Source organism: Arvicanthis niloticus, chromosome 5 (genome assembly GCF_011762505.2).
Source record: "Arvicanthis niloticus isolate mArvNil1 chromosome 5, mArvNil1.pat.X, whole genome shotgun sequence".
Lineage (NCBI taxonomy): Eukaryota > Metazoa > Chordata > Mammalia > Rodentia > Muridae > Arvicanthis > Arvicanthis niloticus.
In genome coordinates this window covers 11,665,945-11,801,262 of record NC_047662.1, presented here as the reverse complement: position 1 = coordinate 11,801,262, position 135,318 = coordinate 11,665,945, and the positions used below count along the sequence as shown (strand labels likewise).

The 135,318-nt window shown below is 44.2% G+C and overlaps 1 protein-coding gene and 1 non-coding gene across 8 annotated transcripts; one reads left to right on the top strand and one right to left on the bottom strand.

The window, feature by feature from the left end:
* Positions 1–13,717: 13,717 nt before the first annotated feature.
* Positions 13,718–115,873, bottom strand: Prdm2 (PR/SET domain 2). 7 transcript variants are annotated; one of them, XM_034502068.2, is made up of 10 exons: positions 115,752–115,873; positions 99,592–99,665; positions 84,980–85,094; positions 83,383–83,486; positions 74,638–74,790; positions 68,139–68,265; positions 48,695–48,805; positions 39,069–43,452; positions 18,098–18,241; positions 13,718–15,780 (listed from the first exon to the last, which is right to left on the bottom strand). In XM_034502068.2, the coding sequence occupies exons 2-9, from the start codon at positions 99,598–99,600 to the stop codon at positions 18,121–18,123; spliced, it is 5,124 nt and encodes a 1,707-aa protein (XP_034357959.1). In that variant the 5' UTR covers positions 99,601–99,665; positions 115,752–115,873; the 3' UTR covers positions 13,718–15,780; positions 18,098–18,120. The 7 variants fall into 7 exon arrangements, with proteins under 7 accessions (XP_034357959.1, XP_076789905.1, XP_076789906.1 ...); XM_076933790.1 differs by lacking the exon at positions 115,752–115,873 and adding an exon at positions 101,933–102,042; XM_076933791.1 differs by lacking the exon at positions 99,592–99,665 and having other exon boundaries at positions 115,752–115,825.
* LOC117709742 (small nucleolar RNA SNORA17) lies at positions 109,342–109,470 on the top strand. Its single transcript, XR_004606970.1, has one exon. It is a non-coding gene; the product is annotated as a small nucleolar RNA SNORA17 (small nucleolar RNA).
* Positions 115,874–135,318: the final 19,445 nt, after the last annotated feature.

Below are 135,318 nucleotides of genomic sequence, written 5' to 3'. Positions count from 1 at the left end.
GTAAGAGGTTCCAGAGTTCAGATGCAACTTTAACAAACTTTAACAAGAATTTGAAAAAGAGTCATGTGGCCCAGTGGCTTCTATGCTGTCATGTCTGCCCACCCTGAGCATGGCACATTACTACCTGTGGTTTGCCTGCCTTGTTTCTACCTATCCTTTGGACTCCGAGTTAACTACTTCTGTTTCTCAGCTCTGATTTGGGCCCCACAGCCTCACTTGAAGACAATTCTGGCATCCCTGAGTGAGCCAGCCATCTCTATTCCTCAGACCTGTGAAACCAGATTTTGATCTAAGAGTTGAGAGCCATGGTCTCTTAGGACAGTGATTCTTAACCCTTTGGGTCATGGCCCCTTTGGGGTTGGCATATCAGATATTTACACTACAATCCATAACAGTAGCAAAACTACAGTTGGAGGAGCAACAACAGAATTTGATGGAACTATCTTAAAGGACCACAGCTTTGATAACCACTGTTACGGGGTGAGACAAACCAGGCACCTGCCAGGGGCACAAAATTAAAGGAGAAGCCAAGCAACTCAACATTAAGACAAATAACATAGTAACTTTTTTATAAAATCTGTAACTGAGTACACCGTCAACATTTGATTTCATTTTTATTATTGTCTGCAGGGGTGTGTGTAAGAGTGGGGACACTCATGCCACTTGGTGTGGATTAAGGTCACAGCACAAGTCTCAGGAATGAACCTCTCCTTCTACAGCGTGGATTTTAGAGGGGTGAAACTCAAGTTGTCAGGCTCGGCAGCAAGTGCCTTTACTGGCTAACAACTTGGTGACCCCAAAATCTTAATTAAAGGCTGGGTACTGAGACAAGGCTTGACAGAGTACAGAGGGCGGAGCCCCGTGCTATGTGCAACATCTCCTCCCCACCCCCCCCACACACACACACAAGTCAGGGGCTGGAGAAATGGATCAGTAGTTAAGAGCACTGGTTGCTCTTCTGGGGGACCTAGGCTCAATTCCCAGCATCCACATAGTGGCTCACAACAGTCTGTAATTCCAGTACCAAGGAATCCATACCATCTTCTGGCCTCCTCGGGTACTACATCCATGTGTTGTATAGACATACACACAGGCAAAACATCTATACATATAAATTCAAAGTAAATCTGAATGATAAAAATACCAAGTGTGGCGGTACATGCTTATAATCATGAACTGGGAAGCAGAGATAGATGAATCCCAAGGACTCATTGGAAAACCAATTCCAGGTCAGTGAGACACCCTGACTGACAGTGGGGGCTGATGAGATGGCTCTGCAGATAAAGTTACCTTCTACCAAGCGGAGTTCCATCCCCAGGACCCTTGTGGTGGAAGGAAACAACAAACTCCTGTACATTCCCCTTTGATCTTCACATATCCTGGAATATACATATACATCATATACATATATACATATACATCATATATATACACATATACATCATATACATATATACATATACATCATATATATACACATATACATCATATACATATACATCATATACATATACATCGTATACATATATATGATTTTAATAAAATAAATTTCAAATTAAGGTAGTAAATGAAGTGGGGAAGGCCATTTAATGGGAAAGACCACAAATTCTCAACACACAGTGGGGGCACAGCTACAGTGACAACCTGAGGTCTTAAAAGCTGATAGCTCACTGTGACATGACCTCTTCAAGTGTGCTTGGCAGGTCCCACACAAGGCTCAAGAGCCCTCCCTTTTATCTGTACACTGATTGTTGCATCTCCTCAGAAATTCCCTTGGAAAACCTAATCCCAACCCACCTGCCTTTGTGTGATGCAATTTGGGAGCGGGGTCTATTAGAAGACCACTAAGGCTCATGAGGTCCTAAGAGTGGGCCAGAGGCAATCATGTTGACATCTGTATGAGGAGAAGAGGAAGAAAGACAGAGTTGTCCCTGCATAAGAAAATTAGCCATTGGCACGCCAGAAAGAGCACTCCTCAGCAACCAACCCTATAACTGTTACCTTGGACTTCAGCCTGGAGAACTATGGGAAAATTCAGGCCTCTTGTTCAAGTTGCCCAGTTACGTGTACCTGTCATGGCCCCCCAAGAAAACTAACATACTCAAGCATGAAAGCCCCTGATCTTAGCCGGACAACCATATCACAGAGGACCAGTAACTCCTCCCAGTTAAAGGAGAGTTCAGTTAAATGTGAATCTCCTCCGAGCTGGTCAGTGCTATGTGACACTGAAGTTACAGTCCCAGAGAGTATCATGCCATTGACTCTAGACTGCTGTAACACAGCTACTCCCTGCCCTGTGTTGGAATCACAATAGGACAATAGTTCCCTCTTGGGTCTGCTTCTTCTAACGTTGGATTATAGAGGAGAAAGGAGCCCCCGGTGTCTCCCTGAAAAGAGGCCTTCCCTGGGCATACATATGCTTCAGTGTGGAGGGAAGGACTTCGTGGTGAGGGGGAAATGGAGGGAAGCAGAGCGCTGCATTCACAGAGAAGCGCATCCATCAGCGCTCACCCTTGAAGCGGAGATATTGGCTCTCCTCCCATTAGCCCAACCGGAAGCCGGAAGCGAAGACACAGCTTCAAGCAAGGAAGAATCCTTCCCTCCAAAGAACTCCCTGGGTGGTGCAGATTTCCCTATGAATGAAGAGCCACCAATTGATTAGAGGCAGCATACAAGAGCTGCCTGCTGTCCCTCGAGGCACCCACAAGATCTATATGAGATAGAGCCTTTTTTGCCTTTCCCAATTCGAGCCCCCTCTTCAATCAGGATGAGAAGTGACAAGGGTGCATTTTTCATGAGGCTCGGTCATCTCTGTTTCACTTCTTTTCCTAAAGAATCAATCTTCTGGGATCCTAGCAGCAATAACCGTCGTCATGATTTGTGACTAACGCCACTGCCAGTTGGTTCCCGGCGGCTCATGGCTGAGGCCGCTCCCACCTCAATGTAGCAGAGAGAAATAAAATTCTCAAGGCCGTGATGACATTTCTTTTTTTCCCTGTCACCACTCCATGGAGACTTGTGATTCCACTTAATCCCACATCCTCACAGGAGAGAGCAGGTCAGTCGGGACAGAGGATTTCCTTGATGGTCACTTGACCCTCAGAAGTTCAAGGTCTTCAAAGGGAGAGTGAAAACATGGACTCCAGTCTTTAGAAGTATAAATCCCTGAGAAAAATAATCTGTCGCTTTTAGAGACCACCCATGAAGAGCTGGCAGTGTAGACAGAGGGGACTTAGCACATCTTGAAGCCACTGTCCCCCCAGATCCCTTGTTTATTCCCATTCATTGTCTTTTGGCAGAGATGGCCTTATTTCTCATTAAGCCATTTTGGCTTTTCTGTTATTTGTGCAGTGCTGCGATTTGAACCCAGGGTTTCACACACACCAGGTAAAGCATTCTCCCAGCTTGAGCTACAATCTCAGCTGTTGGTTTGTTTTGGTTCCAAGATGTCTTCTCTGACCCTTGACTGGGGTGTGAACTTTTCTCTGTGAACTCCAAGTTAATGGGGACCTTGGGACCTTACCCAACAGCATGTGTGTCTATTGGAGTCAGAGAAACTATTGGGCAGCTTCAACAAAGTGGGAACGTAGATTAACTTCTACACAGACCCCAGGCCCCCAATGGAGACTCAGGTCTCTCCTCCCTATCAGTTCAACTGGACAAGATGCCCCAGAATGTCCGTCCTATAGACAGAGTTCCCCCCCTCCCAACGCCAGCCTGCATGTTTCTAAGTTGAAGTCTTATTTGTCAGAACCCTGTGTCTTAGTTAGGATTGATGTGATGAAGCACCATGGTCAAGGCCTCTTGGAGAAAAGAGGGTTTATTTTGCTCGCAGTTTCACATACCAGGTCAGTAATAAAGCAATGGGAAGGAGAACTCACAGAGGGCAGGAACCTGGAGGCCATGGAGGATGCTGCTTACTGGCTTGCTCCTTATGGCTTGCTCAGCCTGCTTTCCTCTAGGACCCAGGACCACCAGCCCAGGGATGGCACCACCCACAATGGGCTGACCGCTCTCACATTAATCATTAATTTAAAAAATGCCCTATAGGCATTTTTTACCTATAGCCTGATCTTATGGAGGCTTTCTTTTAATTGGGGTTCCCTCCTCTCAGATGGCTTTAGCTTGTTGGCTCATTGACTTAGAACTATCCAGCACATCCTGCAAACTATGCCCATATTTGGAGACCAGGTCTTTAAGGAGGTCAGCAGGGCTGAATGAGGCTTTATGGATGGATGTACCCTGACACACAAGGACTAAGAAGAGATCAACACAACACGCTCACATGCAGGAGTGACCATGTGGGGACACAGGGACTAGGCAGCCATCTGTAAGCAAGGAGAGAGCAATCACAGGAGACACCTAGCTATCATCACCTTGATCAAGGAATTCCAGCCAGCAGAGCTATGCAATTTGTTATGATATCCCACAGACTACAGGGTCCAGGGTAAAAGCTGCCCACTAAAGCAAGAGAAGTGGATGCCGAGGTAGAAGGAACTGGCTGGACCATCTGGCAAAACAGCTGCTAAACACTCAGGAGCTGATGTACATTCTGTTGTAACAGGACAAGATGAGGAGAAACAGGAGGCTTAGAGCAAGTTCCAAGGAAAAGCATCCTTTTTACAGGGACAAGAGCAGGGATTTTAGTGGTAGCAGCAATTCTTTTATACATGTTTTCTTTAAATATATATATATATTGTAGCTGTCTTCAGGTACACCAGAAGAGGGCATTGGATTCCATTACAGATGATTGCGAGCCACCATGTAGGAATTGAACTCAGGACCTCTGGAAGAACAGTCAGTGCTCTTAACCACTGAGCCATCTCTCCAGCTGCAGTGGTAGGAATTCTAACAGCAGGATCACACACAAAGGCTCCACCATGCTGCTTTTCAAACAGTGAATGCCACTTCTTTCTTCCCTTCCCCCCCCCCCAACAGCTCTCTTCACCAGCTCAGCTGTGCCTTCTTGTAGCAGACCATCAGGAAAGTTCACATTCCATCACAGAAGAAGGGGACAGGGAGGTCATTAGACATTTGCTTGAGATTCAGCCACTCCTCCCCAGCCATTTGATCTGCCCTCACAGCATGACCTATATACCCTGGAATCTCAGGTATATAGGTCAGGAGAGGTTAACTGAGAGACACTCCATCTACAGAAGCCATTATCCGTGTTGGGGAAGACTTTCCAGTGTAGTTGCTTCAGGGGGTCATGTATGTTCCAGCCAATAAGCCCTCACCCATGATTTTAAGGACTCCCAGTAAACTCACTGGCTCACCAGGGTGCATTCTGGTGAAATCACCTTGGTTTGACCTTGGGAGCTTGTGAGAAGGAGGTAGATATCCTTTATGTATCCTCTCAACAGGTCTCAAGCCACCTGAGCGTGGTGTTGATGGGAACCCAAAACTTAACAGCAAAATGCAGTCATCAAGACTCTATCAAACTGGGGCTGGAGAGATGGCTTAGGAGTTAAGAGCACTGACTGCAATTCCAGAGGATCGGGGTTCGATTCTTGACACCCACATGACAGCTCACAATTTTCTGTAAATAAATTTTTAAAAAAAATGTTCATGCTTTAAAAAAAAAGCAGTCAAGCCTCCTCAATCAGACCAATTTGTTCCATTGTATCGTTGATGTCACATGTGTCCCTCAAGTCATACATCAAGTCCTGTGTTGAAGAAAGCACTGTAAGGATTAGGGGACAATTCCACCTTGGTACCATCCTGCACATCCCTTCCGTTCCTGTACACACAGTCTCACACTCCCTAGGTTAAGATTGTGCTTTTAGCAAGGAGCCCAGCCCCCACTGACTTGTGGCTGCTCTTCTGCAGCCTTTAAGTGGGGGACTGTGTCCTGCAGTACATAAGAGAGCACAGTCAAGAATTGGTGTTGGAACTCTATCTGAGAGTTAAGGTTCCTATTGCTGAGATAAAACACCATGGCCAAAAGCCACCAAGGAAAGAAAGTCTTTTGGCTTACAACTCTCAGGTCAAGGTCCATGCCTGAGGGAAGTCAGTCAAGGCAGGAACTCAAGGCAGGAACCTGGAGGCAGGAACTGAAGCAGAGGCCCCGGAGGAGCACTGCCTACTGGCTTGCTCGTCATGGCTTGCACAGTTTACTCTTTTATATATAGCCCAGGACCACCTGCCTAGGGATGGCACTGACTACAGTGAACTGGGCCCTCTCACATCAATCATTAAGAAAAATACCCCACAAGTTTGCTCACAGTACAAACTAATGGGAGCATTCTCTGCACTGCAGTTCCCTCTTCCCAGATGACTGTAGTTTGTGTTACGTTGACCAAAAAAAAAAAAAAACCAACAGAATAAACTTCTGGGTGCCGGCACAGCCTAAGATCCCAACTTGTGGACAGGCAAGGTCAATGGCAGGTTCTCTCCCAACCACTGTCTCAGCAGATGCAATTGGGAAAGTAGATGTGTCCTGACAGCTCATTCCTGAGGGCTCGCCAGAGGTAGTGCGCATGTGCATGTGTGAACAAGTGTATTTGCTGAGCCTGGTGAGGCCTTGGTAGGGACAGAGTGGCATGGTTTCTGCCCCTGGGACAGGGCCCAGGTATGAGCCTCCAGGAGTGTTGATGATATGGCATTAGGCTTGTTTGTATAATAATGTACATATTTCACATTCCTCCGAGGAGTGTCCTCCCTGTTAACGACTCCATGAGAATTAGAAACAGCACTGAAGTCCAGAAGGTGAGGGTGTGACTATGTCTCTGTAAAATGGTAAACAATGGGACCTTCAGGACAGAGCTCTAAATACCTGAGTTCTAAAATATATAATTACTCAACTATGCAAAATATAAGGCTGTAGTATGAGTTATATGAGGGGGCTTCACAAGCCTAAAGGAACAAAGGCTGTTTTAATGGGCCAGCTTGCCAGAAAGATACAAATGCAAGCAGATTTCTGAGTTCAGGATCAGCCAGGACACAGCAAGATTAGGCACAAGGGTGGTAGAGATGGTAACTTCAGGATAGGGTTTCACCAGGCTAGTCCAGCATTTGTGTGTAACAGAGGCAGGCAGGTCTCTGAACTCTTTTGCAATGTTAAAAGAAAATGTATGCTGTTTCCTAAGAATCAAAGGGTTATTGAGGTGCTGATTCATAGAATAATCAAAGGGAACCTGATATTGATACGTAAATAAAAGGCGTAAATAAAAGGCTTTTGGTCTTCATGAGACCAGCTAGCTGATAGCCATTCTACTTTAGAATTTTCTCTAGTGAGAACCGAGCTGTCTAAAAACCTCTGGAGAGCAAAAACAGCTCTTCAATTTTTTTTTTTCCTTAACAGGATTTCTGACTTGGTCAGAACATCCAATAATTTTTTTATAGCAGCTTTTCTGACTTTGGTCAGAAAACCCATGAACTATCCAGATAGCTTTTAGAATTTTTACTAGTAGAAAGAGCTGTCTCTAACCAGAGAGTTTTTAGAACAGCAAGAAAAGGCTGTCTAGAGCAGAGCAGGACACACATGAAAGAGGCGGGGGGCGGGGGGGGGGGAACGCAGGCTGGTCCTTTGCATCTATTCATATGTGTGTGTGTACACATGTCTGCATATATTTTGGCATGTTTTAATGTGTGCATACATGTGAACTTGCATGCTTGTGAACTTGAATGTATATGTGTGTACTTGTATGATTGTGAAGGTATACATGCATGCTTATGTGTATGTGTATGTGAAAGTGTACATGCATGTTTATGCATACATGTGTACATGTGCACATAATCTGTTAAGGAAGTTTGGAAATCTGAAACAAATGAAATAATTATAACTTACGTCATTCAAGGTATGTTGAGGGCTTTCTCTGTCCCCTTTTTCTTCATAGGCCCTGCAAAGCTCCTGCTCCTCCCAACCCTCTATAGGGGGGCTAAACCCCGTGTTATCAGACCTTCAGAAGCAACAGCAGCTCCTTGGAGCAAATGTACACACAGCCAAAAATGTTTACCTGGGACTCCGAGTTCGGAGGACTCCTTCCAGACACCGGGAAGATGGCGCATAATTCAGTAACACAGCATAAACCCTGCGCCCGTTCTCTTTGATTGTCTTTCCTTCCTGTCCCGCGCTTGAGGGGAGCACAAGGCACCGATTGTTGTGGAAATTAGGGTTCTTGGCTTGTGTTGTGTTCAGCTATTTCCCATTAATGATTCAAAAACAAAGGAAAACAGTAAATGAAGGGAAGAAACGGTTGTTTGTACCCATACTCTGTAGAGAAGCTTCCCGCAGCTGCGTCAAGAGGCAGACGGCACATGGATACTGTGGCGCAGTGGACCCAGGACCTAGCTAGACCTAGCTAGAAACAGACCTATGGATGTCCTTTCTCACCCGAATGCCACCTACGCCGGGAGGGCCTCGTTCTAAGGCACCCTCAAAGTCCCTTCTACTCTCGGCCAGCAGATGCTCTGTAGCATCTTGATTTAGAGAGCTTGTACATAGAAACTTTGAGAGGTGTCAGGCAAGCTGCAGAGCTTTAGGAAACCAGGAAGAACTTTGTGCTTTAGGAAATGTGCAGCAGCTGGAGAACACTTCCTGCAGATGGTGCCATAGTCCTATCTCCCTTGGTCTGTAGGAGTCCCGGTGGTTTGCCTCCCCTGTGAAATCTCAGTGGAGGCATCCATCCTCCTTGGGGCTGTTTCCGTCTCTGTAAGTTTGGGAGCACTAATGGAACTCCCCTTCCCCACTTCTACAAGGCTGGCACTGGCCTGCTGCATACCTGCTATGGCTTGTCTGTAACTCCCCTCAACCCGATCATCCCACCCCGATATAGAACATCAGGCTACAAGCTCACAGCACAGGGTGTCCTACCTGAATCCATGGGAAAACTCAGAAGGAATCTGAACACTGCCCCCATTGGAAACCTCATCACCATCACTGACGAATTATAAAGATAATGGCTTTCTGAGAGTTTGAGGGTCTTCTATAGCTCAAGCCAGCCTTGATGGCACTTTGTAGCCAAGGATGGTCTAAAATTCCCAAATCTCCTGTTCCACCTCCCTGACGCTGGGATCACAGTTGTATACTACCCTATCTGGTCTATGACAATTCGGGAATGAAACCCAGGGCTTTGTGCATGCTAGGCAAGTACTCTATTAACTGAGTCTCACCCCCTGCTCTGACAGTCCTAGAGCTTAAAAATCAATATGGACACATCGCCACTAACGGGCTGTAGGCCACCATTGAAGTGCTTCTACTTCAAAATCAGAATTAATTTTCCCAATAACACGCCAACTTTACAGACAAGCAAACTGAGGTACAGGAGGCACAATGGCGTCCCAGGGCCACAGAGCAGGTTGAGGGCACAGTTGTTTCTAGTATTTATTTTTACAAAAACATGGAGATTAGAGATCTTGTTAGCTTTTCTCTTACTTGTTTTTTTTTTTTTCCCAGTTACTAACAACATAAACTTTCTAATGTAAACAAAAATAGTGTTTTGGTAATCACACCAGTGGCTTGGTTGCTGAGAAGCTCAAACGAGTTGTATGTGTGGTTGTTAGCGGGTAGGCAGGCATACCTAAAGCCTCAGAAGCCACTGAGGGAGAGATGACCAGGCTGTATTCTTCTGGTCTCAGGTAGGGCTTCTGTGTATCAACCATGTCTTCCCTCTCTTGGTCACCAGTCCTCAGAGTATTTAACTGCACGTGGGTGCCACAGAGTAGATGCATACCAAGGCAGTTCTCAGAAGCCCTCAGCAACAGCCTACTAGGAAACTTTCCACCCTTTGCTTGTCCCTGCACAGAGACGGGAGCTCACTGCTGGTGAAGCCCTTTCTTGCCCACAAATGATTTTATTTCACAACATCCTGCCAGCCATTGCCCAAACAGATCCTCTTACTCATTCTTCTGCCTCTGGGTCTCTGTATCAGATGGTAAGAGAGGAAGGTTGTGCATTTAAAACCAAAATGAAATAAAAATCGCGGCGTGCATAGAGCAGACGGCAGAGCCACAACCCCAAGATGTAAGTGGCAGGTGTCAAGAGTCACTTGAACACTCTTTAAGAGTTCTCAGGGCCCCTCTTGACATTCGGTGACCTTTGCGTTCAAGGCAGGAGCTATTCTTAAGAGCAGAAGAGTGCTGCTCCAGCAGCTGGGCTAAGGGCCAGTTGACTGTTGGGCACTCACTGTCAACTGCAGAAGTCCCTCAAGCTGATCCAAACAAGAGGGACAGCATAAAAAGGTGATTAGACCTCTGCACAGGGATGCCAGACAGGGCGACGTGGGATGTGCAGGCACATCTGAATTTCACACAGTTATTTTATTGTGTGTCCTGTGTGATATTATGGACGGACTTACATTGCAAAGTCTTTTTGTGATTTCCTCACATATGAGGGACATTCTGCATCTTATCTGGCAGCTGCTGTGGGAATTTGTTTGTTCCCTGGGAAGATGTAAACAAATGTCTATTCTTCCTTGTAGGGCACCAACAAAAAACAAACAAACAAACAAAAAAAAAACCAAAATAATGATTCCACCAGAGCCCAACTTGGGGAACCAGTGAGTTAACTGGGGATAGGGGAGAGGTTCCAAAGAAACTTTTATTGCTGGCGAGTCTCACCCCAGGACAAATGATGACTTCCCCATAGCTGCATATATACAGTTCCCCCCCCCAACCCCACCCCTGTCAGTTCACCTTCCAGTCTTTAAGGACAAGCACTGCCCAAGGCCATGAGATCAAGTGCAATTAGGGCAGAATTACATACAGATGACCAAAAGGTACAAGAGGGGAGTGGCTAGAATCTTATGAGGGTCCAATAACCATCCCTACCCCTCCCTCCATGTGGGGATGTCCTAGTCAACAAGCCCAATCATGGGAGTCTCTTGTGATTGTCACTGCATCGTCAATGAAGATGACAGCGATGACACTTGGAGGATAGCACTATACAATAGCAAGATAACTGATGTCTTGTTACGGCTTCTATTCCTGCACAAACATCATGGCCAAAAAGCAAACTGGGGAGGAAATGGGTTTATTCTATCTTACAGCTTGTAGTCCATCATCCAGGAAGGTTGGGGCAAGAAGCTGGAAGCTGGAGACTATGGAGGGATGCTGCTTACTGGCTTGCTCCTCATGCCTTGCAGCCTGCTTTTTTATATGATTCAGGACTACCTGCCCAAGGGTGACACCTGCTGGTGGCACAGCCCACGATGGGCTGGGCCCTCCCACACCAATCACTGATCAAGAAAATGTCCCCCAGGGCTTGTACACATAGTAATTTGTGGGAGCCTTTTCTCAGTTGAGGTTCCAGCTTGTGTGAAGCTGACAAGAAACCAGCCAGCACACCATCTGTGAAGCAGTAACAAACATCTGGGGCAACATCTGAGGGAGGAAACTGAGGAGCCCACGTGTTGGAGGAGGCAGAGGTACCCATAGAATTCTCAGACCTGTCCAGCTGCCTGTAAATTGCGCAGAGCTGCAGGGTTGCAGCTTATGTGTGTCATGACACGAGATGTCACCTGTGCTATGGTGGACTTTTCAGAGATGCAGCTGCCTGTGTCAGCCCTGTTCCCATAATCCCTCACCTATGTTCCTGCTAGTAGCCCCCATTAAAAACTCATTAGTTCATCCAGGCCAGCAATGGCTCCACAGCTGAGAGTACTCCTGTTCTTGCAGTCCCAGGTTCAAGTCCCAGGACTGACATGGCTGCACACAACCATCTCCAGTTCCAAGGGATCTGGTGCTTTCTTCTGAACTCCCCAGGTTCTGCATTCATGTGCTTCACAGGCATACATGCAGACAAAACACCCATACACATAAAATTTTTAAATATAAAAACCGTCAGTTCACCAAGTTAGACTTTGGTGTAATCGTTATTTTTGGTCTATCATGGAGTCCCTTTCTGGGATGAGTACATGTGTGTGTCGCATCGCTCTCCAGGAAAAGTCTGTCACACAACATTGCTATACAGAGAAATCACTTCTGGTGCCCAATATGGAGATCATTTGAGGCAGATCACCATCAGCCAGAGTTCCTGTGTCTCCTTCTCTTCCAGGAAATCCTGATGGCCAACTCCAAGCTCTCTCAACACTCACGAGACAGACTGACCTCCTTACCAGGCCTCTTTAGCATCTCAGATGCTCTACTTTCCCTTGTGTGAACTCACCTGGCAACCTTCTTGCTATCACCACTGTGGGGCCCCAGAGTGAGAGCTGTGTGAACCCAGCCCTGAAGTCCAGGACCAGAGATTGAAGGTCTGAGCCTCACCACGTGGGAAGTTCCACCTTCACCTTCTACGTTGCTCCAGAGTGGGAGGTTGTATGTGGTGGTCAGTCTCGCATGTGGGTGGAAGTGGACACGGGATCAGGTTGAACCTGATTTCAAGTTATCTATGAGGTTTTCATGAGAACATCACAATCCCAGAGGATGGACCTGAGTGTGTGTGGCCTTGTACAACCTCTGCAGGGGGCTAAAGAGAACAAAACTAGACGGAGCTCTACCCCCCCCTCTCTCTCTGCCTGTCTTAGCATGAATGACCAACTTGACACAGCATAAGTATTCATCTATTAATGAGTCTCAGTGGAGTCAGTGTCCTTACCAGACTGGCCTGCGGACCGGTGCACAAGCTATTGTCTCAATTTTGATGTAGGACAGCCAAACCTATGGTGGGCTCTATAAGAAAGCTAAGCATGAGCCTGCAAGTAAGCCAGTATCATTCCTTCATGGTTCCTGCCCTGATTTTCCTCAGTGATGGGTTGTAACCAGTAGAAGCCAAATAAACACACTCCTCCCTCCCCAACTTGCTTTCGGCTCAAGTGGTTTTTGGTTTTGTTGTTGTTTTGTTTTTAATCACAGCAACAGAAGGACACCGGAACAGTACCCCCACTGAAGGGCTAACAGCTCACCTCTCCAGCCCTGGGCCTGGGACATTCCGCAGACACCCCTGGTTCTCAAGTCCTTGAACCCAGACTGGGTGGCATCCTCTGCAAAGCTTCTCGGCCACACTAAACTTGCCGATGAGCAGGTCACATTTCCCATATAAAGAAATCTCCTCCTATTGGCTCTGTCTCTCTGGAGAGCCCTGAGACGTCACATCTGCTTTTCAAAGCGTGTTCAGGTGAAAATGGAGAACTTTGGCCTCTCCCCACTTGTGTAGCATCGGGGCATCAGCGAAGATATGCCCACAACACAATACAAACCACTGCTTTGTGTTCTTCCCTAAGTCAGTGCATCCAAAGCAAATTAGCTCTCAATAAACAAAAATTCTAAGAGGATGCTGGAGGGGCTGGAGAGGTGGCTCAGGAGGTAAGAGCATGACCGGATCTTGCAAAGGGCCCAGTTTGATTCCTCATACCTCCATGTTGGCTCTCAGCCATATTGAACTTCAGTTTTAAGATATCTAGCATCACTGTCTGGGTGCAGGACACCTGCACAAATCTCTCTTTCTCCCCTTCCGTCCTTAACACACACACACACACACACACACACACACACACACACAAACACGCACGCAGGAGGAAAAGAGCGGACTGCAATCCCAAGAGGTCGACCAGCCTTAACTGAATAAGGTAACATACTATCTGACGCAAGAGAAAGTGACTTGAAGCTAGAGGAACCTTGCTCAACCCAAGGATGTTCCCACCACTGGCCTTCTCTAAGCCTCTGGCTTCTCTCGTTTCTCAATCAGAGCCTCCCCCACCTTTGCTCCACCAGCCCAGAATCCACCAACTTGGAGGACGAAGCCTGAAAATGGAAAATGAGCACGCTCACACTCGGGTTTCACAATTGCTCCGCACTTTTATTGTTCACTGTCTTCACATGGCAGATACTGAATCATCTTCAGTGGGACCAAAATCCGCTCGGGAAGACCTCCACTGACCAGGAAACACCACGTCTGACAAAACTTTCTTTGTTTTCCTGACAATCTGGGAAGTGTTGAAGGGTGACCCAGCACAGTTTGCACATGCAAAGAAAAGGGAGGGAGGGAGAAAGTGAGAGAGGGAGGGAGGGGGGAGAGAGGGAGGGAGGGGGTGAGAGAGAGAGAGAGAGAGAGAGAGAGAGAGAGAATCCCCCAAGAGCCCAGCAACATTTTCCAAGTTTGGCTGAAAGCAGCTTGCCAAGGCTTTGGGTTCGTGCATTTTTCCTGGCTGCTGGGAGGGGCTGGGATACAGTCGGTGTGACCAGTTGTAGGACGAACATACTGTACCAGTGGGGTTAGCAACAGCCACGAGTCCATGCTTTGGAGGATTAACTGCAGGGTGTGTAGAAGGAAAGATTCCAGTTGAAGAAATAAAACAAGGGCACGCCAGAGTCTGGCTAGGTGGGTAAATCGGAAAACTGTGACACTGGACAATGATGGGTGTTTTCCCGCCCATGTGAGGGTCTCCAGGGACCCTTCTTCCCGGACCGGTCAGTCCCCTTGCTGCAGCCAGTCAACTGATTAATTAAATAACACATGTTATAAAACTTTAAAAATGGGGCATTTACAGTAGGGTCCATAAATACGTGCTTTTAAAAGTGTCTACATACATATTTACAGAGTTGCAATATCAACCATAGTAGCCCTGAAAAAGACATCCCCTCTCTTGTGTGACAACTCTCCCAAGTTCAGTCCTCCCACTTTGACAGGCAGGGACCAGAACGGAGCTGAGGAAACAGTACCAAAATTGTCTCAGGCATCCTCCACCCCAAAGGCACAAAACCCAAGAACCTCAGGGACTAAGGTCCCTGTTTCTCCCAGACTCCAACTGTCCACAACAGCAGGGGTCAGCCCTGCCTTCCCCCACCAGTGGTTTTAGGGCATCTGAAAATCACCTGTTCAAAACCTCCTGGGTTTTTTTGTTTGTTTGTTTGTTTAAACCCATCCATATACTTTTGATTTCCCTTTTTATTATAATTCTTTTTCTTTTGCTTCTCTTTGCAGCTAACTTGCAAGGTTCAGATGCTAATGGTGTAGGAGGTCCCACCAGAGGAGACAAAGAAGGGCACAGGAGAGTCACATCTCCACCCGTGTCCCTAGACACTGCTTCTTCTAAATGAGAGACCAGGTCTGCGAAGAACGGGCACAGAGTCTGCATCCTGGGCGCACAGGCTCTAGGGTTCCCAGTGGAGACTTCAAAGCAGTGGACTCTAGAACCTCAAAGGAGAAAATGACTCGAAAGCTGGCAGCTCCAGTTGCTTAGGGAGAAAAGGGGGGGGTGGTTCCTAGTGCGAGGGTCAAGGTTCAGGCTCAGCCCTGATGGATCGATATGCTATTTGCTATTGATTCCCAGAGACAGTATAAGGAAAAGGTCGGTGAGGGCGGGGATGGGGGTAGGGAGTGGGGAGAGGGGTGGCATGAAGGGGAGCTTGACCTCTGAAAGGTTATCCTTAGACAGGACTTCTCCCCACCCCTCAGGGCCAGATCAAAGTCCCAGCGATGGCAAACAGACAGCTCAAGAAGCACAAAGCAGGACCAAGGAACTCTTTTAAAAAATTGCATAGAAGGAGATGCCCCTCCCGGGGAAGGATGGCTGCACCACAGAGCACGGTTCTGGGCCATGTCCGAGGATCATCCAGAGGATGACGTGAAGGTCCTGCTCCTGAGGCTGGGACCTTGGCTTGAAGACCACACACATGCACCAGCACACATACATGCACACATGCTCTCTCTCTCTCTCTCTCTCTCTCTCTCTCTCTCTCTCTCTCTCTCTCTCTCTCCCTCCTCTCTCTTTCTTCTCTCTCTCTCTCTTTCATGCTCACTCTCTCGCTCTCACAACTGGGGGGGGGGAGAGGTCAGTGCTCTCTGCAGGGCAGACTGCTGGTCCCTTTGGCTTCACTGATTCCAGGTCACTTCGGGTACTGAGGAGAGAAAAAAAAAAAAAGAAAAAGAAAACGAAAATGACAATGGTGGCCAGTACAGGCTGCCTTTCGGGGTAATCTACGTGTCCCTTTTTAACCATTACATTAAGCAGTTTCCTAAAGTATGACGGACATATGGATAAAAGCCCCATGGGATATATCTTCCATATATCCAGCATCGGATGAAGATGCAGAATGTGACCCCAACCTATCCTGAACCATCCCCCTTAAGATACCTCCCCACAAACAGCCATCATCCTGGTTTGTTAGTCACTTTAGATGGCTTGCCCTTGCCTGTCTCCCTGACTTCTTTGCTTCCATCCTGACTTCCTTCCTCCCATCACCTCTCACGATGCTGAGAACTAAAGCCAGGACCGCCCACACGCTAGCCACGCACCCTCACCACCCAGCTACAGCCTCAATCCTTTACTTTATTTTGAGACAGTTTCACAATGTGGTCCAAGGAGACTTCAAACTCAGCAATCCTCCTGCATCAGCTTCCCAAGAGTCTGGAACTCTCTCTTGCACCACCAAGTCTAGCTCATTTTTAAAGAACATAAACAGCAGATTGAACTGATGGGCACCTAAACTTCTGTGCTTTAGTTTATCGTGTCTGTGAGGTTCTGGGCATGCAGTTATAGCTCTGTCTGTCTGAACATGCTGTGTTTCTGTCCGTCTGACCATGTGGCTGTAGCTCTGTCCACATGCTGCTCTATAGTATGTGGGAACATGGCACATCTGTCCGTCTGGTCCATTGCTAACGCACAGCTCAGGCATTCCCAGTGGGCCAGTGAGGCTCCAGGAGTGGCACCACTGGAGCATCCTGTGTGTGTCTAGAAGCCAGGGTTGATGCACCTGTCCCAAGGTGACCCTGACAGAGGCATTGCTGGGCCCAAAGGAGGCAAGAGGTCAGTTTTGGTGGACACGGACGGTTGGTTCTCCCCATGAGCCAGCATTGCCCCTTACTTCCCTCAAAGATTCACAAGGCCTCTGAGGGAGATAGCACAGACTCTCATGTATCATGATGGAAACAGGCTCAGAGAGGACTTTTTATGGAATCACAGGGAGTGTAGGTCCTCCGAGTGACCTTCTCTGCTACACGTGGGCAGCTCTCCCTCGCTGGGCACAGTCACCTATGGTTCACCTCCATCCATGCCGGGAACTCAGAAGACCACCGTTCTGATACACATCCTACCCACCTATTTCCCTCTTGAACCAGGAGGGTGCTGGCCTGCATGTTGTCTTCTTGAGCTGAGATTCTACGTCACAGACTATGGAAACCTTTCTGTAACCTGTGTCTGGTAGGGCTCTACAATGAATTGTGTCTCCCTAAAAGCCCTGTGTTGTGACCGAATCCCTCAGTGTGATGGACCAGGATCTTTTGGAGATGGTTAGGACCCAAGCATGTGAGGACATGCTAAGAAAGAAGATACTGTCTACATTCCAGAAAGAGGGTCCTCACCAGAACCAACCATAGCAACCCTTAAGGTTGTACTCTGACCTCTACATACGCATGAGAATGCACACAGTGCTTTGGATTATTAGATTTGATATTTGATGTTTCCTTATGTGTATATAAGGCATTCTGGTGACTGTCGCCTTCCCTCCCCCCCACCCCCGTCTCCCACCCATCCCCTTCAAGCCCCTCTCCTACTAAGTTTCTTTTCAACCTTCATAAGTTATTGTTCTGAGACCCACAGAGTGGAACCAGGGCTGTCTGTGTGACTGTGGGTTTGGAAGGCTCCACAAAAGACATCTACTGGAGATAGCTCACCAGTGGGTACCTAACTGATGGCCCTGCCTCCCCATTTCCCAGAGTCTATCAGTTTCCATTGCTTCAGTAGTGGGAATACAAGCACCACAACCTCCCTTCCATGGTTGAGGGTTGGCAGGCCTGGTGTGGGCAAGCATATTTGCACTGATCTCATAGCTGGACCAGCTGTTTTACACAATTTTAAAAAGAACTATTGTATTGCCTGAGCCTGTTTGGGATGCCCTAGCAAAAATGTCACCGACGGGCAACTTCAACAAAGAATGGTTTGCCCCTCGCCCCTCTGGAGGCTGCAAGTCTCCACTTACACATATGGAAAAAATTAACTTGTGGCCCTATAGCCAGTGAATGGTGAAGCTGGGCTTTGAACCCTGGTGGTCCAGAATCTACATGCTAACGTACAAAACTCACGCCTGTAGAAGGTCCCATGCTACCTTGATATGCTGTCCCACTCACTCACTCACTCACCCACCCAAGACATCCCTGGGACCCCACCCTCGGACCCAAGAGCCACTGAGATTTTGCCGGGGTGTCTCTGCCTCCTACCTGTTAAGGAGCAGACAAAGTGCCTACTCTTTGAAGAAGGGTCCCTGGAACTGAGTTGCTGCTGCAGCCTTGACCTTTCTGCATTGTCTGGTGATATAAGGGGCTGTTGATGAGGCGCATCGGGATGCCAGGCGGAGGCTGTAACTGTATAGAGACAAGAGCACAGATCATCATCAGGAACCAGTTCGAGCCTCTGACATCACTGAAGGGGCAAGGATACCCATACTCCCCAGGTCCACGCAATGTGGCACTTCCTGCATGTTCGTGCCAGGTATCTAAAGGGGTGATAGGACTTCCTGACAGAAATGTCAGCCTGGAGCCCTTTGTGTTTTATGTATTTGAAAGAGAGATGATCTCGCCCATCTCTCATCTTCTTTTTGCATGCAGCCAGCTTGTTCCCAGCTACACTCCCCCCTCCTTTGGGAAGGCTGCCCTCTTTGCTTCCTGTGAGTCCACCCCCACACCTCATCCCCGCCAGGTCTCCCCACTGCAGCACACAGCACCCTGGACTGCTATCATGGAATATGGGAGCTGCCCTCCTCCTGGGGCACTAAGAGCACAAGGTCATGTCTTCTTAGCTGCTACTACATTGGCTTAGCATGACAAGAGTAGAAACGGCTATATGTCTCGTAACTCCAGCAGCCCAGGAGGCTAAAGCAGGAGGATGGTGAGACTGGAGCTAGCCTGAATTAGACTATAGAGTGAGACACTGTCTCAAAGTGAGCAAACGGACAGGGTGCTTCTCCTTCCCTGACTGTGCTAGGTACTTCATATAGACCAGCTCCCTTCTTCTTCATATGAGCGACCGACTCAGACCCTTACTATCCTGAATCGACAGAAGGGAAAACAGGCACAGAGAGCCCGTGGGCCATCAACTGTCTCTCTGGGCACAAAACAAGGGGTGAGCATGGCTTGGATGACAGTAGGCTGGTGAGCTACAGAAGGCAGAAGTGGGCAGAGGAGGCATCTGTCTGATTCACCTGCTTCAAGTTAGTAGTACCTAGGGGAACAGGAGATGGAAATAGGGTCCCCCCCCCAACCCCAGATCTGGCAAACAAGAGAGTGGGAGTCAGTATTATTTAACCAAGGCATGTGTTTGTCAGTGTTTGGTGGTATTTGGGTTGTCACAATGGAGGTGTGTGTGTGTGTGTGTGTGTGTGTGTGTGTGTGTGTGTGCGCGCGCGCGCACGCGTGCATGCGCATGTGCACACTGCATATGGTAAGCAATGCTCAGGAAGTTATGAAACACCCCGCAATGCACAAGGCAGCAAACAGCTATACAGCCAAAGTCTAACACCGTAGTGTCCCTCAGCAACAGGGGATCCTCTCCAAGACACTCCGTCCCCAGTGGGTGCCTGAAACTACTGAGTCCAGTGCTGAGACGGCACTGAGCCTGGGATACAGTATGGTTATACCTACACAGACAAGCTGTGGTAAAATTTGACTTAGAAATCAAATGAGCCAGGCCTGGTGGCTCATGTTGGTAACCCCAGCACATAGAAGCTGAGGCAGGAGGATCACACAAGTTTGGGGTCAACCTGTGTAAGTTTCCCATCAGCTTAGGCTAAAATAAGAACTCTGAATGTTCTCTTTTTCTTAGTATCTTGCTGCATGCTCAGCTTCCCTCTGAGAAGCCTTGACAGCTACTCTTGGCCATCTGTCACCACCCTTCCTTGTGAATCTATCAAACATTCAAAATCAGCCCCTAGACAGGAAGTCTTGCAGGCCCTACCTTCCTCTCAAGGAGGCAGCCAACACAGCAATTTCCACAAGGGGGAGCACTTTCTCCCTGGCCCAGGGTTTCCAGCAGCAGGCTGGAAGGACCCTCTCTGTCATTACCCCTGGGCATCTTTGGCAGAAAGGGAAGGCAATTTCAGCCACACTCATGTGGCCTCTGTGAATCCCACATTCTTTCTCTCTGGTTCCTCCACCCCAGGAGTGAAAAAGAGCACATAATTCCATATTCATTTCACAGATAAGAAAATGGAGACATGACTCAAGGACAGGGGCTTATTCTTGGGGTGGCAGAGCCCAGGCCTTGCACTCCCTGTGGTAGACACCAGGTCACCACCTCAGCATCTCTCATGAAGTCTGGGGTTAAGATTTGTCTGCAGAATAGACTCCTTCCTGGCCTTGTTGAGTGCCTACAGCAACTCTGGAACGAGTTGGTCCCCTGGTTAATCTAAGGATCGTGTGAGTTCTTGAGCCCGGCAGCAGGTAACCTCCACCTCATGATTCTGGAGGTGAGCTTGGGAAGCCAAGGTCTGAGCCTGCATCTGACCCCAAGCCTGACATTTCTGAGCTAAGTCTCACTGAGCAGACACCATTTCCTCACAGGGGGGACATCACCTGGACACCTGGGGAACCCTTTACATTCAGATCCTGACCTCAACTTGTGACATGCATCGCATCATCTTTTTCTTGGCGACTGCTACTCTCTCGACATCCTGAAAGCCAGACCCATGGGGGTCTTCCTGTCCCCTCCTCTGTTGCTGTTGGGGGCTATCTGGCTCACCTTCCTTCCTCAGTCCCCCACCATGGACCGACCATCTCTCTCCTGGTTTCCTGCAATGTTCCTTCCTCATGGGGCTTTTCCTGGCCACACTGGCCTCCCTCCAGTCTGTTCTCTAGAACTGTGATCTTTCCCCCAAACGGCATACTAGATCACGACACCACTTCACTGCATGTCTCCCTCCCATGACCATCAGGACACGTCCACCCTTTTTTCATACTTAGGATGTATAGGATCCAGCCCTGTTGACCTCCTAGCCTACCTCAGCCGGTTCAGGGCTCACTGCTTCAGTTAACCTGGTCAGAGGGTTTGGTAGCAGCTGGTTTTGGACAGCTAAGAAACAGAGTCATGCTCCTAAGATAAGATTTCCATTCAAGTATCTGACTTCCCTGAAAGCAAAGCTGTGTTGGGGGAGGAGGGCTTTCTCTGTGCTTCACACATACTGGCTCTGCTCAGAGGGGCGTGCCACCTGCACAAGGTGCCTTCCAGAAGCTGGACTTCAGGAAACAAAGTCCAGAGGCCTCATACACCATGCAGCCTACCCCAATCTGTATGGACAGATGAAATGGTACAGACACCACAGACAGGGCTCCTTACCCACACATGGCACTTAGGCAAGGCTTGGAAAAGGTGACCCACTCATGGCAGGCAGGACACAATCATTCTCTCAGGCAACCATTTCTATTTCCTGTGTACTTTGCCAGGCTGTTCAGACTGTCAGGACACTCTTCCCACAAGACCATCTGTCACCTGACTCTTCTTCCTTCCTCTAGGTCTTTGCTCAGATGTTTCCCTGTTAAAAACTGTACCAGACCCCTTCTGGAAGATCTATAGGCGATTAACAGTTGCTGGAGGACATGGAGACATTCTATTCAGTGGTGTGGCCACTGCTAAGGTGACTGTCATCCTGTAAATAATCTTTACTCCTATAAGCAACTCTGATGACACCCAATGAATGGGAGACAGACAGACAGACAGACAGACAGATGGAGAGGAAGAAGAAAAGAATGAAGGAGGAATAATAATAAAGTAAGAAGAGGAGAAGGAGGAGGAGGAGGAAGAGGAGGAGGAGGAGGAGGAAGAGGAAGAAGAAGAAGAGGAGGAGATGACAGCTAGTTGGGAAGAAAAAGGGGACCAGTGGGGGTCAAAAAAGGGAGAGGAGAGGATAATGGGAAGTGAATATGATCAAATTATATTATATACATGTATCAAAACATCATAATAAAACCTATTATTATGCAACTGTGCATAACTAATACGTGCAAATAAAGCCCACAGCATCCAGGCTCCTGCCCTGTGGCCCATAGAGGAATAACAGCTCTGTGTCCAAGGGAGTTGGGTTCTAGGGCTCAGGGCTCAGACTGCCAAAGGACTATGTTCCTTTTTAGCTCCCAAGAATCCATGTGAAAGAAAACCAGATAAGATGGTATGTACAGGAGAAATGAGAGGAAGGTCAGAAGCGGGCGGGGGGGGGGGGGGATGGGGATGGAGGGAGGTGATACAAGGGCACAGAGGAGCAGCCAGGAATAGCCATGTCTCAGGCTGTCAGCAACAGATCGTCCCTGAGGAAGCGAGTCTGCTTGTTTGTCCTAGTTGCCTCCTAGGAGGTGACAGCATCCCAGTGGTTACCCCGGTGCTCAAGCACCACCAAGCCTTGGGGAGCTAGAGAAAAGGTGAGGTAGCAACAGCTGAGCTTTCTCAGGGACAGGGGACCTGAGACCAAGGTGAAATAAAGCCATAACAAAAACTGCAAAAACAACAACAACCAAAACAAACCAAAACCGAAAACCTCAAAAGGGGGCTGGGATGTGGCCCAGTTGGCACCTTGACTGAAGCTATGGGTTTGAGTCTTAGCAGCACATAAAACCCAGTGTGATGGTGCTTGGCTGTCATGCCAGCACTCTGCTGGGGAGGCAATCAGAAGGCCAAAGTTATCCTAAGCTACAGCAGGAGTTCGAAGCCACCTTGGGCTACATGAGACCCTATGCTGAAATAAATAAGTAGAAGATGGGTAATTCTATCAATAAGTCATTTTTAAAAATAACTTAAAATGGGCAAAAGATACCAAGTCACTGAACAAATTTCAAATATAAACACTGCAAAGTGGCATAGCGAAAAAACAGCACATACCATCACCTTCACTGGCCAGAATGAGGTGGCCTTTGCATGTGAGGAGACATGGCAAACCCAAGAACAATCCCCAGCTTCCACCACAGAGGTTCCTCCCACAACTCCGGAAACCTGCCCAGTCCGTCCCTCTTGAAGCCTCATTCCCAGACCTGATGCATACACAGATCATGGTCCAGCACTGCAAGGGGACCAGAAGCATAGCACAGGGCCTTGGGTGGTAAAGCCTGGCTCCCCGGACTCATGTGTGGTACACATAGCCACAAGACAAACAAGTACACAAGACTCCTCAGCCTTTTGTTAAGTGATCACTATGTACAGAAATGAAGGCAGCAGGAGGGAGTCAGAGCATGCAGAGGGCAGGCGGGGGGAGGGGGGGTGCAAAGTCAGAGGAAGGCTTCAGATGCAACTTCACGAGAGCTGCCAAAACTGGATCTTGAAAGCACTTGGTTCTTACAGGTGCTTGTACAGAGGCCCAGAGGGGGTGGGGGGAGAATCTTGTAGGCACTGAATGAAATGAGAGCTTGCTTGTCACTAGTGTGACAACTGTGAGTTTCCAGGGCCAGAACTGGGGAGACCAGCTAGGAGGCACTTGATGCTATCCAGGAAGAAGTGATGGGGTGAGGGGTTGGTGGTGGGGGTTGGCCTTTGTGGACTGCTGAGGCTGAGCTGTGAAAAGACACAGATTTGGACATGCTGGGCTCATGGCAGAAGGCAGGCAGGTAACGAGAGGGTTGGACAAGGGGGTGCGAAGAGAACATGCAGTCTAACTTAGCTCCAGAGCAGGGTCAGGTCATCCTGCTGCTGTGGGGAGGGGACTCCAGGGAGAGCCGGGCCAGTTGGGAGCAGATTCAACTCAAAATGCTGACAAGGCACCCAATGGGCATGTCAGGTATATGGCCGACCCAAGACCCAGACGAGAACATATATTTGGGACTTGTCAGCACCCAGAGATGAAGGGAGGGAGGGGGAAAGGGCCCAGGGGCCAAGAGTGCAACAGGATACAGGAAGAGCAGGAGTGAGCTGCATCAAGGTATAGAGTATCTTGGGAACAGGTAACAGTGATCACCGTTAGGGTGGTACATCACCAAGTCCCAGAGCCACCACACGTTTAGTCTCTCAGAGGCCAGTGTTAGCCTTGGGAGCCGTGATTCCACAGCTGACAGACATAAATGCTTAACAGTGACTCCAAGAGAGGGCTGAGGTTTCGAAAGCACACGTAGGCTGAGACTAGGTCATGGGAGCAGGGTGAAGACCTTGCAGGGAACAGCTGACTTAAAAGGACAGGAGTTCTCCAAGGCATGAGGGTGACTGCTGGGTCTCTGCCTGACCTTTACCTGGCTCACCTATCTCTCTCTCTCTCTCTCTCTCTCTCTCTCTCTCTCTCTCTCTCTCTCTCTCTCTCTCTCTCTCTCTCGCACAGACTATGTTGGGCCTCTCATCAATATCTTCCTCATCTCTATATATCTGTGGCACAGTTCACTGGGAATTCTGTGAACCGGATATTCTGTGTTATGCCAGAGGTGGAGGGGAAGGACAAAAGCGTGGAAGCTGGTGTCAAGGGAAGACAAGCCTGAGACCTATGCTGAAATCCTCTGTGTACAGAGTGAAGGAGCCACCAGACACCTTCAGGAATGTTGGACACTTGGTGTTACCCATCGTTGTAGGCACCTCCGTGTGATCCAGGAGGCCCCTTCCTTTCAGAGGCTAGCTCTGCCTCTGATTTGCCTTGGAGCCTCCAAAAGATTCCTCAACTTCTCTGAGCCACAGGAGACTCAGCTGCAAAATAAGTATCTCAAGAAGAGCATTTGTGAGCTAAACTGGGGGTCGAGGAGGGTGCTATTTTGGGTCCCTTGCAGGAGTTTCTTTAAGCCTCTGCCCTGTAAGGCAGGGCACCATGATCCTGTGTTATTGGGGGAGGGGAGGCGGGAGGGGAAAAATAAGAGGTTCAGAGGGGTGGAGGCACCAGCTGGCAAAGTTTACAGGGAAGCAGTCAAGATACGAATCCAGAACCCAAGCCTATTTGCACTCCTGACATAGGCCTGGTAGCAGTAGAGATGAAGGGTTCTTCCGTATGGGGTTCCTCTGCCCTAGATCTGCTGAGAGACCTCAAGGAGCAAGCTAGGTCTGCTTTGAGCTGTCCCTTTCAAAACTCAGAGGAAGCTGGGAACAGACGCTCTTTAACCCAGATGCTCAAGGGGACCCCAAGTAATGCTTACAACACCCAAGATAGGGCTCACAGCCTTGGATATTCAGACTTGGCTTTTTTTTTTTTTAATCTCCCATAGGCCAGCACTGGAAATTCGAGAGCAGGCTCTGAGAGTTGGCAAGCTCCATACTTCTGCTCAAAATGAGGTCCACAGACTGGCAGCACAGTAACCATGAGATGGGGTGGGACTTACAGGTGCTCAGAACCAACAGCCCTGGGCCAGAAGCCTTTAAAAAAACAAACCTGAGGGTGGGGGTGCGGATGCTGAAGCTGTGGAGACCTGAAGCTGAGGACAGGTGGTAGAGCCTGATGAGAAGATACTTTCTGATCTGGATTGGGGATGGAATCTAGCAGCTGTAAACAAGTCCCTCTATGCCCAGACTCAGGAAGGAAAGGCAGGTGGGCTCCTGAGGGGCAGAAAACTACTGGCCCTCCTGGGGGGGAGGGGGCAGATGGGTCAGCAGGTTAAAATGCTTGTGGTGTAAGCTTGAATAGCTGGGTTTGATTCCTGAGATTTACATAAAAACCGCCAGATGTCGTGCATAACTGCAATCCCAGTACTCCTACAGGGGGACAGAAACAGGAGACTCATGCGGACACTAACAAGTCAACCAGACAGTGTTGTAGAAACAAGAGCAATCTTATCTCAAAATGAGGTGGAATGCACCATGAAATGAGTACATCTACACACACACACACACACACACACAGAGAGAGAGAGAGAGAGAGAGAGAGAGAGAGAGAGAGAGAGAGAGAGAGAGAGAAAGAGACAGACAGAGAATAAATTTTCAAGTTTTTTTTTTAAAAAGAAAAGAAAGAAAGAAACTACAAAGAAAAGAGAAATTCTTAGGCCTGGCTGGTTCCGATTCCTTCAGTTTAGGACACCTGAGGTCTCTGTGGTCCTAAGATACTGGGGCAAACTGCAGTTGACACGAGCAGTTGGCAAGCACAGCCTGGGCTCCTACTTTTTGGGTCTCTTTTAGTCTTCCTCTTTTAACACTGTAAGATGGTCGTGCCCTTTTGATGGCTGAGGGTTTCTCTTCTTTTCCAACAGGTCCACAAGGCCCTGGCCTCTTGCTCACCCAAAAGGTCTTATATATTGAACTCTGCTTTGTTGGGGCTTCTAGGTCAAACCTGTTTGGTCTGAACTTGAAATGTCTAGTGTGTGGCAAGCTCCTAACACTTGACCCAGTTAACAGGAAGGCTGGCAGGCCAGCCAGGCCTGAGGACTTCAGCCAAGTAAGCTGCCAGTGGGGAAACCCCTATGTGGGTGCCTGCCTTCCAGCCAGCAGAAGAAGCCAGCCTAGTTCATGGTCAGACAAGGAAGCTGAGACAGAGGTTGCAAGGGACTTGCTCAAAACAGTGCAATGTGGTACTCATTAGTAAGGGGGCCAAGACTGGCTTCTGACTCCCTAGGACAAGAGCTGGTAGACTGTAGATAGCCCTAGGAACACAGAAGGAAACTTGGGAGTCAGGTAATGGTCTTGATTGGATAATTTTGAAGAAGCCAAAGGACAGCTTGTATCTGTCCACTTCCTGCCTATGGGACCATCACGGCAGTGGGCGCAAAGAGGCACACAGAACATGTATCCTGCAATAGTAAGGAACAAATCCACATTCAAGATCTCTACACAGCTACGCCTACAACATGAAGGTCCCCATTCCCAAGAGTCAAATTCTCCAAGCACCTGCATCCCAGAGGGTTTCACTCTGTCAGAGTGCTGCCCAGAACCTGGGTCAAGGTGCCTATTATTTTTTTTTTTTTACAACTCTGTGAATACATCTGCAGGTTCAGACCTCTCCCACAGACCACACCCACTACTCTACATAGTGCTGCCTCTACAGGGACATCATCTCTGCAGGAACCCTGCTACTGCATAGGAATGATCTCCCCAGCTCTCTCCTCTCTACATCTCTCTCCTGCAACTTCCAGGTTCTCCTTTTCCTTCAGCTGAGTCAAAACACACCATGTGCAATGAAGCCGAGAAGAAAATAAATACATGTGCCAGGCGATGCTGACTGCCAGAAAATTAAGACAACCAGTGTGGAAAATCTAAAGAGGGATGATCTTCTCTGGACATTACTTACATGGAACTGCTCTTTTCAGTGACAAAGTCCTCTGGAGATGATGAAACGTCGTTAGGGCCTAGCTTTTAAAGATGCGCTTAGCCAAGGATGTCAAAAGATGAGGTGAGCACCAGGGCAAAGCAAGGCTCAACCTTCATGGGGCTTGCTATTGTTGGTACAGAGGTTCTCGTAAGCTTCGTGATATCAGTGTTGGCTGCAGGACTCCAGAACTTGGCATCAGAGGCCAGTGGTGAAGATGGTTTATAAGAACAAGCCCAGAGATGAGCAGCTCATGAAGGCCTTATTGGGCCCACCTCCACAGAAAAGCCTAGTGTTCCTGGCTGGTAAAGAGTCCCTGACACAGGGCTGGCACTGTCACTAGAAAGGCATGCTTACCATGTGAGCATGGGCATTAGCCAATGGGAATGGAGTTGCCAAAAGAGCAGGGACACGGTGGGATGGGGGCCAGGTCTCGCCTTCAGCTTGTGTGCCTTCCCCCAGAGTCCTCACCCTGTCTGGCGCCAACCTAAACAGTTTAACCTGCTCCACAAACTGGAGGAGACAATGTGGCCTCAGGTCATCTGTCCCACCCTGGGCTGCTTCTCCCAGCTCACTGGGTGGAGGCCTTCCAGAAAGGCTTCTCCTGGCTGGGGACAGACAACCTGGCCCAGCTACTCGCTGCTTCTGACATGGGAAATACACAGGCTTGCAGCCAAGTGGAGACGGGTTTAGAATGGCACTTCCTCCATTTCCCCTTACCTGCCCTTGCTAATGGCATGCTGGGGGCCTTGTTCCCTGAAATGTATTCACCACAAACTGTGAAATGGGTATGCCAGCACTTCAGAGAGGGTAAGCACTTGCCCAAGCACAGATACCTGGCTTGAGGAACCAGGATTAAAGCCCAAGAAGTATAGACTGCCAAGGATAGGCGGCGGCTCAACACAGACCCAACTTCCTTCTTTCCCTCATTTATCTAACTTGTAGGCGCTACACAATGCAGCCAGGCTCGCACAGTGCACACTCAGGGAGGCCGAGGGGGATGTTCTCCAAGAGATGAATTTGCTCAGGTGCCTATGCTAAGCCTCAAGAGGCCAGTTTATTTTGTGTGCTCATGTGCATGTCAAAGACAGACAACAGCCTCAGATGCTGTTCCTCAGGTTCAGTCCATCTTTTTTTAAAGACAGGATCTCTCCTTGGCCTGGAAGTCACCAAGGAGTCTTGGCTATCTGGCCAGGGAGCTCTAGGAATCCACTCATCTCTGCCTCCCCAGGGCTGAGACACAACTGAACCTTAGCACTTCACTTGCTTTCAGGAACAATGTTACTTTCATTAATGATTCCTGGGAAGCAAACACTGGCTTCCAGGGGTGGTCAAAATTTACAGAGGCATCAAGCTGTCACCACTGGGTACAGTATGCTGAGGTGACAGGAAAAGCGAATGACCTCAACTCTATCGTTCTGTTCACAGCTGGTGTCATAGCAAACGGCCAGAGTGTTTCTGGACTTCCCCACCTGGCCAGCTCCTGTGTTTCGACACCATAGGCAGCAGTGACCATGTGACACACTCAGTGACTGAGAAGACCTGTTTCCCTCATCTGCAGCATCACCTTTTGATTCTGCCAGCTGCTTTATTCCAGCAGCTCTGACTCATGGGCGTGATGGAGAAATCACTAAGATGAGTGACATTGGGCTGTGGGATGAGGCTTTGGAGACATGTTCAAACACGGCCCAGCCAAGTGGGTACAGCTCTGTGCAAATCAACTAACGCAGAAATCAACAAGGGGTTTCCTTATCCTGGGTAAAAACCAGAAGACAAAGGGGGAGTGTCTGCAATGTATTCTGGGCAGCAGTACTGGAAAGCAAGCCCTCAGATGGCAAGTATCAGGACTAACGTAGGAGGTGATCCTACTTCCAGCTCCCAAACTTAGATGAACATAATCGGAAATTTTGTAAGCCCATGTGGCTAGCTCAACTCCTTACGTTCAGGAGGCTTGGCTGAGGTCAAAACTTGCCTGTAAGGCTTCAGGTCTGTGTAGGAAGCAGCCAAATGTACCCCTGCCTCTGAAATAATGAATGGCGCGACGCTGTTCTGCCAGCACATAAAGCCTCTGCTCACTGTTGAATTAGCTCTCACGTTTTCTAAGCGTGTACATGTGTGACGACACGTGAGTGCACATGAAAACCAGAAGACAAACTTGAGTGCCATTCTTAGAAATGCTGTCCGTGTCCTTCGAAATAGCTAGTTCTCAATAGCTTGGAGCTTGCCAGTTAGGCTAGACTGAATGGCCACCGAGCCCTGAGGGGAAACCTGTCTCTGCCTCCCTGTAGTGATTGAACTCAGGTGCTTGTGCTTACAGAGCAAGTTCTTTATCCACTATGCTACCTCCCCAGACCACACCATGCATCCTTACACCCTTGAGGACTGAATTCTGAGGCACTAACCTTCAGTCAGGTTTATCAAATTACCTGACTCTACGAAGTAGCCCTTGTCACTAGATAACTCATTATTTCAACAGCTCCAAGAGTCACAAAGTAGCCCTTGTCACTAGATAACTCATTATTTCAACAGCTCCAAGTAGTCAAAACTACTAGAGTTAAATTCATTAGGAGTAGCTTTCATACCCTAAAATTTTTTTTTCCTTTGGCTATCCCACAAGTTGTGTGTCTGTATAGCTGTTGGGGCTGTGGCAGGTGCTGGGGACGAATGGGATGGGCGGGTGCCACACCAAGCTGGCCCAAGTAATGATTCAAGTTTCTATTTCCTCCTCCGGAAACTGGAGAAGGAAAGACAAGCCAGAGAACCCTCAGTTCTGGGTTTAGGAGAGCCCTGGACTTTGACGCTGTCCCTGACTTGCCAGTCACTAGAGGGTTATAAAGACAAAGAGAAAACATGCATGAAAAAGCCTGGCAACTGAACTCTACTCTATATTAAGGAGGGACAGTAAAAGCAGGAGGAGTGCAGAATTAAAACCGGAAGGAAGTTACATGATGAGTAATATACATCTTCTGGGATGGAAAGGACTTCACTGTCTGGTTACAACACATTTAGGAAGCTAATTTCAAAGTCTCAGGGTTTAGCATATCTAGAACTTTCCATAAGCTTCCCAGAGCTCTGGGTCAGCCACAGAAGGGTGGTTTCTCAAGCTGAAATTAACAAAACCGTTCAATACTCCAGCAAAACACTCCCCTCACCTAAGCAGGTCGCATACGGCTTGGAATGTCACCCCAGTGGCTCCTAGTGCCACTAATGGGCTTTAAAGAATATAAGTGCTTAAGGACAGCAACAGAAGCCATTTTGCACAGCAGTTAATCACCACACCTGGGCTCAATCGAACACCACTGGATCTAAGCCCAAGTAGGGGGTTTCTTCAGCAGCCCTCTTCCCCACAAAAGTCCCTCAGTGACCGTCACCATGAGACTGCTCAAAGCACATGCCATCCACTTCACATGGAGCCAGTTCCTGAATGTCACCTGGCAGTTACTCCGCAATACCTCCCAAGATTATGTTACTTTGGTACTTGACACCGAGTGGGTGTTGACAGTCACTACCAGGCCTTCCCAGGAGCCTGTGTCACCTTCATTAACACTCACGGCCACCATGGGTGGAGGCCTTGTTCTGTAGTGCTCCTTACTGAAAGAACCAAGGGAATCTTTGTAGTTCAGCTAGTTCTTCCAACTCCACTCCACTGAAACAGAGTTCTGGACAGTAATGTGTGTGTTAAGCTGCATCAAGAAGAGTTATAGAAGTGAGTTTAATACAACTAGGTGGCTCCACACTGCAGCCCAGCACAGAAGCTTGATCAGACTGCTAGAAGTGGGGTCCCCTTACATTAGTGTGGAACAGGATTCAAGTACTGTCACCTCTCCCTCTGGGTTACCTGTACCGAGGATTCTACTTTCCCCAGGTCCCAGGAGAACAGAGTGGGGTCCCACTATACACTCATATGAGATGTCATACAAGGAAACAGTGGCTACTTTTTGCTCAACAGGACTGGTGTATTCCAGGCTTCATCTCTAAGCCCCAGGGCACAGGTATGTTCTCTGGTTCCAGAGTAAGATGCAGAATATAGCCAGATACCTTATGGCCCACACTGACGTTTTCTGATTGGCAGGAGCTAGGGGTCACACTGAACACATCCAGTCATTAGGCGGTAACAGAAGCTATCTGAAAACGACCCTACTTCCTAGCTGGGCTGGCAGTGGCTGTCCCTGGTTATAAGTGAAAAGGGGATGCTACAACTACAAAACTAAATCCAAGAAGCTTACATGACATCACCCCAACAAGGAATAGTGAAATGTATCTCAGCAGAAAGCGCTCTGCAAACAATGCAGGGACTATATCTGAAGGCCGACATACATTCTTGTTGCTTCTGTGTGCTGCAAATTCTATGTCTCTATGAAGAGTCCTGTTTAAAATTTACATTTAGGTTGATGCTGACTCAATACATTATTCAAGTAGTTCTCCAGCTTCACAGTCAATGTCTAAATACTGATAGGAGACTCCTGCTCAGAACATAAACTTACACTTCACAGTCCCAGACTCTGTGGCTTCCGAAATGACATTACGTTCTTGCTCCATCCAACAACTCGGGGAGCACTTATCACAAGATCCCTGGAGAAGTGGCTTCTTTAGCAAGCTTTCAGCTCTGGTTTGTTGGCAGAACCCTAATGTCTTAAGATGTTTACGTTTCTTGTGACATCTGCCTGGATTTCTTATCACTTTCCATCAGAGGCTTAAGAAGGACATCAAGCCAGCACAAGTGAGGCAGAGAACATGAGTATTGTCAAGACCCTCATGGCTCAAAATTGAACCTGATTTTTGGAATTACATTAAGTAATTTAATGCAGTCACGTAAGCTTAACCCTACCCCAACTCTAGGTCTCAGGATTAGTTAGAGAGTAAGTGAAGCTTACAGAGACCCTTAACGCCCTAACACTCTTGTTACAATATAGGGGGAAGGAAAGGCTGGTTTAGTTCCCAGCACATGACAGCTCACAATTGTTCGAAGCACAGGCAGCACATACACAAACACAGGCAAAACTCTCACAAGACAAACTTCAAATAATCTAAATAATAATAATACGATAGGCAGATCTGAGTTTGCATGTAAGGCAGTTTGCTTAGGTTGGAGGAGGCTCTAGTGGCCTTCCTTTGGGGTTAATGCACAGCTGAGTCCCGTCTTCTGGCAGTCTCTAGCTGACTTAAGAATCACTGTCAAATGCAAAAGGTGTGACGCTAACAAACTTGATTATATGTGAGTGCACTTAGATCCTGTTGCAGTCAACTGCTGATGAAGCAAAGGGTTTCCCCTGAGCATGACAGCCGCCTAGTCTGAAGGGAAGGACAGAAGGAGGTTTGCCCTGAGCATGACAGCCGCCTAGTCTGAAGGGAAGGACAGAAGGACACGGAATAGGAAAGGAACACTGGGAAGAGAGGCCAAACAGGTAAGTGATGAGCAGAGGGTATGGGCTGTGGCCCGAGACTACACTTTACAGCAGTTGATGCCTTCCTTAATCACACACTCGCCAACCCCAAGTTTTGTCCTATTCCTTTTTTTCTCCTATATGACACTGACTGCTTTTTAATCTGGAATCTTAATGCAACAAAGGTGTCATCTTCACCCTCAATCTGGAACTGTTACTTGCTATTCCACAGCACTGTTCACTTACGGTCCTGGCAGGTAGACCCAAGTCTGAGGAGGCTGTGGTTATCCCTGCTCCCCTAGGCTCTGCACACACACCCCAGCCTTATGCCATCAATGTATTTACTCCCCAAGTCCCTGGTTCAGAGTCCAGAGTTCAAGAATGAGTCCTTGCAGAGCTCTGGTTCTCCAGATCTGTCCTGCAGGATGGTCATGAGGCACCAGGTAGCTCAAGAACCCACAGATCCTCATGGACTGAGCTACATACTCACGCATGCGCTGAAATTAGTCAGAATGTTTAAAGCGGAGAGCCACTGTCTGGCACCCCTGGGTCTCATAGTCTATGTTGATGAGAAGCTGGCTAAGGGAGGGCTCTTCAAGTGAATTGCAGAAGCCCTGGGTGAGGTCAGAAGGGATGTGGGTCTCTCATAATGGCCTGCCCACGTATTCTAGCAGAAATGTCACTGGGTAAGTGATAGTCTCAGGCTGAAGTCAGGGAAGAAAGACTAGAGGTACCAGATCTGAAAAGCCAACAGACAAAACTATTCTCCTTGGCCGTCAGGCAAGTCCTAAGGGCACCTGAAAGGTGGCCTGCATAGTCACATAATCCTCTAAATCTACCTGGGTTCTTACAGATGTCAGTCAAGTCAAAGTGAACCTCAATCTCCAATCGCATGCCACACGTCTGAAATGCGCCTCATTACCAGTGAGCGTTTTGATCCAAGTATAAACATCTGCATTTCTGGGGCAGCAACTCTCAAAACACAAAAGTCGGCTACATCTTTCCTGTCACTTGGTTTTGGAACAATACTCCAATTACTAAGAATTTTAATTAACATTTAATTAAGAGGAAAGACCACTAAGAAAACACAGGCTCAGCAGTTTTGCTTGTTTTATTGAGACAGGGTCTTACCATGGACCCTTTCTAGTCTCAAACTCAGGAGTCTGCTCCCCTCTGCCTCCTGAATGCTGGGATTAATGGCATGCAGCACTGGACCTTCCTGGGGTCATGTTAAAGACTCAAAACTAAGTTGACTCTAGAAACTCTTCTTGCCAGGAAATACTATCACAAGTGGGCTTACAATAGCCATCTTGGGTTTCAACACTGGAAATGACACAAGGTGCCTTCCAACAGTGAAAGGGACAGAAGGTTCCAATAACTGAGCTTTCTAATGTTTAGAAAACATTTCACTCTGCATAAAGGGTAAGAGCTCTGGAACTGAGCAACTCCTCCAGCCCGACATGGACGGCACGGCTTCTTGGGAACTGTTCCATTTGGCAAATGTGTCTGAGGTTCCAGCGCCTGTCAGAGGCAGGGACGCCATAGAGAATGGAAGCAGCACACCCCGTTCTTTACCAGTGTGGGTGGGGACAGCATGCAGATTCAGCAGCAGTCCGCTCTTTGATTTCTGTATGCTGGAAACTAAGATCTAGAAAACAGCACTCACCCAAGGCTAACCCACCAAACACTAGGAAAGCACAAGGGTACCATGAGTGAATGCTAAGCAGATGGGGTTGGGGGGAGGGCTGCTTCTCTTTCTCAGAGTATCTTGCTTCCTGGCAGGGCACGGCTGTGCATCTGCATGCATTACTGGTGCAGACAATCCCAATTTCTATTACCCTAACCTGGAACCTAGTAGGTAGACTTGTGACTATCTAGATACATACGTTGTCAGACCTGCAGTCCCCTCCCTAGAGGAAGGTCAGACAGTGGACTCTAGGATGTAAGGTTAGTGTCAAGAAATGCCTCCTATCCACACTTTAAAACAACAGCCCTTGGAAGAAGGTTAACACAAGCTTCTTTGATTCGTGCTTGGGAGAACAATGAATGTAAATGTAAATGTAAATCTGCAAACTAAACTGCAGGCAGCACAGAAGCAGCTCAGATAACAACGCCCCCCAGTCCTTTGCATTCTTCTCACACTCCAGAAGGTACTTCTTGATCCAGCTAAGTGTCTACCATCAAAGAGTAATCAACTACGATTAGCAAAACTTGGTTGATGCCACAGAGACACAGGTGGAGAGAGGTCCCAGGCCAATGGCCAACTACACGGTCTACACACCAAACAACGTCCAAGTGGCCTGTTTCCCCTTTATGGACAAAATGCAGTCCTTTCACAAGTGTTTACAAAGTGTTTATTAGTTACAATGATATAGAATGTATCATCCAATTCTCCCCTAGTTATCAGATATTTTAAATAACATGAAAAAAGATCTTTCTTAGACATCTGACAAACAGAGGATGTATCCATGCTAACAGGGCAAAATAGCTAACATCACTCTTGTGCGTCTGTAATAAAGTCTGTCAAGGCTACATTGGTTAAAAATCAATGAACAATCCCTTTTGTATGTCAAATTATAAATTTTAATGTTTTCATTAGAATAATCTTTATAGCACTTTGCGACAAGAAGCAATAAAATAACTAACAGCAAACTTCAGTACAGCAGACACTGTCCGGATTAACAATGCAAACACAAATGTAAGCTGTAAATCACATCATACAATTGAAGCACCCAAAACAATTTAAATAATTTTAAATATTTTATTTTTAAACTGCTACAAATGCTTTATACAGTATTCCAACATAAAGTCTCCTTAACAGAAATGTAACAAAATGGGAATGATAGTGAAAGGTTAAAGTGGCACAAATTCATCAAACAAGTATTAAACTACAAATTTTAAGAGGTAGATTACTTTTAAGGTTGAGTACAAAACACAGTATGAATAAAATGTAGCCATTTTCCACCACCTCAGTCATTAATCTGGGGAAAGCATCAGTACTCATGGAGAAGTGGTGCTGACCTACTTCAAAAGGAAGAGGCCGATCTGTTACTTGAATCTACTGAGACAAGAGTAAGGCCTGGTGTGCAGACACAAACAGCTATACAGGCCTGGATGCTTTCTGTGCACTGATATACTGCTACATAGCATCTCATAAGATAATAGCTATAAATTAGTGCCAGACAGTGAGAGGATAATGTCCAGTTGGACACATAAACATGACACTAATAGAGGCATGAGAAGGAGTCCTACCCAATCTGGGTTCCTCTGCATTATGCTGGCAATCTGCTTTTGATTTTTTTTTTTTTTTTTTTAAAGGGAGGGGGATAGGGATCAACTAAACGCCTCTCTGTATAATTCACATGAAAGAAAGGCATCAAGGGCTGGTGTGAGCAAGCGTTTTAAGGTGAGTGCACCCGATCTGTCATCCCTGAAACTAGGACCACTGATAAAACAAGGGCACTTGCTTTGCAAGGTTCAGTTCAATTGCTCTCTTAGCTTGCTCTCTGCCAGACTCAAGGGCCACACTCAGAGCTGAGTTGCCAGTCCGGTGATGAGGAAGAGCCAGTCCATCTAGCCCATCTTATGGCACCCTTCTCTTTGGATCTCAATCCCCTGAGAGCCCAAAACACACGTGAGCTCCACCAAAGAGATGGACGCCTGACACTAACCAGGGCAAGAAGCCAGCGGGAAACAGCTGTATGTTACAGCTTTTTGAGTCAGCTTCAACTGGTCTTGCAAGCTGGGTAGATTTCATATCCTTTGCCGTAGTGCTTATCCTAAGTTGAGCATGCAATATCTTTTAGTCAGTTAAGGTTTGTTTTGTGGGGGGAACTTTTCTACAGGAAGTTCCTAGAAAATAAGAAAACTGAAGATAAATGACAACATACACAACCTTGTACGAACTGACCATATTAAAGAAAGAGGTGAAGAGACTGTAAGACAAATGTCACCAAAACAGAAACACATAAACCACTCTAACAGGTAGAAACTCCACTCCTGCTCCAAAGACATAGGGCTGTTTCTGACCCATGGTTTGCAGTGGGGTAGGGGTGGCACCTGGTGGTGGCAGTGGAGAATCTGTCCTGGAGTTGCTTCTTCTCTAACTTTCTAACTTCTGGACACAGGGGTGGGTGGGGGCTGTCATGAAAAATGGAAATGTCGCTTGGATAGAGCAGCTCTTTGGATTATAGGGGAGAGCATGGGAAGAGTCCGCTCTCCTCTCTGGAAAGGAGGTCTCAGCAACAGATCCAAAGGCAGTAGCAAGAAGGTCCAGGCAGACTGTGATAGACTCAGGGAGAGACTTGCCTGCTTTTCTGGTGGCTTTGTTGTGAAAAAAAGCGTTTGGAGCATATGACTCTTTATCCTGGAATGGTAAACCAGCTGTGGGGTCCTGAGCTCAATGCTGTATTCTGGCTACATCCACATCCTTGGAAAACTGCAGAAACCTAATCTGGCTTTCAAGTGTCAAGTGCCTGATGCTGGACATGACTTGTAATCATAGTTTGCTGCAATCAACAAGCAGGAAAGGAACAAGCTACGTGTTCTGCAGAGCTGAGGACAGCAAACCACAGCACATGGAAATGTCATGCATGACAGCTCCTTGCATCACAGTCTCCACTAAGTCAACTGAGACAAACACTGGAGCTGAGGACCACTGTCAGTACACATTCCTCCTAGTCAGCACACAATACACAAGCACTGAGAATGAGCTCAGGCAAGTCTGTAGCAGCCCTGAGTTAGAGGACACCTGGTGTATGGATGCCAGCAGCCAGAAATCCTACTGTTGTATGTTTGCTAGGGGTACTAATGACAGAAATACACTCTGTGGAAATGCCCACTCTTACTTATGTCTAGATAGTCAAACATGATGTTCAATTAGACATTTGGTTTTTAATCCTCTAAAACAACTCAGGAGGTCATCACAGTCCCTTGGTAAGGATCCTGTATGATGTCTCTCATCCTGCAGACCTGTCCACAACACAGGGGCAGTGACTCACAGAGGTAAAGGCTTAATCATCAGGAACAACTCACTGTGTCTGTTACTGAGCACACTACCTAGGATTTCGTTGTCTACAGCTTTAAGTGGTGCTTTTTAGGCCAACTTTTAACTCCAGCAATATAATTCTGTTAACTATCAAAATAGAAAAAAAAAAAAAACTAAAAACTATCAAAATAGTTTAAGATCCACTGGAGTGAGAAAAGAAACACATTTCGGGGCCCGTTAACTTTCGGGAGTCTTTAAAACACCAGGTAAGAGTGAAGCAACTGAACTTTATACATGCACACTCAGCTCTTACATGTTCATACATTTACCCTGAAAGTCTACAGGAGCCAGTACAAAACAGTTAATTCTTTTAGAAAACACTAGAAGAAAGTACATTCTAAAACATCAATCACCTGCATGGTAGCCCATGAAAATGATAGCTCAATAATGTTAAGTTGGTGTGGAATTCCCCCAAAACAGAGACCAGTAACAAGTAAGGAGAACTGACAACTGAAAATAGTGACCCAGATCGATAGCAACTAACACTCAGCATGTTCTGAAGTGCCTTCAAAACAATCCCAATCCTTCAGCCCTACAGGAAACTGATGAGACTGTTGTACCCAATGTCTAGAGCTTTCTTTGCTATGCTTTAAGGCACACAGCACCAAGAACTGAGTGACACTGGAATCTTTGTATGCTTAGGTCTTCTCCAAAAACAAGTCACTCCACAGCTGTCCCTAACTATTTGCTTCCAATACCCAGAATTACAGCCATGACAGCCTAGAATCAAGACAGGCTGCATAGAAGGTGTCCAAGTATTTAGAGATTAGCCTTCTGATGGCCACTGATCTGCGGACATAATTTGGGAATGAGAAGGAATTCCAAGTGTATATCAACTCAGCTTGAGAAGTCTACATAACAGATCATACTTGGGCCACATCACTCTGTCCCTGAGAACCATATGTATGTGGGGAGAATATGGGATAAGGCAGTGAGGTCAGCTCAGATGTACAGTGAAACCTAACCTTACAGGAGCAGCACTGAGCCCCAGGGCCTGGCCTGCTCTTCTTCCCCATCAGAACCTTGACTGCTGATCTCACTATGGCTGTAGGCAGAGGGCTGGAGGGGAATATAAGGCATTTGTAAGATATATGGTTATTTTATTTTAAGCAACATGGAAAAAATTTTAAATTCCAACACCAGCAAATGGAAGCATTAATAACAAACAGTTTTAGACATTATTAACTATGCTTAAGTCACAAACTATTAAACAAGAGTGCACTGCGGTTGCTAATGGACTTGTGACCCACTTAACCCCAAGGAGCAATGTAGGACCAGGAACCAACACAAGTGGCACTGGAACATTGCCCAAGATGTGAATTAAGAGAACTTCATCTTTTCACACAGGGAACTGGGTTCAAGTTCCATCCAGAAATTAAAGAGATGGTACCACTTTGTGAGTACTAAGTCTGAAATAAAATGTATTTATTCATCTGTACAGCGGTCAAAGCAGCAAGGGTATCCTACAAATTATCCAAGTGCCACTTTGCTAAAATACTCATGTCAGTATTTTATAGGAGGAGAGACATCCTCCAGGCCAGCTACAGCTCTCCAGCAGTCCTCACCTCCCCGAGCTCTGGGCTTACCTCAAGTCCTTCAGCTCATGCCTGGCACTGCTGTCCTCTCTCCTGCTTTCACTCAGGTCTGCAGCAGCTGCCAGCTGAAGGCTTCGGGTGATTGGGCCCCCGCTCCGCTCTCTAGATTTTACTATGCACCGGTCTGTTCTTTTCTTACTGGCCAGGGCAGCCTTGCTTTGTATGACAGCTTTGCTCTTCTGCACTCTTGCGTGCAGGCTTCGGGACGACTTGCTTGAGAGCTGAGCAGAGTGACTCTTGGCAACAGCTTTGGATTTTTTGCCCTCAACATGAGTAATTTTGGCCATTCTTATGGGACTAGAATTCCTCAAGGATGAAGAACTTGCTTTTTTGGATTTGACTGAAGCTGCAAATTTGACATTCTGTCTGGATCTGAAGGATGAGGAGGGCAGTGAGGCCTGGGCAGGGCCTGTACTCCGAGCTCTGGTCTTGCCCAAGGGTGCCTGCATGCTCTGCATCTTGATCTCGGTATCTGCAGTCCGCCTCCGGGGATTGCTGCTACTGTTTCTGTCACTGCTAGCAGACGATGCGTGGCCACCTTTCTTAGATGAATGGGAAACTTTTCTTTTGGAAGGAGAAAGGGGTTTTTTAGGACAGCTGAAAGCGGCATGCTTATTCAGGCTGCCGATGTATGTGAACTCCCTGTCACAGTAAGGGCAGATGTGCGAGGATGCCTCCGAAGTGTCCCTCAGGTCTGCCTTCTGCTTCGCAGATCTGTTCTTCTGAAGGATTGCTTTCTGTACCAGCTGATTTTTTTTCTTCAATGCACTTAGCTTGAGCTTATTTGGAGACACTTTGTTGAGTTCAACATTGAAGCTCAGTCTCTTGGGCTGCCCCATTCGTCTAAAGGCATTTTTCCCAGAGTTGTCTAAAACTACCACTCCATTTTTGGGCTGCACAGTTTGTTTCAGGGGCACTGGGTTTTTCTTAGGAGTGTACCTCTTCTTGTCACTCGCAGATGCACATGCCAAGATATGCTTATGTAGCTCGGGCATATTATCAACACCCTTCCCACACTTTGTGCAGCGAATGGCAGTAGTGAAAGTCTGTGGAATATTGTGGGTGGTGAAGTTTGTGGCTGTCACCCCAATCCCCATAGGGTTTCGATGGTGGTACTGAAATGGAGGTGGTTTAAAGCTCGGGTAATGCTGGTTGAGACCAAGTCGAACATCTGGATCTTTCGTCTTTACCCCAGAAGCCATTATTTTGATGGTTGTGTAAAGCTCTTCAGAGGAATCATTTAACTCCTCCTCTCTAGAAGTTTCCAAAGGCTCTTCTGGCAAACTCGGCATATGCTCCACATGGGCCTTCGTGGGGTCTGTGAAGTTCTGGGGCCTCAGGGTCCCACTTTCAAACTCGTGATGTGTGCATACCTCATCTGGGTGGAGATCACGCTGGTGCTGCTGTAAATTGCATAAGAAGGCAAATTCTTTCTTACATACAGAACACATAAAGATATTTCCGACTCCATGAAGCAGAAATCGATGCTCTGACAGATCAGTCTTACCCTTAAAAAGCTGCACACAAAACTCACATTTGAAGGGCCATTCTTCAGCATGAACAGATAAATGTTTGGTTAGGTCTTTAATGGAAAGGAAAGGTGATTCACAGACATTGCAAACAAAGTTTTTGCTGAATGTTTCTTGGATAACACTCTGTCCACCTGAAGGTGGGGCCTCTTCCTTGGGTTTCAGACCTTCACTCTCTGACTCCTCCTGTTTGAAAGTTATTGCAGGAAGAGAGGCTTCCAGGTTGTCCCCAGAGGAAACCACAGATGACACTGCTGAGAGAGGGGGTGGTGAGGGGGAGGTGGAGGAACATGAAGAGGAAGAGAAAGAAGAGGAGGAAGAGGAGGAGGAAGAGGAAGAAAGTGTTGGAGGACCAGGGGAAGCAGCAGACATGAGTGGCTCTACAGGAGGAATGGGAGAGGGAGAGGGAGACACTGTTGGGGAGAGAATTGGCAGAGGAGACTGAGCAGTGGCATTTGAGAATGGAGAGGGGCATTGCTGAGGAGAGGCATCACAAGAGGAATTGGGGAGAGGGACGGTTGGAAGGAGGGGAGGTGGTGGAGTGGCAACAGTTAACACAGGAGGGCAGGGGGGAGGAGAAGAAGGCTCTGTGGGGATCAAAAGAGGAGGCAGCTGACCAGAAGACAAGGAAGCTGTCTGGAGAGGGGGTGATGAAGGGCCAACAACTTCAGGTGGTGACTCAGCAGTGGGGGCTGAGCAACTCAAGTCAGGATCAAGCTCAGGATCTGGCTGTGTATCTGGGGATTTACAAGGACTTGGGCTCCTGGTCACCTCTGGTGTGGTTTCTGTGGGTAAGCTAACACCATTATACTCATTGAGAAGAACCTTTTGTAGCATGCAGGTGGTTGGTTTTTTCTTCTTTGCAGCTGGCTGTGCCAAATGATTCTCTTTGAATTCCTTGCCTTCAGAATCACAAGGCTTTTTATGCACACTGAGATCCAATACAGATTCCCATGGAACTGGAGTCTTGCCTGTGCCCTCTGACTTCTGTTTGACCCCGCTGGATAAATCCAATGGCTGTTGGTTGCACACGGTGCTGAAAGTAGAACTGGCCACCCATTCTTTTGATATTTTGTATTCGTCAAAGCAAGGAGGGCTTCCAGTTTCTCTCTCATCTCTCCCAGGCAAACTCCACACTGGTGAGTCACTACGACTTTCTAACTTGGGTTTCTTGGAAGTCAAAACTGTGTCTGTCCATGCTGCTTTTCCATCACTCGGTTTCCCAAAGTCTCGAAGGGCAGGGCTGTGCTGTGGAGAACTGGGTGGAGAGCTGGTGCGTCTCTTAAACCTACTGGAAGTCACAGGTAACATGGATGCAGGAGCAGATCCACACACAGGACCTAACTTAGGCATCTCAGCTGCTGAAACCCCTGCAGGAGGAGTCAGCTTGTCCTGGGTCTGAAGAAGCTGCCTGAGCTTTGAAGACAAATAGACACCCTTCTCTCTATGGAAAGACACCACCTCTGTTGTTGATATGCTCAGAGGCACACTTAAGGAACACGAGGGTGCCGTGGAATCACAATCTGTCTCTGCTTTAATCTTGGGGAGCACAGGTGGACTGGCAGTCCTCCGCTTCTTCGACTCACAATTTGTGCTGCTGGGAGACTCTTTAAGAAGATCATCTGTCACAGAGACCTGAGTGCTCTTTATATTCTGAGTAATCTCCACAGTTACTGGAGTGAGCAGACAATCTATGCCGTACAAGTGTGCAGAATTAGCCTCCATCTCAATCACATCACAACTACTCGTGCTGTTGTTGGTCTGAATCTTACCATCAATATAGTAATTGAGATTTTCGGAGATGTTACTAGAAATGTCCATGATGTACACATCATCCGTTTCCCCTTCCTCCTCTGGCTCTGTGCTTGGTACATAGACATTCTGGGAGGGTGGGGCCTGCTCTGCTGGTGGATGCTCTTCTAGGAGTCCTCCTTTTCGCCGGACACCTTTGGGAATCAGGTGGCGTTCGTGAACTCTACGCTGATGTCGTCTCATATTGGTGTGAGTTCCAAATACTTTTTTGCAGTATTTGCACGGATGAAGTTCTTTAACTTCGCCATTCTCTTCCACAAAAGATGAACTCAGTATTTCCTGTGAGGTTTTCTCTGAGTTCAATATCAAACAGTCTTGTCCAAGTTGAGGTGGACTTGACTCATCTTTAGAAGTAACATTTTCCCCCTTGCCATCATCTGGGTCCTCTGAGGGCTGTAATGTCATGCTGGGTCTTCTCTTCAACCCCGTCTCGTGCCGCCGTTCATGCCGCCTCCTGTTAATCTGTGTGCCAAACGGTTTCCCACAGTATTTGCACTTGAAAGCATGATTGATTGTGGAAATGTGGATGTGCATGTGACGTTCTAGCCCCTGCTTCGTTGCAAATTTTCTTTCACAATGCTGACATGGAAACATAAATGTTTCCAGAACATCACCGCTGGCCTCCTCTCTAGTTCTGGAAATGTGGAGAGGAGGGATCACATCTGGAGAGTCTCCAGAAGTTTCATTTGACATGCTCTGTGGCTCTTCTAATAAATCTTCTGGCTTTTCTTCACACCGTATTTCTGGCTCTTTCACAGAGCTTTCGTTAGGCATGTCTGCTTCTTCCTCCCCATCTTCTCCCAACTCCTCTTCCTCCTCTTCCTCCTCCAGCTCTTCCTCCTCTTCCTCCTCTTCTTCCATATCATTGACCTCACAATCTGTGACTTCTTGTTTCCCATCTGCCTTTGGCTGTGGCTCACAGGCAGGGAGAGGAATGGCCACCTGTGGAGCTGCATCCTGGCTTACCACCTCTGGCAGAAGGGCTGGCTGCTCAGGTGCAGAAGCCAAAGGCCTCTCATCCTCTTCTTTTGGACCTAAGGAGAACAGAGGAGCAGAAGCACAGAGATAAAGACACAGTAGCTGCTGTGTAATCAACTCCTATGACTCTACTGCTGGAAGTTGCTAAGATATGCAAGCAAAAATATTTCATTTGGAGGTTGAGCTGGGTGCAAATTCCTTCCACATACTTAACAAATGAAGGGGATTGCTGAGGACCAGGCAGCACTCTGGGCACATCAGGACAAGCATGCCCACAGGGTACGAAGTTTTTCTGTTCCTAAGAACTGGTGCCTACAGCTGTGTTGGAATAGCCAGTATTAACTAATGAGCCTGGTTACAAATTCCAATTTCTCATGACTCAAACTATCAGATGAGATTCTTGATGGTGTACTTAAAGGATGGAACTTGTTCTAGATGATGAAATTCATTCTAGTCAAACAGACTTTCTATCTCTGACAAGACTAAGGAGTACTTCACTAAATAAAACAGCCATCCCAATCACTTGTGAGTCTATGCTCATTCCCACCTGAATTAGACAGGCCAGAGATGGCTTGCTAATGAGGCCACAGTTGATCAGAGACATTTAAAACAAAACAAAACAAACAAAAAAGCCATGCAATCATCTGGTAGACGGAATGCCTTGGGCAGAGGAAGCAGCAAATAAAATCCATGAGCTATCTCTAAGTCAAGATGGTACTAAGCAGGTTCAAGGTCAGGAAGGATATAGAAAAAAGTTGGAAAAGGCAAGGAGATGAGACTAGGGTAACCCAATGCTGAGAATAAGATGCCATGAGAAGCTGCCCATTATCCCAAGTCAAAGAGAGCTTGCAGGTAGCTCTAGCAGATAAGTCATTCGGCTCCACTTTCAAGAGAATCATGTTGCTCACTGGAAAGCAAATGGAAACTCTATGTGGATAGGGGAGTGGGGTGGGCAAGAAGAGCTCACTGCTCCAGAAGAGGTGCAGGATGATGACATGCAGGTAGTAGGCTGGGGAAGGTGGTAGGAAATAATCAGACCCTGAGTACATGTATTTGAAAATGAAGCTGACAAAATGTGCTTGTTGACTGGGCATGACGAGAAGCCAGAGGACTGTAAGAAATTGCAATAATCCTGCTTACCAAACCAAAGACTACAGGAGAAACAAGAATGTCTATGTACACATGGCGCAGAAAAAAAAAAAAAAAAAAACCACATGGATTTACTTAGGATGAGCTGAAATTTAGAGTATGGTAAGGTAATATGTGTCTCAGTGAAGAGACTAAGTAGTGTTTCATAAGATCTTATGTCAACATAGAGGCTGGAGTACCTGCCTCATGGGAGAGTTAATGAACAACAAACTGCACACGACCTAAAAAGTGGACAGACAGGGAAGGACTATATCCCAGACACTGAAAGGCTAATCATCTATGTTAGCTTGACTTATCTGAAAAGGGGGAATCTCAGCTGGGGAAGTGCCTCTATAACATTAGCCCATAGACATGTCTATGAGTATTTTCTTCTTTGATGGTTGATGTGAGAGGGTCCAGCTCACAGCAGTCAATGAAACCATTGGGCATGTGGTCCCAGGCTATATAAGTAAGGTAGCTGAATATCAGCTTTGAAGCAAGCCAATACAGCACTGCTCCTCCACGGTCACTGATTCAGTTCCTGCCTTGTCTTCCCTCAAAAATGGGCCATAACTCACAAACCAAATAAACCACTTCTTCCCCAAAGTTGCTCTTGTCACTGTTTTATCTTAGCAACAGAACACAAACTAGGACTTAAGAATGAGGAATGGCCAAGAAACAAGTCACAAGGAAGGAATGGTTCGCTCAGTCCAGAACTTCAGGATGCTGGGTAAATAAAGGACTAAAACTGGGGTGTGTTCCATTTGCCAACAGGGATGTCTGGTGACCAAGACAACAGCCAAAGCAGAACAGTGAGGACAAATTCTCAGAGGGAAAGAAGGAAATAGAAGGAATAGTAGCAGCTCTTTCGAGGTTCTCTATAAAGGAAGAGAATGGGCTTGTAGATGGAAGAGAACAGAAGACTCTTCCAGATCAGAGATGTGATGAATGCTGGTGGAGTGGGCCGCAATGTCACCAGCCCAGTAAGATAGACTACCTGCTATGCTATTGAATTCAGCCCCTTTTTCCACAGTCACCCTAAGAGTTCAGAAAACTCTGCCAAAGAGGCACCAGAGCTATAGTTTTTCTAGGCCAAGTAAACAGATCAACTCAAGGTTTCCAACAGAGCCCCATGGAGCATACACAGTACATAGCACAGGTCACACCAGACTGCCAGGACCCTTATCCCTACCTCCCACACATATGTCCTAAGTTTACAGCAGGATAAAATAATTACAAAGTTCAGTTTTACTCTGGCAGAAGCTACACACAGCAAGCAAGCAACTGTTCTATAATAAACTTACGGCCCTATTTGTAGAAGTAAGAGTAGTGTGAAACGTACGATACAGGCTAAACCCAAAGGTAATATGCATCAAGGACGGAGAGGAAAAGGCAGAAGAGGGCAATCAAAATGTGAGCTAAATAACATCCAGTATGGCATCTGAATACAGAAGAGTCATTTGGGAAACTTGAACTACAAGGCAGATTAAGAGATTGAGAGAAAGGTTTGAATGCTGAGACCAAGGCGAGCGTGGTGCTGTTGGGCAATACAGCATGAGACAGGCAAAAAAGAGTGGCCCAAGTGTCAGCAAGCTACAACAGGGTGTCCACAGACAGGGAACAGTGGAGGGAGGAGATGCTAAAGAATGGCCAAATGCTACAGTCTCTACAAACATGAGCTAGGAACATAAGCTCACTTAAACACCCAGACCTCAGCCCTTTTGCTATTTGCTAGAAAGAGAGCCCTACTTCTACCATCTGCTGCTACCTCATTGGCCCTAAGCTCCTGTTTCTAAATAGAAATCGGAATGCTCTCCCTTGGACACATCTGATACTTTCTGTGTACTTTCAACAAGCCAGGAGAGCAGTCAGTGGAGGTAACAGCACATTTCAAATGTGCTCTCAGATATATTTTCAACAGACACCCAGAACACTGGGCAAAAAAGCTAACACAACAGAAAAATATGTTGGCTCAAAATGGCTCAAAAATGTCTTTCTAGATTTTGTTTTCTGTGATAATCTGTGGTTTCCTTGGTTTTAAAAGCTGCTCCCTACTATTTGTGATCAATCTTGTTTGAAACTATCTATTCCAGTGGTTCTAACCTTCCTAATGGAATGACCCTTTAATACAGTTCCTCATGTTATAGTGACTCCTAATCATAAAACTATTTTGTTGCTACTTTGTAACTATAAATTTGCTACTCTTATGAATCGTAATATAAATAGCTGATAAACAGGATATCTAATATGTGATCCCCAAAGGTCGTGACCCACAGGTTAAGAACCACTGGTCTAAAGTAATAGGAGCTTAATGTATACAACCTTACCAACACATCAGGCCCCAAAGCACTGCCCACCTTCTTGGGCTTTCAGACACAGGGCTGGAAAACCTTGAGTTATTAGCTACATTAGGCAGAGCAGCCCTCTTGTCGACCCAGTGCCAAATACTGGGCCTGAGCATCATGTATCTTTTTTATAGTTTTATGGAAGAGCAAAAAAATATGTAACTCTTTTTTTTTTTTGTTTTTCGAGACACGGTTTCTCTGTGTAGCCCTGGCTGTCCTGGAACTCACTCTGTAGACCAGGCTGGCCTTGAACTCAGAAATCGGCCAGCCTCTGCCTCCCAAGTGCTGGGATTAAAGGCGTGCACCACCACCACCCAGCAAGAGATCTCTTACAATTTCAAACTCTACTTTTTGTTGTTTGTTTTTTGTATGGCAAGACATGATTTTTCTGTATTGCTCTGGATGTCCTGTAATTCACTCTGTAGACCAAGCTGGCCTCTATCTCCCAAGTGCTGGGATTAAAGGCGTGTGCTAACCAGTGCCTGCCTTCAAAGTCTACTTTTAAATAAAAATTGTTTTGCATTTTTTTGTATTACTCAAACAAATGTCTTAGCAAATTTGCTGCTCTCAGGAAGCAAAAGTTAGACTTAAGACTAGGAAATGAACTCTTCTTCTCACTTCCCATGCTATGTCAATCACAAAGGAAGGTTTAGGGATGGAGGGGACTAAGGGCTATGTACACATCACTCAAAATGAACCCATCCATTCTTGATTCTCAAAGGAGCATAAAACCTATGATTCTTTTGATGTTATCATCACAAACAGGGCAAATTAAATGGCCATAAAAGGTATTCAAAAATACTGACCTCCCACTGCTCCCCCATACAGATGTTTTTTGCAAGAATCACAAGCCTATATTCTGAAATCTGCCTGTGTTACAATGAGCAACTCGAACAAGCTCCTGTCTCTGTGTAGATTCAGCTATACAAACTGAGGCACACAGAAGTCCCAAATATGGGGACTCAACTGTGCTGAGCAGGGTTGAGTGATTTATTTTCAACCTGCTTCTTTGTAAACTCACATCATGGAAGATCTAGGATATCAATGCTCAGAGGCATTATCAGGTAAAAAGACAGAACTCATGGAGAGAAACATAAAATAAAGTATGGTTTTTAAATTCTGACAAAGTAGAAACACTTTTCATTCTGCTATACAAAATCAAAAATGTCCGATATCTGTAAGTATATGCTTAATTGAAGATATGCACAATAGTACAGATAAATCATAAGGTCTATCACAAGATAGACCTTATTTTTTCCTAAGTAAATTTTTTTGTTTTTCGAGACACGGTTTCATTCCGAGAGACGGAGACATTTTTTCCTAAGTAAATATACCCCTGTAATCACTAAGCAGATCAGAATGTCACATTACTAGTAACCTAAGAGTCTTCTTTGTTTTTATGACATCCTCTGTCTGTCTGTCTGTCTGTCTGTCTGTCTGTCTAGAAAAAAGTTTTTAGTCAGCCTCACTATATAGACCAGACTGGCCTGGAACTCAGACCCACCTGCCTCTGCCTCTCTCGTGCTGAGAGTAAAGGCTTGAGTCACTCTGCCTGTCTCTCTTTATGAATATAACCATGTTGCATGTTTTACTTCATTTTAAGGGGAGAATAATTTCATTCTGAAGAGGAAGCAGGGTGTGGAAAGTTCAGCTTACTACAGTAAACTCAGACAGCTTTCTTGGTGTTTAAGCCCTCCATAGTTCTTGGGTACTTCTCAGGCAGGTTAGCCAGGATACAAAATGTAAAAAAAAAAAAAAAAAAAAAAAGAGAAAAGAAAAAAGAGGTTAACACATATCCACATCACCAAGCATGGCCAGCACTTACCTTCTGCAGAGCCCCTCATGCTTGCAAAGGTGGAGTCCAGCTCACTTGCCTTCAGCTGTGTAGCCTGGGTTCTGGTGCCTTTGTTTTTATTCTCTTGTGATTTCTTCTTCCCTGAAACACAGCATATATTTATTTACTCTTTCATTTATGATACTCTGGTCCTTGAGACAATTATTAACCAAAGCAAAGTAGACTGTATTTGCACGCAATTGGATTTCCAAAGAAAAGAATAGATAGTGACTAAAAATATCATTAAATCTTTTAGGAAAAAAAAAAAAACTGCCTTTTTAGATGTTTGGTCCTTAGTTTCACAGTAATAATAGCTATCAAATTAATGAACAATGTATTATCAAAAAGTTAATAATACTAATATAAAAACTTTAGAATCAATTAAGTTTGAAATCATATAAATAATATGGAAAAATGCATATTAAAAACAGTATGTCATAACTTAAAACATTTTATTGGTTAAGATAGGATAATCCATAACTATGTAACCACAACTTCGGAATTAAACATTTCACTGCATTATAAGGGATAAATATGGCCTCTCTCAAATGCAGAGAAATCACAAACATGGCCCTTATTTCATTAATAACACGGAGGCACACAAAGGAAAAACTACTACACTTCAAGTGATCCCAAACTATAGAAAGTTAGACTAACCCAAGACCTCTTTTGAGAAGCTACAACAATGAACTGAAGCCCCAAAGGAACACAGCATATTGCAGTACTGGCCCCAAACTGGTAACCCATAATTACCAGATCCCAGTGAGTCTCAAGTCCCTTCCCAAGCACTTCTCTCTCTTCTGGCATTATTTTCACATACTCTACCCACACTCCCAGATCTCCCTAGGAAAAGCCTCCCTGCTTTTCCTGAACAAGACTTCTGACTCCTCCATAACCACCTTAGCCAAAGACAGACAAGAAATTATTCATCACTGCGGAACACAGAGGAATTAAATTCTCCATAGTCTCAATAGTAGATGATCATGAAAAGAATATGATAGCTAAAATGAAGACAACAGATAGTTTTAATGTCAGAAACACAAAAATGGCATAATTGAAAAGATCATTAGATTAAAAGTACAGAAATCAACTATAATATAAAGTACTAGTTTAAAAGATTTTGATAAAAATCTAACAGTCAAGAATACGAACTACACAAAACAAGCTATTTGTTAGTCTTTCAAGGGAAAGTCCTAAGATATCATTTTAAGTGCCCAGTTCTTCAGCTAATAAGAAAACAGGCTTGGTTTGTTCTGTTTCATTTAGAGGGATGGTGTGGAGGGAGTCAACAATATGGTTAGAAGTTCCCAAAAGTATGGTCACGTGTTCCTTTCCACATGCACCTAAAATAGTGTAACACAAGCACATTCATGACCAAAAGCTTCATCTATGAAGCAGAAGGCCATAGCAATGAATAAATGATCCCATCTCCAGGTGAAGACTCATCCTAATTGGCACTACACAGGCACCTTCCACAGTGGCTCTTTACTCTCCTGTCAACTTCCCAGTGTTTAATCTGAGCCTGGTAATTGCTGACTCAAGCTCTTGAAGTATCTGTGTTGAACAGAACCTGATTCTCTCCCCTTCAACAGTTCCTTGTCCTCAGTATGTCTATGTCCTTCCTGTGTGTGTGACGCTCCGTCTAAATCGGACTAGTAACTCCAAACAAAATGCATGCTAACCACAAACCAAAGCACAAATGACAATCTGATAATATAGTGCAGTAAAACTGCTCCAGTGTCACAAGGCGGCGAGCAGCAGAACCCTCAGATAGTCTACTCAAAAGTTAGAGAGAGATGCCCACCCCCCACCACCAATCAAAACCACATCTTTTTCTAACGACTACCAGTACTTAGTGTAATCAGTACTACCCCTGTGTCCTCACACAGGCCAAGAAATAGGACCCTTTACTATAACTGTAAAATGGAGAATTGTAATCTAAACATGCCTTCTCCAATAAGCTTCAGATATATTAGAAATAAAGCACATTGTAAAATGTAATAGAAACAGGTATCAATTTGTTGACCAAAATATTCTGGCAAAGCAATTCAATGATTTTCTACAACCTAAGTGATGTAGCACAAGTAGAAACATGAAACATACCAGGTATAGGGAAACAGAATATTAAATATATTAATATAAATATTCTATTATAATAAAACAAGCAGTGTGATGTACTCAAAATGTAGCTGCTTAAGCATGTGAAGGCAAATGCTGTGTTACACTGTATTCCCTGCCTTAAAACAAAACCAAACACCCTTAGAACAGCTGGTCCATGCCACATGTCCCTTTCTGAACTCATCAACAAGTTTGTTTACTACTCCCCAGGTATTCACTGTAAAAGCCACAGCCACCACAGAAAGGCAATCCATTTTGAGGACAGACCACATCAAGATAGGCATCAGGATGAGTACCCACCTCGTGTACCTCTGAGAGAGCTCAGAGGACTAACAAGAGCTACAAACAGAGCAGTTAACCCACCTGGTTTCTCAAGCAGAGCACAAATGACACTATCAGTCACACAATTGTCTGTTGTGGGATTGCTGACTCACCAGACTATGTTTCACAGCAGACTGCAGAGGGGAAGGGTGCTCCACCCAAACTCCAGCAACGATGCTTCCATTCCCAGTGTGTGACAACCTCAAACTGAAAACACAGCTAAGGCTCTCCAGTTCTCTGTGGGGAGATCGCTCAAATATTACAGCACTGGACTAGACCGATGTACTTACTATATTTAAGGTTACTACAGACATATGCGACTCTATAGTCTACATATTTATTAAAAAATTATGCTAAATACTAAAATAACACCAATATACTAATTTTAAAGATGAAGAAATGAAACCACCAATAGCTTAGGAATAAACAACAATGGATTTATGTGGCAACAGAAATCTAGCAAAATTATCATTGGTTCATGGAACTAAGACATCAAAATTTTCTCAATCAGAACCATTTATCAAGATACTTTTGAGGCCCTGTGATTAGATGAAGGGACTAGAAAAACAAGCAAACAAACAAACAAACAAAAAAAACCTGTCTGTTCCATCAGAGTGCTATTTAATGAACCAAACTGAAGGCTCAGACCACAAACACATCTATGACAGCAAACAAATTAAATCCTACTCCAACGTATGTGAGTCCCTAGTGCCACACCAGTACTGTTGGGACAAATTTCCTTAAACAGGAAAGTTCTTTCCAGGCACTTGGTTTCTGTCTGCTACATTAAAAGAGATTAAAAGAGAAAAAAATAAAACCTATCAGGACTTTTTGGAAAGGGGGATTTGTAGCTTCTATCTTTGAGGTGAGAGGTACCACTGGGTGGCTGGCAAGTACACAAGTGCACTTACCAGGGGTTCCTGCAGGGTCCTACATGGCGCTACTGCCAGCTGGCTGCTCCACTTGGTCTAGACAAGAAAGATACAGGAATGAAACATGAGGAGAGTGAAATGGAAATGACAAAGAACAGCATGAGACAACACCTGATGTGTAGAGGAAGAAATGTTCACATAAAGATGAAGAAAAAAAAAAAAAAAAAAACAAGACAAAGAGCAATTATTCACTGTATCAAATCTCTCATATACCCAAAAGAATAGGGCCATTCCTATGTTCTTAGTTGCTGAACTTAAGCTCCACATATTAGGCTGTCAGGTTCATACCATGCCTATGTAATAAGATATGACACTCATGCCACCTACAGACCACTCTTCTCAAAGACCTCAAAGTACCAACCCATGCCTATAATAGAGACACCCACAGATCAGAGATGCGAAATGTCTACCCAGGTCTCACAACTATAGCTCTGGCACCATAATTAGTGAAGAAAATACTACTCCAAGTGCTCCTCCTGCAGCCATCTCCTAATGCCTCAGTCAGCACACCCCGTTCTTGGCACCCATTACAAGCCTGGCAAATGAAGCAGATACATAGAGCTTCTACACACTCAGCATAAGGATGCCAGTCAAGTTGGAAGGAAGCACTCCTCCATTTTACCTTACATCAAAAAACATCAGTCAACAGCACCGATCTCTGCTCCAAACAAATATGATTCAGTAAGGAAACAGGCGTTTCTAATCAAACAGCTGCCATATAAAGACCTCAACAGCTAAAATGGCTGCTTTCATAGACAATGGACAGCCTTATACTGCTAGTGCCCAAGGTGGGAGTTGCAAAATCAAAATTGCTTAAGGCAGCACATTAATAATTTAACCCAGATACGGACTATGTTCTACTATTTGAATAAACTAGACAAACAACAGGAAATACTAGAGAATAATGTTTCACTTAAAAATGTTCAGGCAGCAAAGAAAATGCAAAATTCCAGGTTTGCTCAAGCGACATTAAAAATTCAGCATAACAGTGAAGCTACCGCATATTATCATTTAAGTGAACTAATTTTAGAAGAAGTCCATAGAACTCTCCTTGTGTGTTGCTTCCTCACTGGGGAGTTAGCCATCTCTTCAGTATCAACAGAATTAGGGCAGCACAAAAGCCAGGCCCATGATCTTTCTTTGCAGTTCAGACTGTCCTCATCCTTGGATACAAACAGTTAACCAGGATAACTGTGAGACTCTACACTTCATCATGAAAGGTAACTGATGGTCTGAGTGGCAGACCAACAGAATCAACAGAGGCCATCAGCCTGGGCTGTCCACTGCCTCTAATCTTCACCATACAGCCAGACCAACTTCCCAGCAACTCAACTTCTATTGGCACTATTCCAACAAAGTCCATTTCCCATGATTACCACTAAGGTCATAATTTCAAGTTCAATGTTCCTTCCATTTCTTTTGTCTTGTGTTCTTCCTGACAATGGGGTAAAGTATCTTCCATCCCTAGAATCCCTCTTCCTAATCTCAGAGCATGACCACCCACAATCTCCTGCTTCAGCAGTCTTCTTCCTGTCTCTCGGGGTAAATCTGATGATCAGAAGTATGCTTTCTTAGTGGACTACAGAAAGACTTCAACAGACACACAGAGAGTTAGGATGAGAAAGAGGCACACAGACTCAGTGACCACACCATGGGTAATAGGTGTGGGAAAGCGGCTTTTAGTAAAAGGTAAGAACCAACAGAACACCACGAAGAAGAACTTTGAAGACTATACCCAGCCTCCTCTGACCTCAAACACAGCTTTAACTTCACATTATTATGTGAACTGCTTCAAGTCTCAGCACATCAATCAGCACCCACCCTGGAACTTCAATTCTCATCCAACTCTCCCCTTCATCCTTTGTGTTCCAAGAGTCCTGGTTAATGACATTGTCCAGGTTCTAATTTCACTCCTAAAAATGAGACATAATGAATCCTTCTTTATCTCAGGCAAAGTGTGGGCAATTCATTACATCACTTACACTCGTCATACATTTCCCTCACATTTCTGTATGGCGGAGCCAGCTGATGAGCAGCACTCAGGACATATGGCTAAGATAAAACTTGGGTTTGGAAAACCAGATGCAAAGTTTAACTGGGAGAAAGTAAAGTAAAGCCAACCTCTTGATCATGCTAGTAAGGTAGAAGAACAGATAGGTAATGGCAACGTCAGTACCTTAAATAGCCAGTTATGTTAGAGAGTGGTGGGCAAGCAGAGGAAAAAATGTCAGCACTGTCTTACACAGGAGGTGACTGAATGGTCTACAGTGGGTATGGAGACAGGAGAAAAGCTGGGAACACATATGAAACTAAGTTCTCCACAAAGAATTCTAGCCCATTTTCTGTATCTGTGTACCTGTAGGTCACCAAAAGCCACTCAAGGGAGAATCAGGAGGCTGAGATGACAGGGCTGATGGGGACCAGTGTCTGAGACACAGTGCCCAGGACTTCTGTAAAGGTCATCAAACATCTCTAGGGCCCTGTAACAAGGTCAAAAGTGCCTGTGACAAGTAGCTACCAGAAAAGAGGCCCTGCCCTGTAAGTCTACTAGCTTGACACTGTTAAGAGGCTGGGGCGTGCTTTTCTTTTCACAGAAATAAAAGAAATAAGCTACACACTTCTCAGGTTTTTGGTTTTTTTGTTTTTTTGTTTGTTTGTTTGTTTTTTAGTTTTTGGTTTTTTTGTTTTTTTTTTTTGTTTGTTTGTTTTTTAACTTAACTCTAAAGTTTACCTGAGAGTAAGAAACTGCTAAGCTCCTTCAGCACAATCACACCTCTTTTTCTTCAGCTAGGCTAACTAAGAGCTGTCTGTGATCTCTGAGGCAAATAATAAAAAGAAAACCTCCACGGCTCTAAGTTGTTCCACATATTAAACAGATCTCTCCAACAGCCTAAGCTCTGCAGCTTCGCTGTGTAAATTCCTAATGTGCCTGTTCCTGCCAGGGCGCTTCTGCAGAGCCTGTGTGGGACTTCAGGCTCCTCCACTTCCACACAATCATACACAGAGAGATGCTTCTAATTCTGCCAATTCAGTAGGGTAACTAAGAGTGCTGATCCTAAGAGTGGGAGGAAGACTAGGATGAAGGCTTGCCAGAACCAGGCTTAGAGCACAAGGGGCCTCCGATGCCAGTGTTCATGGTTGAGGGAAAGGGTCTCTGTCATTCTCAACCCAGACCCTCATTTTTACCTGTTCCCAGTAGATCTGTTCGGTGTACAAAATCATACATCCTCTCTTTAAGAACTAAGCCAAATAAAGGGAACACACTAAATCAAAAGGTCTTCAGCAAAAGAAAACTGCAAACCTGAATAGAAGCACTGCACCACAGCTCTTGAGCCATGATGGAAGAAATAAGAAATAACCCCACTGCAAGCAGACAGGAAGCACCTGGGTACATATTGGTGGTCCAGCAATCTGACATTGACACTGAGAAGCAAGTGAGATCAAGTATACAAAAAGGAAGCCTCTTAGACCCTGTCAACAAGGAGTTCCCATCAGATTCCACTCAACAAAACACGGAATTCTCCACACTTGGGGATCTAAGTTGTCAGCCTATGTTCCTTCATATGCATCCTCCAGTAAATCTCTCTATCAGCCATTTGTTTTGTTCCTTAGTTTTACACTGAATAGGAACAGAGACAATTATGGATATATATGAGTCTAATGAGGCAGGAAAGAAAAAATACTCCCAGTATTCATAAACACTCTATCACTGCATGCCAGTGCTTTAGAAGTATAAGACACAATGCAGTCTACTTTTGCCAGTATAAGATACAAGTACTGCCGGGCAGTGGTGGCGCACGCCTTTAATCCCAGCACTTGGGAGGCAGAGGCAGGCGGATTTCTGAGTTTGAGGCCAGCCTGGTCTACCGAGTGAGTTTCCAGGACAGCCAAGGCTATACAGAGAAACCCTGTCTCGAAAAACAAACAACAACAACAACAACAACAAAAAAGATACAAGTACTATCCATACTTATGGACTCTATTACTCTTAACAAATCTTTCAATCTGCTTTTCTTCTAACTTGAACATCCATTTTACATTTTGTGTGTGTGTGTGTGTGTGTGTGTGTGTGTGTGTGTGTGTGTGTGTGTGTGTAAGTGAGAAGACAACTTTCAAGAGCTGGTGTTCTTTTTCTACCATGTGCTTCCAAAGATGGAACTAAAGTCATCAGGCTTGGTGGTAAGCACTTTTTTGAGCTGAACTGCCTTTCTGGCCCTCAACCTAAGTTTTTTGTTTTTGTTTTTAAGTTAAACATATTGAGGTTCACCTTCGTAGTTTTTAATGTTTATGGGAGGAAATCTTGAACCCTTCTGAAAACCAAGTCAAACCTAAGACCCTTCTCCCCAGTTACTCACTCTGGCGTGAGCACACTTTGTATTTCCACACTACAGTCTAGGCCTCCTCTTATGGAAACAGGCTATAAGTGCACACAAGCAGTGTCCACTGCACAGAAGCATACCTGTGTATTCTCTAACTTCTCAAATCCCTTTGCTTCCCTCAAAGCCAGCTTCAACAGTAACTTCTAAGAAAGTGATTCTTCATATTTGCCTTTTCCTAACTTAACACTCATAAGAATACAAAGAAGCCGGGCAGTGGTGGCGCATGCCTTTAATCCCAGCACTTGGGAGGCAGAGGCAGGCTGATTTCTGAGTTCGAGGCCAGCCTGGTCTACAGAGTAAGTTATAGGACAGCCAAGGCTATACAGAGAAACCCTGTCTCGAAAAACCAAAAAAAAAAAAAAAAAAAAAAAAAGTACAAAGAAATCTGAAATGTATTCAGTTACTGTTATGACTAATGATTTCTGAGAAAATGTATATAAACTTCATTCAAACACATAAAACCTGGTTAAAAGGCACAGCAGCCAGGGGTGTTGTGAACTACAGAAAGTAGACTCAAAGAAGATAAGCCTTCATCCCAACCAGCCAATGATGAGCAGAGGATGTGCAGCACATAAAATGCCACAGGTCATCTGACCACACCCCAGCAGCACAGGCGAGCAACTTAAGATAACAAGTGTGACAAGGCAGCCTTGGAGGCAGGGAGACACCTCCAGACTACAAGCAGGACTACAGGTAAGACTAATTCTTACCTAATTAAACCTAATAGTTAAATATGGATCTCAAAAGCAAAACTGTAGATTTCTAAAGAACATGTTAGAAAATGTTGAAACTTGACTTTTTAGATGTGTCCAATTAACCCAAGCACTGACATCACCAGAGAACTGTGCTGCTATCTCCATTACTATGGAATAAAGCAAGATCAGTAGATGCACAGCAACCAGCAAGGGAGGAATCACCCTCAATCTATGGTTGCTGCTATTTTAAGGCAAAAGCTCTCACTTTACGACCAGGCTGGCTCAGGTGGCACGAGCTACCACAGCCCGCTCACTCATCTTACCCCATCTTACAGAGACTTATATCAAAAGGCAGCAACATGTGAGACAGCATTGTTACTAAAACAAGGAGTCAACTGGCCTTCTCTTTTATTTTCTGGTTTTTCAATCTGGCCCTTCTGATTCTAAGGCTGTGCTATTTTTGCTCACTGCAAAAAACAGTCCATTCTTCACACATTCAACACTTGAGCTACAGAGTAGTCTGCAATACACCCCCACCAAACACACACACACACACACACACACACACACACACACACACACACACTTCAGACTCCATTTGAAGAAGTTACCCATTTGTGTAGTACAGATTTGTACTCAACAAGGAAGCAGCCACCAGTGAAGCCTGTGGATCTATGCAATGTGCATTTCTGCTTGGCTTAGGATAAAAAACAAGAAAGATCTGGGTCATTTTTTTTTTTAACTCAGGAATTAAAGGAGGGGCAATTCCTTTTACTTTTGGCAATTACCCAAGAGATGTATAAGGCACTGTCTCCTCAAAGCTTAACCAGAAACAGAGTAGGCTACATATAATTTAATATTGTCTACCCTATATTAGAAATATATGCAATTATGAATTTACTACCTTAGCATACAGAATAGTTTATTGTTATCTTCCACAGTTTTGATGCAATAGTAACTGCAACATGACATTTAGACTCCCATCTTATCGTCAAACATTCCCATAACCTAACTATCAAGGAAAAGGTATTTCCTGAAATAATTCATGTCCTTAAAAAGAAAAGAAAAAAAAAAAAAATCAACCAACTGCAGCTAATCCTCCTAGTTCTAGAATGTGTGGGTGCCATTGTGAACTGCACAGTATAGCCTGTGAAAACACACAGGAGACTGTCCCACATTGGAGAAATCACAAGACAGACTGACAGCCAGGGCCACCCATTCATGGACAGTCTCCACACTGCCCCCTGAACACTCATAACCTCCCAGCAAAGGACCCAAGGAGGTAGTGCAGAGTGAAGCCCCACTATTCACCTAGACTTTGGGCTTTTAGCTTACAGCCAGCAGTCACCCTATCCCTCAGAGAAAGATCTTGGCTTTGCCGATCCCAGATTAAAAACACAAACAGCTATCAGGTCCAGAAAGGCATATTCTACATCTCAAACTGGCAAGAAAATGAAAACTAAACCTCAAAAGTCAGAGTAAAAACAACAAAAGGCCCAGAATTGAATTGTTGTCCATTCTCAACTGTACTAAAACTTCAGTGCCCATTTTACTGTTCTTAGATCTAAATATGGGCAAACAAACCAGTTTGCCTTCATTTTTTGTGACATGTGATGTCAGGAAACCTACAAAAGACTGCACCAAGAGGTGAGATTATAAACAGAGAAGGAAAGATTATCACTATGGGTCACACACATACAGACACACACACATACAAAGAGCTTAAGCATATTTAGTTACTGTTTTTCCTTTTAACCAACGCAGAGACAAACCCCTGCTTAATTAACATAGTGCTCATCCATTAAATGTAAAATTGGTCTTGGTCAAGCCACCATTAAAGTAGTAACATACACTTAAAAACATTCAAAGTATCATGTAAGCAAAGGTTCCATCTCATTTCAGAAACCAGGGAAATTGTATATACACTTATACAATATCATTGCTTTATCATAAAACTTCTTGCCTCTGAAGCTGTGCATTCAAAACAAGTATTATAATATACTTTGAGTATGTAACATTTACGATAACCATCCATTCACCAGCTGATAATTAAAATTTCTATGAATAAGTACTTTGAAGACAGAGTGGTAGCACACACCTTTAACCCCTGCACACTAGAGGCTAGAGGAGGATTTCAAGTTCAAGGCCAGTCTAGAATAATAGTGATTCCAAAAAAAAAAAAAAATCTTTTTAAATTTTTAGATCATAACCAGAGTTGGAAATAAACAGCTACAATCACTGGTTCAGAATAACAGAAAGGAAATATTTAAGATGTTTGGAAATTAAGTGCAAAGCTAGCTCTGCCCTGCCAATTAGGCAAGTCTGCCAGAGGGTCAGGTGTCAGCTACCTGACTCCAGAGAGGACAACTGAATATTCTCAGCCAAAGTTTTCGGATTCATATTTATCACATTGTAGTCCAAATTTAAGTTGGAAAAAGATAAAGACTCTCCAGTGGGCCAGGTCAGGATGCAATGCTGCAGTCGCTCAGTGGTGTGGTAAAGCACTTCAGTGTGTCTAAGCCAAACAACAAAACACTATGTAAACAGACATAAACATATAATGAATTAAAAACAATTTTTCATTCGTGGTATACACTCCGATCACAGCAAATGTGAAACAAAGGCAGAAGGATATGGAGTTCCAGACCAGCAGGAATCACATAGGGAGATCATTTTCAAAAACAAAATCTACTGCGGGGTAAACACAATGAAGAAATGAACTCCATCACTCCTTAAGAAAATTCAGTTACCTTTGCAGTTCAGCCAGGCCTAACAGCACATGCCTATTATCCCAGCACTTAGGAAGTGGAGGCAGATCAGAAGTCGAAAATCCAGTCTGAACTACAAGAGAAGTCCATTAAGAGGAAAGACAAGAAGACAAAAAAGAAAGGGAAAGAAGGGGGTATTGTGCCCTGTACAGATTGGTGCAACTCTTCCTACTAAGTCCACTTCCCTGCCTTTCCTACAGAATGAGTCAGGCAGCTGGGACAGGACCAGCTTCGTCAGCAAACCAGACCTTTGGAAGTGCCACTTCAGAATAGTTCATGCTTGTTCCAAAAAGCCAAAATGAACCATGAGACACTACCCTTCACAAATAGACATTCTGAGAAAACAAACAGAAAAACCAGAACACTTACCTACATCCTAAGGCAGGGAAGGAAAGTAGCAAGCATCACTTCCTTCTACTACACCACAAATCAAAAGTACACTAAATCAGTTTCTACATTTAATTTTTAGACTGTAGATTAGATCCTGCTCAGGGTCCTTAATCTTTGGCATAAGGAAACCTTAAAGTCCACAGTACCAGTACAGCAATGACAAGACCTTAGGAGTACTGCAGAGGAGGAGACTGCATATCTCAGCGCCACTTTCTTAAATTGGTCAGTAATAAAGCGGGCCAGGAAGTAGGCAGGACAGCAAGGTCTTAACTCTGCTTCGAGTGCTACATGATGCCAAGATAATACAAAATAATCAACAAATCCCACAACATCTAACATGACGACAGAAGTAAGCTGGGAGTATTCTTTAAACTGTTTACATTTGGACACTCAAAAGAATGAATCTAATTTGATTTATAACCTCTCAGAGCTGAGATAAAGTTGTCACTGGCTCTCATTTTTACTTTCTATACAAAGTCAAGCACTGTCCACACATCTGAAATTGTTCAGAGTAGCCCAATTCATCCTTGCTATTCAGCAAAGTCAACAGCACACTGCTGTTTCACACTGTGAGCCTTTCCTATTCAGAAATGCCGCGGGTAGAATTGGACTTAGGCAAGACAGAGCCACTAGCAGCAAGTCCTTGATTAACGTGGGCACAGGAGCATTACTTTCTCCTCTGAGGATAAAGATCCCTCAAGCACAGGGCTAGAAAACAATAATCACTGTCAGCAGATGCATCATGTCAAACCCTGACATATGTCTGTCTGTATGAAAACTCACCTAATAAATTGATTTGGCAGAGAATGTTTGCAAAGCATCAAATTGGTTTGGTCAAAACAGCAAAAAGAAACAGCTGCTTTCACTAGCAATGGTAGTATTTGTCTTAATTCTAGCTCTTGGGAGGCAGAGGCAGGCGGATCTCGAGTCTGAGGCCAGCCTGGTATTCAGAGGGCAGCCAGGCTACATAGAGGAGGAGGAGAGGGAAGGGGAGGTGCAGCTGCTCTCAGTATTTATCTTTTTCACTTAGAGGAAGCACAGACACTTTCAAATGGCTCTTGCTTTTGTACTGTAATATAAACTCCCCTAAACCATTAGTGTTAATAAGGGTCAAGCTCCAGATCTCTCTGGCAGCAGCAAATACATATGGGGGAATCCAAATTACACAGCAGCAGGCTAGCTAACATGGACTGCAGCTTTCAGCTCTGCATGCAGCCTTCACTCAAGGAAGTATCCATCAATGGTTAACCCCCAAAGTGGGTTCTCTTTCTACTCAGTCAATTCATGTTTTCTTTATTTTTATTTATTCATCTGTTTATTAAGACAGGGCCTCTCTACATAGCTCTGGCTGTCCTGGAACTCTCTTTATAGACCAGGCTGGCCTCAAACTCAGAGATCCAAACTCAGTCTCCGTCTCTCAAGTACTGGGATTAAAGACATGCACTACTACACCTGGCTCCTGCTTTCTTTAGAAGAAACTTCAAATATAAAAGTACACCCTCCTCCTTAGGTTCCATGCTTAGGAACACTGAGTTCCCATATCTAAACACCATCTGTGAACTGGAGTAAGAAACTCCCTAGGAAAGAGAAGCACAGCTAGTTTTAAAATCAATTTAAAAATCAGTTATTTAAGCAAAGAACTTGGTGCTCATATATTTAAGGAAACAACAAAATTGGGAGTTTTAACATACAAGCTATAGTCAAATGAAAAAAACTAAACTAATTTGAACTCATTATGAGGGCCTTCTCAACAGTGCAATTATAATCAACCCTTGTTTTCTGGTTTAGACAAGTCACCTTTCCCTTCTCTTACAGACAGAATACACAGCAGCACACGGCAGAGCTCCTGACACACACCATCAGATGTCTCGACTCATTCTTTATATATTAGGATTCTAGGCTGGCAAGTGAGATAGCTCAGCAGATAAAGGCACTTGCTCCCAAGCCTGACAAACTGAGTTTAATTCCCAGACCCCACACGGAACCCAGAGGCTCCTCTACATAGTGTTATGATCTTCACCCTACTCTGCCTCTTGCCATGTGCACGTGCACATACACGGGCACACGAACAGAAAGAAATCACACTTGTAAAGAACATTTTACAAAATTCTCGATAATCAACACAATTTTTCTTTTTTTTTTTCTTTTTCTTTCTTTTTTTTTTTTTTCTGGCTGTCCTGGAACTCACTCTGTAGACCAGGCTAGCCTCGAACTCAGAAATCCGCCTGCCTCTGCCTCCCAAGTGCTGGGTTTAAAGGCGTGCGCCACTACTGCTCGGCCACAATTTATGTTATATGTAAACAAGGTTACATATAACTAAGAATCAAAGGCACAGAAACATACGGTTTTCAACATTTAGCCCAAATCTGGAGCACCTCAGTGGTGGCACAAGTAGAATTAGAAAAAGAAACAGAAGTTTTCTCCCTCTCAGTTAAGGTGAAAAGCTTAACTGAAACCATACTGAGCATGAAGACACAGCCCACAGCAGTAAAAGTGGGCAGGACATGCACTGTTCAACAAAGGCATGTCTCAGATGGATGGCAGCTAGGGCTTCAGGAGGCACAGCCGTTAAGACTTACCATACACTTTACTTGCCATACAGTCTGACATAACCAACAAGCCTGAAGCCATAAGCACAGGAACACACTGCCTCTGACTCCCTCCCAGAAGTCCTGCTCCACACCTGTCAAGAGCTTCGGGCCCAGTGAAGTCCACCTAAAAACTGCTTTCTATCATCTTCAGGCCTCTACTACTCAGCTCTAGCCAAGGAATATGCAATAGAGCTGCCAGCTGCTAGAAGAGACCAAGAGATCATTTCATGTAAGCCAGCCTGTTCTCTGCTTTTAAAAAGTGTACTTTTGAATAGCTAACTTCAAATTCTTTTACTGCTACCCACTGCATTTACAAAAGCGGGGACACCTCCCCAGCCCAAACCATCTCCCAACCATACTGAGTTGAGATCCTTCAGCAGATCACCAATTTCAAACAAGTTCTTGACTCTCTCCTAGAAGTGCCCATTCTTCACCTGGATCTAGGACAAAGCACTCCACAACCGCAAGCTTAGTGTGAACACTGGTGGGGCGCTCGGCAGTCTGCAAGTCTTCCTTCAGGAGGCTGGGCACCACCAGCACACCTTTTCTTCTACACCTTCCCAACACGTCGAACCGTTTTCTTTGATGCCATATCCCTCACAGGGAAAATTCACGCATTGCTCTTTCTCAAGATCCTTCCCATGATAATCAGGGAGTCTCGGGGGCCCCTGCTGGCCCACATCAACAAGAGTACAGCTTGCACTTAGTTGCAATTATGTAGAGTAGGAACTTCCCAGGGATGGCATTTGATGCCTAATTTAGCCAGCTCCTCAAACTCCCCAACCAATTCAAACATGGTACCTGGTAGAAAGAGGCCATAAATAGAGCTGAGTTTCTCAATTCAAGAAATTCTCACATGGGGTATAAGCTTGCTGCTCTGCTCCTCTGCCTTGAGCCCTCAGGCCCCTGGAGCTTCATGTCACTTACGACACAGGTAAAGGAAAGCCCTGACAAGAGTTGTGCCACACCCCACATAGATGTTATGAGCCCTTGGCCAATGGTCCCTGTGAGAGCAGGAACCTTGTCTGATCTGTTCACACCCCACCTGGACTGCGTTCTCTGCATGTGACTTTTCAGCTTTCCTAATCAGGCCTTAGCTGTTCAGCACCTTTGGGGAAGAATGTCAAGTATGCTCAATTTCAAAACACTTCATGACACCAAGAGTTTTCCTTTGAACAATTTTATGCGGAGACAGATGAAGCCCTTCCTTCTTAAGGCTGACTGTAATTTAAATGTTGTGTGTTAGCTGAAAGTCACCAGGTAACTAGCTGATATTCTCAGACAGGATAGAACCTTAATAAACATATGCTGTGCAGCCCATTAAGGTTATAAACTTAGTCTTTAACCATCCAGCTCTCAGGTCCAAGGGACTTCTTGCTTCCTATAAACACCCCTTCTCTCCTAACCTGCCTGAACAGGGAGGTCAGTGGGTTAGAGAGGCCACTAATAAGGGTGACTGAGAGTGAGGCTGAACCTAGTGAGGAAAATGGGGAAGAAGCCAGCACTGAGGTAGAACGCGAGGTCATAGACATCCACTGGCTGGAGGAGCCACAAACTCACTAAGTCCTCAACAAGAATCCCACAGCCGCAGTACAATCTAGTTTCCAAGTGTCTTCAAATTTCAGACAACACCCTCCTCCTTTTCTTATCCCATGTGTTCCTCAGTGACCAAGAGGTTAAGGATCAAGCCAACGCTGAAGCTCATGTGACTTCACAACCACTCATTTTTTAAAGCTGAAAAGGTGTACTTCAGAACAGTGTCAAGACTGGCCCACAGTCCCACACCAGGCAGAGACCTAGGTACCTGTGTCTCCTATTCCTTCCACCAAACCCATCTGTGTAATACTGCTATTGCTCCTCCTTCAGGTAGGACTCTGTACACACACTGCTACTGCAGTGAAGTTTCAAAGCACCACTCACCAGAACTGGGTTTAGTGCAGTGGCATAGAACTTGCTTATTAGCACCACAAGACCCTGAGTCTTGTTTCCAGTGTCTCTAAACAAGCAAAGAAAGATTCATTAACAGTCATTACTTATGGTTAGCAAACTCAATTACATTTCTCAGTCATGAATAGGGGACAGAAATTAAGAAAGAAATAAAAATTCTAAATGTGGCCTTTCTCTGCTCCATTATAAATTATACAGTTCATACTAAAACAGCTGGAAACATACCACTAAACCCTCCCACTTTTCTACCTGAAAGCTTTAACCTGTCCAAACCAAGGCACTTCTGACATTCAACCTTACAGAGGCTGCTCAGACATGCATACGATTCAGTAGAAATGCAAAGCTGAGCTCCAGTGAAAAATGCCTAGTGCATGTACACCTGTAACCACGGGAAAACTGCATGCTCCTCGGTCAGGTACAATATGAACTGCCCTCTCAAAGCACTATGTACTGTTCTTTCTTTATACATTGTCTGAGTGTTGACTAAGGGCCAACTACCTGCCAGCCACTCAAACACTGACCACTGCCTTCCTGATATGCCCATTTCCCCCAAGTCTAGGTTGGCGGCACCTGCCTTTCTGTTACCCAAGGAACTGCACAAATGGCCAGAAAGTCCAGCCCATGGCAGGGCTTAACAAACATTAATGAGAGAAAGAAACAAAGAAAGAGAGAGAGAGGAGGGGGAGGAAGGGAGGGAGGAAGGAAGGTAGGAAGGTGGGTAGGTAGGCGAGGAGTTAGGTAGGTAGGTGGAGAGGTAGGTAGGTGGTTAGGTAGGTGGGTGGGTAGGTAGGTAGGTGGGTGGGTGGGTAGGTAGGTAGGTAGGTGGGTGGGTAGGTAGGTAAGTGGGTAGGTGGGTGGGTGGGTGGGTAGGTAGGTAGGTGGGTGGGTGGGTAGGTAAGTGGGTAGGTGGGTGGGTAGGTAGGTAGGTGGGTAGGTAAGTGGGTAGGTGGGTGGGTGGGTGAGTGGGTAGGTAGGTAGGGAGGTGGGTAGGTGGGTGAGTGGGTAGGTAGGTAGGGAGGTAGGCAGGCAGGTTGGTGGATAGCCGACATGGGAACCAGGGCTTCTCACACTCGAAAGTCCTTAGGATCCACCAACAATCTGATGAGTTCTGAAAGGTCTCTCTTGGCAACACACAGATGTAGGCATAGCAGATGCCATGCAAAGGAGCTGAGGTTCAGAACTATGAAGAATTCAGTCCTTTGTTTCAACAGTACGAGGTTATGCCCAATATCAATCTACTAGACAGCTGTATGTCCTCAACATCTGGCTCTCAGAAATAGTCCACACTGCCTCTGAATCAATTTACTTTGATTCTCTCTGATACTATTATTTAAAATGTCTAAAGTCATATTGACAATATAAAAAGTTCTGCCTTCAGATCTTACAAGCTGTAAGTTAGATTTCACAGCATAATTAGGAAATGTTTGATTCATTAAATTCTCCAAACTCTAGGTTGCAGAGAGCAAACCGGCCTCTTCTGAAGCTGCCTAAAGCAGAGTGGCTGTACACTCTAAGAATGAACTCCACACAAGTCTTAATTAAAGTTCAAGAAGGACTCAGTGAGCTGTCTGCTGCTCAGACTCTTTATCAAAATAATGGGGCAGAAAGAAATGAATTACTGCCAAGTGGGGGTGGTCCACAGCCTTTAATCCCAGCACTCTGGAGGTGGAAGCAGAGACAGACGAATCTCTGCGAGTTCAAGCCGGGTCTACAGAGTGAGTCCCAGGACACACAAGACCACAGAGAGAAACCCTGACTCAAAAAACAACAAAAACAATAGACAGACAGACAGACAGACAAAAAAAAATCACCAAACAATATAAAACCCAGCAATCTCATCATGAAATGTGTACATTTGTGTATCACTAATAAAATAAAAAGATTAGTTTCAGGTTTTTCTTCCACACTGAATTGAATGGAACAGTAAGGAATAAAGAAAAAGAATAATGAAACAGGTTCTGAATACACACACCAAAGTTTACCACAAAGCAAAGTAAGACTGCCATGAAGTTACAGATCTGATTAAATGTCAAAATTAAGTATAGTGGCACAGTAACAAAGTCCCCAGATCCCCTAATCCTCGGCCTCCACAAGTCATACCTTTTCTAGAAAGCTGGCAGCAAGATTCTTGCTTAAAAACGAAATACATATTAAATACAGAAACAAGACAAATCATGGCATGGAAAACATAATGCCGAGCCTCCGTCCAACAAAATCTCAATGCAGAGTTAAAATACTTGAGGGAGAGCTGGAATTTTCTGGCCTCTTATCATGTGACCCAGAATCAAAGTATTTACTGACCTAAAACAACAACTAAATCACCGTCAATAAACAGAAAAATGTATTCAGCAAGCGACCCACCAGCCATCCCTTGGGTGAGGCTATTTCACTTTGCCGTGAAATGCAAAGAATATGGAATTGAAAAGTCACAATGAGCTCATCAAATATGGCTTGAGAGTTTTCCAAAACCATGTTTATACTTTTATTTATAGCCTCACTCCCACAAAATACTTTGCAATGTCTGGGAAAAGAACAGGCTTGTTCGGATTTACTAAGATTTAAGGAGAGAGCAAAAAAAACAAAACAAAAAAATTCCCAAAGTTCTTGTTTTAATAAAAGCGACCATATCGTGCCTTGGCCTGTACTCAAAGTAGACGCAAATAAAAGATCCCCAAATTCAAATTAAAAGTTTTTCGTAAAAAATATTCCGGCGACGTATCGGCATGCCAGCTGGAAATATGATATAGCCAACCAAAGTGTTTTCCTACCCACAAATTATCCCCTCCCTTTTATAAGTGTGACTGACTACACTCTACCTTCTGTTCAAAACATCGTTTAACACAGAACTGAGGGCACCGCAAGCGTCCTAAACTTCCACAAAGCCCAACACATTCTGTGCGGCAGCCTACCGCCCTCGGCTCCCGGTGCACCCCATCTTTGTCTCTCCCAGGTCCGGTTCTCCCTTCCCGTCTCCCTCCTCTGCCGCGTCCTGCGCTGTCAGCCGGGCCGGAAGGCGCAGGCGGCCCTCCCTCGCGGCGCGGCCGGCCCTATTCCGGGAGCAGGGCCGGGCCCGCACTCGGCGGCCGCACGCGCACTTCCCGCCGCGCGGGCGCTCAGGCACAAGTTCGCAAACAGCCCGAACGCGCCGGGACTGCCGTGATTCAGCAGCGGGCCGGGCGGAGACGGCGGGCCAAGCCCGGAAAAGGTCACCGCGACGCTACGGGCGACGCCCGGACTTCGACTCTTAGGCCGGCGTGGGTGCGGCCCGGGCCCAGCGGCGGCGGCGATTCCTACCTCTGCGGCTCTTCGGGGAGCTCCGCTTGCTCCGGGCGCTGGCTCGCTCTTCCTCAATCGCAGCTGCTATCTCGGGGTTGTCTTCCCCATTGTACCAGACCAGGAGCTCCTCGCCAGGCGCGATTGGCTACCAAAGAGAAGAGACAAGGGGCAGACCAATCAGAGACGCGGTTGTTGGCGGGGGCGGCGCGGCAGCGGGCAAGAGCGGCGCGCCGACCGCAAACAGCTGTCGGGAGGGCGCCGCCGCCGCGGGCACGCGCGGAGGGGAGGCGGGGCCAGGGTGCGCGCTGGAAGGAGGCGGAACCTAGGCCGCAGGCCGGGGACAGAAGGCGGAGCCGCGGCCAGGGCTAGCAGAAAATTCCTTGGCTGACAGGGCCAAGGCAGGGAGGGCACTTGGGACAAACAGGATGATGACCTGGCAGCTTGTCACAGAGGATCGAAGGAGTGCATGCACCGGTTGATCTGAGCCTAGTGCTCAGCCTCCATCACCAGATTCTTACAGCTACCTCCAAGCCTCATGCCACCCACGCAAAAGAGAAACTAAAACATGGGACCACTGTGCCCGTGAAATTCCAGTGAATGAGAAATTTAAAGGGCTATTAAGAAGCAAATGACATGGGAAGGAGTTAGAAGCATACGTTTCTGATTCCAAGCACAAATTAATCCATGCACACAACCACTATTTTAAGTACAGAAGCGCTGAGCTCAGGCAGAGCCCAACCTAACATCCTCAGTGCACAGTCATCAAAGCAACGCAGGCCTGTGAAAACACATCAAGAGTATACATCACAACTTCTAGTTACAGAAACCCCTAAGAATACCTCTCATGAATTATGGTCCTAAAACATTAAATTCTTTACAGTCACACCGGACACCATCATACAACTATTCTACCTGCAACATCCTGAAGAAATATTTTGAGCAGAAAAGTGAGTTCTAAACAGAACTGGGAAGGTAGCTAATAGTTTTCTTTCATTGACAGGGACTCATCTGTTCAGAAAGTTCAAGTAAAAGGCCATCTAAGCCCACATGCTGACACAGATGATCACAGGAAGAGACACAAAAAAGGGAATGTTCTTGCTTAGTGTAGAATGAGTGGGAATGAGACAATTAAAATAACCCATATTGCAACCAACACAGACCAATCCAGACAAGGCTCCCCAGTAGACCTGACAGTATTAGGTGAGGTGAGAGTGTGAGATGTACCAGAACATTTGCTTCCTGTCAAACCCTCTCCCCATAAACAGCTATCAGTCATAGACGGAGGAAGAGTCTTTATAAGGAGTCAGATGGACAGCACCTGCCTCCTGAGACCAGGCAGAGGACACATCACTTCTGGGATGACCAGAGGCATAAGTAGAATCTAATCAAGATGAAGACCAAACTGAGTCTCCCAAGAACTGAAAAGTTATCAAAAACCAAAGGAACTGCCCAAGCCTAGGGGACAAATGAGAGCCAGAATTCTGTTTCAATAAGGATGTGACTGCAAAAGCAGATACAATCTTGGCTGAGTGGACGATCAGCTAATAGAATATTGCCTAGGTGCTGGCTTCCTGATGTGCAGTGCACTGTGGCTATTTGAGAATCTGGTCCTAGAGTTTTTGTTTGTTGTTTGTTTGGCTTTTTGAGACAGGGTCTCACTCACTATGTAACTTGGACTGGCCTGGAACTCTAGTAGACTAGGCTAGCTTTGAACTCAGAGATCCACCTGCCCCTACCTCCAAAGCAGTAGCATTAAAAGTGTGAGCACAACACTCAGTCCTTATTTTTGTTTTAAAGAGGAAATCCCATCAGCGATGTTGAGTTTGGACAGTGTGATGATTTGTATATGCTTGGCCCACGGAGTGGCACTCTTCAAAGGTGTGGCCCTGTTGGAATAGGTTTGTCAATGTGGGTGTGGGCTTTAAGACTCTCCCTCATCCTAGCTGCCCAAAAGCCAGTATTCTGCTAGTAGCCATCCTTGGGACAAGACCCCACCCAGCTAAATTTAGGTCCAGGCATGGTAGTATAAGCCTTTAATCCCAGGAGGCAAAGACAAACAGATCTCTGAGTTCAAGGCTAGCCTAGAACAAAGCAAGTTCTAGGTGAAGAAAAACTTAAATCCAGGCTTGGTGAAACACACCTTTAGTCCCAGTGTTTAGGAGACAGGCATCCAGATCTCTGAGTTCAGTCAGTCTACAGAGCAAGTTCCAGGACAGCCAAGCTTAGGCAGTGAAGGAGTTGGAAAACAGAAAGCTGATGATGATGTAATAGAACAAGGGGCCATGTATCCAGCTCCTGCAAGCAGCAGAACTCGGCAGCTTTGACCACATGACTCTGGCTTTAGAGTCCAGAATAGAAAGGAATACTGTAACAATTGATGCTGGTTAGCTGGAGCTAAGAAATTAGCAGTGATTAAGAAGAGACCGGCATCACTGAGGTGAAATCTTCTGGGAAATGTTTTCTGAGAGCACAAAGATGCTGTGTTCTAGAGATAGCCAAGGGTGTAACCCCATGGCGCACCTGGACTTGGTAACGGGTAAGAGCCCCCCAAGTGGTACTGGATTTGAAGGCATGAAAGGGTCATGAAGAGCAGCTGAGGCTCAGCACTGTGAGAGGCCAAGGAAGGCAATGGTGAAGGTGCAGCCTCAGTTCCAGTTGACAGCCTAGGACTGAAGGTCCTGTAAAGGATTTGAGGCTTGGCACCATGAAGAGAGCCTGTGAAGCCTAGTTGCAGTGGAAGACCCCGACACATCGGAGATGCCAGTACCATGGGATGGTCACCAGGAACAGCCACATCAGTGGAGTGGATCAACCTGAGCTTAGAGTGCTACAGAGGGCAGAGCTGGAGAAGTGACGCCAGCCCTTTGGAGAAGCACAGAAGATTCTGAGTGGATACTAGACATTGAAACAAGAAGATATAGCATTGAAGTTGCCTTGGAGACCCAAAGATTTTCAAGGTGCCAGAGCCATGGGCTGTCTGCTGAGGAAAGCTGCTAACAGGGAGTGGAACCAGACCAGGAGAAAGAAGTGTGTTGCAGTCAACAAAGATAAAAAAGGAGTTGGAGATCTGAAGACTGCTTTGACATCAGTCTTGGAGATGCAGAGTTTGGAGTTTGTCCAGCTGATTTCCTGTCTTGATTTGGGGATTACAGTTAAGTGACTGGATGAATCTCAGAAGAGACTTTGAACTTTGGACATTTAACACTGTTGAGACTGCTATAGACTAAGGGGACTTTTGAAGTTGGACTAAATGTCTTTGCATTATGCTATGTTCAGGTGTGGCCCCCACAGACTCCTGTGTTTGAACAAGCCTATGGGGACCAGGGAGTGGAATGTGATGGTTCGTATATACTCGGCCTAGGAGTGGCACTATTAGAAGATGTGGCCCTGTGGAGTAGGTGTGTCACTGTGGATATGGGCTATAAGACCGTCCTCCGAGCTGCCTGGAAACCAGTCTTCTCCTAGCAGCCTTCAGATGAAGATGTAGAACTCTCAGCTCCTCCTGCTCCATGCCTGCCTGGACACTGCCATGTTCTCACCTTGATGATAATGGACTGAACATCTGAACCTGTAAGCCAGCCCCAATGAAATGTTGTCCTTATATGAGTTGCCTTGGTCATGGTGTCTGTTCACAGCAGAAAAAAAAAAAAAAACTAATGAAGACAGACAGTAAGCATGACTTTGTTTCATTGTCTACAGAACTCTCATTATCTCAAAATATTCAAGTTATTTAAAATAAAAGAACCAGCCACTGTTTACTTTGTTCCTCCAAAAATAGCTAAAATCTGTCCCTTTACTGTTTTTGAACCAATGTCTCATATCCTTTCTTAAATCAGCTAAACTTAGCCAAAACCCCTACTTTGACAATCTATTAATAAGCTAAAACAGCCATCACAAACACCTTTTGGCACTCTGATGAACTAATATGATTTGTTTGCCTTCCAAAATTAAACTGTTTTTAGACTATGTAAATTTTAGTTCAGTTCTCTTTTTATGCCATATATAGAAAATGGTATTATTAAATATTATCTGAAATGATTAGGGTTCTAGAAAATATAAAATACAAGCAACGTTTCAAAGTAAAGGGGAATGAGGACAAATATATACTTATCATAGTGATTTCCATCACAGCATAGTCAGAATACTGGCTAGAAGCAAGCCGGAGACACCCAGGCCTCTAAGAACAAGAGTCTGTATCTACCTCTCGGTTGCCTTTTCACTGCTCTTGGGGCATCAGCAGAGACAGCTTTACCTCACAAAGAAATGAGTTAAACATCTACACAGAGATGGAGTGAAGCTCAGTGCCCTGAGCTTGAGCCTCAGCACCAAAGACAGAGAGGACAAAACAATATAAACTCCTGAGAGAGAACACTTAACGTCAATTCAAGTAAGTCTTTACTGCAGAACACAACCTAAAACCTGTGTGTACTCCAAATTGAATAAATTAACCACTTACATGTTGGTAGACTGGTGAGGTACTGAAGGGGAGCCTAGTCTGCTCTGCACTGGGCAGCTGTCCACGTTGTCAGTGACTGAGATATTGCTATAGTGTGGAGCTACAAGCTAACAGACACTCTCTTACAAAAAAGAAAACCAGTATTTTTATTTTGTACTCCTTATCATTTTCAAGATTTCTTGCAAAAAACTAAAGAAGAGTCCAGAGCCATCCACTGTAATTCATTTACAAAGCCTACCTCAGGAATGCTGACTCCTGGAGAACACAGCAGATCATAGCTGAGGGATCCAAAAGGTCTCAAACACACCGGAGCAACTGCCAAGGTCAGGCCTTTGGGTGTACAGAGATCAGCACTAGGCTCTGGCGCACAGCTGGTCAGCGCCACCTGGAGTAGTTATTAATACCCCACACCAACCCACAGCACACTGTCTGCTTTTTATAGCAACTGTATCAATTAATTGTTTATGTTAAACATCTATTCCCAATACAAAAATCTGAAGCCAGAAATGCTCCAAAATTTCAAAGTTCTTTGTGGTGACATGACTCCACAATCAAAACCAGGACAACAGAGCCCCTACATGAAGTTCCGGTATGTCCACTTGTCTCAGATGTATCTGAGATACAAGTCAAGTCTGTATTTAGACATGGGTCCCATCCTAAAGAACTAAGTGTATGCAGATGTTTAAAGTCCAAAACACTTTGATACTAAACACTGCAAATAAGGAACGCTCGGCCTACCCAGCTATCCCCATCCTTAGTTTACTTTACTCAGCTGTCTCCATCCCTAGCTTACACTGCTATCTCACAGGCACGCTGTCTCTACCAGGATTCTACCTTTGCCAACAGAACCAGATGTTTCTCCTGCTTGAGATGCATTTGATAAACAAAATGAACCCTTAGTGCCCTTTGGAACCAGGCAGCATGTCTACTAAAACAGCCAGTGGCTTCAATTCAGCAGAAAGAAATGGAAAACAGTGGAAAACAGGTTTTGGGCAGCCTAAATATGAACATGGTAAAAAAAAAAAAAAAAAAAAAATCCAAATCCAGAGGGCCTAGGAGCCAGGTTTAGGTATAAACATGTCACAGTGGCAAAGCTAGAAAAATACAATAGAAGAACATCTGACAGCCACACACTAACACAACTTGTAGAAGGCCTTATGCTACCACACCTATGAACTCAGAACGCTGCCTGAATGCCCCAGTTTCCAACTCTGTGAAGACTTAAAAAAAAAAAAAAGAAAAAGAAAGAAAGAAAAAATCTATAGAGTTGTCTCCCAGCTTGTAACATATTAGTGGAACCAACTGAATGAAGAGCTATTTGCTTGTTACAGCAATTTGGACATAGATATCTATTCCAAAAGAGGCAACACCTATCTTTCCAGCCCCAAGATTCCATTCTAGAACATTCCATACATGGAATGTACATCTGTCTGCTACAGAAACATGACCAGTGAAAACCAAAGAGGGTACCAGAATCTTGCTCACCACAGAAACATGCCAACATGAAAAGCATCTTAGTAGTAAGGTCCCAAATGTGCTGGGTACCCTCAGCACCAGCTCTCATTATGGTCCCCTTCATCTCTGCAACTAATTTTCCCTTTTGACAGAAAGAAGAAATATATCCCCAAAATCTATCCTGAATATAATCAAAGGAAAGGAGAAGCTAATCCAAGGCGTCACTCACTCTGAACACTATGAGTGTGCTTGCTGTTAACAGGCACCGCCATGGTACTGCAGCGACTCACAGTGGGTAAATCTGCCAGATAGTTCCCAGTGCATCTGTGTCAGAGGAAGAGGAGGGGAGCAGATGCCACAGATAATCAATAGTATGAAGAAAGATGCAGTCTGTAATTACTCAACACAATCTTCTTGCTCTAGCTCTCCACCATATGCAAGGCCTCATGAACCATGTATTTAACATGCAGCTTTGGGTGCATGGATGAACCACTTCAAACAAAGTCCATTCTGGGTCTGTGAAGTTGTTCTGTTCAGTCACAATTAGGCTGCATTTAGAGAATGCATGCAAAGTAGCCAGCAGTAGATGAACACTAACACCGTTACCTTTAAGGTTTTATAGTAAATGGCTCTGTTGATTTCCAGTGGAAATAAATTCTGCTCTTCTCCTGAGCAAGCCCAGTTTACATAGCGCAGCCAGTTGCCCTTCTCCGGATCGGTTGCATCAATGCACATCCACCCCAAATGTGGGTAGTACACCTAGGGATGGAGAACAAGCTTGTCTTAGGATAGGAATGCCTCAAAACAGCTTCATCTTCAACTTCCCAAACAACTTTTCTCACTATATACAAGCACTCTAAAAGCACTTCAAAGAAGCAATATAGAAAAATACAAGCAGAGACAGCAGCTTAGTCTTTCTGTAGGCCTGGTCACCCATCCCACCTCCCAGCACACGAGGAACTGAAGGTCATATGCTTCATCTACACATGTTCCCCGTGCATGGGAAGAGGTAATAACTACAGTCTCTCAGATGTGACTTAGCAACGCGCCTTCGAAGATATTCTGGTGGTCCCACCCAGGTCTGTACTGCTGAGTACACAGTTCAGTGGTCTCTTTCCAGCATGATTTACAGGGACTTCAGAAAATGAACACACATTGTGAATCAACCATGTGAGTGACAAGGTATAACTGTTTTGTAAACTTCACTGTCCCTTAACGCCTAAACCATCCGGCATGTGTGTCAGAACTAAGGTTCAGCAAACATGTTTGCAAAGTTCTAGGATGCTGCAAAAAAAACAAAAAACAAAAAAACAGAAAAGCTAGGACACAGAATGTACTCTAGCAGGAAGCTTCTCTAATCACCCATGCTTGCTCAATTCCTCCTGTGAGATGCTGTCAAAAAACTCTTAGCTGGCCATGCTTTCATTTGAAAGAACATCAACTCTGCAAGTAGTCTGAAGTTTATATGTGCATACATACATGTTTATTCCCTAAAACCAGATTGCAAAATACTTAAGTAAATTGAACCAAAATGACAAATAGTCATTCTTTTTAGGAAGAAAAGACTGATTACTGATTGTAGGTGCCTTTTTTCTCTTTTGCGCGCTCGCTCTCTCTCGCGCTCTCTCGCTCCTGCTCTCTCTCTCTCTCTCTCTCTCTCTCTCTCTCTCTCTCTCTCTCACACACACACACACACACACACCTTGACTCCTTCCATTTACTTCTTTCCTCTCCCACCACATTCATCACCTTTCATTAGGTGACTTTCCCTTAGAACAAAGGTCCTGCTCTCTTAGCTAATGGCTGAGATGCTGACTTCATGAGCAAGCCTGGGCACCCAAGGCTTCTTATCTTCCCATCAGCACCCAAGCCTCCCTCAGATCTTACAGGGTAAGACAGATGGACAGACGGACAGACGGACATAAAGTGTGTCTCCTCTTCTCTCTGTCTCCCCCCGCCTCTCCAAAACAAATGGTATGTTTGACGCAGTTGCAAACTTTGATGTTAAACATAGTACACAAAACAACAAAAGCTGCTTTCCAGTGTTTAAGAGCTATGAGTCCCATTTGACAGCAGAGTCAAACATGGAAAGTGGAGTGGATGACGGACACAGGAGTGTTTCAGTCAGTCTTCCTGATTCACACAGGTATTAGTATTACTGTGCCCCTGGCCTCAGACATAGTCTTTTTCTTCCTTTCTTTTAATTTTGAGGTCTATTGGTAGATACCTAGTTCTCACTGGATCACCACCCACACACTGGCAGTGTTGACAGGCATCAATGGGACTGCAGAGACAGCAGCAGGAGACAGGAAACCCACGGGACAGAAGGCAAAGGTGGCACCTTGACTATCCATCTGCTTAAACAACTACTTGGGCTCTGCTGGAACTTCCTGGCTCTTAAGTCAAAACAAATCTTTGCAAAAATAACAATGTTCCAGTTGAGTAAATTCTTTATTTATTTATTATCTCATTGTATCTCAATGGGAAATGAGGCATCTTCTAAGTCACAAAGATGTGTATAAAAAAAAAAGTTCCATAGAAAAAGATGAATATCTTAGAGGGGATTCAGGAGGGGGTGTGTTTGTATTTGGGGGGGGGGCTTGTTTCCTTTTCTGTTCTGTTTTCTGAGAGAGGATCTCACTCCGTAGTGTATCCATCAATATACACATGAAATCATACAAAGACATCACTCACTAAGTAAAACCACTAGTTGAAAAAAATGAACTATTTATTTTCAGCCTAAATGTAAGAATATAGAAGAAAATATGAAGAGAAAATAATCTAAAACTATAGTTTTCTCTGAGAAAATGAAATAATTCAGTAATTTTTTTCTTTTGTTTATCTTAACTTTCTGCCTTTCCTCTACTGGAATACCATTACACTGAGGTGGAGGTGGGGAAACAGACAGAGCTACCCTGAAGGCTACACCTACATGAAGTATCCTAAGTTTGCTGGATGCCCAGGAAAACCACAACATTGTTACACTTTAAAACAACAAAATACAAAGCAGCAACAATAAAAAAAACCAAAGCAGCAGCAGCAGCAGCAACAACAAAACAAACAAACAAACCAGCTGGGCTTGGTGATGCACACCTCTAATACCAGCACTTAGCATTTGGGAGGTGGAGGCAGGCAGATCTCTGTGAATTGAAGGCCAGCCTGGGCTACATAATGAGTTCCAGGCCAGCCAGAGCTACATAGACCAAGTCTTAAAATAATTAAAATTAAAAAGTTAAAATTCAACTTAAAACTTCAAGTGTGTAGTGTTCTCATTTGTACTGAGCTTTAGCTTGTTATTGAGGAGCTAGGATGAGAACATGATTTGTAACGGTCTACAGTGTAACCTATAAATATTATGGTTTTGATATTTAAATTTTAAAAATGTATTTATAGTTCCATCTATGGGGAAGGTGTGGGTATGCACGTAAATGCTGGTGCCCAAGGAAGCTAGGCGTCAGATCCCCTGGAGCTGCAGTTACTGGACAGAGCCTAGGTCCTGTGCATCAGCAGTATGAGCTCTTACCACTGAACCATCTCTCCAGCCCCATGAAATGCTATTAAGTCCCTTTCGAAAATGAGCAAGCATAGCAGATGGGCAATTTAGGAGAATAACCAAGCCACTGAAAATCCCAGCCAGGCTCAAATTTGATCCTCTTATTCCTTACATCAAAATGAAACAGAGAAGCAGACAGGGAGCAAGAAAGGAGAGCCCTTAACTAAGAACACTCCTAAATCCTTCTTCTGATGGTTAGGGTATAACTCATAGTAAAGTGCTTGTCCAGCAGGTCACCCCTGTGTCACCTCCAGATGCACTGAACAAAAGGACAGACCTTTCTCCCCACTCCTGATCCCTCCAAGTTACAGTTAAGGAAACCCTATTCCTTCCCTGTTTCTCACTGAACACTTGAGGTAGTAATTCTTCTTCAAGCATAAATGTCCTATAACTTACATTTTAATTCTATGTAATCCAGTCATTTTAAAAATAGTTTTAAAATAATCTAAATTCAAAATGCAGTATACATGCCCACTTGGCATGCAACCTTTCCTGGTATGCAGGTCTATGCTTTCTGCAGAGATTTGCAGGAGGTTGCTGTGTCTGGGTGAGAATCAAAGAGCCTTATGTATAGTCACAGTCTTCAAGCAGGTGCTACTGAGAAATAATGGACCTTCAAGATGTGGGGCCTGGTGGAAGGAAGGTCCTTAGGCCATTGACACCACTGCCTCAGAAGGGACTGTAGGATCCTGCCTATCCCTCTATTTCTGCCCCAGTCTGAAATAGAAAAGTTTTGCTCCTACATGTGCTCCTGCCAGGATACACCACAGAGGTCCAAGCTGCAGGACCACCCAATTGTAGATGGTTACTCATAAAACTGTGAGCCAAAACAAACCTTTCTAACTTCAGAGAACCTGTCTTTGGCATCCTGTCACAGTGATGACAGAGAAGGGTCTACATTATAAAATACTGTATGATCTTTGTTATAGAAAGAATACTGATGGCAACCAGAGGCTTAGTCTGGTTTTTTACTCCAGGTATAGCATCTTGAAGTCCTCAAGGAGCCACTAGGAATCCAGACTTTTCTGCCTAAGTCTCATACTCTGGACCATGAGATAAAGTGAATGTGGCTGTGTACCAATAAAATGTCCCTTATTAACTGAAAGTTCAATTTCAATGGTATCATCATGTGTCACAATGCTTAAAAAATATTAAAATGCCTCTTAGATTTGGAGCTTTAAAACACAGAGTGTACGCTGGATCTAGAGACAATCTTTCCTACAGCTGGACCACAGCAGTGAGCATCACTAGCAGTTTCTGAAACAGGCTCTGTCTAAGTGACATCCAATTACCAGGACACAGCAAGCACAAGCACTACCTATCGAGCTCACACACTAACATTTACTCACAACAGTAACTCACACAAAAGGGCTTTGCTCCTTTAAAAAGCTGTATTAAGATCTTCTCACTATGCAGTGATCATTTCTGTATCAATTTCAATTGATAAGCAGTTCTACCTCTTCCCTCTGTCCTCTACACAAAAATTTATTGCCAAGATGATCAAAATGCAATAGAAGCAGCAATCATTCACATAAAAGAACAGTTTCCTAAAAAGGCTATTAAAAAGATAAGCAATACTAAGTTTCAAAGGCCTAGAAAAAAATATACTCTTGTTGGTCTTATAAATCTTTCTAAGGTCTTTTGGGCAAAACTGACCAAAAACGTACAGAAGCGTACAGAAGTTTACACAACTTTTGACTTAACATTTACACTTCTAGGAATGTATCTTACAGAAACTGTCAGACAAGCCAGAATGCTGCATGGAGAGTGAGTTTATTCTTGGAAGAACTATACATACTCAGCAAGAGTAAACTCCTTTAAATGTTCAAAAGAAGGTAAATCATGGATGGCAGGCAGGCAAACAGAGTTATGAGCAGCCACAAAAAAAAAAAAAAAAAAAAAAAAAAAAAAAAAAGGGCAACCACAAAGTAACTGACACCTGACACAGACAGAGCCTGGGACATTGGTGATAAACAAGCATGTTACACTCCTACACATGGTGTGAGAACAGGTACTATTGTTGAAGAGACAAGACAGGAGACGCATGAGACAGGAGACTCTGACCAAAGCAATTCCTCACTAGCTTAGTAACTTCTAAATGCAGAGTTAAAAGAATGTTCAATGTTCATAGAGATGCCTGGATGCTAGTTTAAGTGAACTTTACCTTCTGGTGAACTTTTTATATACTCTTATACTATTGTAGTTTATGGTAAGCACATAGTTTTCTTTTTTGTTTTCTAATTACATTGTGTGCGTGCGTGCGTGCCTGCGTTCGTGTGTGTGTGTGTGTGTGTGTGTGAGAGAGAGAGAGAGAGAGAGAGAGAGAGAGAGAGAGAGAGAGAGAGAGAGATGCAAGTAAAGTCAGAGGACAACTTGAGAGAGTCAGTTTTCTCCTTCCACCATGTGGGCTCGGAGATGGAATTCAGGTCATCAGGCTTGGTGGCAGCACCTTCACCCAGTGAGGCACCTTGCTAGCACTGTTTAAATTTTTAAGGCTTATAACTGGGCCAGGTGCACATGTCATGAATCCCTGTACTGAAGAAGGAATTATGTACTGAATACCAGAGATTCTGATGGGTGAAAACCCTGTGGGTATGCAGATAAAGTGGGTAGAAATGGGTTCCAAATGCATGTACTGTGTAGAGATACAGGGTGTAATGGGGCGCTCAGGTTGTGGCTCTGGCTCTGTGGATGAAGAGTGCAGGTTATAAATGGGTTTCAGGCTACAGCTTTCCTCTTGGGCTCTGTCTTGATCTCTAATGCTTTCCACCATGCTCTAATAGACTAAGAAGCTCTCCTCAGATCTACAGAGCTCTTTGTTCGTGAACCTTTCAGCCCTCATGATGAGCTTCTGTACATTACCCAGGCTGTGGCACTTTATCATAGCCAAACAAACCCAACTGACACAGAAATATTTCCACTTTCCAATAAATTTTTCTCTGAACCTAACATTGTTTTAAAAACTAAATCTAATTAAGAGCTAGAAGAGTGGTGTGTGCCTGTACCACCAGCACTCAGGAGGCCAAGGCAGGAGGAGTTTGAGGCTAACTTACAACCAAGGCTCTGTTTCAAGGCAATAAAAAGCAAAATAAAACAATCTATTCTTTAAAAATTATTAGAATAAATCTTACTCAGAATTTTTTTTTAAAAATCTGTTCATTAGCAACCATGTGAGCACAAAACTTGATTTTAAAAAAGCCCAAAGCTTTTTATCAGCTCCAAGCATATAGCAGCCCATGCCTGAAATTCCAGCACATGGGAAATAGAAGTAAAAGGATCCTAGTTCAAAGTCAACCTAGGCTACAGAGCCAGACTCTGCCTTTAAAAGGAAGGATAGAACTTTTTATCATGGATGGTTTCAAAATTCTGATATTGCTCAACACACCAGGATGGTCAAAAGAAGTGTTACAGACAGTCCAGCATGTCAGGTCCCCACAGTCCTGCTTAAAGCAGATCAAAGCATGCTCTCCTCTCTAGAGAACCTACCTCATGCACTCACCGTGAGCATTCATTCATCTTTCTCTGGATTAAGAGGAATGTGAGTGCTTTCAGTGAAACCTTGGAGGACTTAAGGAGTCAGACAGTCAAGGGCTCAAGCAAGGCAATTTGACACTTTGTCTTAGGTGAGCACACAATGGTCTACTAGCCGGGATGGAAGATTCCACTGGTAAGTAATTTTAAGCAGGTCTTAAGGGGCTTTAGTGGAAGAACAATCACCAAGATGCAGTTCTGATGATAAACTCTTTCTATGATATTAGGAAGAGATTTTCTGATACAAATCTGGGAATATGCCCAATAAATTAATAGGAAATATTTTACATTTTCAATTTATTTATGACAAATATGCCCATTATAATTGGTATTTCTGATATATTGCCATACACATATATACACACCCAAGTCATCCATATCCTGTTCTAACATTTCTTAAAAAGAAAAAGCCCTTTCAGATGTGAGAACTAAGTGAAAGAAATTCTGATGTTTCTTCCTTGTAAGGAAAAAGTCAGTCTTCACAAGAATAAGATGTAAACTTGAACCTGACTAAAAAAAAAGTGCTACTTTCACCGTGAGTTACAAACTGCAGCCTACATATACAAAGTCTTACATCAGTAGCACTAGGATGTGATGTGTGGAGGAAAATGAGTCCCGAGTAGTTCTCAGCTGCAAATCACCATTTCGAGCATACGATACATGAATTTGAATGCAGATGCTAATCTCACAAGACTTGAGTGATGGTTTACACAGCATGCCCAGTAGCAAACTCTCACACTGGGTACTAGGTGCCACTGAATCCCCTTTAGCAGTGACAGCACCTGTCCTACCAGGCACTGCACACATAGGCTGTAAATAAGCACGTGGTTTTCTGCTGCTCCTCACTTTGATTACTAGCCAGGCCAAGCATACCTGCTAGCTTCTTTTGAGAAACTTTTTAAATTAATAAGGTGCTTTATTTGACAGCAAGATTGTACAGGTAACACATTTTTAATAATACTCAAGATAAAGGTAGTATCTTCAATAGTGAAGACTTTTTGTGACCAGGCCATTTTTCTACAATTACAAAGCTCTTTCACTTCCAAATAGTCCTGATCCTTGTGGTAAATTCTTGTTTCCCAAAGCCCCCCAGGGTTCACAGTCAGATACTATCACAAACAACTGACTCACAAGAAACAAACACAAAATGATGAAACTGTCAGATCAAGCTATAACCTTTACAGCCTTAAGAACTGACACCCCTCACCCCCCAATGCCCTGAAATTCTTGGGAGGTATGTGCTCACACATTTCACTGTCAGGCTTTTATATGTCAACACGTATGAAACAGATAAGATTTCTTCTCATTCAAAATGGAGCTTGTAAAGTTGTTCCCTGAGGTGCTTCCCAGGGCACTAACCTTCAGAATCCCATGCCAAACCCAAGAACACAAGTACCCTAATAAAATGTTTTCAGTACCCCACTCTTTAAATGGAAGACTTCACAGCACATAAGTTAAAGTCAGGAAACTAGTGTAGAAGCAGAATCTGGCCCAGGCAATCTGGGAGAACATGTGTAACTGTCCCACTGGTCCCAGGAGACGTGTGTGGCTCTGACTATATCTGCCCCACTCAGGCCTGGACCTGGAAAGCAAAGGCAGCTTCTCCTTTACTGAGAGCTTCTATAAAAGGCTGCCACTTCCCTGCTCTGGCCTCCAGGGTTGTTGAAAATCTATGAAGTAAAAAAAAAAAAAATCCTTTCGTAAAATTAAAAGTTGCCGGGCGGTGGTGGCGCACGCCTTTAATTCCAGCACTTGGGAGGCAGAGACAGGTGGATTTCTGAGTTCGAGGCCAGCAGAGTGAGTTCCAGGACAGCCAGGACTACACAGAGAAACCCTGTCTCGAGAAAAAAACAAATTAAAAGTTCAATGTAAATGTGTCACGTTTTCTGACATGCAGAGAGGAATTTAATACTGTTCTCTGCAGCTTTTAGAGTACAGTTTATGATGTATCTGTTTCATTCATAAATGACACAGGAAGTTAAGGTTTTAGTACAAGGCAAAATGTCCTTGGCAAGGAATACAAAACATAGATGTGCCATTTACCTGTCAAGAAAAATGGAGCAAAAAATCCAATAAAAAAAAAAAAGAAAAATGGAGCAGCTTCAAACTATAAACACATGCAAATGACAGTCTATCCACAATAGTCATTTTCTCTTTAATGAAAATATTTAACTTATAAAGAACATATCTAAATGACTGTTCTAACTCCAACATGTCAGATCCTGTGGGAACATGGAGTGGCCTCTTTAAACTAGAAACTTTCTTACCTCCCACATGTAGACATTATTCCTAACCTGGGATCTCTTCTTCTTATCACCAACAAATGGCCCAAACTTTTTCCCTTTTAAAATTGGTTTAGTGGCCCAGACACCTAGAAAATAAAACCAGTATTTTTATAATGTAATGTGGTTATTTTAAATATCAAGAGCATTAATGTCATTAAGTTTTATAAAACAATTAAAAACCTAGGTTGCTTAACAGCAAAGTAACTGTATTAAGTTCAATCAAACCAAATAAAGTCCTTCAGGGGATTCTGAGTTTCCTTCTGTATGCCCCTCCATATCTTCTAAATAGTCTGTAAAGAATCTGCATTTATTGCAACTTTTTAAAAGTTTATATTAACTTTTATATGTAAAATAGACCATATGTAGTACAATCAAAAACACTTGAAAATTAACATAAGAGAAAAATATGAATGGAATAAAACTACAAATAATTCAAATTCTTCATTCTGTCTTTGTACAGACCTCAAGTGTCCTTACTAAACAAAAGTTGTTCTTGTAATGTTCTTATAATGGTTAGGACTTGGGTTTTATAAATAAATACTTTTAAAGTTGATTTGCCTAATTACAATGGAAACACAGTTTCCATTCATTAGCTTTGCAAAACAAAGTTCATGAGACATCTTGCTTGCAGAGTTTCAGAGTCAGCATACATGCTAACCTATGGCATCCCTGGGATTACTTCTATCCCCTATTCACCTGTCATAAAACCTACCAGAAAGTACAGCAAATGAATGAAGATGTAGAATAGCAGGAGCCCTGCAGTCAAAAGAATCACACATTCTGGCCAGGTTCCCTCATGTACAGAATGGGAGGTGGAGGCTAGGACATACACACGCCACTCCCACCAAAAGTTAGCTAGGAACTGCATCTATAAACACTGACAATCAGTTAAACTCTGAGACAGCCACTTCTGTTCAGACAAAACAATATAAGAACCCCAGTGCTCACTAAAGTTCCAATGAGAATTTTAAAAGTGCAGATCAGAATCACAACACTCATGAGAAGATCATCTAAATGATAAAAGGATAGAAGCATGATCTATTCAGGAGTGTGTTCTTCCAAGATCTTAGCGTTGTATCTAAAACCTACATCCAGACACAAAACTCAAATACCAACAAGCTTGTATGCTCAACAAGAAATTCTAGCCAGCTTACATCGCTCATTCCAATACCCACAAAGGGTTCTTAAGTGGAAATGATAAGACAATGGGTAAGGCAGACTCTCAGTAACAGAAATAGATATAAAGTCAACTAACTGAAAAGTAAGGAAATAAATGTGATAGCACAGTCACACTCAAGGCTCAGTGAAATCAGAGGAAACCACCCACTCTGTGGGATGAGGCCCATGGAAATGCAGAGGAGGGCACACTGGAACACAGAACCAAGGACAGAATATGCAGGTAGAAGCTGGTTTCCTTTCTATAGTCTACACCCACCCTGTATTCTTATGTAGAAAGTACATACACCCCACATAATCTTTTAAGTGAGGGTCAACCTTTCCTTTTTTGGCATAACGCCGCCGACCTACCATGATCCCTGCTCTCTCAGAAAGCTGCCTCTCCCACAACAAAAGTACTCACCAATCCGAGTCTTGTCAACTGCAGATGGTAAAAGTCTTACTTCCTCTGGAAGTCCTCGAAGCACATGTTCAGGTACCTCAGCCAAAGTCTCAATGGCTGCCACAGACTCGGTGTTCTGCAAGGCAAACAGCAGAAGGGTCATAGCAAAGGAAGAAAACCCATAGTGCTTTTTGTTTTGCTTTGCATTGCTCTTTATTCTCATTCAATAAGCAAATAATGAGAACTAACTGAAGCTGGAGTACACGAAGCAGACGCGGACAGGTGTGGACTTGCTGAGCCTAGTAATGAAGCACTAGCAAGCTGCAAGCCAGGGTCTATTCTGCTCCAGCCACCTGTATCCAGTTTCAAAATATGCACATCCCTAGCACTGTGCTGCTTCTCTAACAGAATTGGGCAGCAAAGCTCAGCTTACACCTGTCTCTAAATCAAAGGCTACCAGCGAGACACTACAACCCTAAAACAGTAATTTTGGCACACTCCATGAAAGCCATTTGACCACTGAGATGCTGCCTCCCTCCTGTATCCCTCCAGCAACCTGAGCAGGTTGGGCATTCCACAGAGTCACAACTCACTGTCAGCCCTCACTTCAAGTGGGACTTGCCAAGAAGCAATAGCTGAGCGCTGTGTATCAGGCCACTAGACAGCAAAGACCACAAGATCTCAGAGTTGACAGGAAATAGAGAATGTTATACAATTACATCTCAAAACTTAGGCTGGAATTCCTCAGAATCGTAAGAAATAAGATTAGCATTAGATGTTTATGTAAGGAATAAGGATACTGGTATCAACAAGGAAAACCAGGATGTAGCTTTCAGAATAATTTCCAAATCAAACTGAAAACTAAAAAGACTAATTTTCCTACAGCAATGAACCATTTTAAATTTTTGTTTGTTTGTCTGTTTGTTTGTTTTTCAAGACAGGAGTCTCTCTGTATAGCCCAGAGTATCCTGGAATTCACTATGTAAATAGGTGTGTGCCAGGCCTGGTGGAACATGCCTTTAATCGCAGCACTGGGTGACAGAGGCGAAGCAGGAGTATCACTGTGAATTCAAGGCCAGCCTATTCTACATATCAAGTTCCAGACAAACAGAAACATAAAACAGAAACACTTTGTCTCAAAAACAGTAACAAAATATTAGGCGACAAGCCAAAACAAAAAACAAAACAACAAAACAAAAGCAAGCAAGCAAACAAGCCATCCAAGCTCAAAAACGCCCGAATTTCAATATTTTAAAAAAAAAAAAAAATCAATTCCAACAATTCCATTCATCGTGGGCTGTTCCCTGGCTGGCTTGGAGTCAGAGAGTCCAAGAGGACATCTATCACACATCACTTCTGAGGCAAGGCCAAACTACCAGTGTGCTTGCTTCTGAGGCACAAATACTTTCTTCTGCTCTGACTTACATCCTTTTCCCAACAAAACCTCCAATATACTTTCTAAAAATAGAAGTTTCAAATTGCCCCCAGAAAATAGCCTCCTATACGTCTAATTAGCTAAAAGTATCTATAAACTTAACAGACATTTCTCACTTCTATATATGGGATTCTCATTTTAAAATGTTTTATACAGAAGCTGGATATTTGGGAAAATGAATAAGATTTTTCTGCCAAAAGGGGAAAAGTACTGACTTAATAATATCCTATTATGTGATTATCCTATGGCACCAATAAACAAAATAGCACCAATAAATATTAGCCAGAATTATGAGTGTGTCGGGCTGGCCACTTAGAAAAATCAACGAGAGCCTTCTTCCTCCCCTTCCCTCAGCTGTGGCCTCCCCAAGAGGTAGCCCAACAGACATACACCACACACACAATACACTACACACACACAGACACACAGACAAATACACTACACACACACAGACACACACAGACACGCACACGCACGCACGCGCGCGGGTACGCGCGTGCCTAGAAAACTGAGGAAACTGAGGCCTAGAAAAGTGGCGTAGGCTGCTCATAGCTGACTCTGAACACTAGTTTAACTTTAAAGCCCAAATCCAGTCATTGTGGGTTTCCATTAAGACTCACTGGAATATCAGAGACCCCTACCCCTACCCCTCAATTTTCAGACTCATGGGAATAGCAGCAGGAGGTACCCAAGGCAAGGATGATCTTCCATAGGAAATGTGTAGCTTCAACAACTAAAACTCCTGAAACACCTGTAACTATAAAAGACCTCGGCAGAACTGCTGAGGGTGGGGTGGGGGGAGAAAGGTGCTGTTTTGGTCAACCACTTCTCTGGGGTGTCTTATGTTTTGGTTTGCTTTTGGTCTTGCTAAGTAAGTAGCCTTGATCTTCCCACCTCACCAGCTGATGCACTGGGATGAGGAAGATGAAATGCCACAACTAGACTCAACCACAATTTTTAATGAGGGCTCATCTTTCTAGTATAAGCTCTGTTCACTGTAGTTGACTTCAGTGAAAATAAGATGCAACTAAATTCATAGCAGAATACTCTAGAAACTGTCAGCCATGGCTTCCTCCCTCCCATCTGTCTAATTGCTGGAACATCTCCACGGCTGCAAACTGCTCCACATTCTTAGAAAAGCAATGGCTTCAGAAGTAGAAGGCAGGCTCAATGCAACCACCCCCTCTTTCCCTATATTTCTTTTACAGTTCTTAGGCGATTTTTCATAACTATTTGTATAGCTATGTGTTGAATTGTGCATCCCTGTGAGACTATAGCAGACATACTCTGTGTCTCTCATCCCCACTGTTGGAGAGTCTAAATATTTGTTGCATTTACATAGTTGAATAAGTATATGATTCTCTGTAAGATAACTAATGTAACATTTTTCAAAAAAAATTTGTGCTGGGCAGTGGTGGCACACACCTCCAATCCCAGCACTCAGGAGGCAGAGGTAGGTAGATCTCTTTGAGTTTGAGGCCAGCCTGGCCTACAGACAGAGCTCCAAAACAACCAAAGCTTAACCGAGAAACTCTGTTAACACCAAAACCAAAGCAAACTAAACCGTGTGTGTGTGTGTGTGTGTGTGTGTGTGTGTGTGTGTGTGTGTGTGTGTGTTTGGCTACATGTATACAAATGCACCTCATGTGTGCTTTGTGCACAGAGGCCAGAAGATGTCAAATGCCCTGGAACTAGAGTTACAGACAGTTGTAAGCTGCCATGTGTGTGCTAGGAACCAAACCTAGACCATCCCAAAAAGCAACTCTTCAATGCTGAGCCACCTCTCCACCCCATCACCCTATCTCTCTTAAGACAGACAGACTTGAACTAACAGGGTCATCTCTCAGAATATATTTTTCAATGTATGCCAGGATGTCTTGTCTTGAATTTGTAATAGATACTCCATAGGGCTGATACAGTTGTTACCCAACTGATCCAGGACCAGGACACACCCCACTCACAGCCACACATCTGTAGTGACAAAATCCAAAAGTGTTCAAGTTACTTATATGAAAGGCACAAAATACGCATAAGGTCTGCACACATCCTCTCATATACTTTAATCTGTCCAGTGCAAGTTACATACTATGTAAGCACATCATATACCTTATTATTTAGGGAGCACAGATGAGGGGAAAAACAAAAGGCTGTCTGTGTTAAGTGGAGAGGCAACTTTGCCTTCCAAATATTTTCAATCTGAACATGGTAAAGTCTAGAGGAGCAGAAACCATAAATACTGAGGCTTACTACACAAAAATCCTTTTTATTAGAAAATGCAATTTTAGAAACAAACCTTTGAAGCAAAAGAATATTTTTTAATTGAAGCACTTACAAGCTAGACTCTTTTCTACATTTACTTAGACAATACTGGGTGTATTTTCACACTCTGAACTGACCTGCCTTGGTTCTTATGTGAAACAATCATAACAGTTTCTCTTTCTGGTCTTAATCTAAAAGAAACTACAGTATCTATCTACTCAATATTAATGCATTAATATATTTCTGAGGCCCTTCTGGGCATCCCGTTTGCTCCAAAAAAAATGCCTCTCTGTAGTAAGGAACAGTCAAACAAGCAAATGCAAACAATGCCTGATGCTCAGAGCACTGGTCATGTGTAGAAGATGAGCAGTGAGGACCGGAGTCCAGGCACCACTTCAGAGAAAATATGCTAGGCTTCAAGTGTGAAGACAAAATGCAAACAGCAATAGTAGGAACCAAATCATGATTAGGAAGAAGCCTGGTGAACTCAGAGAACAGTTAAGCAAAAAAAGGTCAGTGTGTTCAGAACAGAGGACATGAGAGAGACAGCCAGAGCTAAGGCAGGAACAGCCAGAGGTAAGCCTAGAGAACAGCATCCACCAGCACGGAGCTAAAGGCGAAGGAGGCAAACACAGAGCAGCTGTGCTTCCTTAGGCGCTCAGGTCTAAGTGTCTGTCCTTGCACTACTGAAGACAGGCACATCCCTGCTCTGGGGTTTAACGAGACCTCTGTTTTCTAGATGGAAAATGTTACATGACTTTTCTTTCTGCTTTCCTATAATGAGGACTCACTCCAAACATGTCAAGTGGACAGCAAGCCTGAAGTTTAATGTCGTTCGTATGTTAGTGAGTTACTGAGTCTTAACTAATGCACTGGTATCTGTCAATCTGATACTTTCAACTTTCTACTCCCTCAAACCAGAGAGAGCCAGTCGTCCCCAACTGATGGTCACAAGTTTCCCTTCTTCATTCAGTCATTAACAAATGCTTCCTGAGTGCCTGTTCCATGCTGGCACTGTGCGGAGTGGGAGGCAACAATGGCTAGCTAGCACCTGCCAACCTCCCGCTCATGAAGCTATCTCTCCCCACCTCTGTCCCCACTACCTAACAGGAAAACCTTAAAAATGTGATGTTCCAGGTCCGACCTTACTAGCAACTATGAAGAACGACATGCCTTTCCTCACCATCTGTCCCTTGGCCCTGGTGACTTAAAAATGTTAGATTGATAGAGACCTGAGGGAAGATAAGATTCACTTTTCCCTCTGAGTCAAGACATGTGCTCAATGCTTTATGAATGCTCCTTCACTTAATTATCACAACGACCATACAGGCAGTGAACTCAACAGAGAAGAGATCAGACACTATTCCAGGGCCACCCAAGCACAGAAAGCCTCTCACCCACCCACACACTCACTTACCTACCCACTCACCCACTCACTCACCCACTCACTCACCAACCCACTCATCATTTATCTACCCACCCACTCACATACCCACTCACTAACCCACCCACTCACTCACCCACCCACTCATCCACCTGCCCACTCACATACCCACCCACTAACCCACCCACTCACCCCTCATCCACCCACTCACCCACTCATCCACCCACTCACCCACTCATCCACCCACTCACCCACTCACTCATCCACCTGCCCACTCACATACCCACCCACTCACCCACTCATCCACCCACTCACCCACTCACACATTCACCCACTACCCCACCCACTAACCCACCCACCCACTAACCCATCCACTCACTCACTCACCCACCCACTCACCCACCCACTCACCCATCCACCCACCCACTCACCCACCCACTCACCCATCCACTCACCCATTCACCCACCCACTCACTCACCCACTGTGTTACAACAACCTGTAAGAGGTACTTTTTATGCCCGTATTCTACAGAGGAAAGTGAAACTTGTTCAGAGTCACAGTCAGTGTGTTGCAGAGCTAGGTGATCCAAGCCACACAGTTAGGCTATGATGGATGTTCAGACAGCAGGCACAGGGCAGTCATGAAGAATCTCTTTCCACACTACACAGCGCAGCACTGCCGTCAGATAAAACCCAGATGGTCCCTATTGCTCCAACCTTTCTGGGGTTCATAAAGTCAGACTTAGTCTCATAACATCAAAAGCTTGTCTGGTATTTTTAATGTTTGGTGTGGGGAGTGAATTTTTCTAGAGGTTATACACCTGATAGCATCATTCTGACAGCCAACAATATGTGTGAAAACTTAATTTCTGAGGTCTTTCTGATTTGCGATTAGACCCTGCAGTCTGAAGCAAACTAATTCGTTTTGATACTCCCCCAGAGCTATGAGAATGCCACCACTGGAAAAGCTGGGAGACAAGAGGAACATGGGATGATGTAGAATCCCAAGGTGATGTTGCTAAACTGAGAGAACAAACTAGAACATTCTAGGATGCACTGCAGTGTTTCACAGTCCTAAGCACAATGATCTTTCAGCAGGGCTGCAGTCAAGAAAACAACACAAGAGAGTTCCCCTTCTCCACCGGCAGGCCAGGGAGGAAGCCACACCTCACACCAAGACCAGCACCTAAAAAGGGTGCCAATTTGCATTTGTACTGCAGACTGTACGATTCACCAGGATCAGCCAGGCTTCAAGTCTGTCTCCACTCTCCTCTCCTACAAGACTTCCTGGGGCTGGCCTTTAGTGAGCCCTTACTGGCCGGTGTGTCAATCAAGAGCAGGTTTAAGGCATGTACTCCTCTGTCTGGGGTTTTGCTCAGGATAAGAGACACAGAAAAGGGAGAGCTGTGAACAAATGAGCAAAGACCCAGTTCTAACTGCCAAGAGGGCTCAGGCACAAAGGGACAGGTGAAGAGTGCATAGATTCCTGGAAGTGCAGAAAGAGTTCATGGGAAGTAGAGAACTTAAAATGCCATTATCCCAGAGTGAAGCAGACACAAGGGAAAAATAGGTCCTTGTATTAGAAGCCATGGCAGAGACGGATGAATCCATGAACTAATGTCATCAAAGTAGAAAGTAATTCCAGAAGTAATGTGTCCATAAACGATGACTGTACCTTTGAAGTCTATGGTATCTGATGCTCTTATCCACTCCACAGCCTGCATGCCCTAAAGCCTGAATGGCAAGGCACTCTCTACTCTGCCCACACATGCACAGTGAGTGTCCCATAAGCCAATAAAGTAGGCAGGTCTGACCAGTCTGCAGCACACAGGCTGATGTATATGAATATCAGTAATAGCTAAGTCACAACTGAGCTGCAGGTGAGGTTCACTGGAGAGCGCATGTTTAGCATGGACAAGGCCCTAGGTTTGATCACTAACCACATACTCATTCTCCCCACCCCTTCCACATATACACCACACACACACAGAGAGAGAGAGAGAGAGAGAGAGAGAGAGAGAGAGAGAGAGAGAGAGAGAGAGAGAGAGAGAGAATTCTTTTAGGTCCTGCCCCACTGAAGCCAAGGTCTAAATTGATAAAGCTACTTTTACCAAGGGCAGCAAATAAAGGCTAGACACATTTTCAGATGGAGTTTGTTTGGTTTACTCTGTGCTTTAAATTCAAAAAGAGACACAAACAAAACCCCCAAAATTCTGTTGGGGAAAAAAAAGGTTGCCGTCTTGCTCTGGCCCCTGACAAACACCAGGCATAGCTTCTGTGTTCTTCCTCCTCTGCATCAAGAAGTCTATCACAAGGCAGGTTTTCATGCTGCTGTTTCTCCTAGGCCTCCATTCTTCCAGACACGTAATGTCCTCTTCATCTTTCCAAGTTCAGTTTGAATCCTGGCTCATTCACAGAGAAACAACTATGACTGCTCCACTTCTGAGTTTCTATCACACGTTTTCTCTTCTATACACACAGGGCTCAAGGGCCATGGAGAAGCCATCAGCAACACAACCCATGAGATTGCTGTATTAGAGCAAGCAAAAGTCTGAGCTCATGTCCACAATAAGAATGATTAGAAGGCATCAGAGGGTAACAAGACAGCTCAGCAGGAGAAAGCTCTTGCCATGCAAACATGTCCTGAGTACAAACCCCAGAATCTACATTGGAAAGAAAAGAGACTCCTCAGAGTTACCCTCCAACTACCTGAGGCACACGTGCCTCCCCAAGCACACAATGTACATCCACACATAATGGTAAGGATAAAGATTTTAAATCAACAACAAGGCACTAGAAAGTAGAGCCACAAGGTAGCTGCTGCTGGCTGAAGTAGCAGCAATCATGTACAGTGTTCCTACTTCCCAGGCAGCCGCCTAGAGGCTTCCTTTCATTAATCCATTCACCATGACTGTAACCCATCCTCACCTATCAGGAAGCAAGCTAAAACCAAGAAGTCAGTCAGGTCACAGAGAGAGGGACGCTCAGAGTGGAGCCTGGGAAATGAGTCAAAAGACCACAAAGCTGAGGCGATGTCAAACAGCCCAAGTCCTGTCTACCATAATCTGTGTCCAAACAACACAAAAAAGCAAAGGCTTCCAGTTATTTAAAGAAATACAAGTTGGTTTTTTTTTTCAATTTTCAGATAATCTAATCGTTTCATTTTAAAAAAACCACACACCCATATTCACAGAAATTATTATATATCTAGCAGAATACAGGATTTAGAATGAGATTTAAGTGCCATTATTAGAATATAAATTTCTTAAGCTAATATTTATTGAATCTAAATCATAACAACTAGGAGTACCTTATGGAAGTCTTCTTAAATCTGAAAATGTAAATTGGTATCTATAATTATAAACATTTCCTTTGCTACATAATTAGCATGTGCTGAAACAGTCTGTTTTTAGAGTTAGAAAGAAGGAAGAAGATACTGAAAATGAAGGCGAGGAGTCCCCACGCATTAACCACCTGGTAGACTCATACCTATGAACAGAGTTGCTTAAACTCAGACGGTCTTAAAAAGAAAAAAACTATGGGAAGATAAACACAGGTTATGCTCCATGGGACTGCATGGCTATGACACTAGAGAACAGGACAGTGCGCCACTCAGTAAACACACAAAGTTCGTCAGCAGCTGCCTCTTGTGAAGGACTAATCAGTAAAGGAAGCCCTGAATACTGCAATGTCCCATAGCCAACAAATGGCCACATCTCCACAAGTGCTGATGCGTGTCAAATGGGTACACTGTGAGGCACACAGATCACACCTCAGGGTTGAAAATCTAGAGAAAAAAAAATAGCCTAGGAGTCTCATTTAATATCAAACAACTTAAAATTTAAGCTCAGAGATAAACAGCTGAGGTAAAACGTTAACAAGATACTCAGAAAACAGAAAAGCAGAAACAACATGCAACTACAATGGCAAGCCAAAGCAAAAAACAAGAAAGAGTTTAACTAGCAGCAGAAAAACAGTATCACAGAGGGCAGAATTCAGCAGCCTCACATCTTAACAAGAACAAAAATGATGGGAAAATACTTAAAACACGAAACAGGAAAAAAAATAAAACCATGAAACAGTGTCAAACTTTAAAAATACAATGACTGGAATAAACACAATGTCTATAGTATTAAAAAAGAAAGAAAAAGAAAATCCAAGTTTGTTCATTTAACAGCTCCTTGCAGAAAACACGAAGCAGGGGCTGGAGCTCCCTCAGTGTCACGAGCACTTACTACTCCATCTCAAGGACCAGAATCTGGATCCCAGCGCTCCCATCAGGAGGCTCAGAAGTATCTGTAGCTCCAGCTGCAAGGCCTCCAAGGGCATCTACATACAGACACATGTACATGTATATAAACAGAATAAATAGTTTTAAATGTATGAAACTGCCGGGCGGTGGTGGCGCGCACGCCTTTAATCCCAGCACTTGGGAGGCAGAGGCAGGCGGATTTCTGAGTTCGAGGCCAGCCTGGTCTACCGAGTGAGTTCCAGGTCAGCCAAGGCTATACAGAGAAACCCTGTCTCGAAAAACCAAAAAAAAAAAAAAAAAAGTATGAAACTAAGATAAAGTTTTAAATACTTTCTATTTACAGATAGAAAGGCCAACTTACAAAGACATAAAAATCTAGCTGGCCTCATAATTTATAATCCTAAATACGTATTAGTCTTTAAATCATTAAATCAAAATGAACCTTTAAGTCATCAGACTTAAAGAACAGGAATATCAATATAACAGAATAGAAAATATATTATTTAATTAATATTTATTTGTTAACACATTTCAAACATTCCTTTACTCAGAATTGTCTCAAACTCCCCCATCCCTCAAGCAAACTCTCCTCCAATCTTTAACAAGGCCCATGAAGCTGGCCTTGTACCTCTCTGCCTGGCTCCATGTGGCCTAAGGACCAGGCCCTCCTCCCTACCACAGCCCCTCTCTTTACACTCTCTGCCAGCTGCCAGCTGCTCTGGTAAAATAACTCCACTGAAATGGTAGCCACCACTTTACAGGAGCAATATGGAAGACTGGCTCTGATTTCTTTCTTTCTTTCTTTCTTTCTTTCTTTCTTTCTTTCTTTCTTTCTTTCTTTCTTTTTTTCTTTTTTTTGGTTTTCCGAGACAGGGTTTGTCTGTGTAGCCATGGCTGTCCTGGAACTCACTCTGTAGACCAGGCTGGCCTCGAACTCAGAAATCCACCTGCCTCTGCCTCCCAAGTGCTGGAATTAAAGGCGTGTGTCACCACTGCCCGGCTGGCTCTAACTTTTAAAAATATAATAAGGATTGGACATGGTGGTACACATCTTTAATCCCACCATTTTGGAGGCAGATGCAGGAGGATCTCTGTAAGTTCAAGACTGGTCTGGTCTATATAGTAAGTTCTAAGACAACCAGGGCAACAAAAAACAAAAATAAAAAAAAAAAAATATATATATATATATGCGTATTTATACATAATACGCAAATTTTACTGCCCTTTCATGAGAATATATATAAATAAGCAATTCTGCTTCTACACTTTACACATTTGCAATAAAATACAAATGACTTCCCATGGCACTGCCCTTCTTTCAATGTGTGTCAATCTGCCTATTGTTTCCTTTCTTATACTGTTGTGCACCTGAATTCTGGCTATGTCCCACCTTGGTTCTGAGAGTAGTTCTGTGTACTGCAGAGCACTCCCTCTGGTCCTCCCTGCCACTCCTCCTCCCAGCCAGGCATTTGCTGCTTCACAACACTTTCACTATCCTCTGGAAATTGCCTTGCCTGCTTCTCTGAGCATAAAGACTGTAGAGCCTCATCTACTTGGCTCACTGCAGTGTCCATGACATGCTGGGAGGTTTTCTGTACATGGGAACAAATAAACATCCAGGACAGTCAAGATAAAAGAGCTGCAGATGGAGTGCTCACACGCTGCTTTGGTTGTTTTACTGGTCTTTAAAACTAGCACAGAAAGCAAAACTTCCCTGCTACTGGTTAATGGTAGTAACACAGGTCACTGTTTAGACCAGAGAGATGTTGTGACTATAGTTACTATGTTGCCAGAAAGTTGCAAATATTAATAACAAATGAAAAGATTCCAAGGGGGGGAAACTCTGTAACTCAGGAAATCAGTAAAAAAGGTAGTCACAGTAAATCCTCATAGCTGTCCTCAAATACTATGGTTTTTCTCTGCTACCAGGTACCTGATGGGATCACCCCACTACCACCACATTAATTTTAAATGACATATGCCAACATTAATGTGGCCAGTTAATGTCACATATTAGGACCAAGCGTCCACAATCCCTTGTTCCTGTCTGTGTAACTACACTAGGACAGCACCACACAATCCATAGAGTACGCAGCAAAGAGCAGGGACTAAGTTGGGGCTGTGTTAGGGCACTGATCTGGGGAGCTGTTTGCTACCTCTGCAAAATTCAGTCTACCTGGGCTGCTCCAGCAAGAGGCTTTAGACATCTGACAGGCTGCTGACTGCAAGGCTCCTTTCTCACTCTGGCATGACCGCCTCTTGGTCCTCAATGTCTTCAGTCACAAGGTGGGAATTCTAATGCCCATATTTCATAGGTTGTTTTACAAGAGGAAAATATGTATATATTCTTAACCGAGAGCTTGGCAACTGTGCTAAGAACTCAATAGATGCAAAACTCTAGCATATCTAAGCCAGGTTACTTTGAGCCTATTTACATTGTGCCACTAAATAACCTAGGAAACAGGAGACTATCCCAGAGATGATCTCTACCTTACAATTGCTTTGGCTTTAGTGACTTTAGTGGGATGTAACCACATTGGAAGTCCGGGAGCAACTGTACAGGATGGAATGTTAACGAGGAAACAAAGGACAGCTATGCTCGGAAAACAGAGACAATACGACATGAGGGCAAAGGGGACTCTGACTGCCAGCCTGGCATGGCAGTGAGGTGGAACAAGAACTCACCTGTACAGTAAGCTATGCTCCCTCTTGAGAGGAAAAAGATGGCAAGTGAGTAGGTACTAAATGAGAAACAGGGAAGAGGAGGAACAATAAAGAACTCGTGTTCTAGGGTGTGTGAAGCCCCAGAAATGGCTGCAGAGGGAAAGCCTAGAGGGACTTGGAACTACCCAACACAAGAGAGTAGTGTGTACAATATGGGCACCCTTTTAGCGCTATCACACCTCTTAAGGATTTTCATAAGCAACCTGGCTCTCTCCAGATCATCAGTGTGCCTCAACTGGCTCATTCACGGGAAAGAAAGGAGTTTGTGCTAGTGTCTCAGACACCACAGCCACCACAGGACAGCTCTGACTGCTGGAGCACAACAGAGAGATGCTAATTATTTCCTACAGAGAAAATTCCACCAAGTATAGAATGACTTTAGGATTCTAATTATAAGTTAGCCTTGCTCAAGTTTAAACTTTCTTGTACCTGAATTGTATTGTGTAGTTATTTGGAAATTTTTAGTACAATCTGACTGAAAATATGAGTGAAAAACGCAAGAACAAAAACTATAAACTACTCTGAATTTTTTTTTAAATTACAAGAACAGCTGTGGATGAACGCAATGTTCTAACTTAATAAAGAAATTAACTGAAAGTGCTCAAGTTTTAGTCAAAAAGGGGAATGGTTTTATGATCAAAATAAAGCTTTCCTTATAGTCAGACCCTTTCAATCACACACAAGTCAGAAACGTGCTAATCGTTAGAGCACTCTTACTTTCCTCCTGGATCCTTGGCATTTGGCATCAAAGGAAGCTCTGCACAAATCTAAGATTAAAACTTGTCAAAAGTAACATGAGATTGCTAAAGAGCCAAAAACTGAAATGGTTATTATTACACCTCTTTTGAAATAGCATGCACACTCTTTGTTTGACACAATTGGAATTATGTTAAAGCAGAAGTGTAAAGTATCAGAAAATAATAATAGTAATAATAATAACAACAATAATAATAAAGTCTAAACGTACTTAAAATCTGACAGACTCAGTAGGACATGAGAGTCAACAGTCAGCTCCTCAGATAAATGAACACAGAACACCACACAAGAACAAAGTCCGCATTTGAATCCCGCTTTGGAAAGTCGCCATCATTCCGCCCAGAACTCCCTAATAAGCCCCAGATTGCAGAAAAGCCAATGCTCTGAGTGACCAGGTTCACATTAAGAATCAATCTTAAATTAGGAAAATAAATGAAATGCATACATAAATATACCTCTGATGGATGACCCCCAAAAATCCATTCTACTTTTTTCCTAACCCCTCACCATTTCAAATAGAAGCTGCCTTCAAAAGCACGTCAGTAAATCTTCAACTATTACTATAATGAAGACCATGTGTCCATGTGCTCACCAGATTCATGTTTATGAGGTATAGTCCTGTGTATTAAAATAAACTTATTTTTGATATGAAAACAATGAAAAGAAATCAAAATGACCCACTCGAACAATTTCACCTCTCTCAATGCAACATGGGACAGAATTTATTAAACTTTATCACCTCACAAAATTATACTTGTGCTTTCTAGTTAGAAACATCTGGAAATGATTTAAGTGTCTAACGTTTCAATTGATAAGATACAAAATGTTTGCAAATCTTAAATGTTTTAAGCTATGAAGTAAAAAAAAAAATACCTACTTTACATTTTTGTTTTTCACATCTTTAAAAAATTGCTTATGAAAAATTTTAGGATAATGTTTCTGACATCTATATTGGTTTTTTTGAGACAGGTTCTATTCTGTAGCTCTGGTTGTCCTGGAACTAGCTCTATAGACCAGGCTAGCCTCAAATTCACAGAGATCCAACTGCCTCTACCTCCCAAGTGCTGGGATTAAAGGCATGCTTATGAAAACCTTTAGGAGATTGTTTCTAACATTCATAAATGTCTATAACTGTGAGAATGAGACAAAAAAATAAGAAAATTGCTCTAGAATGCATGAAAATCACATAGCTACTACCGTTTATCGGATCACCTCTGAGGTTACAGAAATATCCCATAGCAGAATAGTTTAATCTCCCAGTAACCACACATCTGCCTACAAAAGAGAACATCTTATATCTCAGTATCTGCATTCTATACTTTATACAGATGACTTTCAAGAACAAGATATTTGAAAGTTTATTTGAGCAGTAGTGTCTCTAAAAATGATTTTTAATCTCAGAAATTACAAAATAAAAAGTCCAGAGAACAAAAGATTGATATGTGCCAAGCCAACAAAAAACAAACAAACAAAAACAAACAAACAAAAAACCCTAATTCTAAGTGCAGCAGAAAAGGGGTTAACAAAGAAAGTCTGAGCTAAAGTTCCTACATTAGTCTCCCTTAGGACCCAAAGAAACAGCAGCCCACAGCAAGCAGTGCATGCGCTACACCACACACAACTCACACTACAAAAGCAACAGCAGACGAATAATGGCGTCAGGAAACAAAAGCAAGCATTCAAGAGGAAGCAGCAAGGGAGGGAGTGTGTGTGTGTGTGTGTGTGTGTGTGTGTGTGTGTGTGTGTACTGCTATCTTTAAAAATCAATAGCTTCCCTAACATCTAGGTCATGAATTTGTATAAATTTTTATTTTTAAACTCACCTGATGCATTTTCAATTCCTGTTGTGTTCTGTAAAGATACACACAACAAAGAAACTTCTTTGATTACATGAGCCCTAAAAAGAAAAACAGACAATTGTAATATCCACCTGCCTGTAAGTATACAGTGATTTAAAACCACATATGAACTATAGAATGTGCTCCAAGAACTATTCATAAAGCGATCCATGCCAGTCAACCTTAGTGCACATTGACACCTTCTCAGATTCATTATAATAATCTTCTCACTAAAACTTACTGCAATTTCACTGTACTCTATAATCAAAGCAGTACCATCAGAATGACATATTTTTTGGTTAAGAATTATATCACTCCTTAGGAGAAATAAATTAGCTGTGTTAATAGTCAGAAACACAAAGCCAGAAGGAGTAAGTGGTGTGCAATGCAGATATCCTTCTTTTGCTTTCAGTATTTGCTGCATGCAAACACAATTAGACTCCATTACTCTGTTTTTCAAGCTCCTGAAGCAGTAAGGTGGATTGACCAAAAAGAGCCACATGAAATTCTTTTCAAAGGGAAGAATAAAAAGGAGACAGTACCATGCAAAGGCTTTTAATAGAGGTCTGGAAAGAACTACAATTATATCTCTAAAGTGTCAGATTTGACATAGTCAAAGACATGACAACAAAAGTTCTTCTTGTAAATGCATATGGCATACAGTTATATACCTCCTAACAATAATGCAGTCAACCACTGACCACTTATACACTGAGCATTCCATGAGACTATTTTGTTGTCTTGTGGTGCAGCACTGGTCTCAGCAATGGTGTACCAGCATATACATGACATTCAGAAACAAAACTACCCAATGATACATTGTCAGAACATACCCTTAAGTAGTATGTCACTGGATTCATTTCCAAATTATAATCTACTAGCCCGGTGTGGTGTCACATTGTGATTCTAGCACTTAAGTAGAGACAGGACGATTCAGAGTTCAAGGCCAGCCTGAGCTACGTAACACTGCTGTCTTTAAAGTCAATGCAGGGCTGGAGAGATAGCTCAGAGGTTAAGAGCACTGACTACTCTCCCAGAGGATTTGAGTTAGATTCCTAGCAACCACAAGGTAGCTCACAACCATCTATAATGGGACCTGATGAACTCTTCTGGCATGTGGGGTACATGCAGATAGAACACTGATATACATAAAATAAATAATCTTTTAAAAAAAAAAAGTTGATGCAGACGGTCCTTTCTAAGGCTCATGCCTATAATCCCAGCATTTGGTAAGTTGAGGCAGGAAAATCAGTAATTCCAGGTTAACCTGAGCTTTATGATACAGCGTCCAAACAATAGAAATAAATTAATTTAAATAAGAATTTAAAAAATAAAGATACAACATACACTTCAAGTGAATTTATGATTCTTATATGCAAATCATAACAATTCAGTACTCTCCACTGTAGCATTGTAAATGTCTCTAGTAAGCACATATAAACATACCATGAAGTATAAGAGACCATGAAATACAATTCTCTCATTTTTTCATTTTCTTCCTTGATCTACAAGATACCACCTACATGGTAACTATTGATATGACTATAAATAACACAAGGGGCATGTGATGTAATGACACACACTTTAGGCTGGAAGAGTAAATGCCTGCCCTATCAGAAGGAACAGTGCTTTGATGAGCTATAGTCTTAGCTGCTTCTAGAGGGATTTGCCTTTCTGTCTTTTCCTTGAGCTGTTGAGAACCATACTCACCTGATGGACAGCTTTTAACAAGCAAGGTATTCTATTTAAATCTGGACATGCTCACTGAGCTAATTTTTATGTGTATTGTGCCTAATTTTATGTGTATTCCATGGCATGCCATCTTGTTACACAGGTCAGTTCTGGTTAAGCCAATATAAACTCTTAATATATTCATTATATAAAAGGTCAAGAAACTGAAGGGCATGGAATCAGTCCCTTTAAAGAAGTGGTTCACAACCTTCCTAATGCTGTAACCCTTTAATACAGTTCCTCATGTTCTGGTGACCCTAATCATAAAATTATTTTTGTTGCTACTTAATAACTGCAATTTGATGCTGTTATGAATCATATTACAAATATTTGTTTCCGATAGTCTTGGGCAACCCTTGTGAAAGGGTCATTCAATCTCCCTTCAAGGGGTCATGACTCACAGGTTGAGAACTGCTGCTTTAAACTTTAGCACTGAGCATCTTTCTCAGAGATATTTACTATGACCTTCCCCAGGATACATATAATACAGTCAACACAACTGCCCCTATTGCCTGAGACTTAATCTGTTATCCTATTTGAATGTGCATGGGGTAAGAAGAAGTACTAAGGCCCGTGGTCTCTCAGACATGCATACCTGACCCACACAATGTTCACTGGCTACTATCAGTTCCTCTAGGCCTGTGTGACATCTTCGGCTCCAGTTTTATCTTCTTCAAGCTTTTATATGTGGGTTTATAAATTCTGCCACAGGAACTTTGAAAAATGACAAAAATACTGCAACAAAACACAGTATTATGCTGTGAGATATTTGGAAGGTAAGGCTCCTGTGCCATTTTCTTTAGTGTCATTGTTTTACTCTCCTAAGACTCACCAGCATCATTGTAACTGTCACATATGAAGCGTTTTCCAGGGACAGCAGGTCTGGGCTATCTTCACATGCTTAGTTGTTTTGAGGAAAGCATTGGCATCTTAAGCTTCTTGCTATTAGTTAATGGTGTGACGCTGTTGTTTGATTTTGTTTGGTTTTATGTTGCTGTAACTTAACAGTTTTACTGGGCTACCCACATATTGTGTGACTGACTCCATTGAAATTCACAGTTCAAGAGTATTTACGGACTGAGAGACTCTATAGTTAAGGGCACTTGGTACTCTTGCACGCGATCCAGATTCCATTCCCTATACCTAAAAGTGACTCACAACCTTCTGTAACTCCAGATCTAAGAAATTCAACACCCTTTTCTGACCTCTGTAAGCAACCAGACATGCCCATACACATACATGCGTGTATATACATAAATATACATGCAGGCAAAACACTCATCTATATAAAATGAAATAAATAAATCTTAAAGAGAGTTTTTGCCACACTCATAGAGTTGTGCAACCATCACCACAATCCAATGACATTTTTGTCAGCACAAAATGAAGCCTTAGCAGTGACAACACCTGCCCCCAACTCCTACTCCTCAGCCTGCAGCATCAGCAACAACTAACACACTTCCTGTCATAGATTTATCAGTTCTGAACACTGCACTTTGTCAAGAGAAACCATGGCAATGAATGACCTTAATGGGCTTTAGTTTACATTCCAGGAATTAGGCAGCACTTCGTTCCATACAAGAAGGTAAGTGTCCCTTCACCTGCCCACTATTCCTCCCATCCTGAGCACTAATGTGTTAGACACTGCTCATGGGCCATGAACAGGAAAGATCCCTGACCTCTAGGGAAGGGGCCCACAATGAGCAAACACAGACAATAGCTGAAATGTGGAGAAAGTGCTATACAGAAAAGCAAAGAGAGGTTCAGACCCCAATCCCCGCCTGTCTCCACACCTCCTATCCAACAAGCTGCTCTAGAGACAGGAGAAGAGCTGGGACCTGACAAGGTATGGGAAGAGAGGAAGAGTACCAGAGACACCACAATACAAGCTCTGAGTCTACACCAAGGTGGACAGTTTTGCAGGTGGCAATGCCAGAGGCAAAAGACAGTGCAGAGTGCTGGTTTGGCATAGTGAAAAAGAAGGAAGAGGCTGGGTCCTGGACAAGTTTACAAACTAGAGCCTATAACGTTAGCTGCCTGGCTAGAGATGAGTTAGGAAAGAAAAGGCGAGTGGAGATAAGCCTAGGGTCCCCATGCTCCCAGAGGGAGACTGTGGCCGCTGCTTCCAGGGGTGCTGCCCTACCCTTTCGTCTGGGTTGCAGTTGGTTTCCCCTCTTTATTTCACAGTTTTCTTCTTTCCTTTTCCTTACCCTTTGTATTTGCCAACTCACAGGCACAATTCAAATAGCAGAATTATCTGCTATCTGACACTGGACAGATAAAACAGTACAGTGTTTAAAACATTTCATTTTTTGATGCATTAGTTTAATAATGGCAACTTTTTCTAGTAAAAAAAACCTACTATGTAACTCGAATTGGTACACGATGAAGCACAGTCTAGGACTTCCCATACCTCCCCCTCCATGTCCAAACAAGAGCGCATTCATCATTTCTTGTTGGAGAAAATAAGAATCTTAACCTTCTTTTTGTTTATTTGTTTGTTTGTTTTGTTGTTGTTGTTTGTTTCTTAAGGCAGAGTTAGCCCTGGCTGTCCTGGAGCTCACTTTGTAGACCAGGCTGGGCTCAAACTCAGAGATCTGCTTGCCTCTGCCTCTCCAGTGCTGGGGCTAAAGGTGTGTACCACAGCCCTGGCTTACACCTTCACACCTTCTTTTCAAAGTTTACTACATAGTCAAGTTCACTGGACCCTCTTCTGTCGCTTCTAATCCTAACTGCTAAAAAACACATCTCTGTAAAAGCACTTGCTGCCAAGCCTGATGATAGTCTGAGTTCAATCCCCAGAACACAGGTGAATACAAAGAACCAATTCTCTCAGTTGTTTTGACCTACACACACACACACACACACACACACACACACACACACAGAGAGAGGGGGGGGAGGAGAGAGAAGGGGGATACATGCACCCATACATATTCACAAATACAATAAATAAATATACCTTTTAAAAAATATTTCAGAATAACAGAACTATTACAAAACCAACAGTTCTTAGCGATTTTTTAGCATGTGTGCAGGTATAGTGTATATGAGGGTATGTAGACACATGTTCACATGTGAGGAACACACCAGTGTGCAAGTGTCTGTAGACTTGTGTGAGCATGCACATGGAGGTCAACAGGTTGACCTATGATACCTTCGTCAATGGCTCTCCACTTTATTTACTAAGTGAGGATCTCTCACTGGGCCCAGAGCCTGGTAATTCAGCTAGTCTAAGTAGCTGGTCTGCCATGGGATCCTGCTACCACTTCCTGGGTGGTGAGATTACAGAGAGGAAGCCACTATTTTTATATGGGTGCTGGAATCTGAACTCTAGCCCCTACACTTTTGCAGAAAGTGCTTTATCTACTGAGGCATCTCCCCAGCCTTCTTAGTTTTTTTAGGCTAAATTCTTTATTAACGTATGCTAACGTAAAGCCATGTATGGTAGTGTGTGCCTGTCGCCCTAGCTATTCAGAAGCCAGAGTAGCGAGATCAGAGTAACCTCTTGAGGCTAGGAGTTCAAGACAAGGTAGAACAACCTAGCAAGACCCTACCTGTAACAACAACAACAACAATGAGAAACTGTGTACTGGACAGCCCCTAGCCTGAGACTGTGTCTTTCATTATGAGCATTTAGCACTACCCTAGACCATCAACGCCAGCAGTGCCTCAATCATTTTCACAACTGAAAAAAACCTAAATACCTTCCCAAACACATGCTCAGGGACTCAGAATAAGGGTCAGCAGTAGTCATGTGACTAATAGGGTCACTTGTGCTATCTATAGCAATGATACACCAAACGCTATTCTTAAGTAACTTTCTTATGGGGCCACTAGCACTGCTCAAAAGCCCTAAGGCCCTGGCAGTACTTTGAGTTAACACTGACTGGGACAGCATCACTTTCACATTCCCACTTAGCTAATGTATGTATGGCATCTCAAAGCCAAAGTTATCCACGAGTGATCCAAAATGGATCCTATCAGGGCAGAGAAGACTCTTCTCACACATATCATCAAAACCATTCCAGCAAATGTTTTTTATATATTTTTTAAGATTTACTTATATGTGAGAATGTGTCACCTGCATGTATATATGTGTACCACATGATTGCCTGGTGCCCACAGAGGTCAGAAGCAGGCACTGGATTTCCTACAGTAGAGTCACAGCTGGTTGGGAGCTACCATGTGAGTACTGAGGACCAAACTCCAGTCCTTTGTAAGAACAAACCTGCTTAAGTGCTGAGTCAGCTCTCCAGGCCAGTCAGATCTATTTTAGTGCTAAAAATTCAGTGCTTCTGCTTTTCTACTTACTAGTAGATACTGAAAACAGAAAAGCACAGCAGACAGACAGGTAAGCTTTGAACCTGTGAATCCCAGTCATCAGCTATTCACGAATAGCACAGATCCTTGAAATGGAACACGGTTCAACTCCACCTTAGGTTTCTAAAGTTCTAACTACATGCACACACTTATTTTCTTTTTAGATTTACTTATTTTATGTATATGAGTGTCTGTCTGAATGTATGTATATATCACGTAGGTGTCTGGTGCTCACAGAGATCAGAAAAGATTGACAGATCCCTTAAAATTGGAGTTAGGGGTGGCAATAAGCCAAATCTGGGTCCTCCGCAAATATAATAAGTGATCTTGATCACTAACCCTTCCTTCCAGCAACCTTTTTTTAAAAAATAGTGTCTAGCCTAGGCTATAGGAGACACTATTAAAAAGAAAACGTCTGCTCCTCCTCCTGTGGCCTCTGAGTGTTGGGATTACAGAAGTGTAATGCCATGACCACTTTATAGTGTGCTAGGGAAAACCAGGGCTTTGGCCATGCTAGGCAAAGCCTAAGAACCTGGCCACATTCAGCTGTACTTTTCAAAGATATTGTCTTCAAATTCTGGAACAAATCATCCTTACCAATATTAACTTGTTAATATAAGGGTGACTTGATTACTGAAGGTCAATACTGAAAAAAAAACAACAAGAAATTACTGATTTCTCAGTATCAAAACAATCTAACAACTAGAAACATGCTCCAAAGACCTGAAAATGTAGAGACAAGTGGCTCTCTTGACCCCAGCTGTGCATAGTCACCCACTCACCATCCTCTGAAATCAGACCAATCTAGGGAAGACACACTAACACAAAGCAAACAGATGTGACTGATTATGCTATCTCTGTGCACATGTGCAAACATGGTACTTTTACAAAGCTATAGGAAAAGCAATTATTTTAAAGTATTGGTTTACGTCTAGGAGAAAGGAAGAATGATGAAGATATTTAATATATTCATCGTAAATCACTCAGTTATTCTTAAGACCAGCTTAGATCTTTTGTTCTTATTTGAAAAATACTGTAATTAACTTCAAACTGTTATTTTTTAATTACATTATTTTATTGTATAAATGTGTATATATGCATGTAGGAGTGTGCTTGCCACTGTGTGTGTGCAGGGGTCAAAGGACAACCTGCAGTAACTAGCTGACTCTCTCCTTCCAGAAAGTTCCAGGGACCAACCTTCAGTCGCCCAGGATGATGGCACATGCCCTTACTTGCTAAGCCATCTCTCTGGCCTAAAGGTCATTTTTCCCACATGAGCACCATCAAGTGGACAATGACTTGACTTGTACAACTCTGGAAGGTCATGGGCAAAGAATAAAACTGATGTAAACACAGGAGCCAACATGCTGTGCTAGAGTTAGATCAAAACTCAAATAAAGACAGATGAGGCCCAAGGAACCAGCACACTGTGTTCACATTAGACCAACAAACACAGACAAGGTAGTACAAGGGAAAGGTTTGAGAATGGCACTCTGTGAAAGGAGTCTCAGAAGTCTATATAGTAAAAATAGTCTAATCACCACAGAGTAATTCTCTTGGCAAATAAGCATCACAGTAGCAAACAATATAGAGACATAGAGACGAAGCCTTTAGCTATGCAGATTTACTAACTATGACTTATTCTGGCCAAAAGACTCCCAGAACCCAGAAACTTAAAAATGAAAATATTAGAAGCATGCCAACTCCTCAAAAGCAAATGTTATAAATTTACAAACACTAGCAGAATCATCAGGACCCCTGGCAGGAGGGTGGTGCTACCAGGCCGTAATGTTAAAGCGCTGGTCATACTGCACCTGCAGAGAAATCTGCTCAGAGAAAAATGCATCTAGTTACCTTTTCCCAAAACAATATAATTTCACAAATTATCTAGTTTCTCCCTAAAAAACAAAGCTAAGTTTTTCTTGAAGATACAAATGATATGAGTGGCTTGTTGGTGGCATGCTTGCTTGCACAGCACGTATAAAGCTATACAGCATTTCCAAAAAGAAAAAAAATAAGAAGAAAATGGAGACAGTATTATCACGTTAAAGTGTAGCAAGAACAATACTGAAATGTGCACCATGTTAAGAACAGGGAGAGTTGTGTGTTTGTGTGTAGCTCATGAAAGCAGGAAGATTGAGCAAACGCTGATTCACAGGGTGTGGCCTCGGCTGAAACTTCTGTCTCTCTCTCACCCCCCAGAATGACTTCCACCCAATCCCTAGGACAGAGATGATAGAGATAGAGTACATCATAGAGACACCAATAAATCACTTGCTCGGTCTACAGAACATGTGAAGAGGCACAGTGAACAGTCTGCTAACAAAGAACCCACTCAGCAAACTAATTTCCATCACATATCCCAGAACACCAGTACAACCGCCCCAGGGCCTAAGTCCCTGAATATGCACAACACAAAATATTCTGTGACACAAACCTAAATAAGGACTAGGGACCTGAAAGGAGTGGGAGGGATGCTACAGATGCTGACAACACTGTTTCCATAGAACACATTGGAACCAGGGTCTTCTATTCCTAGAGCTATAGACACAAATGAGAAAATGAGGCTGAAAAGCTCTGCTTAAAATATGTAAGCCAGAGAGAGCTCTGAGGTCAACAGCCCACGGCTCTAGAGGGCCTTGGGCAGTTAAACACCATCATATTAAAGTAGGAGACCAGTTGATGTCATAGGAAAGAACTATAAATCTGCACTTAGACTGGAGGCACTTAAGAGGTTTCCAACCAAATGGAATTTTTTTTTTTTAACTTTAAAACAGTGGTTCTTAACCTGTCATGACCCCTTGAGGGTTGAATGACCCTTTCACAGGGGTCACCTAAGGCCATTGGAAAACACAGATATTACATTACGATTATGAAGTAGCAGCAGACATAATTTTATGGTTGAGGTCACCACAACACTAAACTGTAGTAAAGGGTCACAACACTAGGAAAGTTGAGAACCACTACCTTAAAACAAAAGGGCTGGGTAAATAACTCAACTAATAAAGTGCTTGTTGCTGCATTAAGCATGAGGACCTGAGTTCAATCACTAGCACCCTTGTTTAAAAAGAAAAAAGCCCAGTGCCACAGTACACATGCATATAACCCAGTGCTGACACAGAGGGAGCCTAGGTGCTTGCCGGCCAACCGGGATAGTCCATCAGCAAGCTCATTAAATGAGAGACCTCTCAAAAAATAAAGTGGGCTGAGGAAATGGCTCAGATAAGTAAAATACTTACTTGTCATGCAAGTGTGAGAACCTGAATTTGAATTCCCAGAACCCATATAAAAGCTGGGTACAGTAGCAGTAATCCCCAAACTTCTACTCAGAAATGGGCAGTAGAGATGACATGGGTCCCTGGAAGCTCACAACCTCAGATGAGGTGGAAGATGAGAATCAACACCAAAGTCGTCCTTGTACTTCCATCTGTGCCCACTTGGATGCACCCATGAGTGCAAACATGTACATACACACACACACACACACACACACACACACACACACACACACTAAATATAAAACAATTAATGGGAAATTCTTCACAAAATATTACTGCCAAGCTGGGGGATGTAGCTCAGTGGAAGAGTACTTACCTAGGAAGTATGAAATAATGGGTTCAATCTCCAGCACTGCAAAGAGGGAAAAAGAGCTCCTAGCATGATTTAATGGAAAAGGAAGTCCCCAGCCCTAGAAAGCTTGCAGGTATGGCTGCCGTGTCCTATACGCGTTAGGTGGTAGACAGGACAGAGGGCATATCTAGGCTCCATGTTCTGACAGATGAATAGCTAAAGGATTAGTAGCCTAACGTTCCTTGAAAACAGGCAAGCCTGAGAGGACCACCAGTTCAGCACTGCACAGGCCTTGATGGCCCAGGATGGGGAGCCAGCCAGAGACTAGAAAAACCCTGCCTGGGTCTGAAGCCCATGGTGGGAATGAGCCCAAAACAGATGACCTTCAATGGGGTTGCTTGAGGTCACTGGGCATGAAGTCACTCAGACAGGCAGGGTGAGGAACGAACCCGAGATGACAACCAGACTAGCGCCATGGGGCCTGGACAGGGAGCTAGCTTAAAACCACCAACATCCGGGCACAGTGTAGGTCGGGGGTAGGGAGAAGACACCATGCCCAATATGAACCCTGCCCAGCACCATAATTCATAAGCCAGGGCACTCCTGAGATAACCCCAGATACTCAGAGACCCCAGACACCACTAAGAGGAGCAAGTAAGTGGTAGAGAAATGGAAGAGAAAGGAAACAGAAGAATGTGGGCACAATGAAGAGAAGCAGACCTAGAGACTTGAAGGTACCTGATATGAATAGTTGATGATGCCACCTGGGACCATGGTGGGGTCATAGCCTGTTCTGCTACTGGAGGAACCATGCCTGGGTCCATGTCCCTGCAGCAGCAGGGATCTGTTACCATCCTCTTCCCTCATCCCTTGCCATCTATGTGGCAGGCAGAAGACCCCAGGGTCATGAAAGTGAGAGACCTGACCATGTCCTTCACCAACTACAACACTCAGGAGAGTGGGCCCTGCACCTCCCCAGGCAGCATGGTAGAGCTGGCCCTGGTGGAGGTGAGGAGGAGTTGCTGGTGACCCAGACCCAAAGGCATGAGGGCATGAGCGCAGGAGAGTGAGCAAGTGGGCTGAGCAGCTCAGATACCTATCCAGGTATCTTTGAATTGGCCCACCACAACATCTACCCCACAGATGAACTTTTAGAGTGCATGAAGGGGCCAATCCGACAGATCCAAAACTATACAATCTCCATGACACAGGGCAAAAACAGGATAACCAGCAGGAGTAAGAGTAGGGCTCCAGAGTCAATAGAGTAGCAGAAGCTAGAGCCACTTACAAATCATTGCAATGAACATGTGCAAGCAAAGACGTGCGGACCAAGGTGTATACTGTGGGACACACTGTGACACACTACAGCTTCCACAATAAGACTGTTTTTTCCTCTATTGGTGGGGAAAGGTTGCTAGGGTGGAGAGCGAGTATGAGGAGATTGGGATGCATGATGTGAAATTCACAAAGAACCAATAAAAAGGTAAAAAAAAAAAAAAAAAGGAAAAAGTAAAATTAATTTTTCACTAACCCTCAAATTACAAGCCTCAAAAAGAACATCTAAAGTGAGGAACAACGTGACTGCTCACTCCACAGTTATCCTACAAAGTCTTAGTTGATCACTTTGAGTGACCTTTTCCGATCAGAGTTCCTGAAACAGCACTATTTTTGTGGTTAAACTCTGAAAAATAGCCAGGCAGTGGTGTCGCATCACTACATCCCCCACACCCCATCGCCACTACACACAGCTATGTGACCCTGTGACCCTGTCATTCTGCATGCTGAGGTAGGGTCCTACCATATAACACAGGGCTAAATGCAAACAGTACTTCCATGTCTTCTAACATCTACACATCTAAATTTACCCCCAAGAGCCTTCCTTTTCAAAACTTCTACTTGCAAGTGTATCCTAAAGCTAACACTTGCTGAATTATGGCAAAGTCTTTAAGTCAGAAAATTAATCTGAATGTCATTGTTATGTTTAATATATATCATCTGAATAAGGTCTTGAAAAATATACAGGATTCATGCTAAAATATATACTGGTTTGGGGAAATCTCACAGTTCTTTTCAAACTTTGAACTCATCATTTAATTTCCCATGAGAGTTTAATAAAGTTTTAGGAAAACTACATGTAAGTACATATAAAATACATTGGTTTTACCAATTTCCAGATGGGCTGCCCACAGCAATCAAGCTAACATTTCCACTTAACTTTACATATTTCAGACAAGCTGTGCCAAGAAATAATTCAGCTCTTTCAAAGCAAAGCCTAACATGTAATTTGTTGCATGGGCTACAAAATATTCTTTTCACCAAAATAGCTAAAAAAAATATAGAAAGAGTCAGTGAAACTTTTTTTTTCATGTTCTAAGGGGCTAGTAAATGAGAACACAGTATAAATAGGACATGAGCCAAGAAGCCATTATTAAATACTACACAGAATTAAGGGAGAAAAGCATATGCTTTTGTCATCGCAATTACCAGGTTTACTAAATACAAAAAGACTCTAATGCATGCTTCAAGGAGGTGAGATAGAAAAGGAAAAGCATTCCTTTATTGCACTGAAATCATTCAGATATTCCTGTAATTAAGAAAAAACACTCATTACCAAATATGGTTCCAATAGCAGTTTTTCACATGTTGTATTTAATAGTGCATTCTCAATATTATTTCACAGCCAAAACAAACAAACAAACAGATAAGAACAACAACCAAAATCATCTTTACTTAGAATAATTACAAATAAAGATTAGGAGACATTTTCTTTCCCAGCGGAAAGTACGTTAATGACATGTTTTCCACGAAGACACATTAAAGTAAGCATTTCAAAAGTAAGCCTTCTTCCCTTAGAACAAGCTTTGGTGCATAACCCTAGCTGGTTCTTTTGGGGTTTTTTGTTTTGTTTTGGTTTGCTTGTTTTTTGTTTTGTTTTGTTTTTGCTTGCTTGTTTAAAAAAGGGGAGAAAAGAAAAAAAAAGTAGAGTTTTAAAAAGTACAGTTTAGCCAATCTTCAAGGAGTTGCTTCAAGTCTCATTTTCTAGAAGAGCTATTTCTGTGCTATTCAGCATAATGGACCAAATGCTTAAATTATGCACCTACTCTATGCAGATTTATTTAAATTTTATAATAATTTAATCTGCATACTGGAACTGCTGATCCCATGTCCTGAAAACTTCATAATCTCCAGGCTATCTCACACTGACATGCTTCTTCCCATAAAAGGATGCCAATGTTCAACTACAGAGAGTTACTCTATAATCACAAAAACAAAAGCTAGAAAAAATCTGGATGGGAAAACCATTCCCTTCTTCAAGGTATAACCCATAGCATCTATCCTTAGAATTCTTTGAGACACCATAGTTGCTTCTGTGATTCAACCACCCAACAAAGGAAGTTTCACTTAATGAGGTAGTTTAGAATCATATGATTTTGTCCCTCCTAATGGCAATGTCTGACAGCTTGTCACAACTAATGGAGGGACCACTGGCACCTTGTGGGTTGGGGGAGCTGCTGGTAAGCATTCCACCATGGAGAAGAGTAACACCCCCACGAGGACTAATCCAGTCCAAATAACAGCAGTACAATAGCTGAGAAACAACATTTTATTGTAACTCAATATGCTATCCCTATCAACAGACTCTGTAGTTTTCCCTGACCTGCTCTAAGAAAATCATTTTTTATAACTCTAACTAAAAATGTCTAACTTCGAAAGGCAAGCACTAGGACATGACACCAGGCCAAATCCCAAACACTGTAACTGCTGATAGGCAGCACACAACTCATGAAGCAGTAAATATATGTCAGCAGGAGCAGAAGTCACGTTCAGCAGCTACCAGCCCCGTTGTGTCCAGAATTCCCTGCAGATGCTCTCTGCATGCAACTCTGACATATCCCCTCAACGTCCACATACACTTTCATTATGGAGTTTTCTAGTGAAAGCTGCACATTTCCTGTTGGGTTTTTTCCCCTTTACATGTATTAAAACTAACATGAAACTAGTCAGAAGACATGAAAACTGCAAATATTCCACAGTGCTCTCCACCCTGGAAACTGTGATTTAAAAGACCCCTGAAAGGTTTCTAAGTCAGATCTGAACTTGAAAAAGATCAGCATTCTGAAAAAAAATCCCATGAATAAATAAAAAGCCAATGTAAAATACTCATCAAAAGATACTGTGTGCGGCCGGGCAGTGGTGGCGAACGCCTTTAATCCCAGCACTTGGGAGGCAGAGGCAGGTGGATTTCCAAGTTTGAGGCCAGCCTGGTCTACAGAGTGAGTTCCAGGACAGCCAGGGCTACACAGGGAAACCCTGTCTCAAAAAATAAAAAATAAAAAAACAAAAACAAAAACAAAAAGAAAGAAAGAAAGAAAGAAAGAAAGAAAGAAAAAAGAAACTGTGTGCAGATATGTGTGAGCTACAAACACCATAGAGAAAACCGGGAGGTTACTTCTTAGGTAACTGAAACAGAAAAATGTATAGTCAGACACTATAAAAGCAGATTTTCCAGTTTTTAACATCTTAAATAACTGCAGAATTTTAAAATTCACCATAGAGAAAGAACTTCTAAACTTTAACAAAAAGAAATGTCAGACTTTAGAAGCCTTACAAATCAATGTGGGATTGGTTGATGAATGGTGCCCCATCCATATATCAGACAGCCATTAAACATCAAATTGAAGAACAGTTAAAGACATAGATACACACGACAGCATAATGGGAGACAAGCTACATCAATATACATAGCATATCAATGTTGTATAAACTATCATACAGAAGTGGATGCTTCTATAAATATATGGAATAAAGATCTACAAACAGGCCCGCCATGAGGGACAAGCGGCAATCTGCTACAATGTTAACAATGGCTATCAGGGGAGGCCCAAGTTTATGTCCAATTTCTACTCCTTTGTGCTTCTCTGTTTTCCAACTGTCTTGCACTGAGACTATTTTGCTGCTTTGTGCTTAAAGAGCTAATACATTATTACAAAGTTACACCTTATTATCTGGAGCACTGTAGAGAAAATTTAAAACAAACAAACAAACAAACAAAAAAGCCCAAGCCTCAGTGAAGCCAAGTCTTCCACCAACAAACAGTAAACATGCATTGAGTATCAACATTATATCCCTGGTTCTAAGAACTTTTTAAATGCATCAGTGGCTTTAAAGAGGGGGGCGGGGAACGAGCGGGGAGCCCTGAAATAACACCAAATGCAACTGAGTGTTGCTTCCAACAACGGATTTACAGCTCTATTCCCATGGCCTGAAATACTGAGGGCTTATTAAATGATCTCTGAAGGTCTTCAAAACTATGCTGAGACCTCTCACGAAAAAGGATTTTTACCAAATAAAGTGTTTGTAAGGAAGTGGCAGCTGCATGCAACCTCAAAAACAAGAAAAAAAAAAACATAATAATGCCTCTCAGTTCCTCCTCCTAATATCTGCAAGCAAACTTCTAAAACCTCTTTTCTAATACCACCATGGACAGGAATGATCAAACTGTAGTCTGTGCTACTGGAGGTAAAAAGAACCATTGGGAGGTTGTCTTTGCTGTATAGATTACTTTAAAGAATAACCCTGAAGTAAACAAAAGACTTTGAGATACATTTTAGTCAATGTTCTGGGGGCATTTTGTACTAGAAACAAACGTTCCCGGGTTTTGATTAAAGGGTCCTAAGGGCAAGGCACTGGAATTCGGCAAATGGCAGTTCAGGTGCCAAATACACCCAAATCCTCAATACATGAAACATGGGGGTGGGGGGAAAACCCCATTTCTCTAGGTGCAAATTCCAGCTGGGTAGTAAGGGGCAACGGGGCTTCCCCAGCTCGAGGCCCGACCTAACGGTACCAGGCCGTGGGCCGGTGCTTCACGCGTGGATCGTGGAAGAACACTGACCTGTTAGGTGTATTTCGTATCTCACTTGTCACCCTCGGAGACATAGTAGATGGATCTTTTTTGACTAACCGAAACCAGTCATAGGTATGTTAGTGCACACCTGTGACACATGTACATATGCACCAGTGGGTCCGATGGGGACACTCGGGGAGACCATTGCCAGGTTTAGAGCACACGGAAACTATACGGGGGGGAAACACAAAGGCTCGAGGCACAGAACCAAGTCGAGGATGCAGATGCGCTCAGACACTCAGCCAGGGACACAAAAGAGCGGAGATCAGCGCAGCCCAGCGGATGAGGACCGCCCGGGGCCCATGTGCGCTCCCCGCCGACCCCGCAGCCGCGCACCCCGAGTCCGCCGCGCCACCACAAAACGGACCCCAAACTTGGCCGCAGGGACTTAAGAGCCGCCGGGCGGGAGCCTTCGCGCCGCCGCTCGTCGGCGCCCGCCAGCACTAGCCACCGGTTCCCGGCGGTTCGGAGGAAGCTCGAAGGGGGCGCGTCAGCCCGCCCCGCAGTCCCCTCAGCGCCCGGCCCGGTCGCCCCGGCCGCGGTGGCCACACTCCTCACTGACACCAAGGGACATTCCCCGAGGCCCGCCCGCCCCGGCTCCGCCGCTCCTCACCAGAGCGCGACGTGCCAACGCTTCAGCGAGCCCAGAGCCGCAGCCGCCGCCGTCGCTCTGGCGCCCGCGGCCGCGCCGCCGCCATCTTGGCTTCGGCCGGAAGTGACGTCGGCACGGCGCCCGCAACCCCCGACACCGACCCCGCGTTTAGCTCGTGGCCTGCGACCCCGAGGAGCTTAACACGACGGCCGGGCGTGACCCTGGCGGACTGTGTCGCCCTCTCTGTCAATCACAGGTTCACCACTCGTCCCAGAGCCTTACCTCGAAGGGAAGCCCGCGTCGCCATTGCGGGACCGGCCTGACCACTGTCAGGGACTCAGAGTTCCTCAGAGAATCCACCCCACTTCAGAGGATCCGGGCTGACCGGCATGGTGGCGCACACTTTAATCCCCAAACTCGAGGCAGAAGCAGGCAGATCTCTTTGAGTTTGAAGCCAGCCAGATCTACATAGTGCGAGTTCCCGGATAGGCAGGACCACACCCTGAGACCTTGTTTCTTGCAAAACAAGAGCACAATCCTCTCTGAAAGCCATTAAACCACTGTCAGGCAAATAGACCACTTACATTGTGTGCAAAGGACTAGGGCAGTCACGTACACACACACACACCACAAAACGAAACTTTAGCAAAGCAGATGCAACTGGGTGGCTGTTGCTCATCCCTTACCAAGAGGCATTTGCTAACTGCCAGCCATGAGCCTAGGTCAGTGCCAGGGCTCTGTGGTACTGAGCATGGTCTTCAAAAAGTGAGTCACTATTTACAAACAAGCAGGCAACAGTGTGTGGTGGAGATGGATTGGGTTGAACTTGAGACCACTTCTGACATCCCAGAAGAGAAATTTGACGGGAACACAGTTGCCGATAAATCTGAAGTTGTGGAGAGATGAAAATAGCAGTTGTCACAGCTGGATGGTACCTAAAGCCACGAGTACTTCAAGACAAAGCTATCCTCTGAGAAGAAAGGAAAAACCTAAATGTAGTGGGCCATATTAGTCCTCTGTGGAAAGGATCTAAAGAATAGATAATTTATTACATTCAAATGTGTCTCTAAGACCTTGGAAAGACCAGAAAAGTTCATCAAATGTGCCTGTTGTTCAGAAAGCTTGTGGATCGACACAGATTGTGGTATACTCTGTAAAGGGTTAGTGATGTGGTGATCATCTCATCAGTATTGTTGACAGGTGAGGACAATGTCAAATGTTGTCAAGGTCCAGATCACCACAGAGCCCATGGAGAAAGGAAATAAAACCTCAAATGCTTGCTTATGTCTCTTCACTATTCAAGGAAGAGTTTATAAGCCTAAGAGACACATGCAACCACGTCACTAGAATATGTACTATTATGATACAGGCTGCCATTGGAATGTGCTCTCTTTACTTGGTTAATGCCTTACAACTAAGTACATGCATCAAAATCACTTGAGGTAGTGTGGGAGAAAAAGGAAGACCATCCCCTCATCTACCATCAAACTGCCACAGTCACCATTTTAAAAGAAAATTTGGATGCCACCCGGCATCCGATAAAATGCAAAAGAAAAATAGGGAACTGTCGAGTCAAAAATGGCATAGTAAAACCAAAGAGCACCATTCCAAGAAGTCAGTGGCTGTCTGTCCTGCCTTTAATCTGAAATGACAATGCCTTTCCCCCCCTGGGGCTACTGTTTCAGATTTGATGTCTTAAAACAACAGAAATTTAATCTTCTGCAAATGTAGAGGCTAGAGTCCAAAATCACTATCAGTAGGCTAAGGCAAAGGTGTCAGTAGGACCACACTTCCTCTGAGGCCTCTAGGGGAGACTGTTTCCTTCTTCCAGCTTCTGGTGACTGCCAACATCCCTTGGCTTGTCACTGTGTCATCCAACTCTTCTAGGCCAACATCTTCACACTCTTTACACTCGCTTCTCCATCTTCACATCACTTCCTCCTTTGTAGGTAGTGAAATTTCCCTCTGTTCTTTCTTAATACAGACAGTTGCACTGAGGATACCCAGCTAAACCACAGTTAATCTCCTCATAGTTTAGTGATATCAACAGATGTTCTGTATGAGGTAATGCTTGAAAATTCAAGGGATTTAGTTGAGGTCAGATGCTTAGTAATGATTATTTAGCCTATCACACTGAGTGTATCTTTGGTTACTCTAAAGAGCACCTCTAACCAGCCACTGTGTACTTTTATTTTATTTTTGTTTTTTCGAGACAGGGTTTCTCTGTGTAGTCCTGGCTGTCCTGGAACTCACTCTGTAGACCAGGCTGGCCTCGAACTCAGAAATCCGCCTGCCTCTGCCTCCCAAGTGCTGGGATTAAAGGCGTGCGCCACCACTGCCCAGCCACTGTGTACTTTTAATCTGTGTATTTTGTTTGGACATGTTTCAGGTCTCTAAACTGTGATACTTCCCAGTCTGAATAATATGCTTTACAGTTTATCTGTTTAATTAAGAAAAAAAAAAGACAAAGCCCATCGAGATTACAGTGTAATTTCATTAGTGATGATTAGCTGTGCAGTATACTAAATACCATTGTTCTCCTTCTTTGAAATGATGAAACGCATTGCTAATGAATGAGGGCAGAGGAACTGAGATGCTTAAATCAGAATTCGTGGTCTGTTTATTAGGAGATGAAAGTTTACAACGCAGTCACTATCAAAATCTGCAACGTGAATGAAACTTCATGCTGCACAAGTCCACCTGGCTCAGCTCTGGTCACTTGTGTGCATTAAACATTAACACGGGACATGCTTCACTCAAAACCCAGAACAATGTCTAAGCATTAAACAGATCATTTTTATAGGGGGAAAATGGCATCTCCCTGACTCTCAAAACGAATAGATTAAAGTAGTTATATATAGCCCAGACATTGTATTGTTTTTAAAAAGTGATTGTAATTAAAACCACCTCAATTTCTACAGAATTGCCCCTTAAAAGATTAAAAACTTTATAGTTGAGACCAAAGACTTTAAACTACAGTATCAGTGACCATGTAAGTGAACTTAAGACTCCCTGAATGACAATACTTCTAGACACTGCACATGAATTATGTCCCATTCATCATAGCTGTGTGTGGTGAACTCATGTACAGCTATGGGAACTAAGACCATCGTGGATGAAGACATTGCCCAGTTAAGAAATGAAACCAGGTTTTTAACTTGGACAGTTCAGCTCCATAGGAAGCAACCATTGCATCCTTGGTGCACATACATGCATCACACACTCACACACTTGAGAGCTAGACCAGTAGTCATTGTGGGCAAGTGCAAAAATGTGTGTGTCTGTCTGTCTGTCTGTCTGTTTATGTATAAAGAGTGCCAGTGCTGATGACATGAGCCAACAATCATATCTATATGGGAGGCCAAAGCAGAAAGATCCTGAGTTCAAAGACATCTTAGGCAACAAGGATGGGCCAGACAATCTAGTGAGTCCCTTCGTAGCAAGTGTACTGCCTAGGTTCAATCCCTAGCATGGCAAAGTATAAAACAGTATCTGCATTAAGAGACCCTGAGCAACCTAAATGTTGTCCCTGAACTGTCGGGCAAGAATAGCTTTGCAAAGAACAGAAGTGGCCCCAGGATCTGAGGAACTGGTCTCATAACCTTGCCTGTTCAGGCAATGAATGCACTGCTCTCCTTAAAAACAACAAAATGAAACCAAAACAAAATCTCTTCACTCGTGGATATGAACTATTTCTCAACAAGAAGCAGTATCTCCTTGGTTTGGTGACTTTGCCCTTCTCATCCTCCACCCCTCTGCCACATCATTTACCCAAGCAAGAATGACATTTTACACAATCACACAAGCCACCAAAAGATGTGAAGCTTATCTTCTGGGTGCCCCTGGATTAAAATGAATGGGTTTCAAAGCTAGATGTCCTGGGGACAAAGGGTTCATCTTGCTGTATGACAAACAAGCTACACTGTCTCATAAGAAAACTGCTACAGCCTTACCACGTAACTGCTACTCACGATAGTGAAGCTGAACAGTGGTCAGGGGGATGGAAGTCATCTGGACCGAGTATCATCCCTGCTCTGACACCTGCCACAGCATTGACAGCTGCCGGTTACAGAAGAGGCTGAAGCTGAGATTCATTGTTGACAGACAGCTAGTGGCAAGCCACAGGCAGAGTTAAGGGCCTGTGTGGTGTCAAAGTCCAGAATGTGTCCATTGCTCACAGTACTTCTGGTCATGAAGGTGTTCCAGGGCACTGGAGACCAAGACACTGTCCCAGCTCTGCAAAAACGTGGAGTCGAGGCTAGAGGACTAGACTCGCAAAAGCAGCTTACAGCATAGTCGGGGCTTAGAACTGCACCCTCCCATTATTGCCACACTCCTTAAGGCCTGGCTTATGGGGGAGGGGGTCTTTTACATGTGTATGTATGTAGTGCGTTATGTGTTTTGCATGTCTGAGTGCACATATGTGTGTCTGAAGTCAGAGGCTGGCATCAGGTGTCTTTCTTGATTGCTCTCCACTTTATTTACTGAGGGCAGAGTCTCTCTGAACCTGATGCTATATAGTATTCAGCTCGAACTATTCAGCTACTTTAGCCAGCAGCTAGCCTTGGGATCCCCTGTCCCAGCCTCCAGGGCACTGGAGATTTTTGGTAAATTGCTATAGTCTCACCCCATTTGCATGCTTGGTAGGGATCCAAACTCTAATTCTCCCTCTTCTGCAAGCACTTTATCAACTCAGCCAGCCTCCTGACGGTACAGGTGTCTTGCTTTGCTTTGCTTTGCTTTGCTTTGCTTTGCTTTGCTTTGCTTTGCTTTGCTTTGCTTTGCTTTGCGCTGTTTTGTTTTGTGTGAGAGAGTCTCCTACTACCCGGGCTGGCCTCAACCTTACTAAGTGGCTGGAGATGACCTTAAGCTACTACTCCTGGCTCTGTCTCTAGAATTATAGGCGTGCCCACCACATCCAAACCCACAGGCAGCCCCACCACCACCAAAAACCATCACTTTTTATAAAGAAGAGAAGGAGGACTAGAGAGATAGCCTGGCATTTAAGAGCACTGGCTTTTCTTTCAAAGACCAGAGTTCAATTCCCAGCACCAAAATAGCATCTCATAATAGCTCCAGTCCCAGAGTCCCAGAGGATCCAATGCCCTTTGGGGGCCTCTGCAGACACCAGGCATTCACTGAGTGCACAGATATACATGCAGGCAAAACACCTATATACATAAATAATAAAATAAATACATCTTTGAAATATTTTTAAAAAGAGTTAGAACAACTCCAACGTCATAAAATAACAATTCTAGAAAAAAAATAACCTTATTTTATCCCAAATGAAGCCAAATGTCAGGTTCTTCATTTCTTCTTTGCAGCCTTTGAGCCAAACACGTTAACAAATGAGTTAAGAGGCCCAGCCGCTCCCACACAGCTGCCCCGAAGTAGCCTTCCTCATTTCTTTCTCAGAAGCTGCAGTGTGCAGAGCTCAAAGGCCTTCGTAGTTTGCTCCCAAGAACACAAAGGAAAGGTTCCATCTCTGCAGTCCTCGATTGCAGAATTAATTCACTAACACACCACCACGGCGGCATGAATAAAACATACCCGCTGGTAACAAAGAGAAAGTGAAATGTTTTCAGCGGGAAACGGGCCGCAGTGTAGGAGGAAGCAGAAAATAAATCAGGTGCACAAACCCACAGGCCACACTGAGGTGGCCACACGGGGAGGTGAGTTTTCTTCCTTGGAATGGAAGCTGTGCTTTCTGCATATGAGGGGTATCTGCAGACAGGATGACCTGTCCTCTACGTACTGGTTGTTTTCTAACCAGTAGGGCTGTTTCCTTGGGATAAACCATCTCTACACAGGGTGCCACTGCTTCAAAGATGCTGTCTGCTGTCTCTAGAGCCTCATGTTCTCGAAATGCATGGCTGCTTAGTTTTGTTTTGTTGGCTATTTTTCTAAGGGTTACTATTCCTATTCTGTGTCCACAGTTTTCCTTTCTTTCTTAGAACCCAGCTACTGGGGGGTGGGGGGGACTTCCTTAGTGATGTGGCTTTTGTAGACAACACAGTATTACAAAGTTGCTGGGTTAAAGCCATACACGGGCGTTCTCTCACCATTCTGCAGGCATGGGTAGGGCTAGGTCCTTCTGGGGGTTCAGAGGGATAACCTGTTACATGTCTCTCTCCAAATCCTGGGTTTGCTTCTGTACTTCTCAGCGTGTAGACCACATCACTTCAAAGCCTCTGCCTTCACAAAGGCCTCCCTGAAAGAATACCAGCCACTGCATTTGAGGCTCACCCTAGATTGGGATGGTCTCAACAAATTGTATCTGCAAAGAGACTATTGAAAGGACCCCGAGTACATGAATGTTGGAAGCCGGAAACAGAATCCACATGCATCATTTCTTCTTTCTGTGATCTCATTACAACCTGTATCTGCAACTACCTGTGTGCTGTCTGTCTGCTGCAGTACAATTCCTGAACTTGTGTGTCTTATACCCCAAAGGTATCTTAAGCCCAAGAGAAACAATCACATCACATCTCCATTGGGTTGGAGTGACAGGCACATGTCTTCCTCATAGATACTGTTGAATGATGAGCACAGTGCTCTGTTTTGTCATTTAAAATGCAATCTCCAGAATAGAAATAGTAACCACAGACACCGCTGGGATGGAGCTCGGTAGCAGAGTGCTGGTTTAGCTAGATTCAGTCCTCTGCACTGGGCAGAATATGCCTTGAATTCTTGTTTCTCCCATCTTTCGTCTTGCCCAAGGGATTGAAGCTCTGATTTCCTTATAAGGATTCTTGGGCTACCCACAGAAATATGAATTCTTTGGAAGTCATGATAAAAATGCACCACATTCCTTTGTCACAAAGCTCATTTCAACAATATAAGGCAAATGTGTACGTGTTATAGGCAGGGCAGCGCTTGTTAGGGCTGAAACACCAGAGCGGGTGTCGGTAGGTATTGACACCAGCCCCTGTGGGCCAGTGACTAACTCTAATTGTGAAGCTGGGTGAGACTTCTAACCTTCAGGGGATGTTTCGCATGAGCAACAGCAGTGTCATCATTGACTAGAGAGCGGGTGTGGCCTTCTAGTCGGACATAGCCAGGCAGGCTGCTAAACAAACATTCTACTTGATATAGGAAAACATCTTCCAGCCAGGCAGTGGTGGCGCACGCCTTTAATTCCAGCACTTGGGAGGCAGAGGCAGGTGGATTTCTGAGTTTGAGGCCAGCCTGGTCTACAGAGTGAGTTCCAGGACAGCCAGGGCTACACAGGGAAACCCTGTCTCAAAAAAAAAAAAAAAAAAAAAAAAAATATTGTCCATCTTTTATTATTTTTCCCCATCTCAAGAGCTCTCTGCATTTTTGTATGTTTGTTTGTCTTGTTAATTCCTCCCTGTGGCAGTTTGAATAAGAAACATCATCGGTGGCTCTGGGTATTTAAAAGCTTGGTCCCCAATTAGCAGCACTGTCTGGGGAGCTTTAGGAGGTACATTCTTGCTGGAGAAAGTTTGTCTCTGGGAAAAAGCTTTGAGGTTAAAAGTCTTGTGCCACGGCTAGTTTACCTCTCTCTGCTTCCCACTGTGCCTGCGTGCTGCTTGGCGCTATGCCTTCCTGTCATGGCGGACTCTTATCCTTCAGAAATCATGTGCCCAAATAAACCTTTTCTTCAATAAGTTGCTTCTTTCTCACCGTTCATGAAATATTAATACCACAAATATGTTACTTTACTGTACAAAAATCTATATATTGAGTACTCTAGAATAAGCTAATCGTATATGTTCTTTTGAGGGAACACCTGTAAGGACTAGGGGTGTGGGTCAGTATTAGAGTACTTGATTAGCGCGAATAAGGCCTTGGGTTTAACTCCAGCAAGGAAGAAATAGTGGTATGAGGCTGATATGGAGGTGCTTGCCTGTAATCTCAGCTACTAAGGAGATTGACTTTTTTTCTTTTAAAAAATGGTATATAGGTAAGATTTTTAAAAAATGGTATATAAGGGGCAAGTAGGGACAGGTGTTTATGTGGGGGGAGGGATGGGAGAGTACAGGAGAGGAGACAGATAACACTAAGAACGTTTGAAAAAGCCATATAGAAACCTAGTGGTTTTTTTAAAGCCACATATATGTGGAATGTGTGCATGTGCATGTGCACGTACAGCTGGGCAGTGGTGGCGCATGCCTTTAATAACCAGCACTTGGGAGGCAGAGGCAGGCGAATTTCTGAGTTTGAGGCCAGCCTGGTCTACAGAGTGAGTTCCAGGACAGCCAGGACTACACAGAGAAACCCTGTCTCGAAAAAAAAAAAAAAAAAAAAAAAAAGAGTTACCCTACATCGAAACCATAGATTGCTAAACTAAAAGCCCTGAGCCAGGTATGAGATACCTCTCTTAACCTGTTAGTCCCATGTGTCCTTGAGACCCCCCCACACACACACACACACACTCACACAACAATATAGGCTACTGTTCTGGCTCTTCGTTTGAATGGTAAAACTCTGTTCCTGAAGACATCACACACTTTTGTCACAGGTCCTGGAGGAAGCTAGTGGATACTGAGCAAGAAGCTCCCTTGCTTCTAGAGAGATTTTATAGCTCCAGAGAGTGCTATACAGCCTCTGCATTGGAGAGGAATCAACGTTCTTACCCAGCTGAGAGTTCCCTGTGCTCCAATAATGACTGCCTGGCAATATGTGCCCATGATGCAATAGTGGTGTAAATGGTATGGGGACAACCAGTCACTCTCTAGTTGGCCTGATACATAGGAAGGAACACATTTGTACTGTAAATCTGGCCAAGAACCCATGGCTGGGGAGATAATAGGACCCAGGGGTAAAACACCTACTACTATTTTGCTAAACAGACATATTATCAAACCGTGCTCTAAAGTCCTATCTCTCTACCCATAGGTTACTGCAGCTCCCAGAACTCCTCAGAGAAGTTTCTTTGTGCAGTGGACAGCACCTAATGCAGACTCAACTGAAGTACAGGAAACAAGTGTCTCTGGAGTGCTAAGCCAGAAATGGGACACCCATTTCTCTCCCTTTGAGGTTCACAGACCTTCATAGAAGATTGTAAGATTCAGAGAATGAGGGCTGGCGAGACGGCTCAGCGGTTAAGAGCACTGACTGCTCTTCCAGAGGTCCTGAGTTCAATTCCCAGCAACCACATGGTGGCTCACAACCGTCTGTAATGGGATCCGGCGCCCTCTTCTGGTGTGTCTGAAGACAGCTACAGTGTACTCACATACATAAAATAAATCTTTAAAAAAAAAAATAAAAGGCAGAGATTGAGAAGGGCCAGCGTAAAGCAGCGTCTTCAAGATATGACGACTGCTGCACTCATAAAGTCATCATATCTGTGACTGCCTAGATGAAGCCAATCACTATTCCATCGTGGAGGGACCAGAGGCTCAGGAGCTCCCACCATAGCTAAGGAGTCAGTGACAGTTGATGGCCTCTGGGAGAGGGTAGTCAGTTTTCTTTAGGGGTGTGGCCTCTGGTAGGTCAACCAGGCATCCAATGGATGACATCACATGCATGCATATATGAGCACCACAGACTGGACTTTGTGGGTTATGTTTTTAAAGGGGCATGAAGTTTGGAGGGGGCTTGAAGTATAGCTATGAAGAATTAGGGAGAAGAATACAGAGTAAATACAATCGAGATACATTGTATATGTGTGTGAAATGATCTGAAAAGAATCAACATAATTTTAAAAAGAGTAAAATCCAAAAATGTTACAAAGTACATTTAACATAAAATTCACTAGCTAAGGCATATTTCAGTGTTCAATCCAGTGACATCTGAGACATTTGTTGTTTAACTTGTTTTGTTTTGTTTTGTTTTTCAAGACAGTGTTTCTCCTTGTAGTCCTGGCTGTCCTGGAACTCACTCTATAGACCAGGCTGGCCTCTAACTCAGAAATCTGCCTGCCTCTGCCTCCCAAGTGCTGGGATTAAAGGCATGCGCCACCACTGTTGTTTAACTCTTACTGCTATCCAGCTCCAGAAATGTTTTCATCTTATACAAGTGATACCCTGCACTGAAGTGACATTTCCAGTTCCCTCTGCCAGGCCGTGGCAACCACCATTCTGCTTTCTGCCTCCGTGAATCTGAGAGCTCCAGGCATCTCTGAGTATCTGTCTTTTGAAGATTCCTGAGCTTTGACTCCATCCAGACAAGTAGTGTCTAACAAAGCAGTTTGCCTCATGGTGTCCAACTGAGAGAGAGAAAGCATGTCATACTGCACGCCTTCTTCTCTCTCTTCCATCCCATCTAAATCTCACCCTGGACTATTGGGATGGGTCCTGTGGAGCTACCGACACACACTCCCACAAGTGTCCCCCAACAAATGGATAAGCAAGAATAACCATGGGGGTCTCAGGCACATGTGTCATCCCAGCCCTCAGGAAGCAGAGGCTCATGGATCTCTGTAAACCTGAAGCCAGCCTGATCTTCACAGCCAGTTCTGGTCCAGCCAGAGCTACTATTAGGGAAAACAAAAACAAAAGACATCAATGAGTTGGATACAGGAGAATATCACCATTTTGATGATCTAAATTGAATCCTCTTATCTGGTTATCTTGTAGGCTGAGCACAGGCAAGTGAACGTGTTCTCTGAACCTTCTGTAAGGACTGTGCTCAGCAAACCTGAAGAGGCAGCATGCCAAAGGGGTCTCTTCTGAGAAGACTGGAGCTTCACAGCCTGGTACTGTGGTGACTGGGTCTTAAAATAGTCCCTCACTCACAGAGCACTAGGACTGGAGAGAGATAGCCCCTATCCAAGGGTGTCTCATACAGAAAAAAGTATGGGCAGGCACGGCAAGGGAAGAGATGGGTGCACAGAACACCCTCTACATATTCTTCTCCAGGAGCAGCTGTCAAAACAATTTATGGGCAAGATTGACAGCTCATTGGCATCCCCTCAGGCGAGTGGATTGAGACTACTTTCCAGCAGACAGAGCAAAGGAGAGGAAGCCGCTGCCCTGGACCAGGAGGTTCAAGCTTCACTCCTCCTGACATGGTTAACATTAACATAGGCATGGCGATGCACCGATGGGGGTCTTTATTCATCATGGACTTGTCATCACAAGTTGCAAATCCTCAACTGCAAATCTCATAACTGACTGTGATGAAATGTAATTACGACTGTCCTCACAGGAGGGCCAACAAACATTTTAGCAGGAAAGTTGGCTTTTGTGTGAGATTTACAAATAGTGCTTAAGTGTAAAATGTATTCCTGCATATGTTCATAAAATATTTATTTTAGCCTTTGGAAGCTTTGGTGAGTTTTTTTGTTTATTTCTTTTTGAGTGTTCGGGTTTTGGCATTTGTACAACCTGGTGATGTCCAATGTCCCTGGGGCTGTTTTATATTATATCTGTAAAATAAAGGGGTCAAGCTTAGCATCTAACCCCCCCCCATCTAATCCTAAAACAATTTGCATCTATTCTGGTTGCGTTTATTCACGTTTCTCCAGGGCAATTTCACAACTGAAAACTAAAACTAGCCATAACTGATGAGAGCTATTTTGAAACAAAAATAGTTTATTTTTTGAAACAAAAATTTTGAAACAAAAATCTCTTAGATTATGAGAAGTTCTCTAAAAATGAATGGATAAATATTATGAGCTGGAGAGACGGGTTGGCAGGTAAGAACACTCAAAGACCAACTTATTTGTGTTTGGGTTTTTGCAACAGTATCCTAACAATAGCCCTGCCTGGCCCAGAACTGACTGTGTAGACAAGGCTAGCTTCAAACTCACAGAGATCCACCTGCCTCTACTTCCTGTGTGCTGGGATGACACAGCCCCCTGTAACTCCTGCTCCAGGGGACCTGACGTTTCCTCTGGTCTTTGTAGGCACTTGATTCATGTGATTTTTTTTTTCAGGTGAACACTCATAAACATAAAATAAATATTTTCTAAAATAATAAATGTTATAACCAGGCAGTGAACACCCTATAATCCCAGCACTCTGAAAACAGAGGCAGGAGGATCATGTGTTGGAGGCCAGCTGAGCCACATAACAAATCTCTATCTTCAAAAAGAAACAAAAAACAAACAAACAACCCCCCCAAAAAAAGCAGAAGCCCCCAAAACAAGCAAATAAAAATCTAAAATTCCCCAAATTATAAGCATTCTTTTATGAAACTTTGCACATTTTAGCCCTAACACTGTTTGAGTAAAAATGTATGTAAGTCTTCTTCTGCTACACACAGCATACAAAACAAATGAAAGAACATGATTGTACAACTGAGACTTACTCTTTTACATCATATGGAATTTGGATATTTGCAGTTGAATGGGATTTTTTTTTAGTGACAGACTCAATGCTCATTAGTGTATAAAATATAGACTATTTAAACTATGCATATGAATAGATTGTATACATTATATGATACAGGCATATACAAACATAGTCTGAGATAGGAAAATATACTTAATATGAGATGTATGCATTATCTTATATAAAAGTCACTATTCTGACCAGGTGTGGTGTTGGTGCACACCCATAAAATCCAGAAGCTCAGGAGGTTAAGGCAGGAGGATTGTTACAAGTACAAGGCCAGTCTGGGCTACATAGTGAGTGTTTTGTCCTTCAACATGTAGTTTGGCAGGGACTGAACTCAGGTCATCAGGCACAGAGCAGACCCCTTTAAAAACGGAACCGCTGGTCCCCTTCAATCTCCTTTTCCTGAGCTGTTTATTAGATGAACATGCCAGAATTGCGTAGGAAAAAAATTTTTTTGTGTCACTAAATCAACTAGGTGTCAACTTGAAGTTCACCCTGACCAGATTCATTTGTTCATTCAGCACAGATTTACTGAGCGCCAAGTAGTGGATGGGAAGATTGAATGTGAACCCACAGATTGGGGGTAGGGGGGTGTTTCCTCACGTGACCGGGATTTACAATTTACATTTGAAGCCAAAGTATGTCTCACCTGGAGGTCAAGGCATTGTGGAGCCATCAACCTTGACTTTCAGTCACCAGAGCTCCCTGGGGACAATGACAATACAAGTACTAATCACTAGAGTAAATTCTCCTGCCCTTGGGTAGGCTGGGACTTTCCAATGTGATAAGCTCAAGACAACAACAACAAAAAAAAAAAAAAAAAAAAAAAGGAAAGAAAGAAAAGAAACGACTTGGACTTTATCAAATTAAAAACCGAGGAACAGATAACACCATCCAGAAAGTGCAAGGCTATCCAATGACAGAAATATTTATAAGCTGTGTCTCTCTGGGGCAAGAGAGATGGCTCCGTGGTTAAGCTCTCTAGGTGCTGCTGCTGTTTGAGAGGACCCAGGCACAGTTAGCAGCATCCACATAGCAGCTCACAACCATCCAAAACTACAGTTTCAGGGGATCTTTTGCCCTCTTCTGACCTCCATGGGTACCAGGCTTACATGTGGTACACATGCATGCATTCAGGCAAAATACTCAATCTTTTAAAAAAAAATTAAAACTATGTCTCTGGTGAACATCTCATATCCAGATTATGTGAAGAGCTTTTACAACTCAACAAGAAAAATAGCCTGCTTTTTATTTTAATTTTATATTTATTTTATGTGTATGAGTGTTTTGCCAGCAACGTGTATACATTATACCACATGCATACCTGGAAGCTATGGGGGTTTAAAGAGGGTGTCAGATCCCCCATAATCGGAGATATGGAAGGTTGTGAATCTCCATATGGATACTGGGAATTGAAACCAGGTTCTCTGGGAGAGCAGCAAATGCTGTGTGCCTCTCTCCCGCCCCCTGCTTTGGTTTTGTTTGAGGGAAAAACACTCCCTCCAAGAAGAGTTACAAATAGCCAGTAAGTAAGCACAAAAAAAAAAAAAAAAAAAAAAAAAAAATCACTTGTTTTTAGGGAAATGCAAATCAAACCCATAACGGTATACCACTTCACACCCACTCAGGATAGGCAACAATGACAAATGCTGGCCACCCTTTCCAATGACTGCAATGCTTATACACTACAGACGGGGGTGAAGTAGAGCAGCAGCTTGGAAAGCTGCTTGGCACGTCCTGGAAGAGCCAAGCATAGTTACCGCATGGCCCAGCAGTCCATGCCTAGATACACAAGCATATTGAGAACATACATCCGTACAGACATCCACACTCCAACATCCAAGGCAGCATCGTTTCTATGAGCCCCCAGTGCAAATACCGTAAGGGCTGTGTTCATACAAATGGGATAGCATTTCGTCATAAAAGAGGTTAAACACCCACATTAGCATCATTGAGAATGAGGTTTGAAGACATTGTCCTAGGTAAGGGAAGCCAGAAGCCAAGGGCCCTAGACTGTGTGAATTCAGTTATATGTTGAGACATTGGGAATCAGCAAAACAGATTTATAGAAGCAAAAAGGAGATTTGTGGCTGCCTTGGCTGGGGGCATGGAACCGCTACATCTTTTGATGCTGTTTCTCTTGGGGTGGATACCAATGTTCCCTGCTTTGGCAATGGCTGTCGAGACTTTGTGAATACGCACGACGTCACTGAACTGGGCATATAGAAGGAGTCGATTTGTGGCATGTGGATTATACCTTAGTTTTACAAAACCCAATCAAATCCGAGTGACGAGTCTGTGCTGTGAGGATGCGAAGCAGGTGACAGACTACACCCACCTCAGTGGAGGTGGCTTGGTAGCTGAGAAGAGAGACACACAAGGAAGGGGTTTGGGACCGAAGGGTGACTCCTGTCAAAGTCAACACAGGTTGTATTTTTCTTTCCCCAAAATCAGTGTTGGAAAAAGTACTGGAGGGGAAAAGAAAGGATTCTAGGAGATGGCTCAGCCAGGAAAGTACACGAGGATCTGCGTTCAGATCCCCAGAACCCATGTAAACACCGCACACTGCGTGCATCTGTAACAATTGTCCTTTGCAAATCTCTGGAGCGCATTGATTTTAGCCTCAGCGCGTGTACAGATACGTGTGCACATCTACGCACACATGCACATCACACACACAAATACAAGGAAGTAAAAAAAAATAAATAAACGAGAGAGGGGGTGGAAGTGTAGCTCAGTGATAGAGAACTTGTCTAGCATGCACAGCGTTGGGATTCACCCCTAGAACAAAGGGAAGAAAAAGAGGATAGTGGGGGAGGGGGATGGAAGGGAAAAGAAAACAGAAGGTGGGAGGGAGGAAGAGTGGCAATGCAGGAGGGGGTTCCACAAATGAACAAAACCGCAGCAGTAAAGTTAGACATCCTCTGGGCAGGCTACAAGGCCCAGCTGAGAGAATATTCACCAGTCTAATCTAAGAAACAGCTGCACGCCACTACAGAGAGCCTGGCTGACGGAGGGGCCTTAGCTTTCCGGGTCATGCTTCTTTCCAGGGTGACTTGATGCCACTATTACCGCCCATCTTACTGAAGCAATCCTGGGCCACTGCCTTCCGTGGGTACCAGAAATCCTCATGGAGCTGGGGGGCCGTAGGAACGGATGCTAGCCCTGGCTGCCTCTGGCTCCATCGTATTTCCGCTGTGCCTGTGTCTCCTGCCTCCTCTCCAGGCACGGGTAAGTACGTGGGTGGTGGACCCTAGGCCCTCTGTGGGTACTGAGAGCAGCAGGTCGAGAGAACGAAACTGAGGAATCAAGAAATGTGCTCAAGGGAAAGAGTGGGGAGAGGCACTGGGGTGAGAACACCCACATGACAGCAGGAGAGGTGTCTCAGTGGTTAAGAGCACTGGCTGCTCTTCCAGAGGACAAGGATTCAATTGCCAGCAACCACATGGCAGCTCACAACTATCTGTAACCCCAGTTCTTGGGGAATCCAACACCGCCCTGTGCCTCCTGTATGTAGGCAAAATACTCACACACATAAAATAAAAATAATAAATAAATCTTTAAAAATCAAAACCCAGAAAGCTAGATAGCAAGGATTTCAAAAATGTAATTAATAATCTCAGTCTATATAAGTACATGATCACAAGTATATGCATATGTATGTATATATATTTTTATATAATTTACCATAACATATATAGATAGATATTATGTATGTGTGTATATTGAGATGGGAGAAGAGAAAGAGAATGGTAACAAAAATCCAAGTTCACCATATTTTTGCACATTCTTGAGAACATATGGAAAAAATTACTTCAAAATTAGGCCAAGAATTGGGCCATAAAATAAGTCTCAGTAAATTCCAAAGGTGCAGGATCATAACCATGCAGAACTTGTTCCTCGGCTCAAACGCAAGAAAATTAGAATTTAATAACAAAGGCAGAACACAAAGAACACCAGACACACCGAAGAGAAGCAAGCCTCATGTTCTGGTGGCAATCCAAAGGGGAAATGAAGTATTCTTAGCGTGTAGTGATAATATGTATGCCTGTCTGTGGTGCTGAGAATCCAGCGTGAGCTCCTTGCTTTGTGGTTGGCACTGGGCCTCAGGGGCTTCCAAGCCAGGCAGTCAGGGATGGAGTCACTTGACTTTTAGTACCGAAGCTAAAGGAGGTGGGGTTTGACTCTCTGTCTCTTCCTCAGTTTCCCCAGCTTGGCCTTGAACTCTTGATGCAATGTTTGTTTGTTTGTTTGTTTTGTGACATGTTTTCAGTCTGTAATTCTGGCTGGCCTGAAGCTCACTCTGTAGACCAGGCTGGCCTCAAACTCACAGAGATCCTCCTGCCTCCCAAGTGCTGTGATTAAAGGCATTCACCACTATGCCTGCCCCTCTGACCACCATTCTTGAAGTGATGACAGTGAATTAGTAACATCTAGGTTAGTACATGAAGTAGCTGAATAGTGTGTGTGTGTGGGGGGGGGGTGCAGGTTGTAGGGTGGAGAAGGGGGTTGGGGAGTACTGGCTTGCCCCCATGGATGCAAATGTGGAGACCAGATGTCAATGTTAGGGGTCTTCCTCTGTCTCTGTCTATCCTTTTATAAACTTTTTCCTGTTTTTGTTGTTGGTTGGTTTTTGTTTTGTGGCAGGGTCTCACTATGTAGCTCTGGCTACCCTGGAACTTTCTATGTGGACCAGCCTACCCCAGTGATCACATGGGGCAGCTTGGGCCGAAACAGAGATCCACCAGTCTATGTCATCAAGAAATAGTGGCAAGGGACCAAGTGTAGTGGTGGATGTCTCTAAGCACTCAGGAGGCCGGAGAATCTTTGTGAGTTTGAGGCCAGCCTGGTCTACATAGGTGGCCTACCAATATAAATATATATGCTTGTATATGTGTATATATGTATGTATTATATGTATTATATGTATTTATGTAATGGGATCCGGTGTCCTCTTCTGCTGTATCTGAAGATAGCTTCAGTGTGTACTCATATGCACAAAATAACAATAAATAAATAATTTAAAAATAGAAGTGGGGATATGGTTGGTGATCCACCTGTCCTTTGGGAGTGTTTTGCAGTATTTGTTGTGGTTCTAGGGTGAAATCTGGGACACATGCTGGACATATTTGTCTGTATTCCCAGCCTTCCTTTTTTGAGACAGGGTCTCTAGCTGTAGCCAAGACTGACTGTGAAGCCTCAGTCCTCCTGCCTCAGCTGTTCTAGTGCTGGAATAACAGGTATGTGCCTCCACGTACAACTTATTTTTTAACGAATGCTCTCCGTTCTTTTGAGAATGGGGTAGTGACACATAGAGGTGTGGAGTAGCCTGCATTTGCCTTCACTTCACTGTAAACAGAAAGGTCTAGAAGATAAAAGGCAACGAGCTAATTAAAAAATAGTCCCAGTGAGACTCAGTCGCAAAAACCAGAACCATTTAAACAAACAGAAACCAGGGACACATGAGAGGAAGAAGAAAAACATTTTTACGACATGTTGTTTTATTTATGCATGTTTGTATGCACTCCACGTGCATGTGTGCAGATGTTTGCAGAAGCCAGGAGGTGTCCGATCCCCTGGAGCTGGAGTTACAGGTGTCGTGAGTCTTCTGGTGTGGATGCTAGGATCCAAACTCAGGTCCTCTGCAAGAAAAGCACATGCTCTTAGCCACCGAGCCATCTCTCCAGTCCCAGTTTCTTTGTTTGTTTGTTTGTTTGTTTGTTTGTTTGTTTTTTCGAGACAGGGTTTCTCTGTGTAGTCCTGGCTATCCTGGAACTCACTCTGTAGACCAGGCTGGCCTCAAACTCAGAAATCTGTCTGCCTCTGCCTCCCAAGTGCTGGGATTATAGGCGTGTGCTACCACTGCCCAGCCAGTCCCAGTTTCTTAATGATCACATTTAGTGCACAGATCCAGCCATGCCTGGAGTAAAATGTATCCCTGAACTTTCTGCTTCTGAAAGTCAGTAAATACCTTTGAATTAATTAAGAGTCTGGGGTGATGACTCAGTGTTTACTGTTGTAAGACTACCACTAGTTCAGCTACTCAGAATTCATCTAAAAACCAACACAGCAGGGGGAAGCAAGAGGCTGTAATATCTGTACATCTGGAGGGGAGATGGGGACAAATACAGAAAACTCTTGAGAAGCTCATGGGCCAGCTAGCTGACACATGAAGTGGTGAAGAGTCCCTGTCTCAAAGAAGGCAAAAAACTGAAGAGCAGCACCCAAAGGTTGTCCTCTGACCTTCACATGTACACTTAGTACATGTGCCCACATATGTGAACACACACACAGACACACACACACACATTACCTTCCTGGAGATTAAGCTCTTTACGGTTTATTATTTGCAATAGAAAGCACTGAGCAGCTGAGCGGTGGTGGCGCAAGCTTTTAATCCCAGCACTTGGGAGGCAGAGGCAGGCAGATTTCTGAGTTCGAGGCTAGCCTGGTCTACAGAGTGAGTTCCAGGACAGCCAGGGCTACACAGAGAAACCCTGTCTCGAAAAACCGGAAAGAAAGAAAGAAAGAGAGAGAGAGAGAGAGAGAGAGAGAGAGAGAGAGAGAGAGAAAGCACTGAGCAATAGAGCAGCTAATTAAAAAGTAAATAAAGGGCTGGAGAGATGGCTCAGCGGTTAAGAGCACTGACTGCTCTTCCAGAGGTCCTGAGTTCGATTCCCAGCAACCACATGGTGGCTCAAAACCATCTATAATGAGATCTGGTGCCCTCTTCTGGGCTGCAGGCATGCATGCAGGCAGAACACTGCAGAAAGAAAGAAAGAAAGAAAGAAAGAAAGAAAGAAAGAAAGAAAGAAAGAAAGAAAGAAAGAAAGAAAGCACACACTTGGAAGTTGGGTACAATCCTATTCTAGCAGTAGGAGGTTGAGGCAGAGGATCACAGTTCCAGGCCAAAGCTAGAGAGATGTCTCAATGATTAAGAACATGCTGAGGTCACAAGTTCAGTTCCCAGCACCCACAGGGTGGCTCACCATGATTTGTAACTTCAGTCCTGAGAGATGACGCCCTCTTTTGATGGCACCAGGCACGTTCATAGTTCACATCCACACATGAAGGCAAAGCACTCATGCACATAAAATAAAGGAAAAAGAAAAGAGTTCCAAGCCAGTATGAGATATAGCTATTTGTTCTATTGCTATGATGAGACATCTTATAAAACAAAGCACCTAACTGTGGGCTTGCTGACAGTTTCAGGAACTTAGTCCATGATCATCATGGCAGGAAGCAGACAGGCGCAGGACCGGAGCAATAGCTGAGAGCTTAACATACTGACATACTGGCAGCTGGCAGCTGGCAGCTGGCAGAGAAACTCAGACGCT

Excerpts from the sequence above, each read along its gene's own strand:
- Prdm2 (XM_034502068.2), bottom strand. Across the intron at positions 83,487-84,979 it reads AGTTGACAAGACTCGGATTG|GTGTCTGGGCCACTAAACCA; the intron begins GTGAGTACTTTT and ends TTTATTTTCTAG. Across the intron at positions 74,791-83,382 it reads ATAATGTCTACATGTGGGAG|GTGTACTACCCACATTTGGG; the intron begins GTAAGAAAGTTT and ends CTCCATCCCTAG.